Below are 135818 nucleotides of genomic sequence, written 5' to 3'. Positions count from 1 at the left end.
CAGAAGTGGAGCCATGGCTCCAAGTGGTAGAGCACTAGCCTTGAGCTGAAGAGTTCAGGGACAGCGCCCAGGCCCGGAGTTCAAGCCCCATGACCAAAAAAGAAAATCCCAACAGTGCAGTTCCAGCTACCTTCCGTGGTCGTCAGTCCCTTTCTGGGCACCGTGCTTAGTATTTTGTGGACACCCTGTCTTTTGAGCCCCCACCCGTAGTCCTGTGAGATAAATCTGCTTCCATTGTAAGATGGAGAGAGCTCAAGTGACCTGGTGGAGATCACAGAATCCCAGACTCCCCGCCAGGCTCGAGGTCAAATACAGATGTGCAGAAAGGGACAGAAACCCCAAGGGCAGACCCTGGCTCACCTGCTTCTAGCCGTCCCTCTCCAGGCCTCAGTTTCCTTCCTTGTAGAATGGGGGGAACTGTGAAATATCTTCTTCCTGGTGCCCTGCTCTGCCCGCCCCCCCCCACGTCAGTTTCCCCTGGGTACCTACCCACAGTAACCTCCCCTCCCCTCCCTGCCCCCACAGTGGGACTTGATGCAGAATATTATGAACGACGTGCCCATCTACATGTACTCGGTGTGCAACGTGGTGGCTGGCGACCAGGACAACTGGCTGCGCACCAACTGGGTGTACCGCGAGGAGGCCGAGCGCATCTTCATCGAGCTCAAGTTCACCGTGCGCGACTGCAACAGCTTCCCGGGCGGTGCCAGCTCCTGCAAGGAGACCTTCAACCTCTACTACGCCGAGTCAGACTTGGACTACGGCACCAACTTCCAGAAGCGCCAGTTCACCAAGATCGACACCATCGCGCCCGACGAGATCACGGTCAGCAGCGACTTCGAGGCGCGCCACGTGAAGCTGAACGTGGAGGAGCGCTCCGTGGGGCCCCTCAGCCGCAAGGGCTTCTACCTGGCCTTCCAGGACCTGGGCGCCTGCGTGGCGCTGCTCTCCGTCCGCGTCTACTACAAGAAATGCCCCGAGCTGCTGAAGAGCCTGGCCCGCTTCCCCGAGACCATCGCGGGCTCCGACGCCCCCTCGCTGGCCACCGTGGCTGGCACCTGCGTGGACCACGCCGTGGTGCCCCCTGGGGGCGAGGAGCCCCGCATGCACTGTGCGGCGGATGGCGAATGGCTGGTACCCATCGGGCAGTGCCTGTGCGAGGCAGGCTACGAGAAGGTGGAGGACGCCTGCCAGGGTGAGCCAGGGGTGGTTTTGGGGGTGGCAGGGAAGCGGTGCTCAGGTGGGGGGGGAGACTGTGAATCGGGTTTAGCTTAAGTTTCCCCCCTCAGCCCTGATGGGCGGCCGGCCGTGGTGTTGTTGGTGAAGGCTGCCGGGACTTTGTGGACCCGAGTCTCCTTAGTTAAGACCAATCCTTCACTGAGAATGAATGAATGAGTGGATGGGTGGTGGATGGATGGATGAATGGAGAAATGATACAGTGGGAGATGACGAAGCCAGAACTCTAGAAGACTCCCTGGGTTCAGTTCCGGCCCTAGCTACGTAACTGTTAACTTAGGGCCATCTCTTTTAACCGTACCCAGGTTTCACCCACTGTAAAATGGAGCCATGCATAGTATCTGTCTGTAGGGTGGTTATGATATAATCAAATGACTTCACACTCGTAAAGTGTTTAGGTCAGTGCCTGACACATAAATACTTTTAAGTGGGAGCTGTTATTTTTAATTCATCCCACAAACAGTTTCTCCGTATCTGCTCTGTGCCAACAGCTGTGATCTGGTCCTGGGAACCAACTCAGTTCCCCTTGTTCACCCGCCTGGGTGACCCCAGGCAAGCCACCTAACCTCTCTGGGCCTCAGTCTCCTCTGGGCTCATAGGGGGTTAATTGAATCAGACCCAGGGTTTGAGGTTAGAATCACCCCCACCGAATCCAGGGGCCCCCACAGACCCATACTCTCGCTATTCAGGGTTTGACTGGCGACGGATTGAAGCCCAGAAAGGGAGAGGGAGCGGCCTGGGCATTTATTTGGAGCTCTTGGAGCCTGTGGGGGCCCGTAGCGCTGAGGAATGCAGCCCTGTCCCCGCTGGGCTGGGAGATAAAGGTGGGCGGGCCCCGCAGGTACATACCTTCCCAGTGACATGGGGAAGTCCTTCTCATCTTTGGCCTCCGTTTTTTTTTATGAGTAAAATGAAAAAACAAAACTCCACCTTTACCTACAGATTCCATGGAGATTTGCAGCAGTGACAAACCCGGTGTGCTGGGCTTGAGCTCAGAGCCTCGTGCTCCCTGGTTTGACTTGCTCGGCTGGCACTCCACCACCTAAACAACATCTCCAGGCTGGCTTTTTTTTTTTTTTGGGCCTGGGCTGGCTTTGAGCTATGATCCTCTAGATCTTTGCTTCCTGAGTAGCTGAGATTACAGGTGTGAGTCACCGGAGTGTGGTTACCAAAGTCCTTTCTGATGGTTCCACTTCCTTTCTTCCCAAGCAGATCCTCAGAACCTTGGTTTACACAGCCTGTACCGCCCTCCTTCCTCCCCCCCCCCCCCCAAAGCCCTCTAGACCTTTCTGGTCATGAGATGGACCTCCGCTCTGGTCTGCTCATCCTCACCCATGCCCCCCTGTTCCCCTCGGCCAAGTGAGCCCCCTCCCAGGCAACCCAAGTTTAGGTGACCTCAGACAATGGCTTCAGGGTGGGGGCGGGGGGGGGCAGTCTGTCCAGCCTCTCCATGACATCCTCCCACAAGAATGCGAGGCGGGAGGGCCTCTGGAAGCCTTCCACTTATGATCCGGACCCTGAAGAGATAAGGGGGGGGGGGGGGGGGCTCTGGCAGGCCTGGTTTGGCGGGGGTTGGGGGGGGACTCAGCCCGGTAGGAGGACGGAGCCCCAAGCTGGCAGGGCCCTCTCAGCGGCCAGCCGCCTTTTGCTCTGGATTTTCTTCTTGGGGGCTCCCCTGTTGTCTGAGAACTGCAGGCTTGCTCCATGTTGCTCTGGAGGTGTTGACCATGACAGAGGGGAACAGTGGCCGTGACTTGCTTTCTCTCCCAGGGCTGGATGCTCTGGCTGGGGCCGCAGGTTCCTCCTGCGGGCAGGGACTGTGGTTAGCCGCAGTGAAGAGATGAGGAAACCGCGGCTCAGGAAGGTTGCACAGCTAGGAGGTGGCTGCATCGAGGTTTGTACCTCGGCTGCACCAGCCGGTGGCAGGCAGGTCAGGAAACGGGGCGGGAAGTGACCAGTTCCTTTGGAATCCCTGACTCAGCTCCTGGCCCCAAGACTAGGGCAGCCCGGGGAGGGTGGGTCCTAGCGGAGGGGCAGGGGCAGCCGTCAGAGGCAAGGCCGGTGGGAGGGCCATTGTTGGGCATGGCTCCTCCCTGCTCGACCTTCTCCAGGGTGTGTAGCTCCAGATTCTCCCCTGTCAAGGCTAAGCAGCACAGAGAGCAGGCATGGCATCCCGACCCCCCCACCCCGCCCCCCCACACCTGGTGGAGATCTTCCCCAGGAGCCATGGTCAGGAAGCCTCGGGGAGCAAAGCTCAGTCAAGAGTTAACTGGGCTGCGGAAGGGAGGCGCCTCCCAGGTGCCGCCAGGTGGGCACCGGGCCCAGCCGCACTCCCGGAGCTATGTCAGGAATGAACCAACTTCCAGCCCTGCCGGCCCGGCCCAGTGGACAGCGGAGTCCCCCAGGCTGACCGCCGTCCCTCCCCTGGGGCTGCTTTGTCTCTGCTTCCTGTGGCTGGCAGCTGAGCCAGCAGGGCCCCGGCTGGCGCCCCAGCCCGGGCAGAGCCCCGGGAGAGCGCTGGCCAGGTGAGCAGGTGGCCGGCGCCGGTGGCTGGACAGCCCTCCCTCTGGGGGAATGCCCCCTCTGGATTCCAGTTTCACCTCCCTTCAGCTTGGTCCGGGTACCCCATTCCAGGTACCCGGCTCAACATTTCACATGCAAGATTCCTTCTTCAGAACCACCCAGAGAAGAAGGGGGTGGGGGGGCGGTGCTATCTCATTTTACAGACAAGGAAACTGAGACGTAGAGGAAAACGGGCTGAAAGAATGGGGCCATACACCGGCCCTAGTGTGTGTGCCCGTCCTGGGGCTTGAATTTGAACCACAGCTCCCCTCCCACCTTGTTACTGGTTAATTGGAGGTTTGTCTGTCCAGGGCGGCTTTGAACAGCTGTCTTTAGATCTCCGCTTCTTGGGTAGCTAGGATTACAGGCGGGAGCCTCCAGCACCTAGCCTAGTGACTCCTGGTTTGTGTCCTTTCTCCTGTGTGACCTTGGAAAGCCCCCTCTGAGCCCCATTCTTCCCCTCTGGAAAGTGACAGAGACCAGCTCCCGTCCCTCCTTACTGTGGCTCAGAGTGGCCTAGGCCTGGCCCTGGGTCTGTGGCAGGGCTCTGCCACCATCCCTCCCTGGGTGGCGGGGAATAATATTGCAATGTTGTGCATAGTTGGCTATGACTCTCAGGCTGGCCCCCTCCCTTGGGAGGTCTTTCTGTGGCCCTCGGGGGCAGGGGCAAGGTGACTTCTCACCCTGACCCCACCACCCCAGCTCACCCCCCCTCCCCTGTCCTGGCTCACCCCAGGACCCATTTAGTCTAGGCCCTGTGAGTCTGTGAGTTCCCTCAATCTGAGTCACCACCCCCCACCCCAAGTTCTGAGTCGTCCCCCCCTGGGCAGGCTCAGCTCCTCCCTCTGCTGCCATCACAAGCTAAATGGGTCCCCAGAAAGGAAGGAAGGAGGCAGAGGGAGCAAACAGGAGATGAAAGCTGGTGGTGGGAGGGGGAAGGGAAGTGCTCCCTGACTTGGTAGAGGAATGTGTGAGTGAAAGAGTGTGTGTGTGTGTGTGTGTGTGTGTGAAGTCCCTCTTTCTGCAGGACCCCCAAGCCTGCTGGGCAGCAAGTAATCACTGGGCCTAAAGCTATCAGCGGCCCTCATTTGCTTCCTTGATAACTTGCCCGTGTTTGCTGCCTGTCAGGGCTTGGAGACAAAGTCCAGGCATCCATCCTCGGGCCAAGGTGGGGCCCGTGGCCACCCGCTGGGCCTGGCTTGCAGAATTGCCACCATGACCTCTTGACCCCACAGCCCAGGAGGTGACTGGGACTTCAGGGAGGGGGCCCCCGTGGGTGCCGGACTTGCGTCAAGCACAGGGCGTCTGTCCCTGAGTCACCCCACGCTGCCACCTGAGGGGCGGGCATCGGGAACTGGAAAAACCGGGGTACAGCCCTAGGTGCAGCCACTGTGCCCCAGTTCTGCTGAGTCCAGACACCTGGGGCTACAGGTGTGCCACAGGTGTGCCAAAGCCGGGCTCGTGCCACCCGGGTGGGTGTGCAAGTGGATGGTCTCCAGGGTCTCCCGCTCCCTCCCTCCCCCGTTCCTTCATCTCTTCACGCACATTGACTGAGCGACCCACCCATTCCTGCTCCCCAGGGATGGTCAGGCTCATGAGGCTCCTCAGAGGATGGAAATAGTTTCAAACGAAGCGTGATCATGCCAGGCTGTGCGCCCTCCTGGAGCTGGAAAGGTGTTTACCTCTGTTTATCTGCCTCTCCATGAGTCCCAGCTCCCAACATGGTGCCAGACACGTAGGATGCATGCGCTCGTGTCTGTTTGGTAAACAGGAGCTTGAGTAATTGGTGCCTCGGAGGGCACAAGGGGGAAAGGAATTGGGAAGCCTGGAAGGAGTGCATAGAGGAACTTGAAGCTGGGTGTGGAAGGATGCATAGGAGTTTGCCGGTTCGTGAAGGGACAGTGGGTGTTCCGCGTACATGGATGCGTTTGTATGTTTAACTCCTGTCTTCACTTGCTTGCCCAGAATGCCAGGAAATCTGACCAGATTGGAGGGTTTCTGGAGTTCCCCCCCCTCAGGGATTTTAGGACCCCCTTGAGCTCTTTATACTCTGGCAGCACCCTGGGGAGCCCCCCCCCCCCCGCAGCCTCCCTGGAGTTGGAGGAGGGGTGGCACATTCTCGGCAGGCTGGCGCATGCCTGGTGGATGCTGACTCTCAGTACATTATCTGGTGCATCCGCTGCGGAAATCTCCCAAATTCCCTCTTTCCTGCCAGCAGCGGGCGGGCGGGGGGCAGCGGGCGGGCAGGCCACCCCCAGGCGCTGAGGCCCAAGAATGGAACCTGTCTCTTCCCCCACTTCCTCCTGGCATGGGGCTGAGGGGTGCGGGAGCTATCCCACCTGGGGAGAGGTGGTTCATGGGAGTTGGCAGGTGTCTATCTAGGCCTGGCCTGGAAATGAGCCTGGCTGGGCTGTGGTTCTAGGGCTCAAACCTGCTACCCTTAAACTCCCTCAGCCAGCATTCAGCCAGGGTACAGGCATCTCAGCTGACAAGCCGCGAGGGGAGGGGGGGACCCCAGGATAAACATGGCCCAGCTTCCTGGAATGTCATTTTCACTTGAAAATCGCGAGGAGGAAAGAGCTATTTTTGTATTCTAGCAGATAGGCAAACACACAGGCAGATTTCTTAAATCCGCCAGGAGACTTGAAAGACGTTTGAGGCTTTGGGAGACCACTTTAGCTAATCCCACGCCCCCCCTTCCCCGGGGGGAGGGGGGCTGGAGTCTATCTACACTGCTCCCAGTCTGATGCACACAGGCCTGGTTGGAGGAGATGGAGGGTGGGGCATCTTCCCCCTCCCGCAGCTCTGACATGGGTCTTAAGAGTGTTCTGGTTGTTAAGGCAGGTCAGGACTCCTTGCTCTGCCGTCTTGTCTCAGAACCTCCACGTCTCTGCTCCAGACTGATGTGGGAAGGGAGACCCAGTATCGAGCATCTTGGCGTGGAGCAGTTGTTTGGCCCCTCTGGGCCTCCATCTCCGCACTGGCAATGCAGGGCAAAGGCTAGCAATTCCTAGGGGTCCCTGGTGCGCGATGGGAAATAGATGGATGCAAAGTGCTCCGTTGGCCTACCTTGCACACAGTAGGTGCTCATAGTCCTTGGGGCCCCAGGCTTCCCCCATTCCCTCCCACCCTGCAGATCATGGGCTCACCCTGGGCTTCTGCTGTCCTGCTCAGTGGTCCTTCTGTCGGCCTATGCCTGAGCTCTCAGGGCCTGTGCTGAGGCAGGATGAGCGTGTGTGTGTGTGTGTGTGTGTGTGTGTCCACCATCTCGAGAGGCCACAAAGTGAAGGGAGGCTGCCTGACTCATTGCCTAACGCCTCGCAGAGTGGCTGTCTTTGAAGCGAGTTCCCCTCACGGCCATCCTCTCCTACCTCTGTTCACGTACAGGCACTCCCTGCCCCGCACTCCAGCCTCGGGGTGAGCGGGCCCGGCTCCGTCTGGGTCCTGGGTCAAGGTGCTTGGGCTCACTCCCCTGGAGGGCAGTCAGGAGACCCACTGCCTCACAGCTCCGCACCCTTTGTCCAAGAAATTTTCCTGACAGGGAGATCTAGCTGTGTCATTGTCCCTAATATCAGACCTTCCGCGCCTCCCCTGGCCCGCAGGATGGAATCCGGAACCCACACTTCCGGGCGCGGCCTGCAGGGCCCTTTCCACAGCTGCACCCTGCTGCCCTGTGCGCAGATGGCTGACACTGACCATCGGCCATGGATTCCCTTACCCCTCTCTCCTTCAGTATCTGGGGCGCTGGCTTCGTCTCAGGGTCTGTGCTGACATGGGTCCAGGCAGAGTAGAGGCTCTGAGAGCACACACTGGTAAACGTGGCTCTGAGGTTGGAGGTGGCCCCGGACTCTCTTCAGAGTGAGCTGATAAAAGCTGGACATGGGTGGTTCGCACCTGCAATCCTTGCTATAGGACGCCGAGATCTGGAGGATGATAGTTCAAAGGCAGCCCAGGCAGAAAAATCTGCAAGGCTCCATCTCCAAAATAACGAGCAAAAAGCAGAGCTGGAGGCATGGCTCAAGTGGTAGAACATCATCCAAACAAGCAAGGCAAGCAAGAGCTCTCAGCCCTGAGTTGAAAGCCTGGGAACAGCAAATAAACTAGAGGGAGTAGTTATAGACTTTGGAAGGGGGGACCCTAGGGTGTCCCTACTCTGGACATTGCCACAGCAACCAAACTCTGTATAGTCCTGCACAGGGGAGGGGGCCTGTGTCTGAGCAGTTTCCTGTCTGTGGAGCCAGGAAAGGGCTGGGGGCAGGGGCAGGATAGGACGGTAGGCGGAAAAAGTCCTCAGAGTCAGGTGCCTGCGCTCCTGGCCAACTGCACCAAGCTGGACCTGGGGGAGGAGAGCCACTTCCTGCTGTCCTGGGTGGTGGAAGTGGATCCAGAGGAAATGCTGGGGGATTGGCTCTTCCCGCTTCCTGGTGGACCAGGCCCGGAACAGGAAGCCAGTCAGGCCGGGGCTGAAGGGACTCTCGTGTATGTGTGTGTGTGTGTGTGTGTGTGTGTGTGTGTGTGTGTGTGTGTGTGTCCATCCGTGTGTGTGTGTGTGTGTCCTGAACTGGGAAAGCTGGCTGACCGATTACTTGATGGTCAATCAACAAACAGCAGTAGCCCAGCAGATTCAGCTGATACCCTGATGCGCACAGATCAGAGGTGATAAGCCAGGCAAACAGGCTGCTCAGTCACTCAGGCGCTGAGCTGGCGGGCTGGGCGATAAGATTCCCGGGAAGCTGAAAGGAGAGGCGTGGATCTCCAGTGGCAACCTCGGGGGCGCGGCCCAGGTTTGGGGTGGACGTGGGAGAGGCTCTCCGTGCCCAGTGTGTGTGCTCTCCTTGGCTAGGTGAGAAACCAGGTCCCGAGAGGTGGAATCGGTCCCCTGGGGCTCCCACAGCCAGGAGGGGAGGCCGCCCCCGGGGAGGGGACAGACCTTGTTGATGCTTCCATGCCAGCTCTGGGGCTTGAGCTCTGGACATGGTGCTCTTGCTTAGCTTTTTCCCTTGGAGCTGGTGCTCTACCACTTGAGCTTCCACCTGCCCTGCCCTTCCGGCCTTTTGGTGGTTGTTTGGAGATGAGAGTCTCACAGACCTTTCTGCCTGCCCTGGCTGACCTCAAAGTGTGATCCTCAAGAGCTCGGCCTCCCGGGCAGGGAGGAGCGAGCCACCGACACCCGGCTGGGAGGGGACGGGTCGGACTGACCTCGTGCCACATTTCCTTGCGTCTGGCAGCCTGTTCTCCGGGATTCTTCAAGTCGGAGGCCTCCGAAAGCTCCTGCCTGGAGTGCCCGGCGCACACGCTGCCGTCCCCAGAGGGTGCCACCTCCTGCGACTGCGAAGAGGGCTACTTCCGGGCACCGGAGGACCCGCTGTCCATGCCCTGCACCCGTGAGTCTCGCCGAGGGCCGGGCCGGGGGGGGGGCGGTGGCCATCGAGGCGGCGACCGGGCCGTTGACGCCCCGTCCTCCGTCCTCTCCAGGCCCGCCCTCGGCGCCGCATTACCTCACAGCCGTGGGCATGGGCGCCAAGGTGGAGCTGCGCTGGACACCCCCCCAGGACAGCGGCGGCCGCGAGGACATCGTGTACCGGGTCACCTGCGAGCAGTGCTGGCCGGAGTCTGGGGACTGTGGGCCCTGCGAGGCCAGCGTGCGCTACTCGGAGCCCCCGCACGCCCTGACCCGCACCAGCGTGACGGTCAGCGACCTGGAGCCTCACATGAACTACACCTTCGCCGTCGAGGCCCGCAATGGCGTCTCGGGCCTGGTGACGAGCCGCAGCTTCCGCACGGCCAGCGTGAGCATCAACCAGACAGGTGAGGCGCGGATGAGTGAGGGGAGGCCGTCGGGCGGGACTCGGGGAAGAACAGGCACTCGGGGCACGGCTGGGCCTAGACACGGGCAGCCAAGCTACTCGGGAGGCGGAGAGCAGAAGGATTGTGGTCTGAGGCCGGGCAGCCCAGCCCACAAGGAAACCAGGTGTGGTGGGTGGTACCGGGGAGATGTTGTTAGATAAGATCCAGGTCCCAGAACGTGAGGCGCCCTACCCAAAAACATGAAAGCAAAAAGGGCTGTGGGGCATTGGGGGGGGGCCATGTAAACGCTACGAGTGTGGGCAAGTTCCAGGCTCCTCTCTGGGTGTCCACGGATCGCACCAGGGCTGCTGAGGGCTGGGTAAGAGCCTCACCGTGGAGGCTTCTAGAGCAGGGCCTGTCACGGAAGGGCGCAGCGGGCGTCGGCTGCTACTTCAGTCTTACTATCCGTGCTTGTGAATGTTTAGGGCCAGTCCCTGTGCTGGGGCCTTGGATTCAGGGGTTCTGGAGCCAGAAGTTCAGAACCAGGGCATGATCTGAAAAGCCTTCTCCTACCCCACCCCTGCGTCCCCTGCCCGGCTCCTTACGCTCCTCCCCTTCCCCTTTGTCTTACCCAGAGCCCCCCAAAGTAAGGCTGGAGGGCCGCAGTACCACCTCGCTGAGTGTCACCTGGACAATCCCTGCACCCCAGCAGAGCCGGGTGTGGAAGTACGAGGTGACCTACCGCAAGAAGGTAACTCACAGGGGCAGTGTGGGTCACGGAGGCGTTTGCCACACCGCAGGGCCACCTGGGGAAATGGGTCTGGGGTCTGCCAGGGCAGGGCCGCAGGGCTCTGTGGAAGAAGAGTCTGGCATCCCCAGATGCAGGGGAAGGGCCGGGTCTTTGGGATCAGAAGCCCTGGGGCTGAGTCTTGAGTTGGGCATTTGCTGGTATCTGATCTCCAGTGAGTCATCTGACCTCTCAGGGCCTCAGTTTCTTCTTTTGTAAGAAGAGCATCAAGTTAGCTAATGCTAGGGAGCCACTTGCTGGCTGGACTTTTTTTTCTTGGGGGGGGCGGGGAGGCCTAGCTGAGGCCTTTGCCTTCACCGCTCCCCTGTCTGCACCACCCCCAGGGAGACGCCAACAGCTACAACGTGCGGCGCACCGAGGGCTTCTCCGTGACCCTGGAGGACCTGGCTCCCGACACCGTCTACCTGGTGCAGGTGCAGGCGCTGACGCAGGAGGGCCAGGGGGCCGGCAGCAAGGTGCACGAGTTCCAGACGCTGTGTGAGTTGGGGGACTGGAACCTGGGCCAAGCCCTGACCCTGAAACAGAGCAGTGGTGCACCCGGGGAAGTTCACACATTTATCAGACGCCTCCCTGTCCTTGGCCAGCCAGGGAGCAAGGGTCAGTACCAAGGCCTGAGGATGGAGACCCGGGGGATGTCTGCCGTGGGGGACAAGGTTGTGACAGGGAGAGAGGCTGTGGGCTCTGGTGGCCCTGGCTGGTCTGAGTTCCAGTCATATATCACAGAGCCAGAGCCCCCCCCCGCCCCCCCCTCCCCCAGGATACCCGGGTGAGACCTTTAGGAATATGGGAATGCATATCCTCAGACTCACTGAAAGCACACCAGCATCCTGTAGATGCTCAGGTGGCTTAAGGAGACCGGAGCAGGGCTCAGCAGGGGGTGTTGCTATGATTTGGGGGTGGGGTAGGGCTCCCTGTCATCAGCTGCTCTTTTCCAACAGCCATGGAAGGATCTGCCAACATGGCGCTGATCGGTGGTTTGGCTGTTGGCATCGTCTTGCTTCTGGTGCTGGCAGGAGTCGGCTTTTTCATCCACCGCAGGTTGGTCAGCGCCACACCTGGACACCCCAAGGGCTTACGTAGGGCCGTGAGGGGCCAGGGCCGTTTCCTGATCTGAAAAATAGACCCTATCGGTCCAGTTGGGTCCAATCAGGTCTGTGCCTTCGGGGTGATGTGTGGATGTACTGATTGCGTGATTAGGCGGAGCTGGGCATGCCACGGGGGTGGGCGTAGGGGGCTCAGGGTGTGTTTGTTACTCTCTGTGTCTCCACATGGGAAGCTCTAATGAAAAAAAAAAACCCTCATTATGGCTATTTAAGGGGCTATTATGAGGCATAGATCCCCAAGCGTGAGTCCTGGCTTGCTCACTTCCGCTGCCTTCCCCACGACCTCCGCTGATTGACCCAGGCTGAACAGAGTTCTGGGTTCAGAGTCCTTTCAGGGCCAGGCCCGGTCACCTCCCCTGGCCAGGGAGTACAGAGTGGGAAATGGGAGTGGGGCATGCGTGTGCATGCGTGCTGACCTCCTTGTGTTTGATCCCACGTAGGAGGAGGAAGCTGCGAGCTCGTCAGTCCTCAGAGGATGTCTACTTCTCCAAGTCAGGTGAGAGACAGCCCCCTCCGCTGTTCCCAGGGACTCCCCCCCAGCTCGGCAGTGTGGGGGCCCGGGGCCCTGGGTGGGGCATCATGGGCCTGGCAGCCCCGAGGACCTAAGCCAGAAGAAGATCCTTGTTCTATAACCTGGCCCGTGGCTCCGGGGGTCCCTTTCCCAAGCTGTCCCTCCTTCCTCCCAGAGCAACTGAAGCCCCTGAAGACCTATGTGGACCCCCACACCTATGAAGACCCCAACCAGGCTGTGCTCAAGTTCACCACCGAGATCCACCCGTCCTGTGTCACCCGGCAGAAGGTGATCGGAGCAGGTGAGGCTGGCCTACTTGTGGCACAGCAGAAGGCTGATGGGCGGTCCAGGCTTGGCCCACCCGAAGCCTGGGCTCACTAGGGCAATCCCTTCCCTTTGCCGGTCTGCAGGAGAGTTTGGGGAGGTGTACAAGGGGACACTGAAGTCGTCCTCGGGGAAGAAGGAGGTGCCCGTGGCCATCAAGACACTGAAAGCGGGCTACACAGAGAAACAACGGATAGACTTCCTGAGCGAAGCCAGCATCATGGGCCAGTTTAGCCACCACAACATCATCCGCCTGGAGGGCGTGATCTCTAAATGTGAGACCTGAAAGACCCTCGGGTGCTTTTACGATTGATAGAGGGAGAAGGGAAGGGCGAACCGCCCATCGCTGCGCCCACCTCTCACCTGTGCCCCTGCCCTACAGACAAACCCATGATGATCATCACGGAATACATGGAGAACGGGGCTCTGGACAAGTTCCTCCGGGTAAGGATGCAGGCAGTGGTGGAGAGGCAGGCGGCCAGGGTCCTGGCTGCCGGGGACCGGCTGGAGCTGAGGGTCTGTGCTCTACAGGAGAAGGATGGCGACTTCAGCGTGCTGCAGCTGGTGGGCATGCTGCGGGGTATCGCGGCGGGCATGAAGTACCTGGCCAACATGAACTACGTGCACCGCGACCTGGCCGCACGCAACATCCTGGTCAACAGCAACCTGGTGTGCAAGGTGTCCGACTTCGGGCTGTCTCGAGTGCTGGAGGACGACCCCGAGGCCACCTACACCACCAGTGTGAGTCAGGGGCTGAGGGAGGCGGGGAAGGACCTCGGAGGGGCGGAGGCTGGCCCAAGGGAACAGTGGTAACGGGACCTGGGTCCCCCCTGCAGGGTGGCAAGATCCCCATCCGCTGGACGGCCCCGGAGGCCATTTCCTACCGCAAGTTCACGTCGGCCAGTGACGTGTGGAGTTTCGGCATCGTCATGTGGGAGGTGATGACGTATGGTGAGCGGCCCTACTGGGAGCTGTCGAACCATGAGGTAGGCTCCCCTCGAACAGAGGGACCTGCACTTAAACCCCCACCCTCGTGACCACCCCCGAGGTCCCAGCAGAAGCTCTCCTTCACCAGGCAGAGATTGTTCTTAGATCCCTTTAGTGGGGCACGTGCGTGCCTGGGTGCGCGTATGTGCTCCAGCGTGCGTGCGTGCACGTGTATAGGAGTGCACGTGTGTGCAGTGTTTGCGCACACGCGTGTGTGCCTCGTGCCTCACCCAGTCTGGGAGCCCCAGGAGGCTGCCCAGAGGGTGTCTGCAGAGTCCCTGCTACAACCCACAATATGGTAGAGCAGCGGGGTGAAGAGAAGGCAGGGGAGAGAACCCCGGTCAAGGAGTGTGGGAGGATTTCCCGGGGAACTGGGGAGCAGAGGAGCCAGGGAGACAGCCCCTCAGTGCAGCTCTGAAGTCCTGTGTCACACCTTTTGATTTTTTTCTTTTCTGTACCCATTTGGGGCCTGAGTGCTGTCCCTGAGCTCTTTTGCTCAAGCCTAGTACTAGTGTGCTCTACCACTTGGAGCCACCATTCTGCTTCCAGCTTCTCTGGTGCCTAATTGGAGATAAAGAGTGTCATGAACTTTTCTGCCCAGGCTGGCTTCAAACCACCACCCTCACATTTCAGCCTCTCGAGTAGCTAGGATTATAGGCGTGAACCACTAGTGCCCATCCTGTCTGTCTCTGGGGCTCCCCACCCCTTCCCGTCTCCTTGCACTGAGCCTCCTCTGGCGTCTGCAAACCAGTTCTCCATGGCTTCTGCCCTCCCTCCAGGTGATGAAGGCCATCAACGATGGCTTCCGGCTCCCCACACCCATGGACTGTCCCTCGGCCATCTACCAGCTCATGATGCAGTGCTGGCAGCAGGAACGTGCCCGACGCCCCAAATTTGCCGACATCGTCAGCATCCTTGACAAGCTTATCCGAGCCCCCTGACTCCCTCAAGACTCTGGCTGACTTTGACCCCCGGTGAGGCCCATGCCCTGTGCCCGTATTGACACCCCCCCCCCACTTCCTGCTGTGGATTCCCAAGCCACCTGAGCGGGGTGGACAGCTGGTGGGTGGCCAGAGCCTTGAAGCATGGGCTTTGCTTAGACAGGGAGGGACGCTGTGTAGACTCAGCACCGAAGGCAGCACTTCTGGTCCTCCTGTGCGTACTGCGATCAGCACTTTGCATCTCCTGGCTCATTTGCATATCCACCAGGACAGGCTCCTTTCTCTTTATTTATTTGTTATGGTGCCAGGATTGAAACAGGGGCCTCACTCTTGCTAGCTAGGAAGACATTCGTTCTGCCACTTGAGCCACCTAGCCAGGCCCTTTTTGGTTTAGTGTGGTTCCCTCCCCCACCCCACCCCCATTCCCCGCAGTGTCTGGTGGTTTTGTTTTGCCCGGGGCTGGCCTAAGACCTCAATTCTTTGGTCTTCAGAGTACCTGGAATTATAGGCATGAACTATCATGCCTTGCTTATTTGTTGAGATAGGGGTCTTGCTGGCTTTTGTTACCCAGGCTATCCTTAGCTGAAATTCTTCTGATCTTGGCCTCCTGAGCAGCTAGGATTATAGGCATGAGCCACCACGCCCAGCTTAATTACTCCCTTTCTGTAGATAAAGAAACCAAGTCACTGGGCGATTAAACGGCTGGCGAATAGCGGGCTGGGTCTTGATTAGCGTCTAGAATCTGTGCTTGTAACGGGGTTTTATGATTTGGGGTTCCTGGAGGTGGTGGCCTTGATAGAATGGAGAATGGCAGGAGTAAACTGGGGGTGCTCTGACAAGCCAGGCTGGGCTTCCTCGCTGCGCCCACATTATTAGGGAGCAGCAGGATGGGGGCCCAGGTGGGCTGAGGGCTGGCTGTCTCTGTTCCAGGGTGTCCATCCGGCTGCCCAGTACCAGCGGCTCCGAGGGGGTGCCCTTCCGTACTGTGTCCGAGTGGCTGGAATCCATTAAGATGCAGCAGTACACAGAGCATTTCATGAGCGCCGGCTACACAGCCATCGAGAAGGTGGTGCAGATGACCAACGAGTGAGTAGCTGGGCTCTGGGGCGACCCCTGTGTCCTCCATCATCCACCCCCAGTTCTCCATCCCTCCCCCACCCCGCAGGGTCTCCATCTTTCCCTAGAGCTCTACAGGCAGGGCAGATACAGGCCGGCCGGGCGCCCGCACTTCTAGACTCCTTCCCCTTTCTGCGCAGTCTCTCTCCATGACGCCTGGCCCGTTCTCACTTGCCCTCACTGGGTTGACCCAGCCCTGCAGTGTGGGCCCCTGGCAGCCCTGGACGACCCCTCCTCGGCGCTGTCCCCCCTTCCCAGCACCCGCACGGTGACCCTTTCCCAGTACAGCCTTGGCAAGGACACCCCTCGAGTCCCCTGGGGGGAGAAGACCTCATCCTCTTAGCCTTTTGTATCTCTAAAAATAGCCATGTGTCCCCACAGCGCGGCGTGGGCGGGGTCTCGGGTCACGGCTGGAATGGGCCCCCCACCCCGGGCGGGGAGTTTTTGGGAACCGTGTGGAGGGCTGATCTGGACCTCCCAAAGTTCTGGGTCACAGAGGTTCTGGGATTTGGGTCGGCGCCCCAGTCTGTTCCAGCGCCTCTCAGCAAACCACTCGGGGTGGGGAGGGGCCGGTGGGGGCTTTCGATCTGCTGGCGGGAGCCACGGGCTGCCCCAGGGGGAATGGCCAGTGGTGGGGATCACACAGGGACAGCTAGCCAGGGGAGACAGGGAGCGGAGAGATGGGGCCCAGGGCATCTTAGGGCACAGGCCTGGGCCCAAGGGTTACAGGTGCCACTTCCTAGCAGGTGCTTGCTCCTGTGGTGGGGGTTGGATGAGCGCAGGGCAGATGACCTGTCCAGCACACAGCAGGGCCTTAGTTTGAGTCTCTAGTCTTTTCCATGGTCCCTTAGACCATGGTCAGCCTCCCCCCTTCCCTTCTTTCCTTAGGAGCCTAGGCCAGCCTCCTTCCCCCCCCCCCCCAGGCCTGTCCTCCCTCCCCATCATGACAGCGCAGTTTCTCTTCTGATGGCCAGAGCTGAGGGCAAGGAATAGCACTTACAGGAAGCACATGTTCTTAGAACCATCCCAAAATAGCCCGAGGATCTCCTTGCCAATTCCTTTCCCACGAGTGGGGACCAGGGACCCAGAGCCCGGCTGTTGGACAGACGGACGGAGGCTGGCCGTGCATGCCGGGTTTGTTTTGAATGTGGCTGGATAAAGCCAGGAAGTCATTCATCGCTCCCTCCTCCTCCCCCTTCCTCTCACGCGTTCCCCCAAAAATGGGATCTCAAAGCAGTTTGGGGTGGGGGGGGTGCAGTGCAGGGAGCTGATACTAGGGCTTGAATTCAGGGTCTGGGAACTGTCTCTTAGCTTTTTCACTCGGCTGGCACTTTACTACTCGAGCCATAGCCCCTCTTCTGGCTTTTTATTCGGCGGTGAATTGGAGATAAGCATCTCAGTGACTTTTCTCGCTGAGCTGTCTTGGAACTGCGATCCTCAGATCTCAGGCTCCCGAGGGGCTAGGATTACAGGTGTGAGCTCAGAGCCTCTTTAAACCTGAAATCTGTGTTGTCTGCACACGCTGTGGGCCCTAATTCTTTGGCCTCTTCCCACGGGCTCGGGTGCTGGCTTCTCTGTGATTGCGAGGACGGCATCTCTCCCCAGCTTGAGCGTTGCCATGCTTTTCTGGGCTTGGATGGGGTTCTAGCTAGACTAGTGGTTGTCAACGTTTGGCAAGGAGCTGATGGAATGGGGAGGAACGTTGCACCCAGACAGACAGCCAGCCCCATAGCACAGACTGTCCCGTATCAGGGCTCTCCAGCATGCAGCCTCCTGTGGGCTGAGGCAGGGGCACACACGGGCTGGTGGACCTTCCAGTCCTGAGCACCATCCCAGAAGGAATGCTTGCTGACTAAATGAAGGGTCTGAGGCCCGCTCTCCCCACCCTCTCTTGTGCCCAGAGCCAGTGCACAGCACCTGCTCATTGGGTGTGCGGCCTCGGTCCCAGGTCTCTCTGCTCCTGTACAAGGGTTAATGGGGCTGCTGCCTGAATCCCTGAGGGGGAAACTGAGGCAGGAGTAGGTTCAGGCACAACTATGGGCCACTCTGTGACTCTCCTCCTAGTGTGCTGCTTGTTCGTGGTCAGCAAAGAAGGGGAGGTTGGATTGCTTTTGCATGAAAAGAGACAGGGCGGGAGCAGGCTGCTCAGGAGAATCCCACCAAAGCCTCTCCATCCCCATCTTCTTTATCTTTTTTTTGCATGCTGGTCCTAGTACTTGAACTCAGGGCCTGGGCCCTGTCTGTAGTTAACTGGAGCTAAGAGTCCCATGGACTTTCCTGCTTGAGCTGGCTTTGAACTGCAGCCTCCCGATCTCAGTCTCCTGAGTAGCTTAGGATTACAGGTGTAAACTACCAACACTGCACCTTCAGCTCTTTTACTCAAGGTGGATCACTTGCACCACACCCCCACTTCTGGCTTTTTTTTTTGTCCCTAGTTGCGAGTGTCACAGACTCTTCTGCCCAGGCTAAATTCGAACCTCAATCTTCAAATTTCATATTCTCTCTCTCTCTCTCTGCCAGTCCTGAGCCTTGATCTCCTCAAGTAATAGAATAGGTAGTTTGACTTTTTTTTGTGGGGGGGGGAGGCAGTTGTCAGTTGTAGGGCTTCAACTCAGTGCCTGGGCACTGTCCCTGAGCCTCTTTGTGCTCAAAACTAGCACTCTACCACGTGAGCCACAGTGCCTCTGCTGGCTTTTTCTGAGTGGTTTACTGAAGATAAGAGTCTCAGCCTTTTTTTTCTGCCTGGGCTGGCTTTGAATCCTTAAATCTCAGCCTCCCGAGTAGCTGGGAATATAGGTGCGAGCCACTAGTGGCTGGCCAACCCAGGGGGTTCTTACACAGTGAGCGCCCCTGGCCCTCTCCTTGCCCACTGTAGCCTTTTCTGCACGGGATTCACCAAATTCCTCCCCATCTCCGGGCCCCCAAGTGCTTATCCAGGCTCCACATTCTGGCCCACATTCTGCAAATATCCTGTGGTGACTGGATAGGAAGTTTTTTCCAAAGCTAACTTCTGGCTTTCCTGTTGCCAGGAGAGCAAGACAAGGCCCTCACCTGGACCTGCCCTTCCCTGTCTGGCACTGAGCACTTCCCCCAGGGTTCCCGCAGCCTGTGGGAAAGTCATGTCTCGGGAATTGCAAATAGGAGCTCGTACCATATAATTAATGTCATTTACAGCCGGGAGACGGCCCATAAAAACCTGGGTGTTTTCATGGGTTGGGGCTGGTGGGTCAGGACAGTGGAGGAGAAAACTCCCAAAGTTAGCAGTAAACATTGTCCTGGTTGCTGGTGAGCTTCTGGGAGGTCTGAAGGGGCTGAGCCGGAGAAGTGGCATCTCGAGGGATGGGAGGGGAGGCCCTGTCTGTCTGACACAGAAGCCTTCCTTGTCGAACGCTAGTTTCTGAGGTCTTTCCATCTGTTGCTCCATCTTATAGATGAGAAAATGGAGGTTTCCTTGTGAGAAGCCTCCATGGCGGCTGGATGGAGTGACCCACAGCCCCTCTCCCTAGAGACCTTAAACTCTGTGGGCAAGCCAGGTGCTGCTGGCTCACGCCTGTCATCCTAGCTACTCAGGAGCCTGAGATCTGAGCATCGGTTCAAAGGCAGCCTGGGCAGGAAAGCCCATCAGACTTTCCTTATCTCCAGTGAATCACAGAAAAAGCTAGAAGTGGCATTGTGGCTCAGGTGGTAGAGTTCTAGCCTTGAGCAAAAGGAGCTCAGGGACAGTTCCTAGACCTACCCAGAATTCAAGCCCCAGGATCAGGGGAAAAAAAGAAAAGTTTGTGGGCCCTTAAGCAAGTGTCCCATGAATCCTAGTGGCTAGCAGGGGTGAGATGGAGAAGAGAGAGGAGGAGGAATAGGGCGATGGGTGGGAAGGGACCTTGGGCAGAGAGGTTTTTCTAGCAGACTCCTGGCTGTCTCTGGACATCAGACACCTTGTACTGGCCTTGTGCTACCTAGAAAGAGAGCCTTCACTCCCCAGCAAGGAGAGGGGGGTCCATTCATTCACAGATCTTGTCATCCTATCATTCCCAGCTCTTCCATCTCCTCGCTATGTGACCTGGGACATGTTGATTCACTTCTCTGAGCTCCCATTCACTAATCTGCCACGTAGGATAAAAAGAGCACCCTCCCGAGAGACAATTGTGAAGATTGGGAAATATCTTTCTTTGATTAGAAAGAAAAGCTTAAGCTGAGCACCGATGGCTCCACCGGTAATCTTAGCTCCTCAGAAGGCTGAGATCTGAGCCAGGATGGGCAGGCAGAGCTGAGAAACGCCTACCTCTAATTATTCATTAGCAAAAACCCAGGCATGGAGTTGTGGCTCCAGTGGTAGAGTTCCAGCCTCGAGCAAAAAAAACGCCAAGTGAGAGTATGAGACATTGGATTCAAGCCCCAGTACCAGTAAGAGAGGGGGAGAGAGCAAGCTCAGAAGGGGTGTTTTTATTATTTTCCTGACCTGATCAGTGGCGGGCCATCTTGGCACGTCTAGGGAATGAAATCTTGTCTAGGATGTGAAATCTCACTGGCCTCCCTAACTAGAGCTCTCTTAGCCCACAGGTCCCCAAGGCTCCCTGCTGATCCCCCGTTTTTTGCCCTCCTCCCTCCCATAGCTCCCCGCCCCCATCCAGCCCAGTCCCTAACCCCGCTCTGCCCTAACGCTCTCTCTCTTCCTCTCTACCCTCAGCGACATCAAGAGAATTGGGGTCCGGCTGCCTGGCCATCAGAAGCGCATCGCCTACAGCCTGCTGGGACTTAAGGACCAAGTGAACACCGTGGGGATCCCCATCTGAACCCCGACAGGGCCTCATGCCCCCGCCCCACCCGCTCTGGGCCAAGAATACTTGAAGAAACAAGAGGCCTCCTTACCAGCTCTGAGTCGGGCTGTGGAGACCTTATTTATTCCCCCAACCATTCCTTCCTGACGCCATCCGCAGGCCCGTGCTGGGGGGCCTTGGACGACGCCCTGAAATGAACTGAGGAGATGCTTTGGGGACGCTAGGCCAGAGACCCAGCTAAGCACTTAGCAGACGCGCAGGTCGCCTTCCCAGCGTGCCTTGCTGCACGGACCTCTCCCAAATGGCCTCCCCTCTGCCTCCGGCCGCAGGAAGCCACTTAGGAGCTGGGGGTCAGCCCAAGGTCCTGTGAATAGGGTACCTCGAACCCCCACGTCTTGCTCTCAGAGGGCAGATCATGAAACTTGGTTGGGTGAGACTCGCAGTGGTGCTGTGCCTCCAACCCCCCCCCCGCCCCCCCACGAGTGCCTTCTTCAGACGCCCCCCCCCGCCCCGCCCCAGTCCTCGGCTCTAACGGGCTGATGTCTTGCTCTCCTGGGCCCTCTTAGGACGCTTGGTTGTGTTGAGGTTTTTTTTAAAAATATCTATTTTGTACTTTGTGGAGAGAATGAGTGAATGACAGGGCCCCACCAGAGCTGGGGGAGCGGAGCCGGCCCGGTGTCAGACATTCCTGGGCTGGGTGGGGGCCGGGCCCGCAGGAAGCGCCACCCACCCGGATGACTGTTCACTACTTTGTCAGTGTTAATGACTGGTTTTGTTGGGCTTCTTTTTTTTTTTTTTTTTTTGGAACCTTAATTTATTATTATTTTTTTATATTTATTGTTAGAAAATGACTTATTTCTGCTCTGGAATAAAATTGCAGATGGTTCGAACGGATTGTGGCTTTCGGTCCTGAACACGCGCGGCGGGGATCTGAGCGGATCCCCTCGTGGGGTGCTGGGGAGGAGGGCTTCCTGGAGTGTTCATTTAAACAGAGCTGCTGCTTTCAGGAGACATGTCCTGTCACCTGGGAGCAGGGTGGGGGACGGGGGCCTGGAAGTGAGCAGCCCACCCTTCCAGGTAGGCTCTGCCGTGTACAGAAGCTTCTCGCAGGTTCTATATAGTCCGTTGGCACCTCAGCACTGCTCAGCGTGTTGTGGGCAGGCCCATTTTACGGAAGTGAAAACCCGAGGCTGAGTCCAGCGACCGGGCTTGCCCCGGGCCACACAGCAAGTTAAGAATAGAGAAGCCAGGAGGGAAAAGCAAGCCAGGAATCTTAGGAAGATGCTTCTCTCGTAGATGAAAGAGACAAGCTCAGAGATGTGCGGCGACTTGCCCAGAGTCACAACGCAAAGGCCTCAAGGGAAGCCAGAACCGCAATGTCAGGCATCGAATGCTTTACCAGGCTACTGCCTTGCATGTCAGAGACTTAAGAAAGGTGAAGGACACAAGCAACCAGAGAGTGACCCCCGTACAGGGCATGGGGCCCAGATGGAAGGCTTCCTGGAGGAGGAGACACAAGGCCCAGGCCTCAAGAGGAAGTAATTTGTAAGACTGTGGAGGGGGTGAGCAGGATTATGCAAAGGCCCCACAAGCAACTGTTTTGTTGGTGTCAGTCCTGGGGCTTGAACTCAGAACCTGAGTGCTGTCCTTGAAGGTTTTTTGGTGTGTTTTGTTTTTTTTTTTTAACTCTAGGCTAGCGCTCTATCACTTGAGCCACAGCTCCCCTTCTGGCTAATTTGGAGATAAGGGTCTCAAGGATTTTCCTGCCTGGGCTAGCCTTTGAACCACGATCCTCAGATCTCAGCCTCCTCAGTAGCGAGGACTACAGATGTGAGCCACCAGTGCTGGCTCTGCTGAAGGTTTTAAGCAGGGGGCGGCGTGGTCACTGTCGCTGGCGGGGGCAGGCGTGGCGCGTGGGCCTCCTGAGACTGCCTAGACTTGTGCGGAGGCGCTGGCAAAGCCAGGAAAGGGCCTGGCCTGCCCTGAGATGCCAAGGCTGGCCTGTGGTGCCCAGACCCCCTGCCAGGACAGCGGGTGCCCCTCTGGGTCCCAGCCAGTGAACGCCGGTCTCCAGTTCCGGAAGCATCCTGCAACGGACAGAGGGAAACTTCACGTTTGTTGTTTATTTTGAGATAACGTCGCTGTGTGGTCCAGGTTGGCCTCAAATTTTTAATCCTGCCTCAACTTGCCAAGGACTAGGATTACCTTTGAGCATCATCAAGTCTGCCTAGAAACTTATTTATTTATTTATTCCAGTCCTGGGGCTTGAACTCAAGGCCTGAGCTTCTTTGGCTCAAGGTTTAGCACTCGACCACTTGAGACACCACGCCACTTCTGGCTTTCTTTTTTCTGTGTATGTGGTGCTACTGAGGAATCGAACCCAGGGCTTCGTGCGTGCTAGGCAAGCACTCTACCACTAAGCCACATTTTTCATCCCTTTTTTATTTTTGTGCACATACTAGAGCTTGAACTCAGGGCCTTGCTTTCTCATTCAGCTTTTTCACCTAAGACTGATGCTCCATCACTTGAACTACACCTAGTTCCAGCTTTTTGCTGGTATATTGGAGATAAGAATCGTACAGATTTGTTTGTCCAGGCTGGTTTTGAACTGGAATCCTCCAATCTCAGCCTCTTGAGTAGCTAGGATTACAGGGGTGAGCCACCAGTGTCTGTATGAAGTTTTTAAATGGATGAAAACCCAGATTTGTCTCCTGAAAGGGCCTGGATAGTAGGGGTACCTTTGTAGCTATAAACACACCCAGCCCCAGATCTTGGGGTACCCTTGTAGCTATGAACACACCCAGCCCCAGATCTTGGTCCCTAAACACCAACTTCTAGAACAAACCACATGATGTCCATTATAATACAAAGTATTATTAAACAAATCCACACAAGTCTATGCTGAAAAGAAAGAAGGGAAGAGTAACTTAGCAATGGGAAGTTAACATCAGGCGTGCAAAGCAAATACACCTGCTTATGAGCAGGGCAGGTGTCAGCCAAGAACTCAGGGTTGCTGGGCTCCCTGAGTGCCTTACCTGTGTTACTGAATCCTTCCCGCAGCCATTCCTGGTCAGTCCTGTTGCCAGCCCATTTTGACAGATTTGAACACTGAGGCCAGGAACCTTAAAGAACTTACCACCACCACTAGCCCAAGAGGGGCTGGGCGGAAAACTCTTTTCTCTGAGGCTCCCAGTACATAGGAAGTTAGAACCATTTCACCAAACACCTTGCCCTGGGCAAATTCTAGCCTGGGCTAGATCTGAGATGCAGTAGGTACTGCAGGAGAGGAGCTCAACCAATGAATGCATGAAACACTTACAAGGGATCACCTCCCTCCAGAATGCTGCCCAGCCCCTAGTTGGTCCAACAAACAGATAAAAGAAGTTGGTTGCTGGTGGCTCAGACCTGTAATCTTAGCTACTCAGGAGGCTGAGGGCTAAAGATAGGACAGGAAAGTCAGAGACTCTTATTTTCGCTTCTCCAAAAAGCCAGGAGTGGCGCTGTGGCTAAAGTGGTAGAGAGCCAGCCTTGAGGGAAAAAAAAGCTAAGAGACAGGACCTGGGCCCTGAGTACAAAACAGGCCTGGACAGTCCCATGGGGGCAGATGACCCAATATCTTTTTATTTTTTCTTGCTAGTCCTGGGACTCAGAGGCTGAATGCTGTCCCTGGCTTCTTTTAGCTCAAGGCTAGCACTCTGCCACTTGAGCCACAGCGCCACTTCTGGCCTTTACTGTTTAAGCGGTGCTGAGGAATCGAACCCAATGCCATGAGGCCATATTCCCAGCCCCTGTCCAGCTAGTTTTGAACCACAATTCTCAGATCCAATATCTTAACACATGGATTTGGGGTACGGGAGTGACTAGCAAGGGGTCCCACTAGGTGACTGGAATCTGACGCTGGAAGAATGATGGAGTATTGCTGAGCTCCTACTACATGTGGGTTACTGAGCCAAACTGGAGCCCCATGTTCTGTATGTGAGGGCAGGATCTCAGCCCCGCGGGGCATGGCTTTATCAGATTTTACACACAGGTGACCTGAAGTTCTCTGCCAGGTGCCAGTGACCAGAGGAAGGAGATGCCACAGGCAGGAGGTGACAGAGAGGGTGTAAGGCCAGGGCCAGCTCATGCCACGGCACTCACAGCTGAGGGGCACTTGGCAACCTTGGCTGTTGGAATGACCCGTCTCTGAGTGTCTGCCTGTAGCCCCGGGGCTCTAGCTAGGACCAGCCACCCAGACTTGTCCTCTCCCCGCTTGGCCCAGGCAAGCAGGCCCCACTCCAAGTCCCGTGTCCCTGGCTTTCCAACACAAGCCCCGATGGATGGCCAGGCTCGGCCGGAACCGGGCCCTGTTTCTGGGAAGCTGCAGCCACATCCCACCCCACCGGGACTGGGGCCCCCCCTCCCCCCCGCTGGGCACAGCCAGGTTCAGCAACTTCATCACATTCCGCGGCGGCGTCAGCAGCCCTGGGCCGGCCGGTGCCCTTTCCACACTGGTCTGGCAGAAGCAGGCAGCAGTGGGGACCCGGCCCTGCCGGGCTGGCGGAGAGAGGGGACCTTCCCCCCTGGCCAATCCCAACCGTGTCCTGGGCACCATTCCCCGCTTCCTCCGTGGTACTGACTCATCCAGATGTCTCCCCTCCTCATCCCCTCCTTTCCCCCGGCCCCTCCCTCCAGGGCCCTGGTCCTCTGCTGACCCTCCCGCTGGATGGTGGGGACGGACGTGTCAGCCACCTCTCTCCCACTGTCCCCCCCCCCCCCGCCCCAGTTCCCATCACAGCAGCTCGCGGGGAAGTGGGGGGCTGGGATGACACACAGGTGACCTCTGACCCTCTCCTCTAAGAAAGAGGGGCTTATTTGTGGCTCAGTGTGGGCCAGCCCCTCGCCACCTCTCCCGGGCCTGACCCAGGTGTCCCGCACCGCCCCGCCGCCCGGTCCCCAGCCTCCCGCCCCGCCCCCAGGCTCCGCGTCTGGGAAGGCCTATTGTGGCAGCCCCTGACATCACAGCGGGGAGCGGCGTGATGTCACAGGGCCCCATTGTGTCGGTGCAGAGGAGTGCCCCCCACCAGAGGCCCGCTCCCTACCCCGCCCCCAATCCTATTAAGCCAAGCTCCTACAAAGGCCGGCGCTTTGTGTGTAACAGTGACTGTGGGAGGGAGGGAGGGAGGGGGGCCGGAGGGGGTGCATTCCAGAGCCCGCCGCCCCGGCCTGGGCCTCCAGGTCTGCAGGGGGCCCTGACACAACTCCCAGGGGCCCTTCACGTGTCACCAGCAGGGGGCCAGGAAGACAGAGGTGAAGACGCTTCACACCCCACCCACATCTGAGGAGAGGGCTGTGGGCCCGTTCCGCCCGTGGGATCAGGAGAGGAAGCCCTGGGGATTAAAGGACCCAGAACCCTGCCCCCACCCCCAGCAGGAGACAGTGTCAGCGGGAGCCAGACAAACGTCCCGGGAGTAACATCAGTGACACCTGCTGAGCGCAAGGGCCTCAGCCTGCACCAAGCCCAGACCTGAGCCTGAGCAGGGCCTCGGAAGGAGGCTTCGCGGGGGGGGGGGGGGGGGGGAGAGTTCAGGAACACCCCCTTTTCTTCCCTCTGCTAGGAAGGGGGACCCCCCCGAAGCTCGAGTTTTGGGGTCTAAGGCTTGACTTATAATTTCTCCTCTGCTACTGAGTCCTCACAGGGCCTCTCCTGAAGCAGTGGGGAGACTGACAAGATGCGTGAACCCCCAAATGCAGTTCCCAGCCTCTCACGCGTCCCCCACCCCCTCCCCGGTTCATGGTGAGGTGCCTCCGGGAGCCCCAGCATCCTCCCAACCACCGTCCCCTCCTCCGGCTCCCATCTGGGTCCCCGGCTGAGAGGAGGACATAGCTGCCCAGAGACCCCCATGTTCTCGTCGGGGCACACGGAGGTTCAGCCCCCTCCCCCCGCTGCGTGGGCTTCCCTGTCCTTGGCACATGGCCTGGGCATGCGGAGAGTCCGGGGGTAGCTCAGTTTCATACAACAAAGCCACCATTCTCCCTCCTGCCCTGCCTTGATCCCTATCTGCCACCCCGGGGTGGGGGTGGGGGGGCGGCCGCACTGGGTGAGGGTCGCCCTGGGCCCACGGTGAGGCAAGGTGGCTTCCCACAGCGTCAACCCCGATATGCACAAGGTGACCCCCTCCCCCCACCAGCCCAGCCCCTCAGGGCAGAGCACCCCCAACCCCATGACTGCCCCAGCCATGTGGGAGCTGGCTCCCCGCCTCACCCAGCTGTTCCCGAGTCTCCGTGCTTGACGATGCTTTTAAAATGTCCCCAACTGGCAAAGGAAAACAGCTCGGTCCCCCCACCTGCCCTGTGCTTTGGAATTTGGTTTTGGCAGTGAGGAGACGCTGGTGGGGGACCCCGACTCCAACTCCCTGTTCTCACCACACAGGGAGGGGGTAGCCTAAGGACCAGGGGCAGGACCAACCTCCCCGGGGTGACAGCCAGACTTAGGGTACAAGATCTTCCGCTGGGCAGCCCGTGGGGAGGTCGAATCTAAACTCCAGCGCTGTGATCTGATCCCATGGGGGGGCGGGGGGGACAATAGAGCTATTGCGTCCTAAGTTCTCCTCCTGCCCACCACAGACCCCCGGCACCCACCGTCCCAGACATCAGCTAGGCCTCTGCTGGACGCTCAGGCCCAGGCTGATGCCCTGGTTTTGACCCTGGGGTGAGATCTGCCCCTTCTGACAGCGCCCTGGCCAGCCTCTGCCCAGATCCCTGTGACTAGGGCTAGAAAGTCACATGTCCAGCTGGGCACTAGTGGATCACGCCTGTAACCCTAGCGACGCAGGAGGCTGGCATCTGTGGGTCCCAGTTCAAAGCCAGCGCAGACGGGAAAGTCCTTGACTCTTTATTCCAAGTAGCCAGCAAAACAAGCCAGAAGTAGAATTGAATGTGAAGGCTAATTTGAAGGGAAAAAATAAAAATCTAAGGATGGCACCTAGGCCCCGAGTTCAAGCCCTAGTACTGTCACAGAGAGACAGAGACAGACAGAGAGACAAAGACTCTCCCTGTACCCCCTCCCCTCCATCTAGCAGACGGGGGCCCCCAGGACGGCTCAGGGGTGGGCCCCTGTGTGCTGTGTGACCTTTTGCATACAGCTGACCTCCTCTGGTTTCTGAGGAGGCAAAATGGAGTTCCAGCGTTGGGAACTAGGGCTGTTGAAGCTCCAGGCCGAGCCCTGTGGCAGAGGTGGAAGGGGGGGTGGGGGGGACAGCCACTTAGCGGGCTCTTCTCCCTGCCTCCTCCCTGCAGCCTCAGGAATCGCCTTAATTACAGCATTAGCCTCGCTGCTTCCTGCCATAAACCCAAGAATCTAAATTAGAAGGCAGAGGGCCTGCTCCCCCTTCTCTCCGACCCCCCAAGTCTGGTGGGGGAGCTCTCCTGGAGACAGGCCGGGTGGGGGCTAACTATAGAGGTGCCCGGGGCTGGCTCTGGTGGGGGGTGGGGGGCAGCTGAGAGGCCGGAGGAGGGGAGGAGGCTGTCCACAGAACCCCGCGCTGCCGCCGCCGCTGCCCAGTGCCCGCTGTGGTCCAGCAGCACTGCCAGAATGACGTCAGGGCTGGTTCACAGAGGAGGAAACTGAGGCACGTGCCAAGCTCTCCCAGGGCGAAGCTGCCCGAGTTGGCTGGATCCAGGCTCCCAGGTCCCAGTCGGTCCTGGCTGTCTTTCAAGAACACAGAGGGGAGAAGGAGAGGAAGGAGACAGCCAGTCCCCTTTGGGGAGAGAAAGAGAGCGGGGTCCTGACCCTGTGCCTCAGCCCCTTGACCCCAGAGGGAGATGGGGAGCAGTCTCCCCATGAGGAGAATTTGGGGGGGGTTCTCTGCAGAGCTGGCTTTTTGCAAGGACACCCCCCCCCAGGCCACTCCCATGGAGCTTTGCTTACTGCTCCCTTGGGACCTGGTGCTGGAGCCGATGGGGGCGGGGGTGAGGGTGGGGGTGGGGGGTGGGTGCGTGTCTGTGCGTGGCAGTGGCAGGCATGGTCTCATGCGTCTGGTGCAGGCGTGTGTGTGTGTGTGTGTGTGTGAGTGGGTGTGTGCGTGGGCCTGTGGCAGGGAAGGGAGGTCATGTGGCAGTTACAGCTGAGCCTGTCCAAACCACTGGAGCCACTGGGGAAGAAGAGACAGCCTCAGGAGGGGGGCTGGGGGGGACGGAGGAGGGGCTGAGGTGGGGGAGGAGGCCGGGGCAGAGGGACCAGGCAGACAGACAGGCTGACTAGATGGAGCAGGTTGGGGTGGTGCTGGGGGGTGCGGGGGGGGGTGGGGGGAAGAAGCGGAAGCCCAGGAGACTCCCCAGGAGGGGCGAGGAGGGACAGCATGGCTGCTTTGGATTCTGGGCAGTGGCTCTGAGATTGATCCTGGAGGACCATTCTGCGTGCCAGGATGAGTCTCTCTGGGAGAGCTCTTTCTGGATGGAGTCCAAAGGTGGTTCCTGGGGTGGCCCAGGCCGTGGGGAAGAGGGGGGACCCTGGGGAGCACAGGAGGGACTTCAGACGTGTCTGTGGGGGAGGGGGGCACAGAGTCAGGTCAGATCCACACCCGTGCCCGCCTGGGCCTGCCCGGGCCTGAGGCCAGGGGTCCACTTCCCACTCGCCCTGCCCCTGACGGAGCCCTGTGATCCTCTGACTCCCGGAAGCGGCCCACAGAGGCCCTGCTGTCCACCTCCTCATCTCCCACCATCTCCTTGACCTAGTGGTTTTCAACAGCTTGCAAGTTGCTCCCTCTTCCACCAGGAGACACCGACTCTATCGGGAGATGCTGTGTGCGGAGCATGTGTCAGAACTGGACCTTGAACTCTAGAGCCTTGCACTCTGGCTTCGCTTTTTCACTCAAGGCTGGCTCTTTACCGTTGGAACTACACACCCGCTTCCCGCTTTTTGCTGGTTAAGTGGAGCTGAGAGACTCACAGATTTGTCTGCCTGGGCTGGCTTTGAACCACAGTCCCTCAGCCTCCTAAGTAGCTGGGTGGGGGTGGGGCAGGCCACGACTACTGCCTGAGTCTCTGCTGACTGTTCCAGGCATGGGCAGCTCGTAGCCGCCTCCTTCTTCTGCACACCTAGAGCCAAGCGGGAGGGCTCATGGGGTCCCAGCAGGGAGGACCACCAGGCCAGGCCGGATGGGGGGTGAGGGGCCTCTCTGCCTCCCCCGACCCCCTCCCCTCACAGGGCAGCTCCCAATGATGAGGGAGCCCCCTGGGGGTCACTGCAGGGACAGCAGGAAGCCCTCATGGGCCTGGCCTGGAGGGGTGGGGTGGGGGGGCTAATTTTGGAGGGTGGAAGGAACCCGGAAGTCAGCACAATGTTCTCAGCAGTCTAGATCCCACTGCCTGCCCTCTTCCCACAGCCCGGTGCCCCTCTGCCAGACAGCACGCCTCCTCAGCCATTCCCCATCACTGCCCCGTCCCGTCCTGTCCTGTCTGAGGCTTGGGTCTGCCCGGGAGGCCCCGGTGAACAGCAGGGAGGAGGCAGGATTAGCACTGAGATCCACCATTTTAGCTTCCTCCCAGCGATGTGACCCTGGGCAAAGCCCAGCGCCCCTCCGGACCGTCATTTTGTAACTGTAAAAAGATGCCGAGTGTCCGTGATGGCTCGTGCCTGACCTAATTCTACCTGCTCAGGAAGCTGAGACGTAGAGGCTCACGATTCGAGGCTGCCGAAAGGTTTGTGAGAGTCCGTCTTCAATTAACCAGCAAAAAGCCTGGGCTGGGCTGGTTCAATTGGTAGCCAGCCAAGTTACCATGAAGTCTATAGAGTTCAAACCCCAGTCTCCCCCCACCCCCCACCCCCCACAAAAAAAAAAGGCCAAGAAAAAGAAGGGCTTTGGAGACTTCCCCACAGTGTCTAGCCTGGAGTTCAACTGTGGCAGCCTTTTTTTTTTTTGGTCCTGGGGCTTGAACTTGGGGCTGAGCGCTGTCCTTGAGCTCTTTTGCTCAAGGCTCGTGCTCTACCACTTTGAGCCATGACTCCACTTCCCGATTTCTGGTGGTTGATTGGAGATAAGAGTCTCATGGACTATCCCTGCCCGAGCTGGCTTTGAACTACCATCCCCAGATCCAGCCTCCTGAGTAGCTAGCATGACAGGCGTGAGCCACCATTGCCTGGCTATGTGGCAGCCGTTTTTACATTACTCCCTGAAAAAAAAAAAATGTCTTGAGCCTCCCTGGGGCACTGGAGGACTAAGCTGTCAGCTGTAGAAAATTAGGCTCTAAGGAAGTAGAGGTGCGGCTCAAATGGCAAAGGGCGTGGCTCAAGTGGTAGTGGTAGAGCTTGAACTGTAGGGGGCGTGGCCCAAGGGTAGAGCCACCTGCCCTGGCAAGACCCTAAACTCAAGTACCGCCCCCCCAAAGTGAAAACTGAGATATAATTCTCATACCATATTTACCACATAGAGCAATTGCCTAGCATGTGTGAGGCCTTGAGCTCAATCCCCACCATGACAGAAGGAGAAAAAAATCCCACAAATGATATAACATGCCTTAGTTATCATGGTCAAAAATTGTACAACCACCACCGTGGTCTAATTCCAAAACAATGTCGTCACCCCAAAGTGAAACTGCCTGCTAGTCATTCCTCAGCTTCCTCCCCTCCCCTGGCAACCATTAATCTACTTTCTGTCTCTAAGATTTATCTATTCTGGACATTTCCAATAAGGGGGAAATTATACAATGCGTGGCTTCTTTTACTTACCCTAAAGTTTTCAAGTTTATTCACAGTGTAGCTTGTAATTCATTTTTCTTTTTGTTTTTAGTTCTTTGTTTCTGAGAACAGAGTCTTGCTAGGCTGGCCTGGAACTCATGGCCTCCCTGCCGCAGCCTCCTGAATGCTGGTGTTACAGCTATAAGGCACTTTAAATCCCCGCTACTCAGGAGGCTGAGATTCGGATCAAGGTTCAAAGCCAGCCTGGAGGTGTGGCTCAAGTACCAGCCATGAGCAAGCCAAGCAAGTGAGTTCAAGGTCCAACGTGAGCATGCACACACAAAGTAGCTTTAAAAAATTTAGTCAAATTAGCTGGGCACTGGTGACTTACACCTGGAATCGTAGCTGCTCCGGAGGCTGAGAGCTGCGGACTGTGGTTCAAAGCCAGCCCTGGCAGGAAAGTCTGTGAGACTCTTATCTCCAACTAAGAACAAAAAGAAAAAGAAAAGAAAAGAAGAAACTGGAGCTGTGGCTCAACTGGCAGAGCATGAGCCTTGAGCAAAAAAAGCTCAGAGACAGCATCCAATCCATGAGTTTAAGCCCTAGGACCAACACACACACACACACACACACACACACACACACACACACACAGTCAAATTGCAGGTGCCTACAATCCTAGCTATTTAGGAGACTGAGATCTGAAGATCCACAATGCAAAGCCAGCCTGGAGAGGAAAGTCTGTGAGACTTATCTCCAATTAACCAGCAAAAAGCTAGAAGTAGAACCGTGGCTCAAGTGGTAGAGTGTGTCTTGAGCAAAAAAGCTCAGGGACAGTGCCCAGGCCCTAAGTTCAAGCACCAAGACTAGTGCGCGTGTGCATGCGTGCACACACACACACACAATTAGTTGCCAGGCACCAGTGGCTCACACTTGTAATACTAGCTCCTCAGGAGGCTGACCTCTGAGGATGGAGGTTTGAAGCCAGCCCAGGCAGAAAAGATCATTATCTCCAATTAACCACTCGAAAATCAGAAAATCAGAAGTGGCACTGTGGCTGAAGTGGTAGAGTGCTAGCTTTGACCACAAAGAGGCTGAGGGACAGTGCCCAGGCACTGAGTTGAAGCCCTACAACTGACAAAAAAAAAATCAACTACCTATTCTATTACTCGAGAAGGCCCTCAGATTGGCATCTGTGTGTGTGTGTGTGTGTGTGTGTGTGTGTGCGTGCGCATGCGCGCACCTGCACGCATATACACACATGTCACATGTTCTAGTATTGGGGCTTGAACTCAGGACTTGTGCTCTTGCTTGGCTTTTTCTCTCAAGGCAAATGGCTCTGCCACTTGAGCCACACCACTATTCCCAGCTTTCTGCTGGTTATTGGAAATTAGAGTCTCACAAACTGTCCTTCTCCGGGCTGGCTTTGAACCTTGATCCTCAGCTCTCAGGCTCCTGGGTAGCTAGGATCACAGGTGTGAGCTGCTGACACCCGGTGGCATCTTCTCTCCTGTACCCCTCAGGCCCCGTGCACATAAGCCCTTCCAATCCGCAGTCCCTTGCCCCCCTTGTTGGGGTCCCTCGTGATCAGCTGTTCACAGGTCATCTGTCAGACAAGGATTTAGCTGTGAGGAGACAGAGGCTAGTCCTTGGCCCTCACAGGGTTGTCAGTACCAGGAGGCGGACGCAGAGGGAGCCATTGCTACCTAGCAACCACTGGAGGCTTCCTGGAGGAGGTGAACTTCAAGGGGAGGCTCTAAGGATACGTTGCAACCACCAGCCGTGGGTGACGGCGCAGTGGGGGGATAGCGAGTGGACACCGAAGGAAGCAGGAGGAAGTGGAGTCGGCCTCCCCTGAAGACAGGCTGGAAGGAGCCCAGGCCCCTATGCTCCTTGATCTCCACAGTAAGCGCTTTCTTTCTGGAAAGGTCTATTCTGGGCTTGGACCTCAGTGCCTAGGCTTTGCTCTTCCCTGCTCTCCTGCCTGGGGTGGAGCGGGGGTGCCACCGCCCCTGGTCCCGGAGCATGGGATTAGAGCTGAATGAAGCCTCAGAGACACTTCCTCAACTTCCCGCCACGCATCCTCCTGAGGTGGCCCCAGGCTCTGCCGGCCTTCCTGCGCCACCTCCGGCTCCCGGCCTGACCATCCTGTTTGGCTTGGATGGGGTCCTGATCCGGAGAGCCGGGGGGGACGAGGCGAAGGAGTCCCAAACGCCAAGCGCTGGGCGATGGTCCGAAGCAAGGCTTCCCGAAACGGTTGTATTGTTAAGGTTCGTAGAGTTCATAAGCTCTGTCGATTAGAACGATGATTTTCATCATTGTGAAGGTTAAAATGTGTACTGTGAAATACAGGTAGTTACTTAATCTCAAAAAAAAAATTTTTAAATACATAAGAAAAGAAATCAGGGTTTCAAAACTTGACAAGACAGCAGACTTTCCATTGATGACAACATAATAAACTCGAACTTAAAATTAATAACAACAAAAGAAAACACACACACACACACACACACACACACACACACACCAATGCTTCCAGGAGCTGGGTGCTGGTGGCTCACATCTACAATCCTAGCTACTCAGGAGGCTGAGATCTGAGGATTGTGGTTCAAAGCCAGCCAGGGCAGGAAAGTCTGTGAGACTTTTTTTTTTTTTGCCAGTCCTGGGGCTTGAACTCAGGGCCTGAGCACTGTCCCTGGCTTCTTTTTGCTCAAGGCTAGCACTCTGCCACTTGAGCCACAGCGCCACCTCTGGCTTTTTCTGTATATGTGGTGCTCAGGAATCAAACCCAGGGCTTCATGTATACAAGGCGAGCACTTTACCAGCCCTCCTGTGAGACTTTTTATCTCCAATTAACCACTGGAAATGGTGCTATGGCTCAAAGTGGTAGAGCACTAGCCTTGAGCTGAAGAGCTCAGGAACAGCACCTAGGCCCAGAGTTCAAACCCCACAACTGACCAAAAACAAAAACCAAAAAAAAAAAACAACAACAATGCTTCCTCCTGCCCAGCCAGGGGTCTGGAGGCTGGGGACACATGGGCTCCTCCTGGCCCTCACCTGCTCCCCCAGGCCTGCCAATGTCCATTGGAGAGGAGAAGGATTAAGAAGGGAGAAGAGAAACTTACTCTGTCTACTGAAGGGCTTATAGCAAAATTTTGGCGATCGTCCCAGATGGAAACAGGTCCCTTCGATGATTTATTTATGTATTTATTTTTGTGTGCGGAGGAGTGAGTGCAGGTACTGGAGCTTGAACTCAAGGGGCTTGAACTCAGGGCCTGAGCACTGTCCCTGAGCTCTTTTGCTCAAGGCTAGCACTTTTCTACTTTGAGCCTCAGCTTTACCACTTTGAGCCACTTCCAGCTTTCTGGCGGTTAATCGGAAATAAGCGTCTCAAAGCCTTTCCTGTCCAGGCTGGCTTTGAACTGTGATCCTCAGATCTCAGCCTCCTGAGTATCAGCTAGGATGACAGTCCTGAGCCACCTGTGCCCAGCTCTGGCTTTGTTCCTTGTTACTGCCCTGCAGCCTCTCCACACAAACGCCTGGCGTCCTTGCTGGCACAGGGCAAGGTGTCAGGCGTACACGTGAGCCGTGGTGGCAGGTGCTACAGGACCAGCAACGAGTTAACTTTCTCCAGCCCCCGGCCAGGAGGCTGGAGGCAGGCTCCTGGGAGCAGAAGGGGATTAAGGCTCCTCTCTGCCCTGCCCAGTATCATGGGAGGCTGACACTTTCCTGGCTCGTGTTTCTACAGGCATCCACAAAACAGGGCTTGTTCAGCTGTAGACTTGTGTCCTGTCCTTCAGCCCTCGACCACCGGAAGCACACCTGGCTGCGGGGCTGGACTTCTGGTTGGAACAAAGGAGGACGCCCCCTTGCAGAAACTGGGGCTCTTGGGTATGTGGGTCTTTGGAAGACCTTATACAATTAGAGGTTACGGTGGGTGCTTTTGGGGTGCAAGGAAGTGGTGCTTTGTTATGCTGTCACAGGGTGGGGGTGATGAGTTTTGGGGAGGGGGGTTGTCTATTGTAGGGCTTGAACTTAGGGCCTGGGCCCCGTCCCTGAGCTTTTCCATTCCACGCTAACTCTCTATACCACTTGAGCCACAGCTCCACTTCCAGCTTTTCTGGTGATTCACTGGAGGTAAGAGTCTCCCAAACTTTCCTGTCCAGGATGGCTTGAAACAGATCCTCAGATCTCAGCCTCCTGAATAGCTAGGATTACAGGTGTGAGCCACCAGCACCCGGAAAACGGGGGTGGGGGGCGATGTTTTGACTGTTGATCTTAGCAATTTTTATCTGGAAGGGAAGAGAAACTCACGGAAGCTGGAGCTCTGTCACTCATCTCGCCGAATAAAGGACGTCTGGTCATTTCTGTGACTTGAACTACGTGTAGTGTTTTTGGTCGGCATTCAGACATGATTGCAGTGTGGTCTCTCCCAGTCCCCCGGCTGCTTTGTGTAATGTTGGTGATCTGTGACACTGCTTCTGCGTGGTGGGTTTGTACCCAGCAGGCTGCCAAGGGCTGCTTCTCCCTTTGAGAGGAAGTTGCGTGGAGACTTGGGGAGACTGGCCACACGTGGGGAGCCACGAGAAAGCCTTGAGGGACAGAGGCTGTCCTCTCTGAGAGCGCCCAGCCCGGGTGAGGATCAGAAGTTTCTGACATAATACCTGGCTCCCAGTTCTGGGTCAGCCGGGCTCCGGTGGCTCAAGCCTAAACTACTCAGGAGGCTGAGATCTGGGAATTGAGGTTCAAAGCCAACCTGAGCTGGAAAGTCTATGTGACTCTTACTTTTAATCAGCACCAAGAAGTAGGAAGTAGGGCTGGGGATATGGCCTAGTGGCAAGAGTGCCTGCCTCGTATACATGAGGCCCTGGGTTCAATTCCCCAGCACCACATCTACAGAAAATGGCCAGAAGTGGCACTGTGGCTCAAGTGGCAGAGTGCTAGCCTTGAGCAAAAATGAAGCCAGGGACAGTGCTCAGGCCCTGAGTCCTGCCAGGCCCCAGGACTGGCCAAAAAAAAAAAAAAAGAAGAAGAAGTAGGAAGTGAAGGTGTGGCTCAAGTGGTAGAGTGGTTGGCTTTGAGCAAAAAAATAAACCTCTGGAACAGCCCCTGAGTGCAAGCCCCCAGGACCAGCCCTAAACCAAAACCCAAAAAAAATCACCATATACCCAAGATCAGAGACTTTGGGCCACAGTTTTAGCTCTCTGGGACTCAGTTTATCCTTCAAGAAAAAGGGAATCATATCAAAGATACGCACGTTCCTTTCTTTACGGGTTCTCATGAGGTCAGATGAAAAGCTGCGCGTCAAGTCTTGAGTGCTGTCCGTATTCCCAGGGTTCCCAGCGCCCCCTGACCTCTGCCTCCCAGGCTTCCTCCCTTCCTATTGGTAGAGAAGCCGGGCACAGCTGGCCTCCAGCACTGCTGAGGCCCAAGCCTTGCCCCGGCCCCCAGCCGTTCCCGGGCCTGTCCCATCTTTGGGCCCCTGGGGCTCCCTGGGTGCTGGTGACCTGTGGTTTCCCCAGCCTCCGCCGCCGGCCGCAGCCCAGCATAGCTGTTGGGCCTGGGGAGGCCGAGAGAGCCCAGGGCCGCGGGGGTGGGGGCGGACGTGTACCATCCTGCCTTCTGCAGCCGTGGGGGAGGGGTGGTGACAGAGGTGGGTGTGGGACTCGCACAGGAGGTGTCTGCCAGGGGTGGTGGGGGCACCTGGGCGGCGTGGACGGGCAGGCGGCCGGGCCGTGGCGTGCATCACGTTCCGCGTGGGTGTAAATGGGCTCTTGGGGGCCAGAGCCCTGACACCACGCATAGGCACAGGCACGTGTGGAGCGGGGTCAGCTTCCGGCTGATCTGTTTCCTGACTGTGGGGCCTTGGCCAGGTCATTGCCCTCTCTGGGCCTTATGCCGTCCATCCCACCCTTCTACCCCGAGATCGCATTGTTGTGCCAGCTGCACACAAGGCAGGGGGCGTCCGGGGCCTCCTGCCACGGGCGCTCTGGCCTTGGCATCCCCGTCTTTCAAGTGCCAGGGCCTGGCGGAGGCCTGCTTTCTATGCCCTTCAGGAAACCTTCCGGCTCTCCTTTTCTTCCAAGGCTCAGCTCCCTCTGAGGCTGGAAACAGAGGCCCCCAGGGCCTGCTCTGGCTCCCACAATGCCCTGTTCTGTCTGCTGGTGGGGCCTGGAACAAGGGGCTAAGGCGTTGGAGCGGCTTGGGGAGAGGAGGGCCTTCCCAGAAGCCAAGGGGCGAAGGGAGGAGGCTGGTGTGAAGGACAGAGATCCTCGGTGGCTGCCATCCATCCCCCCCCCCCACGCCCAGTGTGGGCACAGGTGTGGGATGCAAACTCCTCCAACAAGTTGGGACACCCTCTGTCCTCGGGGTGGGGCTCTGGGGCGGGGGCCGAGGAAAGGGCCAGGGAGGCAGCTGCCAGCTTCCCACTGGGCTGCTGTTTACACCCAAGTGGTGAGCTGGCTCTCGGCTTCATCTCACCTGGCCCAGGTGCGCCAGGATAGGCTGGCTGGCTGCAGCTGGCATTCCAAACTCCGGGCAGAAGGGATGGCTGGAGGAGAGTGATCTTGTGCCTTGTTGGGCCCAGCAGCCCCGCTAAGGGTGTGTTGGGCGGGGGGGGGGGGGGGAGGGGGGCAAAGAGAGGAGGCTGTCATAGTTAGGGCACCCGGGTTGGCGAGCTCTCTTTTCTCACCAGTGGGGTACCCCTGAGGATGACCGCACTTGCCAGCTCAGAAGGCAGATGGAGCAGAAGATGCTGTGGTTAAGACAGGAAGGACTCAAGTTCAACTTCCTCCAGAGGCTCAGCCCTAGAATGAGGAAGGAGTTCTTTGGAGTCGGGCCTGGTCCCCCCCTGGGCCTGACTCTGTCAGAAGAGAAGGCGGGAGAGATGAACCTGTACCCCTCTCTCTCAAGCCTCGGGAAGAGAGGTGGGTCCTGCACCCCTGCCTTCCACAATATGGAGAACCCAGGCTTAGAATTCCAAGGTGAGGGCTGGGAATATGGCCTAGTGGCAAGAGTGCTTGCCTCCTACACATGAAGCTCTCGGTTCGATTCCCCAGCACCACATATATGGAAAACGGCCAGAAGTGGTGCTGTGGCTCAAGTGGTAGAGTGCTAGCCTTGAGCGGGAAGAAGCCAGGGACAGGCCCCCCCCCCAAAAAAAGAATTCCAAGGTGATTGTGACAAGTGCCTTTAACCTCTCTGAGCCTCAGTTTCCCCGCTCTGCATAATAGATACTGCACCTGCCTCTCAGGGATTGGGTGAGACCAAGAGTCCACTGGCCGCCAAGGCACCAGGCACTGCATTTGTTTTGTTGTTGTTGTTGTTTTTGGGCCTTGGACTCAGGGCCTGAGCACTGTCCCTGGCTTCTTTTTGCTCAAGGCTAGCACTCTGCCACTTGAGCCACAGCGCCACTTCTGGCCGTTTTCTGTATATGTGGTGCTGGGGAATCGAACCCAGGGCCTCATGTATACGAGGCAAGCTCTCTTGCCACTAGGCCATATCCCCAGCCCCAGGCACTGCATTTGTGATGTGGCCCTGCACGGGTTCTTTCCTATTCCTGCCGGCCATCCTCGGGGACAGGCACCCCTGAAACTCTGTTTCATGGACAAGGTGGTTGGGAGTCAAGGGAGACCCGGGTAAGCCAGGAGATGCACTGCTGTGGCCCCTGCCCTCTCCTCCTCGGCCCAGGCAAGTGAGGTCCAGTCACCAATTGTGGCTGTAGGGGGCATGGTCACCCCGTCTTGGGTAGTTGTTGTAACCCAGCAAGGCCTTTTCTTCTGGTCATTACCGAGTTCCATTTCCCTAAGCTGTGGGTCAGAGTCCCAGTGACACCCCCCCCCGACTGATAATGATGTGGGAACACTGGATTTCCGGTCCCCAGCAGAGGCTCTGCCCATCACCCACGATGCCCAGCTTCCAGGGACGCCCTGGGGGCCCCAGGCCTGCCAGGGGACACCTGCGTCCTCGCTGCCCTCTGCTGTCCAGGCCGCGGCGCCAGCCCCCGTTCCGCAGGGCGTCCACGTCCAGGAGCCAGGCACCCTGGGCTCAGGGACCCCAGCAGAGGAGTCCTCCCCCACTGCGCTTTGTTTTCGGCTCAGGGAGCAGGTGAATGGGGTTTCCCACACCCACTGGTGGGGAGCTGTGCCCCCGAATGGGAAGAGAGGCCAGGCCTGGAGCCAGGCAGCCGGGCCTCCCTTTCCTGTCTTTCCCACCCTCCGCTTGCCCTCTCCTTCCTATCTGAAGCCCAGGGGTGGCCTCCTCTCTCATCTGGGCCTTCCCCACCCCTCTCTGGTCTCCAGCCTCCAATCTGGCTTCATCTGATCACACTCCTCCCCCCTTCCCCTCCCACCCCCCCCCGCCCACCCAGTGGCTCCATCCACGACGCCACTTTGCCTGATGGGCCTGGCACTCAGGGTCCCCCTGTGGTCACTGGCCAACCTGTGGCCCTCGAAGACTGTGGGGAGAAGTAATGGCTTCATGAGCCCCCCCTCCCCCTCTCGGGGCTCTGCCTTGCTTCAGGGAGCCCCCCCCACCCCGGGAAGCTCAGCCCCTCGGCTTAGACCTTGTGCCCCTAGCAGCCCATTGGCAGGGCCCAGCTCGCCTCCACATCTGGTTGCCTGCCCCGATCCCCATAAATCAGAGCTGATGAGTGGGCAGAATCCTCTACGGATCACCTCGGGGCCACGTGTGCCCGTGGGCCTCAGCGCCCACCCAGGAGCCCGAGGCCCACGCCCAGCCAGCCACCCACCCACCCACCCCCTCCAAGGCAGGCTCCTGGCCCCGCCTCCTCCGGGCCACTCTGCTCTAAGGAAGTCCACCCCTCGTGCTGCTTCCTTCTCCGGCAGGGAGGCCTCCACCCCGTGCCCACCCCAGCCGGTTGTTTTCTGGGCACAGGGCCTGGCTCAGCCTCCGGGGCCTGCCAGTCACGTAGCCAAACAAGTTCCTGCCCAGGCTGCTGAGCAAAGCGGTTTCCTTCGGGAGACAGCACAGTGGAGCCGGCCCACAGAGGGACGCGCCCCGGGGCGGGGCCAACACAAACATCTCAGACAGGAGCGCTGTGTGACCGGGCTAGGCCCACACCCTCTCTGGGCCTGGTTTTCCCTCCTGAGAAGTGAGGGGGCGAGACGGGGTCATGGAAGGCCACTGTCCAAGAACAGAAGCAGCAAACTTTCCCTGAGCCAGGTATGCAGGCCCAGCAAAGCCCACTGCCTCGCCAAAGGCTACAACAGCCCAACGGGAGTTCACTTCCCGGGGCCCACGCATCTCAGAGCCTCTGGGCCCCTCCCTGCTCAGCAAGCTGCTCCCGGGCTGGGGAAACGGTCCCAGCATGGGTGCTGGTCCCCAGCGGGTGGGGAGGAGAGTCGGGGGGCAGGTGGAAGGGGAGAGGAGCTGAGAGCGAGGGGAGGTAGGGAGAGATGGAGCGGACTTCACAGGCCCCTTCGGGAGATGGCCAATCCACCCAAAGCCCCAGACACACCGGCCCCAGCCAGGGAGTTTCCGGCTCCCTGCTGGCCCGCCTCCTTTTCCCAGACTCCCCCCCCCCCTGCACCCCATTCAAGGTCTACACAGGTGTGACCCCCACGGAGGGCCTTCCGCTTCCCCAGTGCACAGGGCAGTGTGGCAAGAGGTCCGAGTGATCCATTCTCTCCTCCTCTTTTCCATTCAGGTCCTGCAGGGTGAAAGCTCTGTTCTGAACACTCTCAGGAGTCCAAGCCCCAGCATAGGCCCCCGGGGGAGACTCAGTTTCCCCATCAGCCTCCTGCTCCTCAAAAGGACTGTCCATACACACACCATTCCTTGGCACTTAGGAGGTTTAAAAGGTAAGAGACACGAGGAACCTTGGCCAGCGAGGTACAGAACTCTCTCTCTTCCTCTGTGCCAGTCTTGGGGCTTGAACTCAGGCCTGCTCAAGGCTAGTCTTCCACCACCTGAGCCACAGCTCTACTTCCAGTTTTTGGGGTAGCTGAATTGGAGATAGTATCTCACGGACTTTCGTTCTCTCAGCTGGCTTCGAACCACAATCCTCAGATCTCAGCCTCTTGAGTCGCTAGGGTGACAGGTTTGAGTCACCAGCACCCGGCTCCCAGGGTGGAAGTCCCCCATCCTCAGTCCTGGAACCCCACATGGCTTCCCCCCCCCCCAGGCCCCTGTCCTTCCTTGAAGGTCTCAAAGTCCAGTCCAGGGACCCCTAGGTCACCTCCCCACAGGAAGGCCTCAGGCTCCTCTGCAGGAGAGGGAAGGGGTGCTTTGGCACCTGCTGTGTAGCCCACTTCAGAGGGGTTTCTCGGGATCCTGACACCCACCCTCAGACCCCAGGCAGCTCCTGCCCACCCCACCCCCCAGGTTGGGAAGGAAGGAACCAGCAGGATGGGGCTGGGCAGGGCGAGCTCTGTTTGTTCTGGGGGGTTTTACCGAGGCAGCTGCAGCTGCTCGTGGGGTGGGGTGGGGCAAGGGGACCCTCATGGTGGGGGGATATTTGTTCTCTTCCACACAGGAACTGTTTACGCATTTGTCAGGGGAGCAGAATGGTGCTGAGAGAGAGGCAGAAGAGCCGAGGCGGGGGCTGGAGGGTGACTCTGACTCCTTCCGCCCCCTCCCCTCGCCCAGCCGTGCCTCACAGCGCCACTGAGGGCCCCCAGTCACATGACATGAAGGGGGTGGGACAGCAGGCCCTGTTCTAGAACTCTCTCTGAGTGCTCTTCCAGATCACGTAGGCCTCACAGCAATGCAGGAGAAAAAGGCCCGTACTCTGCGTTACGGCTACTTTGCTTCGTGTCCCCCTCTCTACCCACCCCCATCCCCCGAATGGAACCTTTCTTGAGGCCCCTGAATTGGTGACTGACTCTGTACCTACCTACAACAGAGGGAAGTGGGTTCCAGTCTCAGGCTCCTCCCTCCCCCCCGCCCGGTTTCCCACACTGCCCCCTGCTGGTCAGACCACACTTGGTGCCAGCCTGCGTGCACCTGATCCCAGCCCGGATCAGCAAGCCGCAGCGTAATAACCCCCTAGGTTTATAGAGCTCCTTTCTTCCACCCGGCTCAAAGCTTTCCCACCTGTGATCTCCTGGGCCTGGGAGCAGCTGCAGGGGGTGGGAGGGCCCGGCATTCATCTCCCCATTTCACAGAGACAAACCGAGGCCCGGAGAGGGATGGGCGAGCCCCAGCGTGCAGCTGGCAGTGCTCACAGGTGTTTTATCCAACCTTTTCGGCTACAGATGAACACACTGAGGCCCAGAGGGGACAGACATGCCCGAATGAGTCCCGGCCGAGAAGCTGGTGTCCTAAATACCATCCAGGGCTTTCCCACGACAGCCAGGTCTCTGCCTGCAGAGGCATGGGACCAGGCTGCGGCCAATTCATCAAACATGATGGGCCTCTGTTGTCCTCTTTTTAAAAGGAATGTAACTCCTGCCTCTACCTATCCCCCAGGAAATGCCCAGGATTGACTGAGAAGCTAGGTGAGGAGCCGAGGGAGGACTCGGGCAGGAGCTCCAGGGTCGAATGCAGGAGGACCCTCAGCCTGGAAGAGGGTTTAGGCTTAGGCTGGACCTTTAGGGAGCCCGTTCCTGTGCTGCCCACTTCCTGCTCTGACTGGCATGCGTGGGTCATCCAAGTTGGAGGTGAGAAGAAAGGGCCAACAGAGCCATCTCACCCTTCCTCTGGCTCAGTTCCTACCCCCTGTTGTGCCCCTCCAGACACATCTCACAATTTGTCAGCTTATTTATTTAACTTAACATCTGTCCTTTCTGCCAGACTCTAAACCAAGCATCGGCAAATGTTTTCTGTAAAGGGCCAGACAGTAAATACTTTTCGCTTTGGTGGTCATACCATTTCCACTTTGCAGAGCAGAGTAGCCACAGACATCAGGTAAATGAATAAACATGGATGCGTTTGAATAAAACCTATTTACAAAAGCAAGCTGTGAGCTAGGTGCCAGTGGTTCACGCCTGTCCTCCTAGCTACTCAGAAAGCTGAGATCTGAGGATCGCAGTTCAAAGCCAGTTTGGGCAGGACAGTGTGTAAGACTCTTATCTCCAATTAATCACCAGAAAACCAGAAGTGGCGCTGTGACTCAAAGTGGTACAGCAAAAGAGCTCAGGGATACCACCCAGGCCCCGAGTTGAAGCCCTATCACACACACACACACACACACACACACACACACACACACACACACACAGAGCAAGCTGTGGGCCATAGTGTGATCTCCAAGACAGCTGGGTTGAGCCTGTTTGCACCCAGTACCTGGCATGATTTAGGCAGCGAGCACCTTCCAGGTGCTGATTAGGAAGAGAGAGGGGCCTGTCCTCAGCCCCCAGGAGTTCCCAGGTTTGGAGCCACCCCAAAGGTGAAGATTGAAGGCACCATTAGCTGTGCCACCATGGGGGTACAGTGTGATGTGCCTCGGGATTTCTGAATTACCCCCCACCAGCAAGACTCCCCTGCTGGGAGTGTGTGCTTGTGAGGTTTGTTGTCCGCGTGCAGGGGACACCTCAGCACTGATTTACTTTGGACTGGAGGGCCAGTCCCATCCTGTCCCAGTGTCCACGACAGTGGCCTGGAAGAATGGCTGCCTCTCTTCCGTCTGACTTAGAGCTCCCTGCAGCCTCTGTTCCTCCATCAGACTGGGAACTTGCCCTGCCATCCCTTCCCGTCCCAGCTGGGCTGGCCATTTGTCTAGGCAGGACACTAACCTGACATCCCATTCTACCTGGAAGCCCCCAGCCCAAGTCCACAACTGAGAGTGCCCGTCAGGGTCCCCTGGGACTTTCTGAGGATCCCACAAAGGCCCCAAATCCACCTGTTGGGACCCCAGATGTCCCGCAGTAGCGCTTAGCATGAGAAATGAGAGCCAGGCGTCTGGCTGGCTGTGGATTCTAGTCCCAGCTCTGCTCCTGAGGCCCTTGTTCCTCTCCCAGGCCTCAGTCTCCCTATCTGGACCAGGTATATCTAGGTTCAGGGTTGCTGCTGCTAGCCTAGTATGGAGATTTTGTGCTGCTAGAAGCCCTTCACCTCTGGGGACAGATGCAACCTCACAGGGGAAAGGACCCCTCGGTGCTAAGAAAATGGTGTTTTGTTCCCAGTCCTAGGGTAGAACTCAGAACGTAGTGACAAGAGCACTGGCAGAGTTTCGGTCCCCTCCTTCTTGGCTGGGCACTTTGTGCCGGGCACAATGTTCACAACCTTGAACCCTGGGCTGGGTTGGAGTTGCCAACGTGGTACTTTCTGGGTCATTTGGCCAAGGGAGGAAGAAAATGGTTTAGAATGATACTGTCTCCTGCTGCCCCCTAATGGCCACTATCTGCATGACAGGCCACAGCTCTGGTGGAGCATTCTGGGACAACTCCAGCCTAAAGAAATCCTGAGACCTGCCCAGAGCTGGTGGCTCCCACCTGTAATCCTAGCTACTCAGAAGGCTGAGATCTGAGGGTCACGGTTCAAAGCCAGCCTGGACAGGAAAGTGTGTGAGACTCTTCTCTCCAATTACCCACCAGAAAACTAGAAGTGGCACTGTGCCTCGAAGTGGTAGAGAGCTAGCTATGAGCTGAAGAGCTCAGGGACAGTGTTCAAGCCCTGAGTTCAAGCCCCATGACCAAAAAAAAAAAAGAAAGAGAGAGAGAGAGAGAGAGAGGAAAGAAGGGAGGAAGGAGTCCTAAGACCTGGAGGAGTAGGGAGATTGGCCCTGAACCCTAAGGAAGGGATCCGGGCAGGAAGCAGCTGCCACAGGCCGGGCCAGCCTGTTCAGAGATGAATTCAGTGCACCCTTTATTCCCGAGGCTGGGGACTTCCTTCTAAGGTGGAGCTGATCTCTCTCCAGCATCCCAGATGTGTCTCCATCAGATTGCAAGCTCCCTAAGTGTGTTCCCCCTCTCTCCCTCCGCCTCCCTCTCCCTGCCTGCTTCACCTCCCCTTCCCTCAGCAGTCTAGCTTTTGTTGCCTGAGGTTAAGAGAAGAACCCCCCCCCACCCAGTTTCGAGCTCAGTGCTAAGATCAAGTATAGTCCAAAGTTAACCTGTGGCTTAAGAAAAACAACAACACACAAAACGTGGGGCTTGAACTCAAAGCCTGGGTGGTCTCTGAGCTGTTTTGCTCAAGGCTGGTGCTCTACCACTTGATCCACAGCTCAATTTCCAGCTCATTTGGTGGCTAGTTGGAGATAGGAGTCTCTCAGATCTGACTGCCCAGGCTGGATTTGAACTGCGATCCTCACATCTCAGCCTCTTGAGGAGCTGGGATTACAGATGTGAGCCATGGGTACCGAGCACTGCTAGGCATTCTGGTAGCCTGGGAGAGGGCAGCCCCTGCGCACAGCCTCACTGTCTCCCAGGGTATCCTGGGCTCCAGACGTTTGGCAAGAGAGCGCTCTGCCAGCTCTGCCCACCGACAGCCCACCCGCCTTCCACATCCAGCTTCAAGCTCACGGGAGGAGCCTGGAAGCAGCCCCGGCTCACACCTGCAGGTGGCAGGGGACACCTCGCTCATGCTCACCCTGACCCCCTGCCGCTTGTGGCTCCCGCTTTGCGCTGCCCACCGGGACTCCCCAGGACTGCTGGGGCAAGCGCCGCTCTGCTGCATGCCCTTCGTGCTTCTCATCCTTCCTCCTCCTCCTCCCATCAGGCCCTGCAGCGTCCCCACACGCTCCAGTGCCCACAGCACCCGGGGCAGCCAATGTCTGTGGATGAATTGGGACACATGTGGAGGCTGCAGGAGGGGGGGCTCTGCCCGGAACCCTAAGATCACGGGAGAATGGGGTGTGAGGCGTGAAGGGCGCAGTCTGGCTCTCTCCCTTGCCACTCTGCCATGCGCGGGCATGGCAGAAGGGCACCAGGGGCAGACAGCAGAAGATCACAGGGCAGATGGCTAGGAGGGGAGCTGGGAGAGTTCAGCCAGCCCCTGGGAGGACAGCCACGCATCCCGGAGCTGTCTGGACATCCTCGGCTTCAGCAGAATTCCAAGGTCTGGGAAGGGGACTGTGGATGCGTGAGGAAGCGCGGCCTGCCCCTGCAGGGCCCAGGGTCAGATCCGAGTTCTAGTCTCTGTCCTGTCATCAACTTGCTGGGTGACCTTGGGTAAACCTCTACTTCTCTCTGCCATCAGTGGATACAAGGATGGGGTTGAGTCAGCATGAACTCCAGAGGCTGGGTCAGCCGGGTTGCCAAAAGCACCCGACCCCACTCCATCCCAGCAAAGTGTGGGAGCTGGTCCTCCTGCCCACGCCTCAGGCTGAAGAGGGCAAAGTGGGGACCCAGGCCTCCTCTGCCCTCTGCCTGCCCTCTCTTCAGGGGCCCCCCTCCCCTCTGTCCTAGAGCAGGCAGGCTGCCAGCGAGGAGAATCAGCAGCTATGACAGAGCTCCCGAGTCAGGATGACTCAGATTCAGTCACTCTCGACAGGAATAAGAAAAAGGAGCCGCTCTTTCTCCGTAGCCCCAGGCCACCCAGGACAGAACCAGAGCCTGGTCACAGGCAAGGACAGAGTGCAGCAGGCTGGCATCCGTGGAATAACAGGACGGTCCTTCAGAGCTACCTCAGCAAGGCCAGACTGGAGGGCAGAGCGTGGGGGGCGGGGGGGTGCTCGGAGTAGCTGTCGGGGAACCCAGTCCTCATTCGTCACACCATAGGGGCTTTAGACATGTCCATCATTCCAAAGTCTTCAGGCTGGGTGCGGGGCAGGTGGGGTGACAGGGCGCCCAGTTCGTGTTGTCTCCACTCCCGCTGTCATTCCTCAGGATCCAGGGGGCGAAACAACGCCAAGACCCCCGCCATCGGAGGGTACACTGCATCCCCTTGGGTAAAACGGCATCCGATTTGACCCCACATCCTCCTCCCAGGTGACTTTCAATCAAATCATCTCTAGATGATTTCTAATCCAACGCAGATGCTGTGTAAAGAGTTGTTCTGAATTATGTCGGAAATGATGACAAGTACAAAGCCTGTTTATGATCAGTACAGACAAAGTATGATTTTTTGGGGGGGGTTTGGATATTTTCAATGTACAATTGGCTGAATCCACAGAGATGCAAAAATCCATGATCCATGGTATAGAAGGCCAACTGTATCTATTTCTAGCCTTAAGTACTTTTTTTGGGGAGGTGACAGTACTGGGGCTTGAACTCAGGGCCTGGACACCACCCCTGAGCCTCTTTGCTCAAGGCTAGTGCTCTAGCACTTTAGCCACAGCTCCAGTTCTGGATTTTGGGTGGTTAACTGGAGATAAGAATCTCACAGAAAAGCTGGGCACCAATGGCTCATGTCATGCTACTCAGGAGGCTGAGATCTGAAGGCTGAGGTTTGCAGCCAGCTGGAGCAGGAAAATTCATGAGACTCTTATCTCTAATTAATCACAGAAAAAGCTGGAAGTGGCGCTGTAGCTCAGGTGGTAGAGTGCCAGCCTTGAGCAAAAGGAGCTCAGAGGCAACACCCAGGCCCAGAGTTCAAGCCCTAGGACCGGCAAAAAAAAAAAAAAAAAAAAGCACCTCAGTTTCCTGTCAGGGCTGGCTTGGAGCTGTGAGCCTCCTGAGTAGCTGGTATTACAGCTGTGAGCCACCGGTGCTTCACGCAGCCAAGCTGACTTCTTGTCACCAGACATCTCTGCCTCTCAGAGCCTCCCGTCTACCTCAGCAATGGACGGGGTCCTGTGCACAGCTCTCCCACCGGGCCACTAAAATGAATTAGTTTGCTTTAAGCCCCAAATGCCAAAGTCGCCCCACCCTCCCTTCCCCTAACCTTCAGGTGCTGGAGGCCTGAGGTCAGAGGTCCATCCTCTCCCCCAGACCCTTGCCCAGGGCAGAGGCCACAGGTGAGCCGGATGGGGATCATGGAGGCGGGGCCTCCTTGCAGGTAATAGTCCCCGCCCCAAGCTCAAGGCCACGCCCCCAGGCCCAGGGCCACGCCCCCAAGTCCTAGCCCTCATCTCTGCAGTCCCTGGCCCCGCCCCCAGGTCATGGGACTGGTTCCCCCCCCTCCCCGCAGTTCAGAGCCCCGTCCCGCGATCCAGGCCCCACCCCACGGTTTTGGGCTCCTCCCCTAGGCTCAGGGCTGTCCCCGAGGTCCAGAGCCCCGCCCCGCAAAGCCCCGCCCCCAGGCCCAGGGCCCCGCCCCCACATCCAGACCCCACCCCCGCGGCACAGAGCTCCTCCTCCAGGCTTAGAGCTCCACCCCTACGGCCCAGAGCCCCGCCCCCAGCGTCCAGACCCCGCCCCCGCGGCACAGAGCTCCTCCCCCAGGCTCAGGGCTCCGCCCCCACCGTTCAGACTCCCGCCCCCGCGGCACAGAGCTCCTCCCCCGGGCTCAGGGCTCCGCCCCCGCAGTGTTACCGCCCCTTGGCGGCCTGGAGCTCGGCGACCGGGACGCGGCTGAGGTAGCGGCGGAAACGAGGACGACCCGGGGAGGAGCCGAGGCCGAGCTGCGCGGACCCCAGGCGCCCCCGGCTCCCGCCCCGCGCCCCCCGGCCCGCGTAGACATGAGCGCCCAGCGGCCCGACGCACCCGAGGCGCAGCGGCCCGGCCCCGCGGCCCCGTGATGGGCTCCTGCGTGTCGCGAGGTGAGGGGCGGCGGCGGGCGCGGTGGGGGTCGGGGGCCAGCCCGCCGCCCCGGCCGCCGGAAGGGAGCCGGGGGTGGCGCCCGCCCTTCGCGGCCGGCTGCACCCGGGGGAAGGCGGGGGGGGGGGTTGGACGCGGGGCGGGCCGGTGGGGGCGGCGCGGGAGCGCGCGGCGTCCCCGCACCGGCCTCGCCTCGACGCCCCCGGCAGGTGGCATGAAGCCGGCCGGGTGCCAGGCCTCCCTCCTTCCCGGCGCCACACACCCCCTGCGGTGGCGGGACGCGGCCGCGCTTCCCGCTTCCCCGCAGGCCCGGGGCCGGGAGGACGAGCAGACCCTCCTCTCCGCCCCGCCCCCTTCCTTCCCCTCCCCACGCCCCAGTGGCGAGGAGGGGTTAGGGTGGGGAAGAGGTCACGGAGAAGGTGCTCCTCTGCCCACCCTCACCCGACTCCTCATCCCGACCCCTGTCCTTAGAGGACAGGGAGGGGCCTTTCTCTTTGTCTCTGACCCGATACCCTTGGCAATCACCAAGGTAGTACCAAAGAGCCGCAGTGACTGGGAGGGGGGGTGGGGGTCAGGGGTCAGGCTTCCAGGGGGCGGGACCTGGCATGGTGGACCTAGATTCCCCTCCTGAGCAACGTTTTGGTAAAGAGATCTGGTGGAAGTCCTTCCAACTCACTCCTCACCCACTGGGTGTGTGTGGGAGGGGCGTGGGCTTTGGCTCAAGCTCTGAAGGCCTAGGTCAAATCCATTGGCACCAACCACAAGGTCTTGTGTGTGGGGGGGATACCACCCCACCTATCACTCTCAGTAGCTTAACTCAGGTGCAGACCAAGGAGCCCACCTGGACAGGGGTGCTGACCAGATTCTAAAGGGGACCTCAGTGGTGTAAGGGTGCTGAGGAAGGAGCACCCTTTCCCTGTCCTCTAGAGACTCTGGGGCTCTGCTCACTAAGGGAGGGCATTTGGGGAAGTGGCTTTCTGGGAGGTGTCAGAAGTGGGGTCCTGGGTGGAAGGCAAGGGGCAGGGGCAGGCTGTGTGATGTTGGATGTCTCGTGCACTGAGGGGATCTTGTGAGGCCTTGTCCAGTAGGAGCAGTCCAGCACAGCCCCCTGTCTGGGAGGACTGCGGCTGCACAGGAGGGCAGGGCAGCGTCCAGAGTGGAAAGTGCTGAGGGTCTGTGTCAGGCCCCAGGTGCTCGGAAACACTTGAAGGCTTTGGGCAACCTCTGGTGGGGTCAGCTCAGGTCACGGGGTCTTGATGCTTCCTTAGGGACCATGCCCCCTTCCCTCTCACCTGGCCACCCCATGCCAGGTGCCATGGGGACCCACTCCCAGCTAGGCTGACCTGTACTCCACCAAGCACAAGACAAGCCAGAAAGGAAGGGATGACTGCCAGGTCCCACTGCAAGGCCGAGGAGGCCCGGCTCCTCTGCCCCCTGCTCAGTGCTCCCTGTATGCCTGATTCCCTACCACTTGAGACACTTCTGGCCTTTGAACCGCGATCCTCACATCTCAGCCTCCTGAGTAGCTAGGATTATAGGCGTGAGCCGCCAGTGTCCAGCCTGCCAGGGCTGTTTGTGGTCACACTGCCTCTCCACCTTTCCTTCTGCACCTTGGGCTTTGTAGTGTCACCCCAGATCTAGCTGTGTATTCTGGTCTGCTTCTCTCCTAAGAGGATGGGGCCCCTGAAGTCCCAACATGAACCAGGCAAGCTGGATGGAGGGAAAAGTTAATGTGGACAAACCTGGAAGAGTGTTCCAGAATTGGGTGTGTGCCTGACTGGCCCACCAGAGGCCACCCACTCCTGTAATTATCCCTAATGCTGCCTGAGTGCTTACAGCTTACCAGGTATTAGTCTGAGAAATTTAGATGCGGAAAGCTAGCTGATTATATAGTATCATAGTCTTCATTTAAAAAAATGGGGAAACAGAGGCAGAAAGGCAGGTCAGCGACTTTTCCCGGGCCTCATAGGTAGGAAACAGCAAAGCCATGACTTCAACCCTGGCATGCTGGCTCCATATTTAGGTCCCCGGGCCTCAGCACCACAAAGTCAGTCCTCAGCCCTGCTGCCTGAATCCCACTTGCTCTCTACATCAGGTATTAATAACATCCCCCATGCAGCAACGACTTACATAGTCAGAGTCTAAAGGGAAGGCCGGGGACTGTGGGCCTTGTTCTTGGAGCCTGTGGCCACCCAGGCCTGCCCAGCTCAACTGCCCCATCCCGCAACTCCAGGCCACACCAGGGACAGAAAGAGACAGAGACCCCATCCAGCAGTTACCTTCTGCATAGTGTGCTGAGAGATCACAAGGGCTGGGCCTGCCCAGAGCTGACCAGCAGGGGTTCAAATCCCTACTCTACCATTCCCCAGCTGTATGACCTCTACCAACTCCTTAACCTTGTATGTGAGTCTCAGTTCTCACCTCTAAGATGCCAATAGGATTGCAGGCAGGCGTCAGTGTCTCCTGCCTGTAATCCCAGCTTCTCAGGAGGCTGAGATCTGATGAGTGGGGCTTGAAGCGAGCTCTGACAGGAAGGTCCATGAGATGCTTACCTCCAATCTACTGCCAAAAAGTGGGCAGTAGAGCTGTGGATCAAAGGGTAGAGTGCCAGCCTTGAGCAAAACAGCCAAGTGAGAGGACAAGGCCCTGAGTTCAAGCCCCATAGCAGCGTGCACGCACGTGCACGCACACACACACACACACCCTTATGACATCGTGTGTGTGTCACGATGTCACAGGGTGGTGTGTGTGGAGGGGGAGCAGGTAGGGAATTCAGTGGCTTGATTCATGCAAAGCATCCAGACCAGTATCTGCCACACTACTTGCCTTCCTTAGCTAGTCTCCTTTGTAGTTCGTGTTATTAGCTTGGGTGCAGATGCTGATGGTGCAGACACTCAGGCGGATCCAGACCTTGGCTGGAAAGGGAGCTTGGAGCCCCTCCTGTCTCCCTGGGGAAGGGGTGGGTAGCAGGCGCTCATACCAAGGCCATCAGAAATGTGATTGGGACCAGATGATGGCACCAAACGCTGTCATAGCCAGGAGCTATTTTGCGCTCATTATCTATTTTTAAGCTGTCATTTGTTGGGAGCTTACCCCGAGCCAGGCTGGGCTGAGCCTTTGCTCTCCTGACCTAGTTAGTTCTGCTTCAACTCTAGGAGGGAAGTGGGCTCAGAGAGGGAAAAAGCCCCGCCTCAGGTCACCAGCCAGGGCATGCAGAGGCAGACTGGAATCCAGGTCTTTGGGACTTAGGGCTAAGTGGGAAACCTCTGCCTTTGCTTTCCTGGGTCCCCCCTCCCCCCCCACAGAGGTACTCTTGGTCTCCATGCATGGCTGGACCTTCAAGACAACTTTCTGGAATAATTCGAGGGGCTTTTTTTTTCACCCCCCTTTTCTGGTCCTGGGGCTTGAACTCAGGGCCTGGGTGCTGTCCCTGAGCTTTGGTGCTCAAAGGATAGCACTCTGCCAATTGAACTACAGCTCCACTTCTGGCTTCTTGGTGGTTAATTGGAGAGCAGAGTGTCAGACTGTTTTGCTGAGGCTGGCTTCTAACTGCGATCCTCAGACCTCAGCCTCCTGAGCAGCGAGGATAATAGTTGTGAGCCGCCAGTGTGGCTTTCAAGGGGATTTTGTTAGGCCTGGGGCCCCCTGACCACAGCTAGTGGCAACAGATACAGAAGAAAGAGGAACTGAATGTCCGCCCCTTCTCTCCAGCCCCTGCCCTTGGCACTGTGGCCTCTGCCTGCCCCCTCCTGCCCCAGTTTTATCCTCCGGACTAGGCCCGCCCTGGGGATCTCTAGTGCTCTGGGTACTGGAGCAGAAACCAGAGTCTGAGATTTTTCTTCTGGAAGCTCAGATACTTTCCAGGCATTGGTTTCCCCATCTGCAAAGTAGGCATCATAATACTCTGCAGGGTAAGAGCCAAGAGAGGACGAGCAGTCCTGGGACAGACAGCAAACCTCTGTAGGCCAGCTTTGGTCCATGAGGGCTGCTACCGTCGGGGGGCAACCCTGGAAGGCTGCCTGGAGGCAGTGAGGTTAGAGAAGTGTATTCAAGGAGCGGCCCTGCCTGCTCAGTGGGGACGGACCAAGCCCCACGCAGGCCTGGCACCCAGCAGCTCAAGGACCTGGGCGGCGGTGGCAGTGACCCCATCCTGCCTCAGCCACAGGTGCTGGGGGAGAGTGGAGGGGGCCGGGCTGCCGGTGAGGACGCACACACAGCCCGGCTCCCGGCATGCTGTGTGGTCACGGTGTGGTTCCAAGACCTTGGCCGTCTCTGGGCTACTGGGGAGGAGTGTGGAGGCCCGGCCCTCTCTGCCCTCCTGCGCCTGGAACTCTCTGCTCCCAAATGGCCGCCGGCACGCTCCCTGGCTCCTGGGAGACCCTCCCGGGATCGAGGGTCACTATGGTGACTCATGGGCCGGGACCCAGAGCCCCAGGGACCAGCTCTGGATGGGCCCGCAGTGGGGGAGAGCAGCCGGCTGCAGGCTCACCTGGAGGACAAGCCAAGAAGATCAGGCTGGAAACTTTTTGCAGTAAGACAGGGTTTAGGTTAGACATCAGAAGGGACTGACAGGGAGATTAGGCTATAAATCTGATCAAGAGGCTTGCACAGGAAGGCCAAAGGCCTCCTTCATACACAAAGGGGATGCTCTGGTGGCAGAGCGATGGAGGGGACCTCTAATCGGTACCCGTCTCCTTGAAGGGTCAAGATGCCCTCTTCTCGTTGTCATGACAACCAGAGGCCCATCCCTGCTGTGGGCAGGGGAGGAGGGGGTGGGACCAGACCCAGAAAGGGGCCTCAGCCCTTGAGGCCAAGGGAAAGGGTGTCCCCACGGCTCTCTCGGGAGAGGGCTCTGCCACCAAGGCAGGTGCTTGCGCTCCCCCCAGCCTCCACCCAACAGGAAACTGTGTTTTTCCAGTTGCCAGCGGTGGTGACGCGGCTGGGTCCCAGCTGGGCTGAACGCAGCCTGTGATTTCACCCTGGCTGGTTCATTGCCTGACGTCTCCATGGCAACCTGTCTGTGACATCAAGGGGCTGAAGTCCTCTAGGGCACCCAGTAGCCCCAGGCTGGGCCAGGGAGCCAGGGGATTGGGGCCCACCCCGCCTCAGGGGACGGCCCCGCCCCCACGGGGTCCCTGGGGAGCCTTGGTATCCCCGGTCACCCCCCTCCTGCCGCCTCAGTGCTGGCTCCCCTCCCCTCCCCGCTGGCCTCCTCCGTGCTCCGCAGCTTGCTGGACTGCCAGGAGCACTGGCCAGCTCTTCTCAGAGGTCCCAGGCCCAGCCTGAAGCCAGCCCTGGCTTTGCACAACATACAGAATTTCTGGAAGCTTTGAAAGTGAAGAAGTGTGTGGGGCGCCGGTGGCTCACACCCGTCATCCTAGCTACTCAGGAGGCTGAGGTCTGAGGATGATGGTTCAAAGCCAGCCTGGGCATTGAAAAGTCTGTGACACTCTTATCTCCAATGAACCACCAAAAAAGCTAGACGTGGAGCTGTGGCTCAAGAGGTCGAGCACTAGCCTTGAGCAAGAAAAAGCTCAGGGATAGTGTCCAGGCCCAGAGTTCAAGTCCTAGGACTGGCATGCGCACATGTATGCACACACACACATACACACACACGTACACACACATGTACACACACACGTACACACACATCTTTTAGAAGTTTTTCTTTGAGATAGGGTCTTACCATGTAGCCCAGACTAGCCTGAAACCCTCACTCCTCCTGCCTCAGCCTCCACAAGGCTGGGATTATAGACATGCACTACTGTACTCAAACACACCTTTCAAACTCTTTTGTCTGGACCTCTAGGAGTAAATACATTGTACCTTCTAAGGCCTAGAAGTGTACTTCAAATGGCAGAGCATCTACCTAGGTAGATGCTGTGTTCAAATCCAAGTACTGCCAAAAAGAAGAGAAAACACTATACATCATGATCCAGAAAAATCTGATTTGGGGGGTGGGGGTAGCCAGTACCAGGGCTTGAACTCAGCTTCAGGATGTTCTTCCTTAGCTATTTGCTCAAGGTTGGCATACTACCACTTGAGCCACAGCTCCACTTCTTTTTTTTTTATTAATTGAACATAAATTTTTTTACAAGGTGTTGTGCAAAGAGGGTGCAGTTACATAGTAGGGCAGTGTGTACATTTCTTGTGATATCTTACAACCTGTTTTTCCATCCCTTGTCTAGGTCAGGTAGACACATATGCAATATACAATGTATCAAGCACATATACAGTGTTCACAGACTTGGTCTCTCCGTCTCCCTTTGTTAACAGTCATATATCAGGGAGATCATGCCCCTTTGTTTTCTGTGTTCTAGGCTTGTCTCACTCAACATTATTTGTTCGAGTTCTGACCATTTCCCTGCGAATAACAATATTTCACCATTCCTAATCGCTATGTAGTATTCCATTGTGTATAAGTACCATATTTTTTGGATTCATTCGTCTATGGAGGGGCATCTGGGTTGTTTCCATATTTTGGCTATTGTGAATTGTGCCGTGATAAACATGGAAGTACAAATGTCTTTTTGATATCTTGGGTTTTGCACAGCTCCACTTCTGCCTTTTTGGTTAACTGGAGATAAAAAGGCTCACACTTTTTCCCTCCAGGCTGGCTTCAAACCATGATCCTCAGGTCTCAGCCTCCTGATTACAGATGTGTCACTGGCATCTAGTGTAGAAAAATCTTACGGCACATGTGTGCACACTCTTGTGCATGTAGCTTAACAGAAACCCTGCATGTCACTAGAAACCCCACCTGCTGTGCAATCCCCCTGGGCTCCAGTTCTTCCTCAAACCCCTTTGGGGTGCTGGGGTTTCAGCGTGGGGCTTTGCACAAAGCAGGTGCTCTATCCCATGGGCCATACTTCCATCTATTTTTTTTTCTGGTAGTTAATTGGAGATATGAGTCTCACCAACTTTCCTGCCTGGGCTGGCTTTGAACCATGATCCTTAGATCTCAGCCTCTTGAGTAGCTAGGGTGATAGGTGTGAGCCACGGTGCCTGGCTGAGAACCTTCTTTAAAAACAAATTTAGAAAATTGTTTTGATGTTTCTGGGGTTTGAACTCAGGGCCTCGGGGCTGGGAATATGGCCTAGTAGCAAGAGTGCTTGCCTCCCATACATGAAGCCCTGGGTTCGATTCCCCAGCACCACATATACAGAAAATGACCAGAAGTGGCGCTGTGGCTCAAGTGGCAGAGTGCTAGCCTTGAGCAAAAAGAAACCAGGGACAGTGTTCAGGCCCTGAGTCCAAGGCCCAGGACTGGCCAAATAAATAAATAAATAAAAATAAAAATGTAGTGAACTCGGGGCCTCACACTTGCTAAGCTGGTGCTCTATGGCTTGAGTCATGCTTCCAATCCTTTTGCTCTGGTTGAGATAAGGTCTTGCTTTTTGCCCAGATCTTAATTCTACTGTGGCAGGGATTCTGGACATTTTCTATGGTGCCCCAGCATTTTCTGTTGAGATTGGGGTCCTGAGAACTTTATTCCCTCAAACCACAATCCTCCCGATCTCAGCCTCCCAAGTCACTGAGGTTACAGGCGTGAGCTAGCACATCTAGCTCCTTCCGATCTCTTCTGTGTACTAAATCCAGTGCAGCTTGGCCGAAACGTTTACCTTGTACCTCGCATCCAGGTCAATGCTTGCCTTCTCCCTGCCCCCCCACCCCCGCCCCCGCCCCAGGCAGGAGTGGCTGCGATGAGGGCCACACGGACCCACTGCCCCTCTTAGACACCCCCTCTCCTCCGGAATGTGGGGTCCGGCGTGAGGGGCAGAGAAGAAAGGGCCAAGATAGTTGTATTTCTCTGGAGCTCTCTAACTAACCTTGGCTGGCAGTGGGGTTCTCTATGTGGCAGATGCCCAGATATTCTTGCCTTCCTCCTTAAAGAGCACCTAGGACCTGCCGGGGCTCTGACCGGTAAGAGGCAGACACGCCTTGTGCCACCGTGCTCTGGGCGCTGTGTAGTGACGCAGGCCGGGTGTTGGGGAAGGGTCAGCCGCCATGTTAAGTAGGGTGGTTGAGGTGGAGATCACAGAGATGACAGCGCTTGAGCAGACTGAATGGAGCAAGAGGGGGTTGAGGTGGAGATCACAGAGATGACAGCGCTTGAGCAGACTGAATGAAGCAAGAGGGGAACCTGCAGCCATCTGGGAGGAGAGAGTCCCAGATGATGGGAGAAAACAGCAAGGACAAAGGCCCTGAGACTGCGGGGGGGGGGGGGGGGCCGCTGGGCGTGTCTCCTGGAAGACTGGAGAAGTGGAGATGGGAGCTTGCTGAGAAAGCCCATCCTCTGGGTAGCAGGGGTGGGTTCGGCCCATCCACGACCACCGGATGTCTTTGTACTTTTCTGTGACCTCTCTAGCTTCTTTCTTTGGCATTTTGTATTTTTTACTGTGGCAATTAATAACTTTCTTGGTTACTACTAGATACAATGTTTATGAGGTGAGCACTTTTACCACTAGGCCATATTCCCAGCCCCATAGATACAATGTTTATTATTTTGTAGCTGTTGTGAATAGGTTTGCATTCTTGGATTCTTAGCAGGAGTTTTTTTTCTTTTCTTCTTTTGTTTTGTTTTTGTTGCCAGTCCTGGGCCTTGGACTCAGGGCCTGAGCACTGTCCCTGGCTTCTTTTTGCTCAAGGCTAGCACTCTACCACTTGAGCCACAGCTCCACTTCTGGCTTTTTTCTATATATGTGGTGCTGAGGAATCGAACCCAGGGCTTCATGTATACAAGGCGAGCACTTTACCACTAGGCCATATTCCCAGCCCGAGTTTTTTCTTTTCCTCTACTTATTCCTCCCTCCCTCCCTCCCTTCCTTAGGGTCTGGGCACTGCCCCTGAGCCTCTTTGTGCTCAAGGCTAGTGCTCTACTGCTTGAGCCATGGCACCACTTCTGGCTTTTTTTTTTTTAGTTTATTGAAGATAAAAGTTTGACAGACTTTCCTGCCTAGCCTGGCTTTGAACTGTGATCCTTAGATCTCAGCCTCCTGAGTAGCTAGGATGACAGTTGTGAGCTACCAGCACCAGGCTCTTTCCTTCTTTTTTTCCTAGTCCTGCTGGGAACTGAACCCGAGACTTCCTCCTTAACTAGACATACACCAGATCACTGAGCTAGGGTTCGCCAGTTCCCAAGCCCTCTTCTTCCTCTTACTTAGATCTCTCTCTCTCTCTCTCTCTCTCTCTCTCTCTCTCTCTCTCTCTCTCTCTCTCTCTCTCTCTCTCTCTTCCTTTATTGCCTAGGCTGGTGATCTTCAACTCCTAGGCTCCAGTGATCTTCCTGCTTCACCTTCCTGAGTACCTGGGATTATAGGCATGAACTACTTGGCTTATTAAGCAATTAATTTTTGTATGTTGATCTTTAAATTTTTATTGTTGCCAGTCCTGGGGCTTGGACTCAGGGCCTGAGCACTGTCCCTGGTTTCTTTTTGCTCAAGGCTAGCACTCTACCACTTGAGCCACAGCGCCACTTCTGGCTTTTTCTATATATGTGATGCTGAGGAATCGAACCCAGGGCCTCATGTATGCAAGGCAGGCATTCCACCACTAGGCCATATTCCCAGCCCTAAAATTTTTTTATTGTTATTATAAGGATGATGTACAGAAAGGTTACAGTTACATAGTCAGGTAATGAGTACATTTCATTCTGGACAGTGTCGCCCCTTTCCTGTATGTTGATCTTATATCCTGCAATCTTACTGGCTTTATCAGTTCAACAGATTTTCTGGTTTATATATAGTTTATTTATGTATGCATATATAATCGACTATATCTACAAATAAGGACGGGTGGATTTCTGCCTTTGGGTATGGGACACTCTTTACTTTTTTCTCCTCTCTGATTGCTCTCATTGGGTCTGAGCTTTCCTAACCGTCTCCCATCATTCTGATTTCCAGATCTGTTCACAAGTGCCCACAAGGATTGCCCTATGCCCCAGGGCTCGGAGCTCCTGAACGCCCCTCTGCCCTCCAGCTGCCCAACGTTCCCTCCAGACCATGTCGCTGGCAAGGTGACTGCTCGCTTACCACTCCTCCTCCTGCCCATCCCCTGGGGCCTGGCTTGTCCCCAGCCAGTCCCCTCTGGGAACGGTAGCCATTCCAAGCTCTTCTCTTTCCTGCTACACTCAGGGTAGAGCAGGGGGAGGGGGAGAGGCAGGGGAGGCCTGGGGTGGGTGTTCAGCAGATGAGGATCTGAATTAGACTGGGCATCCAGGAGCAGCTCAGGCTTGTTTAAAAAAAAAAAAACAATCTCCCCAAAAGGCTTCACAGACACTAACTGGGCTCCTGGAGCGGCCGGCCCTCAGCGGCAGGCCCCTCCCTGCCCGTGGAGAACGGAAGGACTGGGTGTGCAGCTGGGGAGAGGCAGAAGGAAGGCTTTGCTAGGGTCCAACCCCTGATGGGCAACCCTGGCCAGGGACACCGGTCCCAACCTGCCAGTTGATACTTTGCTTTTTAAATTTTTTTTTTTGTGTATGTGTGTGTGCCGGTCCTAGAGTTTGAACTCTGGGCCTGGGCATTGTCCCTAGGCTTCTTTCTGTTCAAAGCTAGTGCTCTACCACATGAGCCATAGCTCTACTTCTGGCTTTTTCTTGTTGATTAGCTGGAGATAAGAGTCTCACAGCCTTTCCTGCTTCAGCTGGCTTTGAACCACAATCCTTAGGGCTCAGCTTCCTGAGTAGCTAGGATGACAGGTGTGAGCCACCAGCTCCCAGCTTGATAGAGTACCTTGTAAAGCATTATACCCCGTGATCGCTGTGCTGGGCACTCTGCCTGCCTGCACCCGTAGTTTATAGTTTACAGATTACGTGTTAGCCCTCCTGTGAGGATAATGTCACTGTCACCTCCTCAGAGGGCGAAGCTAACATCCTGAGAGGTTAACTCGCTCATCTCCAGACGCCCGGCTAGGAAATAAATTCAGCACTCCATCAGTGGGGTCTGATCTGGCCCTGTGCCCAGTGCCCCTGTAGCCCTCCTGGTTTCCCCACATGCCAGGGGTGGCAGGACATGACCCATGGGTGGCCAGACCCTGCTCTCTGACCCCCAGCACCCCCAGGGCCTCCTGGACTCGGCCATCGCTGGCACAGTGAGCCGGCCCTGCCTGACCCCCTTTCTCCTCTTGCTTTAGGACAAACAGATGGAATTCTGTTGGGACCCTTGGCAGGTCAGTGCACTTACTGTCCCTGTTCTGGCCAGTCCAGATGGCACCCCTGCTCCTCCCTCCACTGGGCCTAGGCCCACAGTCTTGCCAGCCCTGGGGGAGGGGGCCGGGGGGAGAGGGCAGGATCTCTTGGCTTTCCCGGTGCTGCTGCTCCTGCCCACCACCCAAGGGCTCCACGTGCTGGCAATGGCCATGCGTTGGGGTGTCCTCTGGCCGTCTGGGCCTCCTGCTTACACTGTCCCTCCTTTCCTACAGAGGTGCTTCCAGACCACCAATGGCTACCTGTCCAGCTCTAGAGCCTGCTCCAGCAACTACAGCGTGGCAGCCCTGGCCACCTCGTCCCTTGTGGGTAGGTGCCAGCTGTCCCTCTCTCGCTCTGGGACTTTCCTCCTTCCATCCCTGACTCTACGACTTTGAGCCACAGCACCACTTCTGTTTTTCTGGTGGTTAAATGGAGATAAGAGCCTCTCAGACTTTCCGCTGGCTGTAAGCCTTGATCCTCAGATCTCAGCCTCCTGAGTAGCTAGGATTATAGGCGCCCAGCTCAGCTTTTTGGTGGTTAATCGGAGACTAGAGTCTCGACTTCCCTGTCCCAGCTGGCTTCCAACTACGATTCCCAGATCTCAGCCTCTGGAGTGGCTAGGATTACAGGCGTGAGTCACCCGTACCTGGCAGATTCAACCTTTTCTAAATGCCTGACTCCAGACTGGGTTCCTGCTCCTAGGGATTGATTACATTTCTGGGTTCTCTGAGGGTTTGGGGTGTTCAGATGGTCCGGGGTGTCTGTCTGTCTGTCTGTTTGTCTGTGTGGTCTCCCAGCCTCTCTGTCCCTCCCTCCCCCCGCCCCCGGGCTGTGTTCCCTGGAGGCTGAGGAGGGAGTTGTGTGTTGAGGGACTGCTCTGAGGGGCCCCATAGGAACTGTGGGGCAGGGGTGGAGGCAAGGCGCAGCCAAGATGAGGGGCCCCTCCCTGCCCCACTCCCCGCCATTGCCACAGGACCCACTCACAGAACCCATGGTCCTGGGAGCACAGGTAGCTGGACTTGATATCACCCTGTTGTCCACCAGTCCTTGGCTGCCCCTGAGGAGACCCTGCCACCTCGAGGGCATTTCTTTTTTGTTTTGTTTTTGCCAGTCGTGGGCCTTGGACTCAGGGCCTGAGCACTGTCCCTGGCTTCTTCCCGCTCAAGGCTAGCACTCTGCCACTTGAGCCACAGCGCCGCTTCTGGCCGTTTTCTGTATATGTGGTGCTGGGGAATCGAACCTAGGGCCTCGTGTATCCGAGGCAGGCACTCTTGCCACTAGGCTATATCCCCAGCCCCCCGAGGGCATTTCTGATGCAGCAGAGCCCAAAGCTGGGGTGCTTCTCCACCAAAGGGTGCAGGCGGGGAGCTGTGGGGTGGGGTTGGGCCTCTGCCCCATTGCCCCACGGCACTTTCCAAGCCGCCCAGCCCACCAGCCATGAACCAGAGCTTTGCCCAGCCCACCTCAGCCGTCCCCGTCCCCAGAGGCCTCCCTACGCACCGCCACCGAGACACACAGCTGCCTGCCACCTTCCCTTCCCCACCGCAAAGCCGGAGGCCAGCGTCCCAGCTTGGAGATGAAGCTTCCGCTCTGCCGTCCCTGCCCCGCCCATGTTCCCGGCCCCCTCCCCGCCTCTGACACCTGCTGTCTTCCATGGTGCCTTGTTGTCACGGCATGGCTGGGCCTCCAGGCCTCCTGCCCCCACGCTAGCCTCCCCCTGGGACCCTATCCGTCGGCTTGCACATCCAGAGGCCCCGCCCCCTCCCCGCCCTCTGTCCCGCCCTTCCCTGTCTCTTGCTGGGGGCGTCCCTGAAATGCTCCCTCTTTGCCTCTCTCTTGACCCCTTATCCTCCAGTTGGGTCACTCTTCCTAAGTGGCAGGTTTCCCCCGCCGCCCCCACAGCTTGTCCTGCTGTGGCTCTTGATGGCTACCAGGGCATCTGACAGGAAGAGGGGGTGCGGCTGGTCTGAGGAAGAGGCCCCCGTGGGCAGGAATGTCCCTGGCAGGAGGACACGGGCAGGGAGTGGGGTGTGCGTGGCTGGGGCCTCCGAGGGGGGACGGGCACAGGGGTCGGCTGGGCGTGGGGATGGACAGCCGCAGGCCGCCGGGCCATGTGTGGCTCAGCGGTACGGGGCCTTCGCTGGGGTTCACCGTGAAGGTGGGCGCAGTGCATGGGGTGGGCTGAGCGCCCGGAGTGAGAGGGTGGTGGGGCCCTGCACTGGGCTTTCTGCTGGGACCACCACCCCGAGCCCTCCCTGTCCCCCAGGGGTGGTGCAGAGCATCAAGGACCACATCACGAAGCCCACGGCCATGGCCCGGGGCCGCGTGGCCCACCTCATCGAGTGGAAGGGCTGGAGCGCCCAGCGCGCAGACTGGGCGCTGTCCCCCACCGAGGACGAGCGCTACTGCTGCCTCCCGGACGCGCTGCGCGAGGCCCGCTTTGCCGCAGGTCGGTGGGGGCGGGGGCCGGGCTGGGCTCTGCAGGGCGGAGCCGGGGTCTCCCGGCACCCAGCTCGTGCTGTCTAAAGGCACGGGATGGACGGAGCGCCTGGTCGGCTCTTAGATGGCCTCTCCCCCTCTGTCCCCGCTGAGCCAAGCGTCCGTGTCCCCCAGGGGTCGCCGAGCAGTTTGCCATCACGGAGGCCACTCTGAGCGCCTGGTCCTCGCTGGACGACGAGGAACTGAACCCTGAAAACAGCCCCCCGGACGCCCTCCAGCTCCAGGGTATAGCCCGGGACACCACTGTGGGGTGGGCGAAGCAAAGGGGCTGAGCATCTGCCCCAGCACTAGATGCAAGCCTCTCTTCCCCCTCAGTTTCCTCCTCTGTGAAGTGGTCTTGCTGGTCCTTGCCCTGTCCTGTGGCCCAGCAGTGGCCCCGGAAGATTTGTCCAGGGGTCCTGAAGATGCCAGAGCAGCCCTTTGCCTCCTTCGGTCTCCAAAGACTCCATCCTTCACCCTCTAGCCCACTACCCCTGCCCCCCACTGCGGGGCCCGCCCCCTCCCCCCCCTCCCCTCCTTGCTCTTGAGGCAAATCTTCATGACACCCCCTAAGAAGCAGTCTCTACTAGGGACACAGTGATATTGTGAGGTTCAGGAACTCACCCCAGCCAGAGCCTGGGGCTCACCACCAGGCACAGCAGCCACCCTTTCTAGAACCCTGGGGTTCTGGGGTCCTGGGTGCAGCCTGAAGTACTTTATCTCACTTGGTTGTGCCTCTGACCAGCACCCCTTGTCTCAATTCTGAGAATCCAGCCTGCTCTCCACCGCCCTACCCCTCTGCTATGGGGGGAATGGCTCAGAGGGGTTGGGGTGACTTGCAGGGGTGGCGGTGGGGTCTCCGCTCAGCAGTGGCACAGCAGGACTTGGACCCCAGGCTTCTTCTCTCCTCCCCCCGACCCCCTCAATTGCTTTTCCAGACCTGGAGAGCATCTACCTTCAGGACAGCCTTCTGAGCGGCCCCTCGCAGGATGACAGCCTCCTGGCCTTCTCCCCTGGCCTGTCCCCCGACGGCTGGCCCTCCCCGGAGGAGCCTCCCATGGCAGCTGCCAGTGCCCAGCCCCCCAGCCCCGTGCCACATCGACGGCGGCTGCCGGGGGGCCCAGGGCCCGAAAGTGGGGCCCACCTGCAGGGCTCGCTGCCCTCGGTGGACAGCGGCTCCCTCTCAGAGGAGGAGGACGACGTGTTTTACAACTGAAGCCGGGCCCAGCCGGTCTCCCTGCTCCTGGCGGGGGCCCGGGTGGACGGGGGCCACCTTGGCTCTAGCAACCAGCATCCCTCGACCCCTCGGAGACGGCACGGACTGGGTCGCTGCGGGGCTGAGGCTGGCAGCGCTTGTGGGGCTCGCTCAGCCTCTGTGGAGCCTCCCCCTGTGCGGTTGGGGGGGGGGGAGCCATAATTGCCCTTCTCCCTTCCAGGGATTCTGCCCTCAGCCAGCTCAAGGACTCTCAGCAGACACCACAGCTGCCCCCCTCCCACGGGGGGAGGGGGGGACTGACAACCAGGCCCCCAAGCAGACAACCAGGGAAGATGGGGAGATCTATTTGGAGTGGAGCCGGGGACCTGACCTTGAACCTGGGCTCAGCCCTTCCCGTCCTTGCCCTGCTGGTGGCAGGGCTGCCTCTTTGGGTAACTGAGCGCAGTTCCCTGTCCCTTTTCAGTCTCTGGAGGGACCCTCTGTCCCCCACTTCCTTTGTGACCCCCTTCTCACACCTGGGAGGCAGCCCCGGACACCCTCACATTCCCCTAATCCGCCCCCCAATCCCCTGCAGGTTCTCTGGTGACATTAAAGTGGAGGATTTGCCCTGAGTGAACGTGGCCTGGTCTCTGGGGAGGTTGTGTACTGGGCCAATCATCTTGAGGGGAGAGGGGGGCCTTTCCCCTAACCAACATAGCCGAGAGAGATCCCATGAAGGATACCCAGGGCCTGTGGAACCCCAAAGCAGCCAGCCATGGAACCCCACTCTGTCAACCTTGTCACAGCCAAGGAGACTGGTGCCGGGGGCAGGAACTGTGCCACAGTCATGTGACACATGAGGACAGACAGCAGAAGGTCCGCCTGTAGACCCCTTTCTCGCACCATCTCCCTGCCAGGGAGTGGGGGGCTGGGCCGGCCCCGCCTTTGTGGGCACAGGGCGGAGCCTGCAGGGAGGCCGGGGGGGGGGGGGGAACGGCAGCTCTGGGCATCGGCTTTATTTCCTCAGGGCATCTGGCTGGGGACATGGGTGCCCACTCTTGGTGCTGGCACGAACCAATCTCTTCATTCACAAACGGGACGGCAGACGCTGGGCGGCGTCAACCCGCCTCCATTTCCTCTCCATCTCCCACTCTGCACCGCGGTGGGGACAGAGGGCTGTGGGCCCCTCCTTGGGGCGAGAGAAGAGCTGCCAGCGCCCCAGTGCGGTGGCTGGGGGGCAGGGGAGGGTGGGCGGTGGCATCGGGGGCAGAGGCAGTTCTCCATCCCGCCCCAGCAGCTGGGCGCTGCCCTCCCTGGCCAGGCTGGCTCACTTCGGGGCTGGTGGGTTGGTCACGGTGGAAATCGCTTTCTTTAACTACAACAGAGGAAAGGGGGTTGGGAGGAAGGATGCTGGCGCTGATGCCCGGCCCCCAAGGGTGGATGTTGGGGTGAATGTTAGAGCCAGTGCCTCCCCATTGTGTCTTGGGGGTCACTGAGCTCCAGGGAGTCTTCAGACCCCTCAGAAGTGGGGTTCATCAGAGTCTTAGGGCCCCAAGCTTAGGCTGGGAGGAAGTACCCCCATCCCCGCTGCTTCACCCCCCCCCCAAGAGACCCTGGTACCTCCACCCAGGTTACTGCACCCACAGCTCTGCCCCCTGACGTCACGTAGAGCAACTGCAGGTTCAACAAGTCAAACAGGTGGTGCGTCTGGAAGGTTCATAGAACATTCTGGCTCAGGTTTCCTCCTGAGGCCCACCAACCCCCCACCTGTCAGCCTGGAGTCCTCCCCTAATTGCAAGGGACTGGCCTGCAATGTCCAGAGCGACCACTAGGGGTGGCCAGAGTCCATGGGACAGCTGGGTGAGGCCCAGGTGGAGAAGACCCCATTATCCACCACTACCCAGCATCCGGGTGCCACCCCTGACAGGAGCCCAGGCGCCCAGGCTGCTGGTGCCCCGCCCACCTCGAGTGCCAGCTCTGCCCTGCGTGGCTAAGTCCTTTGTTCAAGATCACACAGGGAGGCTGGGAATATGGCCTAGTGGTAGAGCGCTTGCCTCCTGTACATGAAGCCCTGGGTTCGATTCCCCAGCACCACATACATAGAAAAGGCCAGAAGTGGCGCTGTGGCTCAAGTGGTAGAGTGCTAGCCTTGAGAAAAAAAAGAAGCCAGGGACAGTGCTCAGGCCCTGAGTTCAAGCCCCAGGACTGGCAAAAAAAAAAAAAAAAGTGCCAAAAAACCAAAAGATGACAGAGGGAGAATGCGGCAAACTGAAACTCAACCTTTGCCGAGGCCTTCATGTGATGCTTGATTTTTGTTTGTTTTTATGTTTTTCCCAGTTGTAGGACCTAAACACAGGGCCTGAGCACTGTCCTTGAGCTATTTTGCTCAAGGCTAGCGCTCTACCCTGTGAGCCACAGCTCTGCTTTCAGTTTATAGGTGGTAAATTGGAGATCAGACTCTCAAGGACTTTCCTGCCCAAGCTGGCTTCAAACCTCCTTCCTCAGATCTCACTCTCCTGAGTAGCTAGGATTACAAGCGTGAGTCACCAGCTTTTAATCAGTGGCTCTGCACCTGAGTGCTGTTCCCCACTTTCCCCCACTTCCCTGGTCTCTGTACCATCCTAGTGGGTGAGGGCTGCCCCGGAAGGAACTGCCTGCCCACATGCAGACGAGGACACCCTAGTTGGGAGCAGGCATCATTCAGCACAGGGGAGAAGCTGGAGGCTGACCCACCTATTGGCTTCCTCCTGCCCCCCAGGGCCCCTGCCTGCCTGCCTTCTCCAATGCTCCCCTCACCTGGTGCAGTGTGGTCTCTGTGGACAGCTGCAGGGTCACTGGCTCCATGGGGCAGCCCCCAGCCAAGAGGTCCTGGAGACAGCGCTGGGGGTGGGGGAGGGACAGTGGGAAACTGGACCAGCCTCCCTGTCCCTGAGGATGTCACCTCATCTTCCTCTTCCAGGCCTGCCCACCATGGCCTCCTAGGCCCAGCTCCACCCAGGCCCCACCCTCCCTGGCCCCGCCCCACCAAGGCTCCACCCCTCCCAGGTCCTGCCCCGCCCAGGCCCCGCCCATCCCAGGCCCCGCCCCACCCAGGTACTCACTCACCTGCTGGCCTGCATCCGGGCAAGCTGGCTCAGCATGGAGGGCCTTCACCAGCTGGGCCCTTCTCACGGTGCCCACCAGGATCTGGGACTCTAGCAGTGCAAGGGAGCGCTCCCATTAATTAACTGGGCACCTACTGTGTGCCAGGCATGGTGCTGGGTGTTCTCGTGCCTCAGAGGAAACTTTCGCAGCCAGTGGGGTAACTGAGGCTCAGTGGCACTGGGCGGGGCTAATCGCCAATCTCTGATGTGGAGATTTGACAGCTAATCAAGGTTTGGTTCTTAGAATTTAGAACCAAGTGCCATTCATCAGGGAGTCTTAGGCACAACGCTCTGCCCTGACACTCAGGTTCAGAGCAAGGCCAAGGGTACCCCACCCCTCCCAGGCACCGCCCCCCTTTCCTGCCAGGCACCTGTGCTCTCCACCAAGGGGTACTGGGCCTCATCTGTGGAGGTCACCACCTTGACCACCTGCTCCAGCGGGGCGTCCTTGGCCAGGGTGGTGATGGCGCAGTTCATGAAGTGTCCCACCGTCACGGGGTACGAGCTGGGGCAGAAGGAGGCCCCATCAGGTCCTGGCTAGGGGTGTCGGCCCTCAGGTGAGGCGGGGGCACAGGGGAGTCTCGCTGGCCCGAGACCTGAGGATCTCTCATGCCAGGGTGGGGGCTGGGAGGTTCCTGGGCTGAGTGCCCAACCCCCCCAGTGGGGAGGAAACTGGACACCAGGTCACCAGCAGCCCCGTTCTGAATCCCCAGGCCCCAGCCTCCATGCCCAGACCAGCTCCACTTTGTAAGGATGGCAGAGCAGGAGCAGAGGGGGAGGGGAGTCCCTGGCCCTGGTGTTCCATGTGACCTTGATCTTGACCTCTGGGACCTTGAGCAAGACCTGGGCCTGCCTGAGCCCCAGCGACCTCACAGAGGCCAGAGGGCAGCCATGGCCCCTTCCTCCCACACCCAGGTTCAAGGTCAGCCTCGCTGGTGAGTCTAGAGGCCCCATCCGGAAACGGCCTTCAAGGCAGCGGCTCACCCAATCTTGCGTCCCCGAATCCGTGGCAGGTAAGGCAGTTTCTTCATCATGATGGTGCCATTGTAGAAGGAGGGCTGGCAGTTCTGGGAGACGGCATTCGCCATGAGCACCGCCATGAGCACCGGCAGGGCATGCAAGATCTGGCCGGTCAGCTCGAAGGCCAGCAGCGCCGTGGAGATGGTGTGGGTCACCGCTCCCGAGAAGGCCGCGGCCCCTGGGGGCGGAGCCAGGGCAAGGCCGCTTAGCCCAGGGGTCAGACTCGCCCAGGGGCAAGGCGGGCACGGCTCTTCCCCAGGCCAGGCTTGGAAATGTCCAGCAGCGCCATGTGGGCCACTGCTGGAAGTGCCCAGGACTTGGGCTTGGGGGAGGGGAGGGGAAAGGAGGGCAGGCCGCGAGGCTGGGGGAGGGCCGGGCCCCACCAAGTGACCTCCCCTGTCCTACACTGCTTCCCTCCCTCCACTACAGCCCACCCCCAGGAGGTCTGCCCATCCCACCTGCCCAGGACCACTTACCTGCCAGAGCGTAGCCCCCGGGCATGATGGGGTTGATGACCCCTCCAGCCACGATGCCCTCAGGGAAGGCGAGAGACAGAGCCTCCCCCAAGAGGCGCCCGATAGCAGCTCCTGCCACACAGGCATGACTGCCGTCAGGGCAGCCCTGGTGACCGACCTGGCCCTCTGCCCTCTGTGCCTGGGGCCACGCTCAGAACCACACTGGAGGGCAGAGAAGGCCCGGTGCCACCGTTCTACCCCGATGCCCCAGACCCTCAGGTGCCCCCAACCTCAGCTCACCCATGATGAACACAGGCATGAAGAGTCCGGCGGGCATGGGGATCGTGCTGGCCAGAATGAGCATCCAGAACTGTGGAGGGGGCGGCGGGACAAGAGGGGGAAATGAGAGGCAAGGAGACAAAACCCAAGCAAGGGAGGGACAGGACAGAAGTCCCAGAGGGAGGAGCCAAGCCTGTTCCCCAGGCAATATCTGGCCTTAAGGGCATCACTCTCCCAAAGTGCCCAATGCCCGCAGGCACCCTGCCAGGTTTGCCCCCCGTCTTCCTTCTTAACCTGCTCTTCAGGTAGAAAGACTACTCCATCTTAAAGAAGCAAGCAAGGCTGAGAGGATGAACAGCTCTGCGCTGAGACCACAGCAGCAGCCGGTGGGAGGAGGGGCACTGGAGGTGTGACCCAGGGGTAGAGGGCCAGCCGTGGAGTTCCAACCCCACTGCTGAGCTCTCGTCCTGGTGGTGGGGGAGGCTGCGGGCTCCAGCTGGGAAGGCCGCCCCTCGCCCCCCCCCAGAGCTGGCCTCGGCTCTGCCCGCACCCGGGCATTCACCTTCATAATCAGGAAGAAAGCCAGCGTCCCGAAGATGGTGAACCGAGGGTGGTACCACTCGAACCACAGGTTCTGGGGGTCGGGCTCAGCAGGCCAGGGTGGAGACGAGTTCCGGGTCATCAGTGCCCACGAGTTGTTGTCAAATAGGGTGACCAAGTGCTGCCCCATGGAGAGCTGGGCAGGGAGAGCTGCCCTTTAGCCCGGCAGGAGCGTGATGGCCATGCCCGTGAAGTCACCCAACTGAGACAGTGCCACAAAGGGGGAGCCCGGGGGCCGCCCACTCCCTAGCGCTTACCCGGGAGGCCATGAAGCGGCCCACGCCAGGTGGGTAGGTGATGGAGGCCAGGATCAGGGCGGCCAGGGCCGCGTACAGAGGCTTGCTGCGGACAAAGGGGGTCCAGTGCCAGCTCCTCCCCTTCCCCCCACAACGTGGGGAGAAACGGGCTACCCAGGAAGGGCCAGGCCGCCCTGCAGAGGAGGGGGAAGGAGGAACCAGGGCAGACCCCCCACACACCCCCCCGCCATAAGACAGGTGAGGCTGGCCCAGGAGATGGAGGCAATCCGGGGCTCGCTGAGATTGGGACAGGGGAGGGACTACCTGGGAACTTGTGGGGGGAGGGGCTGGCGCTCGTGGGCAGAGCATGCTGGGAAGTTAGGGATGGGGCTCTGTAAGGTGGGGAGTCAGGGGCTTCCTGAGGGGCCACCCTGGCCCACCTGGTGGCCAGCAGCTTGGAGGTGAATCGGTTGGTCTTGATGAAGCCCACAAAATTCCGCTGGCAGACGAGGTAAACACAGCTCAGGACACCGCAGATGGCCCTGGGGACAGGGACAGCTGAGTCCACAGGCCCTCCACCCCGAGCCAGGCTGCGCAAAGACCCCAGCCAGGCTCTCGGGGCCTGAGACCCTGCTCACCCCAGCGCCACAAAGAAGAAAATCTCCGGCAGGTCAAAGGGCACGTCCACAGGGAAGCTGGTCTTGTAGATGGAGGTGATGGTCTCTGGGGGAGGAGGGCAGTGGGGTCAGAGGTCAAGCCCTTCCCAACCACACTGGGTCCTAGAAGAGCAACCCAGCCTGCCTGAGAGAGAGAGGAGACATAACCAAGACTGGAGCAGGGGAGGAGCAGGGGGAGGAGGAGGAGGAGGAGGAGGAGGGAAAGGAGGAGGGAGGAAGGAGAAAGAGGAGGAGGAGGAGACAGGGAGAGGGAGGGGTGGGAGGCCCAGGCTCTCACCCTGCTCGCTGTTGAAGACCGCCAGGAGGCGGAAGGTGAAGGCCCCGCAGGTGGCGGCAAAGAAGCCCCTCCAGTAATCCCAGACAGTGAAGTGGGAGGACATGACCTCGATGCTGAACAGGACACCTGCGGGGGGGGGGGGGGGGGGAGGAGGGAGGGGGGAGGGGGAGACGCCAATGAGGAGGACTCTGACCCCTGGGAGCCAGAGTAGAACCTGGTGCCACGCTCTCCCTGACTGTTTGGGACTGGTGGCCTGGATAGCCAGGGCCCTCTGCCCCTTTTCCTGAGCTACAGTGGAAGTGGGCAGGGCCTGATCCCTGGGTGGGAAAGACCCCACTGGCCCCAGAGCCAGACCACCGGCCAGCCCGGGCATTGGCTAGGGACGATGATCCCATTTCACAGCTAAGGGCAGAGCGGGCCTCCACACCTATGCCCGTCCACGAGGGACTTCAAGCAACTGGACACCCCACCCCACCTGGGGCAGCAGTGTCCACGCAGGACGGCAGCGAGGACTGCGAGGCCACCCCCTTTTGACAAGCATCTCAGCTAGGCTCAGGAGTCACCCCATCCGTCTGGCCAGCACTGCGGGAAGGGGGAGGGACCCAGGAAGGAGTACCAAGCACAGGGCCTTGAGGGAGGGTCTCACCGCTGAAGGGGGCTGCGAAGACAGTGGCCACGCCCACGGCTGCTGCTGCCACCAGCATTTCGTTTTGCTTGCTTTTGTTCTGGGGAGTCAGGGCCTGGGTTCAGAGCCACTCCCCCCCCCCACCGCTTCCTCCCTCCACGGAGAACCTCCCTGAGCCCCTCACCTCAGGCTCCCCAAGGGTCCTGGTGCGCACCCGGCCCAGGTAGGCTGCGATCATCACGCTCAGGTGCACGAAGGGTCCCTGCAGGGGTGAAGGGGGAGAGGGAAGGTGGCCTGTGGCCTGGAGAGGCCGGACTCTCGCTCTTCCTCCTCCTTTCTCTTCTCCTCTCCCTCCCAGTCATCTTCCTTTTCTATACTTCCTCCCCCTCAGCCCCCTCCCTGTTTCCTCCTAATATTTCCCTCCTTCTCATCCTTAGGACTCAGGATAGAGAAGCCAAAGCCTGACCCAGGAACAGCATGGCTTCTCCCTTCATACCCGCCATGCACCCACCCCTAGGCCATCTTGAAGTGGCTTTGTTCACGCCTGGGGACTCGGCTGGCTATAAGACTCAGCTTCCCAGACAGCACTGGCTGCACTGGGGACAGGGAAGGCTGAGGAGGAGGAGGAGGAGGATGGGGTGGGATGGGGGGGGGGCTTCTCCTGCCCTCACCACTTTGCCTAGGAAGATGGTGCTGCCGGTGGCCAGTGTGCAGGAGAGGCCCGCCACCTTGGCCCCAAAGTTCTTGATATCCAGGTAGTTCTCCAAGATCACCCCTGACAGCATGGTCTTCAGCTCCGGGAGTCCAGATCCTTGGTGGTGTGGGCCGGGCAAGAGGGAAAAGGCCTAGGTTAGATCTCCTCAATACCAGACCAGTCAGTGCGTGCGTGCGTGCCTGTGTGTGTGTCTGTGTGTGTGTGTGTGTGTCCACACTGCCCTTCTCCCCGTGTGACCTGGAGGACAGGCACCGCTCTCAGAGCAGGCGTCTCTGGCTGGGAACTGGGGCTGGCGATTCCCTGTCCCCTCGGAAGCCCCACGGGACCACAGACTCGGCACAGTGGACGCCGCAGAGAAGACATGCCGGCCCTGCGGCAAGATGGCGGACTCACCTGCAGAGAAGGGCGTGATGCTTTGGGAGAAGCCCGAGGAGAAGGACAGGAGGGCCACCGGGTACACCGTCCAGGAGAGATAGCGCAGCAGGTGGCTGTCCCCGATCTCTCCATACAGCCACTGGTGAGCTGGGGAAGGCGGGCATCAGGGAGCCACCCACAGCCTCCGTGGCCCCCTGTGTGGACCAGGACAGGGGGGCCCCACGCCGCCCACGGTGTGGCAGGCCCTCAAAATGGGGTGAGGGTCCTGGGCCATGTCCCAACTTGACTGCTTCTGGCCTGAGTGACTATGGGCAAGTGACTCAACCTCTCTGAGCCTCAGTTTCCCTACCTGCCCAGTGGGCCATGATGGGGCCTCCTCACAGGTCCTAAAATCTAAGGGAGCTTCTGGTCTCGCCCCTCAACGTGCAGATGTGGGGCTGCGTCCCGGAGAGGGGCAGGATCCTGGGGTGAAGCCAGCCCCAGCCCCAGGAGCGGCCCAGCAGTCCCCTCCCTCCTGTCCTGGTGACCACCAGCGGCCTGATGGCCACCCCGTCATCTCCGGACCCGGACCAGGCGGGCCTCACCTCGCACCACGCGGCCGATGGCGAAGTTCATGGCGTAGCTGATGAGGGCCATGAGCACCCCGAGGATGGCCAGGAAGTACCAGTCCTCGTCCACCCGGAAGAGCTTCTCCTTCAGCCACTGCAGGCCGCCTGCCGGGGCATGGGGGGGGCCACGGCCCAGGTGGAGGGGTGCAGGGACAGCCCCTTCCCTGGAGGCCTGCTGGGGCTCTGGGGTGGGCGAGGTGGGCAGAGGGAAGAGGCTGAAGTTCAATGGCACAAGGGGCCCTCCCTCCCTTGTGGGACGCAGAAGGGTTTGCTGGGGTCAGTTTGGTGGCTGAGGGAGACCCAGGTCTGTGACCTCTATTAGATGACCTTTGACCTGTCGTTCCTCCCACCTTTGCTCATATCAGAAATTTGTGGAAGAATGGCCCATGGGGGGCACAAGGTTTGGGGGCGGGGCAGAAGTCATACCCCTTCTCAGCATCTCTACAGAATCTATGGCTTCTTCTTTTTTTGGGGGGGGGGTACGGGCAGAGGGAGGTACTGGCCTTTGAACTCAAGGCCTGGGTGCTGCCCCTTCAATTTTGTGCTCAAGGTTGGCACTCTGCGACTTGAGTCACACCTACACTTGCAGCGTTGGGCTAGTTAATTGGAAATAAGAATCGCACAGACTTTCCTGCCTGGATGGGCTTGAACCTGTGATCCTCAGCCCTCTGCCTTCTGAGTAGCTGGGATGTCAGGCGTAAGCCGCCAGTGCCCAGCTCTGTGGCTTCTCCCCCGCGAGTGGCAGCAGGACCTGCACCCCCCCTCCAGCGCCATCTGTCCTCTGGGCCCCCCCGAAACCCTAACCACTGGCTGTCAGCCCAGCCTGGAAGTTGGGACACTGGAAGCTTCAGTATCTGGGGGGCTATGCTTTGCCTTTTTCTGGGGCCCCTGCCTTCCTTGCCCCCAGGGTAGAGGGACAGTCAGGTCTCAAGGTGAACAAGGAGCTTAAGGTTTCAAAGAAGCTGCCAGGTGCGCGGCTCCCAGCCACCTGCGGTGACACCTGTGGCCACAGCCCCTCGCGGGAGCGGGTGGGAGCCAGCGGACTCGGGGAGCAGGCCCTGGGCTGCGTCTTCTAAAAGGGGAGCCCAACCGCCCCCCCCAAGGCAGAGGGGAGGCAGAGGCCCCTTCCCTGCTGCACCCGGGAGTCTGGGGCGAGTTTTCTTGGGGCAGAGGAAGGGGACAGGGGGGTGGGTGGGGGTGGGGCTGCCAGGCGTGATGTCCCCGGGGTCTCCCGTGGGGAAAGGGGGCCCAGCGCTCACATCGGATGCGTCCCCGGACGCGGGGACACGGGCCCCACAGCTCCTGCAGAGTCACGGGCTTCCCTGAGGAGCCCTCCCGCAGCCCCACCAGCTCCTCCATGGGCTCCGTGAGGATGGGCGGCCGCGCGGGGGGTACGGGGGCAGCCGCTCCGGCGAGCTACCTGGGGAAGAAAAGGAATGGCCATGTGTGCCTGCGTGTGTGTGCGTGTGTGTGCGTGCGTGTGTGCGTGTGCATAGCTGTATATGAGCGCATATATGCATGCATGTGTGGGAAATTAAAGGAGGCGACAGAGCCTTGGTCACTGGGGGTGGGGGTGACTGTGTCCTCTGTGTGGGCTAGAAGCTTCTAGGTGTCCCCCAGGGACCGCAGCAGAGACCCCGAGCCTCCCCGAGGCCCGCCCTCGCCGGGGCCCCTGCCGCACCCTCTGGGAGGCCGAGCTGCTTCTCCTCCTCAGCGCCTTCACGGGGCCCCGTGGCCCCCCATCCGTGGCTCTGGTGCCCCACGCCCATCCCGCGGCTCTCCGTGGCCCTCCGCTCAGGTAGAGGAGGAGGAACCTGAGGGTGGAAGTGGGGTGCGGGCTCCAGCCCTCCCCCCTGCCCCGGCGTCCTTACCTGTCAGCGCGTCCTGCCGAGGCGGCGGCGGGCCCTGCTTCCACACAGCCTCTTTGTTCGCGGCTCCTGAGCACCTGGACAGCTGCACGCTGCACCCGGCCAGCACCTCGCCCTCCGCAGGGTGACCGTGACCAGGAGGAATGTCCATGACAAACCAACCAGAACTCCCTGCGCCCTGAGCCCACAGGGCACCGCTGCTAAGGGGTACAGAGACAGGCCCCCCTAAGAGCCTGATAAAGCATGACATCCTGGCATCTGTCAGCTCCTGGGTGCTCTGGGACCAGGCCTGGAGGGTTGGGGGGGCAGGCAGGTCCCCACACCCCGAGGCTGAGCCCGGGCTGGGGCGGAGGCTCAGGGCTCTGGGTTCTCAGCCGGCTGCAGAAGGGGTTGAGAAACCACAAGAGTGGGGGTGGGGGGCGGTAGACAGAGGGGAGAAAGCACAGGGGTACAGGGAGTGAAGACAGCTGGGAGTCGGGAATTCTGCTCGGCCCTTCCCGGAGTTCCTCGGAGTGTCCTGGAGACCCATGGAGGTGCCACTTTGTTTGAAAGACGTTGCATCATGGCGTGGTGAGGGTGAGGTTGTTTTTTTAAGTTCTTTTTGTTTTTTTGCTCAGGATCCGTGGGTCTGACAGGCAATGGTGACCCACACCTGCAGTCCCAGCGAGACTGCAAAGCACGTAACACAGAGGGATTGCCAGAGCCCAGGAGCTTCCCACCTGCCTGTGCCACCTAACCAGACTCTCCCAAAGGGCTGGGAATGTGGCCTAGGGGTAGAGCGCTCGCCTCGTATACATGAAGCCCTGGGTTCGATTCCTCAGCACCACATAGATAGAAAAAGCCAGAAGTGGCGCTGTGGCTTAAGAGCTAGAGTGTTATCCTTAAGCAAAAAGAAGCCAGGGACAGTGCTCAGGCCCTGAGTTCAAGACCCAGGACTGGCAAAAAAAAAAAAAACGTTATGAGAAGCTAAATTTTAATTCATTCCCATAGGAATAGGTGTTCCTATGTTTGCAGTGCTGGGAATCCAAACACAGCGCTCCCTACCTGCAAGCAAGAGCTTCACCACCGAGGTCCGCACAAGCCTTGGTTTCTGAAACGAGACCCAGCCTGGATTTGACATCCTCCCGCCTCCGGCTTGAGTCTACGTGCGGGTACTGCGGGTGTGCGCCTCTTCGCCTGGCTGAAGCAAGAAACTGAAAATAAATCCAGCCGTGCTACTAAATCTCCAGCACTATATCATAACGCCCCAGGTTCTCCCATCCACGCGGGACTGGTGGGGGTCAGGGCGTCCACCCGGGAGAACCCCGAGGGCAGGCCCGGTGGCCTGGCTGGGTGGGAGGAAGCGAGGCTGTGGGGAGCTGCTGGGAAGCAGTTGTGCCAGCCGATGTGCTAGGACCCAGTCCTGGTGGTCGTTTCCACCCTTGTGCAGGGACCCTGGCTTCAATCTACCAGTTGATATCTCCACCCACCCCCTCCTTTTTTTATTTCTTTTAAAGTATTTCAAGCACTGGACACTGGGCTCGGGTCATCTGGGGGGGTGTATCACCCCCTCCTGTAAGGTGAATGGCAGGGCCACCTCCTTCAGAGGCAGAAGCTGAGGCTCTGAGCGGTTAACCCGCTCGCCTCCAGACAGCCAGCTAGCCAACCAAGTCACCACTGCCTCCGTGGGGGCTGGTCTAGAACCCATGTCCAGCCCCCAGGTCTCTGCATGCCAGGGACAGCAGGGCACGACCCACGCGTGGACAGACCCTGGCCTCACATGGGACCAAGGTGCTCCCTCGTCTCTTGTGTGACCTCCACTCGCCCAATCCAACCCACCTCCTCCAAGAAGCCCACATGGCTAGAAAACAAAAGGTCCTCCCCACGCCCGCCCATGTGTTTGGCCATAGCTCTGGCCCTCTGGGGTTGGTTCTGTTTTTTGTTTTTTATTTTTAAATTTTTTTGTATTGTTTATTGTCCAAGTGATGTACAGAGAGGTTACAGTTTCATATGTTAGGCATTGGATACATTTCTTGTACTGTTTGTTACCTCCTCCCTCATTCTCCCCTGGTTCTGGTTTTGAAGGTTCTAGAAACTTCAGGAGGTGGAGCCTAGGTAGAGGCAATAAATCACTGGGGATGGGACTGTGAAAGTTATCTCTAAACTGGGTGCTGGTGGCTCACGCCTGTCATCCTAGCTACTCAGGAGGCTGAGAACTGAGGATCTCCATTTGAAGCCAGCCAGGAAAGTCCGTGAGACTCTTATCTCCAATAAGCGACTCAGTAAAAGCCAGGAAGTGGCGCTGTGGCTCAAGTGGTAGAGCGCTAGCCTTGAGCACCAAGAGGCTCAGGGATGGTGGTCAGGCTCTAAGTTCAGGCCCCAGGACTGGCAAAAGGGGATAAAAATAAAAGGACGTTTTTTCCTAGACCAGGCCCCCTCCTCACCCTCTGCTTCCTGCCTTCCTCTGGCACACGTTCTTGTGTCTAGAATGTTCTACCTCACCATGGCCATGGAGACACAGGGCCAAGCCACTGTGGACAGAAGCCATGAATCTGGGGGCTGGGAAGGTGGCTTAGTGGTAGAGTGCTCGCCTTGCATGCACGAAGAAGCCCTGGGTTCGATTCCTCAGCACCACATAAACAGAAAAAGCCGGAAGTGGCGCTGTGGCTCAAGTGGCAGAGTGCTAGCCTTGAGCAAAAAGAAGCCAGGGACAGTGCTCAGGCCCTGAGTCCAAGGCCCAGGACTGGCAAAAAAAAAAAAAAAATCTGTGAACAAGAACAAATACTTTTTCTCCACCATTGTTTTCCTCGGGTATTGATGACCTGGTACCAGGAGTGGGGTCATTACCACCATTAAGCTTAACTCCCTGGTTCTTAAGCCTTTGGAATTGGTTTGTGGGAGGACTGTGGAAAAGTTTGGAGACGCGGGCTTGAGGAAGCCCAGAGCACTGTAGGCAGAGCTGCCACAGAATCCTGGTAGGAGCAGAAGCAATGAAGGCTCTAAGATTTCAGGCAGGAGCTGGGGCTCTCCTGGGCATTTGCTTAGAGACTATTTATACTATGCTGTGACAAAGAACTTGACACCGAACATTGTGCCCAAGCCCTGAGGCTTTGAAGGCGGGAAACTGATTAATCTGGAGGAGAAGTTTCATGGCAGCCCACCATCAGGCTGGGGTATATTGATTGCTGCTTTTAGCTTGGTTTAAAGGGAGGACTGGGAACATAAAGCCAGAATAGAAGGACTGGAAAAACCGTGTGGGTTTGTCAGAATAGACAGGGTAAAGTTGAGGGCTACAGAAGTCTGCAAGAAGTTTGCACCATTAGGAGGAAGACAAGGCCAAGTGTTAGTGCCTTGCACCTGTAGACTCAGGAGGCTGAGATCTGAGGATTGCAGTTCAAAGCCAGCTGGGGTAGCTGTTAGATCCTTGTCTCCAATCATCCGGCAGGAAGCTGAAAGTAGAGCCGTGTCTTAAATGAAAAAAAAAAAAACTAAGGCCCTGAGTTCAAGCCTCCGTACTAGTGGGCACATGCACACACACACACACACACACACACACACACACACACACACACACGGTAAGTTTCTGATCAGCCCGAACATATAAGGAGGCTCCATTTCAATGAACAGCAACAAAAAACCAAGCACTTGGCTTCAAGATACTAGGAAATCGTATATTGAAATCCAAAGAATTGGCCAGTCCTTTCCTATCCATCACAGGTTCAAAGGTGTGAAGGAGGCAACTCATTTGAAAGGCTTCCTCAGGAGAGGAGAGTTAATCTACGGTCCTCGGGTCACACAAGGCCACCCCCCCGGATTCTTCCAGCAAATCACTCAGAGGCCACCGTCGCCATAGCGCCGGAGCCCCCGCAGCTGCTGGAGCCGGCGCAGGTTGCTTGCATCCCCGTGATGCTGGGTTCGCGAGCTTGTAGAATGGGACCTGTGAGACTTCAGGCTTCCACCCAGATCTCCAAGGGACACGGAGGAGGGCTGACCTGGCTTCCTTTTGATCACGGCTGGCACTCTACCTCTTGAGCCGCAGTGCCACTTCTGGCTTTTTCTGTGTATGTGGTGCTGAGGAATCGAACCCAGGGCTTCCTGCATGCTAGGCAAGCACTCCACTGCTAGGCCACACTCCCAGCCCCCCACCCCCCCACTGTTTTAAGCTGTGAGATGGCCAGGGGCCTGTGCAGACGAGGGCATGTCGAGGTGTGAGTAGCCAACGTGTCTTCCCCAGGTTCGTGTGTTGAGTGCTTGGTCCCAGCTGGTGGTGGGAAGTTCTTGAAACTGGGGGAGTGGGGCCCAGGTGGAGGTGTGAAGGTTAACGGGGCACCCCGCCTGCTCAGCGTCCTGGGTCCCCCTGTCTACCACCTTCTCTCTGCCACGGTGTTCTGCCTCACCACAGCCCTGAAATGCCGGGCATCGTGACCATGAACGGAGCCTTCCCAACCAGGAGCACAACAAAGAATTCCTCCCGGAAGTGGCTCGGTCACGTATTTTGCTCCCGGCGATGCAAAACAAACACAACCTCACGGACACAACTTGGCGGCCTGCTCCCTCTACCAAGCCCTCACCCCGGCCGAGCAGAGAGCGCACAGCTCTTAATTCATGGGTGGCTGTGGGGTGAGGAAGGAAGGGAGGGGTGCGGCTGGTCTGAGGAAGAGGCCCCCGTGGGCAGGAATGTCCCTGGCAGGAGGACGCGGGCAGGGAGTGGGGTGTGCGTGGCTGGGGCCTCCGAGGGGGGACGGGCACAGGGGTGGGCTGGGCGTGGGGATGGACAGCCGCAGGCCGCCGGGCTCAGCGGTACGGGGCCTGCGCTGGGGTTCACCGTGAAGGTGGGCGCAGTGCATGGGGCGGGCTGAGCGCCGGGAGTGAGAGGGTGGTGGGGCCCCGCACTGGGCTTTCCGCTGGGACCCCCACCCCGAGCCCTCCCTGTCCCCCAGGGGTGGTGCAGAGCATCAAGGACCACATCACGAAGCCCACGGCCATGGCCCGGGGCCGCGTGGCCCACCTCATCGAGTGGAAGGGCTGGAGCGCCCAGCGCGCAGACTGGGCGCTGTCCCCCACCGAGGACGAGCGCTACTGCTGCCTCCCGGACGCACTGCGCGAGGCCCGCTTTGCCGCAGGTCGGTGGGGGCGGGGGCCGGGCTGGGCTCTGCAGGGCGGAGCTCGGCGCCCTGCGGAGCCTACAGGGAGGCCGGAGGGGGAGGGGGAACGGCAGCTCTGGGCATCGGCTTTATTTCCTCAGGGCATCTGGCTGGGGACATGGGTGCCCACTCTTGGTGCTGGCACGAACCAATCTCTTCATTCACAAACGGGACGGCAGATGCTGGGCGGCGTCAACCCGCCTCCATTTCCTCTCCATCTCCCACTCTGCACCGCGGTGGGGACAGAGGGCTGTGGGCCCCTCCTTGGGGCGAGAGAAGAGCTGCCAGCGCCCCAGTGCGGTGGCTGGGGGGCAGGGGAGGGTGGGTGGTGGCATCGGGGGCAGAGGCAGTTCTCCATCCCGCCCCAGCAGCTGGGCGCTGCCCTCCCTGGCCAGGCTGGCTCACTTCGGGGCTGGTGGGTTGGTCACGGTGGAAATCGCTTTCTTTAACTACAACAGAGGAAAGGGGGTTGGGAGGAAGGATGCTGGCGCTGATGCCCGGCCCCCAAGGGTGGATGTTGGGGTGAATGTTAGAGCCAGTGCCTCCCCATTGTGTCTTGGGGGTCACTGAGCTCCAGGGAGTCTTCAGACCCCTCAGAAGTGGGGTTCATCAGAGTCTTAGGGCCCCAAGCTAAGACTGGGAGGAAGTACCCCCATCCCTGCTGCTTCACACCCACCCCCCAGAGACCCTGGTACCTCCACCCAGGTTACTGCACCCACAGCTCTGCCCCCCGACGTCACGTAGAGCAACTGCAGGTTCAACAGCTCAAACAGGTGGTGCGTCTGGAAGGTTCATAGAACATTCTGGCTCAGGTTTCTTCCTGAGGCCCACCAACCCCCCACCTGTCAGCCTGGAGTCCTCCCCTAATTGCAAGGGACTGGCCTGCAATGTCCAGAGCGACCACTAGGGGTGGCCAGAGTCCATGGGACAGCTGGGTGGAGAAGACCCCATTATCCACCACTACCCAGCATCCAGGTGCCACCCCTGACAGTGAGGAGCCCAGGCGCCCAGGCTGCTGGTGCCCCGCCCACCTCGAGTGCCAGCTCTGCCCTGGGTGGCTAAGTCCTTTGTTCAAGATCACACAGGGAGGGCTGGGAATATGGCCTAGTGGTAGAGTGCCTGCCTCCTGTACATGAAGCCCTGGGTTCGATTCCCCAACACCACATATACAGAAAATGGTCAGAAGTGGCGCTGTGGCTCAAGTGGCAGAGTGCTAGCCTTGGGCAAAAAGAAGCCAGGGACAGTGCTCAGGCCCTGAGTCCAAGGCCCAGGACTGGCAAAAAAATAAATAAATAAATTTAAAAAAAAAAAGATCACACAGGGAGAACGCGGCAAACTTAAGCTCAACCTCTGCCTAGGCCTTCATGTGATGCTTGAGTGTGTGTGTGTGTGTGTGTGTGTGTGTGTGTGTGTGTGTGATGGATCTTGAACTCAACCTCTGCCTAGGCCTTCATGTGATGCTTGAGTGTGTGTGTGTGTGTGTGTGTGTGTGTGGGTGGGTGTGTGTGATGGATCTTGAACTCAGGACTTGGGCACTACCCCTGAACTCACTCAAGACTAGTGCTCTTCCACTTTGAACCACACTTTTATCTCTTTTAGGTGATTAATTGGAAATGAGAAGTCTTACAAACGTTCCTACCTGGGCTGGCTTTAAACCGTGATCCTCAGATCTCAGCCTCCCAAGTAGCTAGGATGACAGGTGAGAGTCACCAGCACCCAGCTTCATGTGATGCTTTTTATAATCAGTGGCTCTGCACCTGAGTGCTGTTTCCCACACAGGGAAGGTCTGCCCAGGTAGGAACTGCTATGCCCAGGTGCAGATGAAAAACCCAGGTAGGCAGGGAGCAGATGTCACTCAGCTGGAGCCTGACCCACCTATTGGCTTCCTCCTGCCCCCCAGGGCCCCTGCCTGCCTGCCTTCTCCAATGCTCCCCTCACCTGGTACAGCGTGGTCTCTGGGGACAGCTGCAGGGTCACTGGCTCCATGGGGCAGCCCCCCGCCAAGAGGTCCTGGAGACAGCGCTGGGGGTGGGGGAGGGACCGTGGGAAACTGGACCAGCCTCCCTGTCCCTGAGGATGTCACCTCATCTTCCTCTTCCAGGCCTGCCCACCACCCCCTGCCCCTCCCTGGCCCAGCCCCACCCAGGTCCAGCCCCTCCTAGGCCCAGTCCCTCCCAGGCCCAGCCCCTCCCTGGCCCCACCCCTCCCTGGCCCCACCCCTCCCTGGCCCCACCCCCAGGTCCAGCCCCTCCCAGGCCCCGCCCCGCCCAGGGACTCACTCACCTGCTGGCCTGCATCCGGGCAAGCTGGCTCAGCATGGAGGGCCTGCACCAGCTGGGCCCTTCTCACGGTGCCCACCAGGATCTGGGACTCTAGCAGTGCAGAGGGAGAGCTCCCATTAATTAACTGGGCACCTACTGTGTGCCAGGCATGGTGCTGGGTGTTCTCGTGCCTCAGAGGAAACTTACGCAGCCAGGGGTGTGGGGAGCATCCAGCTTACAGACCAGGTATCTGAGGCTCAGTGGCCCTGGGCGGGGCTAATTGTCCTGCCCAAGTCCACTAAGCTACCCAAGTGGATGTGGAGCCATTGGGAATGGCTGGTTATGGCTGGCAGCAGGACATGAGAGAACGCCATGTCCCAGGTCCACAGCAGGGAGAAGCTGGGACATTTGCGTGATGAGGGCTGGCTGTCAGGACCTGCCTCTACTTTCCCCCAGAACATTAAACATTCAGTTTGGCCCAGTGAAGAAGTGAAAGAAGGGAAGGGGGGAGGGCGTCCACTCCACCATATTCTGAGGTCCTACTGTGTGCCAGAGACTCAATAACCCTCTCTAATGATGGCGGAGCACGGGAGTTTGAGGGTACGCCATTTTGAGAAGCCAGTTTGGTACGGATCCTTATGTGTGGTAACAAGGAAAGGCTTGGGTGCTGGGCTGGAGCGTGGCTCGAGGCAGAGTGCTTGCCTAGCAGGCCCCTTGCTTGGGTTCCATCCCCAGCACCACAAAGAAACCAACCAACTTAACAACCGGGCATCCACCCTTTCTGATAAACGAGGCTACTGCTGGGGTGGACAGTGAGAGCCGTCCCTGGCCTGTCTGGCTCTTTGCGGGTGAAGCCAGTTCTCTGTTCTAGGATGAAGACTTTGGGCAGGACTGGACACGTGTAAAATCTGTAGACGGAAACCTGGGGCTCATGGGGCCTGTGTGGAGATTCCACCGCTTTTCAGCTCTTCAGTGCTGGTAAACTGTGGAACAGGTGTATATAAGGTCCCTGAGTGACATGTGGGTGGGTGGCCATGGAGAGTGGCCTCATATTGTCATGTAAGCAGCTCACTGCCAAAGGTGCCTGCACCAGGGCTGGGGACTCCGATCCAGTCAAGCCGTGTCTTCCCCGAGCTCCCCTTGTCTCCGGTGCCCGGAGAGTACCTGTGGGCTGACAGCAGCCAGGTCTCCCTGACTTATCTCCTCTACGCTGACACTGTGTTTGCAAAGCAGGACAGGATGCCTGGTTAGACCTTTCCCTAAGATGTAACCAATGTGACATGTGTGTGTGTGTGTGTGTGTGTGTGTGTGCACTTGCACCATGTGAGCCACAGCTTCACTTGGGCTTTTCGGGTGGTTAATAAGAGAAAAGAGTATCAAGGATTTTCTTGCCTGAGCTGGCATCAAACCATACTCCTCAGATCTCAGCCTCCTGAGTAGCTAGGCTGGCAGGTGTGAGCCACTGGAACCTGGCTTGACATGACTATTAACAAGAGCGACAACCCACGGGTGGGGAGAACACTCAGCCAGGGAATGCTCCAGGGACACCGAGGGAGGCGGCCACTGGAAGCCCCTAAGGAGGCTGACCACCCTTCCCTTACTCGCAGGAACTCCAGGTTCCTTTCCTAGAATTTCAAGCGCCATTCACAGGGGTCTTACAAGCACCCTCTCCTCTCATTTGCACTCATCGGCCAAGCTCCAGGGCATGGGGAACATGTCTTTTCACACATGAAGAAAACAAAGCTCAGAGAGGAGAGGGGTCTAGCCCAAGGTCACACAGCAGCTAAGCTGTGCATCCCAGATCCAGACGTAGAAGCAACGCTCTGCCCTGACACAGGCTCAGAGCAAGGTCAAGGGTACCCCGACCCTACCCAGGCCCCCCCCTTTCCTGCCAGGCACCTGTGCTCTCCACCAAGGGGTACTGGGCCTCATCTGTGGAGGTCACCACCTTGACCACCTGCTCCAGCGGGGCGTCCTTGGCCAGGGTGGTGATGGCGCAGTTCATGAAGTGTCCCACCGTCACGGGGTAGGAGCTGGGGCAGAAGGAGGCCCCATCAGGTCCTGGCTAGGGGTGTCGGCCCCCAGGTGAGGCGGGGGCACAGGGGAGTCTCACTGGCCTGAGACCTGAGGATCTCTCATGCGGGGGGGGGGGGCTGGGAGGTTCCTGGGCTGAGTGCCCAACCCCCCCAGTGGGGAGGAAACTGGACACCAGGTCACCAGCAGCCCCGTTCTGAATCCCCAGGCCCCAGCCTCCATGCCCAGACCAGCTCCACTTTGTAAGGATGGCAAAGCAGGAGCAGAGGGGGAGGGGAGTCCCTGGCCCTGGTGTTCCATGTGACCTTGATCTTGACCTCTGGGACCTTGAGCAAGACCTGGGCCTGCCTGAACCCCAGAAACCAGAGGGCAGCCATGGCCCCTTCCTCCCACACCCAGGTTCAAGGTCAGCCTCGCTGGTGAGTCTAGAGGCCCCACCCGGAAACGGCCTTCAAGGCAGCGGCTCACCCAATCTTGCGTCCCCGAATCCGTGGCAGGTAAGGCAGTTTCTTGACAATGATGGTGCCATCGTAAAAGGAGGGCTGGTAGCTCTGAGCAATGGCATTGGCCACCAGCACCGCCATGAGCACCGGCAGGGCATGCAAGATCTGGCCGGTCAGCTCAAAGGCCAGCAGCGCCGTGGAGATGGTGTGGGTCACCGCTCCCGAGAAGGCCGCGGCCCCTGGGGGCGGAGCCAGGGCAAGGCCGCTCAGCCCAGGGGTCAGACTCGCCCAGGGGCAAGGCGGGCACGGCTCTTCCCCAGGCCGGGCTTGGAAATGTCCAGCAGCGCCATGTGGGCCACTGCTGGAAGTGCCCAGGACCTGGGCTTGGGGGAGGGGAGGGGAAAGGAGGGCAGGCAGGGGGAGGGCCAGGCCCCACCAAGTGACCTCCCCTGTCCTACACTGCCTCCCTCCCTCCACTACAGCCCACCCCCAGGAGGTCTGCCCATCCCACCTGCCCAGGACCACTTACCTGCCAGAGCGTAGCCCCCGGGCATGATGGGGTTGATGACCCCTCCAGCCACGATGCCCTCAGGGAAGGCGAGAGACAGAGCCTCCCCCAAGAGGCGCCCGATAGCAGCTCCTGCCACAGAGGCATGACTGCCGTCAGGGCAGCCCTGGTGACCGACCTGGCCCTCTGCCCTCTGTGCCTGGGGCCACGCTCAGAACCACACTGGAGGGCAGAGAAGGCCCGGTGCCACCGTTCTACCCCGATGCCCCTGACCCTCAGACCATCCAGACTCAGACTCACCATAAACAAACACGGGCAGAAAATACCCAGCAGGCACAGGGATGGTGGTGGCCAGAATGAGCATCCAGAACTGTGGGGAGACGGGGCTCACTGGAAGAAGTCAGAGGCCACGAGGGCAGGTGTGGGGAGGGAGGCTGGGGAGAGAGCTGGGAGGGGCTAGAGGATAAGGGTGTCCTGGACATGTCTGCCCATGGCCATCTCTTGCATGGTGACAAGTAACCCTGATAAAGAGCTGGCCTCGGCTCTGCCCGCACCCCGGCACTCACCTTCATAACCAGGAAGAAAGTGAGCGTCCCGAAGATGGTGAGCTGTGGGTGGTACCACTCGAACCACAGGTTCTGGGGGTCGGGCTCTGCCGTCCAGGGTAGGGATGAGTTCCGGGTCATCCATGCCCACGAGTTGTTGTCAAATAGTGAGTCCAAGAGCTGTCCCATCGACAGCTGGGCAAGGACGGTGGCCTTTCAGCATGCCCCCTTAGGGCCTACTCCTGCCTCCTCCTCCCCCTCCTCCTCCCCCAGGGAGCCCGGAAGGCTCTGCCCCCCCTCCCCCAGCTTCATGTTTCCCTCTGGAAAATGATGCATGAGTGTTGTCTCCTTTGCACAGTATGGGGGACCGAGTGAGACAAGGCCACAAGGGGGCAACACCGGGCCCGCCCACTCCCCAGTGCTTACCCGGGAGGCCATGAAGCGGCCCACGCCAGGTGGGTAGGTGATGGAGGCCAGGATCAGGGCAGCCAGGGCAGCGTACAGAGGCTTGCTGCGGACAAAGGGGGTCCAGTGCCAGCTCCTCCCCTTCCCCCACAACGTGGGGAGAAACAGGGGCTACCCAGGAAGGGCCAGGTCGCCCTGCAGGGGCTGACCCTGGTAGAAAAGGATGCAGAAAAAGGGCCTAGCCAGGCGCTGGTGGTGTAATCCTAGCTTCTCAGGAGGCTGAGATCTGAGGATTGTGGTTCAAAACCAGCGGAGGCAGGAACGTCTGTGAGACTCCTATCTCCAATTAATCACCAGAAAATGGGAAGTGGTGCTGTGGCTCAAAGCACTGGAGTATAGGCTAGCCTTGAGCAAAACAACTCAGGGACAAGGACCAGGCCCTGAGGTCAATCCCCATGACTGACAAGGAAAAGAGAGAAAGAGAGAGAGAGAAACAAGGGCCCGTGGCAGAGTCTGGAGAGGAGAGGAAGTAGGGTTCAGGGAGGAGTGTGAACCCCAAGAAGAGAGAGGTTACTAAGTTGCAGTCACAGTTGAAAGGCAGGGGTCTCGGAGAGGGAACGGGGTCTCTCTAAGTGGGGAGGGGTTGGGAGCCGTGCGAGGACAGGAGTTCAGTTCAGGACGAGGGGTAACAGGCTTCCTGAGGGGCCACCCTGGCCCACCTGGTGGCCAGCAGCTTGGAGGTGAACCGGTTGGTCTTGATGAAGCCCATGAATGTCCGCTGGCAGACGAGGTAAACGCAGCTCAGGACACCGCAGATGGCCCTGGGGACAGGGACAGCTGAGTCCACAGGCCCTCCACCCCGAGCCAGGCTGCGCAAAGACCCCAGCCAGGCTCTCGGGGCCTGAGACCCTGCTCACCCCAGCGCCACAAAGAAGAAAATCTCCGGCAGGTCAAAGGGCACGTCCACAGGGAAGCTGGTCTTGTAGATGGAGGTGATGGTCTCTGGGGGAGGAGGGCAGTGGGGTCAGAGGTCAAGCCCTTCCCAACCACACTGGGTCCTAGAAGAGCAACCCAGCCTGCCTGAGAGAGAGAGGAGACATAACCAAGACTGGAGCAGGGGAGGAGCAGGGGGAGGAGGAGGAGGAGGAGGAGGAGGAGGAGGAGGAGGAGGAGGAGGAGGAGGAGGAGGAGGAGGAGGAGGAGGAGGAGGAGGAGGAGGAGGAGACAGGGAGAGGGAGGGGTGGGAGGCCCCAGGCTCTCACCCTGCTCGCTGTTGAGGACCGCCAGGAGGCGGAAGGTGAAGGCCCCGCAGGTGGCGGCGAAGAAGCCCCTCCAGTAATCCCAGACAGTGAAGTGGGAGGACATGACCTCGATGCTGAACAGGATGCCTGAGGGGGGGGCGGGGGGGGCGCCGCTCAGGATGTGAACTGGCTGGCCCAGGCCACACAAATAGCTGGTTTCCAAGCCCAGGTAGAGGAGGGGTAGGGTAAGCAACTGGCTGGACATCCCACCCCGCTTAGCTTCACGCTGGCTGTGCTTGCCTAGGCCTGCAGAGCCCCCCCTCCCTCTCCAGGCCTCTCATGGGGGCTGGGGAGCCACCTGCTCAGCCGGGCTTAGCCACGGAGGGAAGGGGGAGGGAGGAAGCCCAGGGCTCGGGGTGAGGGAGGGTCTCACCGCTGAAGGGGGCTGCAAAGACGGTGGCCACGCCCACGGCCGCTCCCACCACCAGCATTTCGTTTTGCTTGCTCTCGTTCTGGGGGCTCAGGGTCAGGGTTCAGAGTTGTCCTCTCCCTCCCCCCCCCGCACCCCCCCCCCCTTTTCTCCGGGGAGGGCCTCCCTGAGCCTCTCACCTCGGGCTCCCCAGTCGTCCTGGTGCGCACCTGGCCCAGGTAGGCCGCGATCATCACGCTCATGTGCACGAAGGAGCCCTGGAGGGGTGCGGTGGGTGTGGGGCAGCTGGCCCGCGGCCTGGGGAGGCCGGGCTCTTGTTCCTTTTCCTCCTCTTCCTCATCCCTCCCCGATCGCTCTACCCCCATCACCCTCCCGTTCCTCTCCTCTTTGGGCTTCCATGAAGGAAGCCCAGGGCCTAACCAGAGAAAGCATGGCGTCCACGCCATGTGCCCTTCCTCGCCATCCCAGAGCCGTGTGGCTCTGCTCACACTGGGGACCCAGCAGCACCCTAAGATTCAGCTCCCCGGGCGACACTGGCTGAGGTGGGACCGGAAGGCTAAGGAGGATGGGGGCGGGAGGTGGCCCCTCTCCTTCCCTCACCACTTTGCCTAGGAAGACGGTGCTGCCCGTGGCCAGCATGCAGGAGAGGCCCGCCGCTTTGGCCCCGAAGTTCTTGATATCCAGGTAGTCCTCCAAGATCACCCCTGACAAGATGACCTTCAGCTCCGGGATTCCAGACCCTTGGTGGTGTGGGCAGGGCAAGAGGGTCAGGGCCTAGAACAGGTCTCCTCACCCTCCCGCCCCACACACCCACGCTCTCTCAATTTCTTGTGTGTGTGTGTGTGTGTGTGTGTGTGTGTGTGTGTGTGTGATCGTACTAAGGTTTAAACTTTAGCTTTTAACTTTAGCACGGATCTCTAGCTGGTGATTCTACCACTTGAGCCACACCTTCACTTCCAGCTTTTCTCTTCTTTTTTTTTTTTTTCCTTCCCGAGCTGAGGATGGAACTCAGGGTCTTGTGCTTGCTAGGCAGGTGCTCTTCCACTGAGCTAAATCTCCAGGAAGGTGAGAACACAGACCATCCACATGCCCAATCAGAGCCTCAGCTTCCTCTTCTGGTCCATAATCCTCCCTTATGTCAGGTGACTCACCCCTGTCATCCTCGCTACCCTGTGATCTGAGCATCACAGCCAGTTCAAAACCAGCTTGGGCAGGAAAAAGAGAGAGACTCGTATCTCCGATTAACCAGCGGAAACCTGAAGAACTGGGATTGGGGAGCCTGCTCAGTGGAACGGCACTTGCCTAGCAAGTACAAAACCCTGAGCTCTCGGAGCAGGCGTCCCTGGCTGGGGACTGGGGCTGGCGATTCCCTGTCCCCTCGGGAGCCCCACGGGACCACAGACTCGGCACAGTGGACGCCGCAGAGAAGACATGCCGGCCCTGCGGCAAGATGGCGGACTCACCTGCAGAGAAGGGCGTGATGCTTTGGGAGAAGCCCGAGGAGAAGGACAGGAGGGCCACCGGGTACACCGTCCAGGAGAGATAGCGCAGCAGGTGGCTGTCCCCGATCTCTCCATACAGCCACTGGTGAGCTGGGGAAGGCAGGCATCAGGGAGCCACCCACAGCCTTCGTGGCCCCCTGTGTGGACCAGGACAGGGGGGCCCCACGCCGCCCACGGTGTGGCAGGCCCTCAAAATGGGGTGAGGGTCCTGGGCCATGTCCCAACTTGACTGCTTCTGGCCTGAGTGACTATGGGCAAGTGACTCAACCTCTCTGAGCCTCAGTTTCCCTACCTGCCCAATGGGCCATGATGGGGCCTCCTCACAGGTCCTAAAATCTACAGGAAATTCTGTCCCCCCAATAGAGAACTGAATTTGCCTGGGGGAGGAAAACCCCGTAGCATAGGAAGTCCTCATGATGGCAGCTGAGTGCACAGAGAAAGGGTCTCCAAGCCCTGTTACCCAGGCCCACTCTTCCAGGAAGGCCGCAGGGTAGAGCCCACTGGATGACGGGGGAGAAAGCTCTGTGCCTGGGTGGAGGGTCATGGAGCTTGGCACCAGGAGAGAGGGTGGGGTGAAGAGAGACACAGTGCTCACATAAGGAAGGACTGCGGGGACACCAGGCCTCACCCCTCAACGTGCAGAAGTGGGGCTGCGTCCCGGAGAGGGGCAGGATCCTGGGGTGAAGCCAGCCCCAGCCCCAGGAGTGGCCAAGCAGTCCCCTCCCTCCTGTCCTGGTGACCACCAGCGGCCTGATGGCCACCACCCTGTCATCTCCGGACCCGGACCAGGCGGGCTCACCTCGCACCACGCGGCCGATGGCAAAGTTCATGGCGTAGCTGATGAGGGCCATGAGCACCCCGAGGATGGCCAGGAAGTACCAGTCCTCGTCCACCCGGAAGAGCTTCTCCTTCAGCCACTGCAGGCCGCCTGCCGGGGCATGGTGGGGGGGCACGGCCCAGGTGGAGGGGTGCAGGGACAGCCCCTTCCCTGGAGGCCTGCTGGGGCTCTGTCAATGGAGCTCGCTTTCCATCCCCACGCCCTCTCTTGGCACCGATGATGGACGGTCGGTGGGGCGCAGGGACTGGGGTGGGGTCAGCCGTCCTCGCCCTCCTCAGCATCTCTGTTGGATCCATGGCTTCTCCCCCGCGAGTGGCAGCAGGACCTGCACCCCCCCCCCCCAGCGCCATCTGTCCTCTGGGCCCCCGCAACCCTGACCACTGGCTGTCAGCCCAGCCCGGAAGCTGGGGCACTGGGAGCTTCAGTATCTGGGGGGCTATGCTTTGGCTTTTTCTGGGGCCCCTGCCTTCCTTGCCCCCAGGGTAGAGGGACAGTCAGGTCTCAAGGTGAACAAGGAGCTTAAGGTTTCAAAGAAGCTGCCAGGTGCGCGGCTCCCAGCCACCTGCGGTGACACCTGTGGCCACAGCCCCTCGCGGGAGCGGGTGGGAGCCAGCGGACTCGGGGAGCAGGCCCTGGGCTGCGTCTTCTAAAAGGGGAGCCCAACCGCCCCCCCCCAAGGCAGAGGGGAGGCAGAGGCCCCTTCCCTGCTGCACCCGGGAGTCTGGGGCGAGTTTTCTTGGGGCAGAGGAAGGGGACAGGGGGGTGGGTGGGGGTGGGGCTGCCAGGCGTGATGTCCCCGGGGTCTCCCGTGGGGAAGGGGGGCCCAGCGCTCACATCGGATGCGTCCCCGGACGCGGGGACACGGGCCCCACAGCTCCTGCAGAGTCACGGGCTTCCCTGAGGAGCCCTCCCGCAGCCCCACCAGCTCCTCCATGGGCTCCGTGAGGATGGGCGGCCGCGCGGGGGGTACGGGGGCAGCCGCTCCGGCGAGCTACCTGGGGAAGAAAAGGAATGGCCATGTGTGCCTGCGTGTGTGTGCGTGTGTGCGTGTGTGTGTGTGTGTGTGTGTGTGAAGTTAAAGGAGGGGATGGAGGTCCCTCTTCTCTGAGCCTCTGTCACTAGGAGCCTGGCTGTGTCCTCTGAGTGGGCTGGAAGCTCCCGGGTGTCCCCTCTGTGTCCAGCAGCAGGTGGCCCACCGCGGAGACCCCGAGCCTCCCCGAGGCCCGCCCTCGCCGGGGCCCCTGCGGCACCGTCTGGGAAGCCGAGCTGCTTCTCCTCCTCAGCGCCTTCACGGGGCCCCGTGGCCCCCCATCCGTGGCTCTGGTGCCCCACGCCCACCCCACAGGTCCTGAGGAGAGGAAATCCCCAGCCTCAGAAGGAGCCGCCCAAAGGGAACACGGGGAGCCATCTCCTGCCCCCCGCCACCCTCCCCGTGCCCCGTCTGCCTAGGCCCTGGCTCCTCCCGTCCGAGTCCCTGCTCCTCGGCAGGACCAGCAGCGCCTCACCTGTCGCTCCGTCCCGCTGCAACCCCAACAGAACCCGTGTTTGCAGTTCCCGAGCACCTGGACAGGTGTGCACTCCACCCTCCAGCGCCTCCCCCTCCTCCCCGGGGTTAAGGAAACCATTAAGAATGTCCTTGACAAACCAGCCAGAACTCCCCAGTACCGCTAGCATGCAGGCTGCCCCCCCCCCCCGCCACATACACCCCAGAAGGCGGCAGCACCAACCACACTGCAGGCTCCTGGGAAGCAGGCCTGGGAGGGGGAGGCGGGCACCCACAGCCGGAGGCTGAGCCCAGGCCGAGGCTCAGGGCTCTGTGTTCTCGGCTGGCTACGAAGGGGTTGAGAATCCATGAGCGTGGGGAGCAGGTGGGCAGAGGGGAGAATGCGCAGGGAGGGGTAGAAGGGAGTGAAAGGAGGGGTGGCTGGATCCTGCCGGTCAGGTCCTCTGCCTTTCCCAGAATGGCCCCGGCTGCTCCTGGAGACCCAGGGAGATGCCACTGAGTCCTGTTCCAAGGAAATTGCATCACGTGGTGGTGGCGAGAGTTTTGGGAGGGTTTTTGTTTCGCTTTGGTCCAAGATCCATTCGGCTGGCTGCATGGCGTCACACGCCCGAGGTCCCGGCCACTCTGCAGGTTGGGGCAGAAGGATCCCTTGAGCCTAGGAGTTCCAGGTCAGCCTTAGAAATGTATCAAGGCTCCGGGCGCTGGTGGCTCCCGCCTGTCATCCTAGCTACTCCAGAGGCTGAGATCTGAGGATCACAGTTCAAAGCCAGCCCGGGCAGGAAAGTCCATGAGACTCTTATCTCCGACGAACCACCAGAAAACCGGAAGTGGCGCTGTCGCTCAAGGGGTAGAGCGCTAGTCTTGAGCTGAAGAGCTCAGGGATAAAACACCCAGAGTTCAAGCCCCATGACCAACAAAAAAGAAAAAAGAAAGAAAGAAAGAAAACAAAGAAAAAGAAATGCATCAAGGCTTGGTCTCAAACAACAAAAGCAAACCAAGTCTGAGAGGCTCAGGGATTGAGGCAGGACTCCACTCCTGGTTTCCTTGACTCAAAGAGTCACGGTTTTGCTTTGAGAGTTCCATCCTGTTCGGGGCTGGGGAGGGAGAAAGGGCCTGCTGGGGAACTTGGATAAACTTTGTGTCTGTCCCCCTTCCACCCCCAGCAAACTGTCTCTCAAAGCCCAGCATCCCAGCCGCTGCTGCTTGGACGGGGGCTTCTGGGTAAATGTCACAGATCTCCTGTCACCCCCATCAGAGGATAGAGACCCAGACCTCCTGAAGTTGGTGGTGTGTGTGTGTGTGTGTGCGTGTGCATGTGTGTGCACGCACGCACGTGCACGTGCGCTAGCCAAGTGCCCAGATCCACAGACCCGTCACTCAGTTGAGTCTGGGTAGTGTCATCGTTTTGCAGATGATGAACGGAAAGTCAGAGAGACGCAGTCTCTCACCCAAGGTTGCACAGCAAAAGCTGACCTCTGCCCCACACAATGCAATTTCCCTTCATGGAAACTCCTCTGGCTCCTGTGGCTTTATTTATTTTTATTTATTTATTTATTTATTTAGCCATTTCTGGGCCTTGGACTCAGGGCCTGAGCACTGTCCCTGGCTTCTTTTTGCTCAAGGCTAGCACTCTACCACTTGAGCCACAGCGCCATTTTCTGTGTATGTGGTGCTGGGGAATTGAACCCAGGGCTTCATGTATAAGAGGAAAGCACTTTTGCCACCAGGCCATATCCCCAGCCCCTCCTGCGGCTTTAGCAACGGGGATAGCTTAGGTAGGAAATTGAGGGTGTTTCCCTGATTCAACTTTCAGAAGACTTGGGCATGAGATTTGGGACAGATCTATTTCCTCTTCCTGAAAGCCACTTGGGTTCAAACCTGGGGCCCTGTGCTGTCTCTGTTCAGCACAGAATTGAGTGTATAGTTCCTGATGGACAGGGCTGAGGCTTGCTTCTCTGCTCTTGGGCCCCGAGACCCAAATGTACTCTCGCTTTGACCGCAGGGATCTGTTGGGTGTACACACAGGTAATGGCTGCTTTGTTGACATCCCAAACTTGTCTCAGGTTTGGGCAGCTGCCACCCAGCGCCACAGCTGGCCCTGCACGTCTGCGAGACTCCCCGGGCCCATGGCCACCAGGAAGCTTGAGGAGAGGACAGACAGCCAAGGAGCCAGCCAGTGCCCAGGGCGAATTCCTCCACGAGCCACAGCGCACCGCCCTAGCTGAGTTTCCCCTCTTCTGCATCAGGCACCTGGCAGCGGAGGAGGGCTGGGGAGGGCCGGGAGGGTGGGGACAGCTCTGAAAGCAGAGCAGCTCTGCCCACTCCTTCCCCACTCTGGATTTCAGTTTCCTCCTCGTGAGGAGAGCCTGAGGACAGGCTCCTGCCTCTGCCTTATTCATCCAAGTCCCCAAGAGCAGTGCCTGCCTCCAGCAAAAGCTCGGGACCGGCTTCTGGGATGGCCAGGGGCTGGTGGAGAAGAGTCCTGACCGCATGCTCGATAGGATGCCAGGCTCCCCAGGGCTGACACCTGCAACCCTAGCTGTTTGGGAGTCTGAAATCTAAAGGATGGAGGTTCAAAGCCAGCCCGGGCAGGGAAAGTCCAGGAGGCACTTATTTCCAATTAACCACCAAACAAAACAAAACAAAACACCCAGAAGTAGAGCTGTGGGTCAAGTGATAAGAGTACCAGGCCACCGTAATAGAAAAAGCTACGGGAGGGTGCCCAAGCCCAGGACTGACACACACACACACACACACTAATAATAAATACTTGAAATCGTTACTAATTCTCCGTTAGGATCTTGGGGAGCTGTGTTGCGTCTGTGGAAAGCCTGCTGATGTCCCATGCCCCCTGCGTGGAAATCCGTGTAATTGCTCTTCTGGTACGCTGGACTCAGGGGAATGACCTCAATGACCTTTCGGGTTCTGCTGGCCTGCAAGCCAGAGGATTCAGTATTTGTGTGGATGACTCCTTGGGGAGGGAGAGGGGGGAGAGGGGGGAGAGGGAGGGACAGCGGGGGTGGGTAAGGGATCCCACATCCAGGAGCAGTGACTCAGGTCCTCAGCACCATGACAGCGTGTCTGCATTTAGCCACTGGCTCCCGGTTCCCTCTGGTGGACAGGCAGCTCCAGAACCCCCACGCCTGGCCCCACCACTTTCCATCACATCTCTGGGCTGGTGACTTCCCCCAGCCCTGCCCGCACTCCCCTGGGGCAGGGTAAATGACACAGGCCCACCCTTGTGAACTCTACCCTTCCTGCCACCACCCCAGCCCTCAGCCACCCAGTGCCTTGTCCGGTCCCCCACCACACCATATGGGGAGCCCTCCCCCCAGAGATGCAGCTCCAGGCTGGCCTCTGCATGAGCAAGAAGGAAGACACAGGCCCCTTCTGTCGGAGCCCCCAGTCTAATGGAAAGAAACATGACCCCTTGCTCAAGGGAAAGGAGACACCACAGAGAAACCTCAGAACACAGGAAGCACTGTCAGCCAGTACTTCCGGTTCTCCACAGGTCTTGGGAGCCTCTGTGTGAAAAGGGAGTTTGTTGTTCTGAGGGCAGGAAGGGAGAGCACTGTGCCCCACACTGACACCAGGATAGACCAACAGCCAGCCTATTTCCCCAAAGGGCCTTGCCCGGTCTCCTGACCCTCCCTGATGAAGTGTGACATCTATCGTGGCTCTGATGAGCAATGTGGTAGGTAGAGAGGGGCTTCTTAATGTCACCTAGGCCGAGCTGTCTCTATATATGTACGGTAAAAATAAAAGTAAAAGAGGACATTGGGAACAGTGGCTCACACCTGTCATCCTAGCTACTCAGGAGGCTGAGATCTGAGGATCGTGGTTTGAAGCCAGCTTGGGCAGGAAAGTCAGTGAGACTCTTATATCCAATTAGCCAGCGAAAAGCTGGAAGTGAAAGTGTGACACAAGGGGTAGCGTGCTAGCCCTGAGCAAAACAAGCTCACGGACCATGCTCAGGCCCTGAGTGCAAGCCCAGAACCAGCACATGCAGACAAAACAAGTCAAGAAAAAGGCGTATTGGACTGTGGCAGTACCTGCCTGTGACCCCAGCTGCATGGGAGACAGAGGCGGGCGGGTTGTGAGTTCCAGGCCAGCCTGGGGAAAATGAGCTAGTGAGACTATCTCAATTAAAAAAAAAAACACAAAAAAAAAAACCCACCATCTTTCCCATCCCATCCCTACCCACAAGTTTTGTAGTTGATTTTTTACATAATGTAAAAATATAGTGACTGTATTTGCTCCCCCTTCCAACCTCCGTTTCAGGTGTGTCCCCCCCCCCTTTATCCTATCCCCCCCCCCCGGGTACATCTTGTTAAAATGAAAATATTAAATATGCTCAGGCAAAAGAAAATACAGACGAAAACGCTGAGGGCGTGGTTCATGCAGTAAAGTGCTTGTTTAGCATGAGCAAGGTCCTGAGTTCAATCTCCAGTACTGTTAAAAAAAAATAATAAATAAATGAAAGGCTTGGGGTTGGACACATCTGGATTCGATCTCCAGCTCTGCCTCTTACACCGGTCCAGCCCCTCCCTTCCTGGGAGGCTAGATAGCTCCCAGTCCATAAGGTGGGGCTTATACTTCCTTCCTATTGGGGATCAGAGGATGGGGTGCTGGAAAGCTTGAACTAGGGAGCTGGTGCCCCGAGGTACCCCAGAAATCCAGAGTTACCTTTACAATCCCCCAACCACAGTCCAGGCCTGGCATCTCCCGGGCATTTAAAGTCAAGCCGACTGTGGCTGGGAACAAAACCCTCCTAGACCTGTAAGGACAATCTCCAAATTATCTATCCCCTGTGTCTGGGCCTAAGCCCCCACCCCCACCCCCGCCCGCCCCAACACCTGCCAGAGGTGGGAGGGGGGGCGGCTCACATCCTGGAGAACCAGGATCCCTGGAGAGCCCCCAGGCTGATGAGTGAAACATGGAGACGTCCAAGTCCTCGCACAGGCGTGGGACCCCGAGTGGCAGGACAGCAGACCCACCCCCTATCCGGCAGGGTTTGAAGGCCCTTGGGGCCGGAATGCCAGGGGTGAGCTCAGCCCTCCAGCTCGGCCTGCGTGAGTCTGACTATCAGCGAGGCCACTTCTCCGGAGAAGATTTCCAGCCCCCTCTGGGCCATGAAGAGGCCTAAATTTAGCTAGGAGACAAGAGGCTGGCCCCGAGCCCAGCGCCGGCGGGCCTTATAAAGCGCGGGCAGCCGGGGCCCAGCACGCTACCCCGCGGGCTGTACCCACACATTTCTTCTCTCCTGCCCCTGCCCGCCTGCCCCGGGCCCTGCACTGCCCGTGAATGAGCCACCGGACCTCCTCCTCCTTCCGAGCGGAGCGAAGCTTCCACTCCTCGTCCTCCTCTTCCTCCTCCTCTTCGGCCTCCCGAGCCCTCCCCGCCCAGGACCCCCCCATGGAGAAGGCTTTAAGCTTGTTCTCGGAGGACTTCGGCAGCTTCATCCGGCCCCACTCGGAGCCCCTGGCCTTCCCAGGCAAGTGCTGGGGCTCTGGGGGGGAGGGGAGAGGCACAGGTGGGGATCTCTATTCCGCCCCCCCCCCCAAAAAAAAACAACCCATGCTGTAACTGTCCAACTGCCAGCAAGAGGTGCTGCATCGCCCAGTGCCCGGAGAGCTGGCTGGAACGGAGGGGTGGCGGCGCCCCTGGGCCTGCAGGTGGGGGTGATGCAGAATGAGCACTGCCCTAGCAGACACAAGGTGGGTGCCGCCTGAGGCCCCCCGCTGTCGGGGCGCGGGCAGGCTGCACACCTCGGGAGGGGCTGTGGAGGGCAGCTGAGGGCAGGTGACCTGGGGGCCAGACCCTGTTCCCAGAGAGGGACGGAGAGCTGGGTTCTAGCGGTGGGGTGCCTGGCTCATGGGGGTCCTCTCCGCAGCCCGCACCGGGGGGCCAGGCAACATCAAGACCCTGGGGGACGCCTATGAGTTTGCAGTGGATGTAAGAGACTTCTCTCCCGAGGACATCATCGTCACCACCTCCAACAACCACATTGAGGTGCGGGCTGAGAAGGTGAGCGTACCCCCCTTCCCCCCCCCCGCCCCCTCCCCCTGCCTCCGGACATCTGCCTAGTCTAGCCCCTTGGCCTGGACCTCCTGCGGTCCCAGTGTCCCTTCTCCATCCAAAGTCCCCCAGGGCACACGGAAGGAGTGGTCCCCAAGGAGTCAGGGGCTCCCCTATAGGCCGCTCTCTACCCTAAAGCTTCCATTTACAGGGAGGGGCCCTAAGAAGCTGAGGGGGTAAGGGGGAGGTGCATGGGCAGAGGGGACCGAGACACAAGAGGAGCCATGTGGCCGTGTTAGGCTGAGGGGTAGGGAGGGAGGAAAGGAGGTGCTCACCTCGGGGAGGGCCATCCATCATGCCACACCTCCGGTCCTCTCCATCCCAGAGCCAGAGGCCCAGACCCCATTGCCCCTCTGACCTGGGCTGAGGCTCTAAGTCTAAGCCCCACCCCCCCAGGGCAAGGAGGCCTGGGTCCCAGGGGAAGGCGTGGCCCACAGGACAGAGAAGCCACTCAGGCCGCAGGGCCACCTGTGTCTCCCAGGAGGTCTGCCAAAGCCTCCGGGCTCCCCAGGGCCCGGCTTCCCGCCCTGCACTCCGCAGAAGCCCTGCCCGGGGCCTGGGGACTGTGGTGGCACGTGCCAGCCTCGCCACCCTCGAGTGACGCAGCCAGCCAGACGCGGGGGACGGACGCTATGTGCTGGCTGAGCGGCGGGGAGGGCGGAGGCCTGGCCTCAGACACCCAGCGAGTCTGGGAATCCAGCCAGGCAGGCAGGCCTCCCCCCCCCACATTGCTCAAGGAACCCCAGCTTCCTGGCCTCTGCCTGACAGCACAGACCACCCCCCCACCAGGACCCCGGGACCCCAGGAGGTCCTGCTAGCTCCTCTGAAGTTCCCACATTGGCCTCACCCCTGGCTCCCCCTCCTCTCCATGACCCCTCTGCACCCGACGGAGGACCCCTCTGTGGAGCCAGGATGGGGAGGCCGCGGCTTTCCTGGGCAGCCTGCCCTGACCTGCCCCCCCCCCCCTCACCCAGCTGGCTGCCGACGGCACGGTCATGAACACCTTCGCCCACAAGTGCCAGCTGCCGGAGGACGTGGACCCCACCTCGGTGACCTCAGCCCTGGGGGAGGACGGGAGCCTCACCATCCGGGCCCGGCGGCACCCGCACACAGAGCACGTCCAGCAGGTCTTCCGGACAGAGATAAAAATCTGAGGGCCTCCCCCCCCGCCCCGCCCCCAACCCCACCTCCTCCACGAATGAGCTGCCAGCCGCAGCTCCAGCCCCCAGGACATCTCAGCTCAGGCTCCAGCCCCTTACACCCCCAGGTCCCAGGTGGGCTGGCCCCCCACAAACGAGTGCAGCCCATGGACCCTCTTGTGTCCCTCACGACCCTCCAGATTCCAGATGTGGTCTCCGACAATTCAGATCAGAGTGGCTGAGGTGGGGACAGAGAGGTTCCCAGAGAAGGGGGGCAAGGAGGAGAATGGGGAGGGGTGGGGCTGGGCAAACGATCTGCAGGACAGACAGACAAATCCTCCTATCTGTGGTGTCTCTGCAGGCCAGGGGCAGGGGCACTGGGGACGGGGGGGGGGTCCCCGGGCTCAGTGGACAGTGAGGAAGGGGCCTCCCCAGGGGGCCCAGTGAGGCAGGGCTCCTCTGCCACTCTCCAAGCCCCACACCAGCTGGCAGGCTGCCCACCACCCCCCGCCCCCGCCGGCCAGCTGTGCCAGGGCAGGCTCAAGGCACCTGTACCACCGATGGGGTTTGATGCATAGAGCCTCATGATAAACGGTGTGGACTGCGGCCTTCCTCCTCCTCCTCCACCTGCCAGTGCCTCCCCGTGAGGCCAGGGCGAGGGGGCTGCCCCTCCTCCCCCCAGCAGAGCCTGGACCCCTGGGGCTGCTCCTTCTGCAGACAGGACGCCCCCCACCCCAAAGTGGGACAAAGACATGCGCAATGCTTGGGGGACCTCCAGGTTGGAGCCCAGCTTCTTGCAACTTTCTCTGGGCAGTTTCTGTCTATCCTCACTTCTTCATTTATGAATCTACGGGGGGTGTGAGCTTACACACACACACACACACACACACACACACACACACACACACCTCCAAATACTTGGCATTACCATTAGTTGAAACCAAGTTCAGAATATTCTAGAGTCAGGATTAATGTCTGCCTTCTCCTCGGTAGGACACTGAGTCTCTGAGCTGTCCCCTGTCCCATGCCCAGCTTCTCCCCGAGGGTCAGCTCTGAACCCCACATGTCTCAGCTGTTCTCAGTGCTCCCCTCCGCACTGAGTGCTCCCTCCTCCCACCCTGCTGGGGCCATGTGCCTGCCCACGTCCCCCCTGCTGGGGAGGAGAGCTCACCCCCAGCGCCCTCTGGCCCCCAATCCAGGGTGGGACCCCATCAGCCTGAACCCTGGAGCCTGGAGCGTGACTCTCCATGGGGAGACAGCCGGCGGGGAGGGGTGGCTCACAGCTGGGGGCCCCCAGGACAAGTGGCTGAGCCAGCATCGGAGTCCCGGGAGCCAATGTGCTATAGGGTGGCCTGACTCCTGACCTTGGGGGCCGTGGGGGACAGGTGGGCGCCATGGGAGGTCAGGGCACGGTAACTGTACCCCTTATTCAATAAAGGACTGTATCACAGACTTGCGGGGCGCTCAGCCTGCCATTGTCATGCCTGGGGTAGAGCTGGGAACAGAGTAGACTTGCGTGACTTGAGGTCTAGTAAAATGTGTGGTCTCCTCTGGCTCTGGAAACCCACCTGCTACCTGCAGTGGTTCCAGAACCTTCCAGCGAACCCTGACCCTCTTTGGGCCTTTCCTCCTCTGTGTGTGTGTGTGAGAGAGAGAGAGAGAGAGAGAGCACTGGGGCTTGAACTCAGGTTGGGCGCTGTCCCTGGCTTGTTTTTGCTCAAGGCTAGCCCTCTGCCACTGGAGCCACAGCATCACTTCTGGCCTTTCCTGTCTATGTGGTGCTGAGGATGAGGAGTGGAACCCAGGGCTTCATGCACGCTAGGCAAGCGTGCTACCACCAGGCCACATTCCCAGCCAAGCCCCTGCTTACTCAATCGGAGCTGTGTCTCAGGACTTTCTGCCCGGGCCGGCTTCCAACTGTGATCCTCAGGTCTCAGCCTCCTGAGCAGCCAGGACCACAGGCGCGGTGTCTGCTGTGCGGGGTGCCGCCCCCCAACCCTGTGTCAGGGGAGGGGGTACATGGGTCCTGTCTTTTCGTTTTCCAGTACTGGGTATGGGATGTGTGGCCTGGCTGGTCAAGTGCTCCACTGCTGAGCTCCAGCCCAGCCCTTCACATCCTTTCCTGAAGCCTGGTGCCAGCGTGGGGGGCTCTAAGACCCAGAGAGGCTGAGTAACTGAGTCAAAGTCACACAGCCTCAGGCTCAGCCAGCTGGACCCAGGGTGTAGAACCAGGGGCATGGTGGGGTGCTGGCTGACTCAGAAAAGTTGGGGGAACTCTCTGAGTGACCCCCGCACCCTCCAGGCACTCGACATCAGAGTGCCAGGCATTCCCCAGTGAAGCACAGGGCAGGGGCTGAGGTCAGAGAAGCAGAGGGGAGGGTGCAGTATTTCCAGCCTGGGTGACTCACTCATTCCACTGGGCTATTTGCAGCCCCAACACTCATTCTCCTTGCTGGGCTTGGGGGGAGGAGCCAGAGCAGCCCCTCCCCCTCCTTACCCCTCATTCAAGGTCAGGTTCACCTTGGTGGCCAGACCCCAGCAAAGCCAGTCCCAGGATGGGGGGAGGGGATGGAGCCCCTCCCACCCCGGGGCCCAGCCACCTGGCCCGTGGGACAAGCTAGCAGGTGCCAGGGACTGGGGTCCATCCAGTCTAATGGAGTCTCTAGCTGCCTCTCCAACCAAGGTGACCCCGTGCCCCCCGGGGGCAGGGGGGAGCGAGGAGGGGGGAGGGGAGCCACTGGTCTTTTGTGGGCTCCACCCTCCCCACCCTGCTTTGTCTCAGGGTGCCCCGCCCCTTTCCAGGCTAAATATAAGCCTGACCCACCCCCACCCGTGAGAAGTAATTATAGCAACCCCATTCATTGAGCTTTTAGTAGGAGTCAGGCACACTGCTTTCTCCCACCAACCTGCCAGGCAGGCGGGGTACTCACTGTGGTCGTACAGAGGTGATAAGGGGGTTCAGAGAGGTCACGCACCTGGCCCAAGGTCACCCAGCTTGGCATCAGAGTCCTGGTCTCCTCCGCCCCTGCCCCAGCTCCTTCAAAGTCACACCTGGGTGGGGGTGGGGGCTGGATTCTAGGCCAGGGAGCTTGAAAAGATTCAGCCCTCTGAGAAGACAGACAGACAGACAGACAGACAGACACACACACACACACACACACACACACACACACACACACACACACGGAAAAGGTCAGGGAGCATGGTGTCGGAGGCCCAGAAGGGAAGAGACACCCCTGGAGGTTTCTGCACCAGCAGCCCAGTCCAGTGGAGTGTGGTGGTGCACACCTGTAATCCCAGCACTGGGGAGGCCGGAGCAAGAGAATGGATGAAGTCAGGTCCCCCCTCCGCCCTGTCTCCTAAAACACAACAAAAAAGGCACCAAGTCTCCTCCAGCACAGAACCCCCAGCCTGAGGCTTGCGGCCTCCCTTCCCACCCACACCTTGCTCATCCCCAGGCTTCAGAAGGACGTGGGGGGGGGGTGGGAATCAGCCCCTGAGGCCTGTCCACTTCTTCAGCGAGCCCCCCCCCCCCCCCACTGCGGGAAGGAATCCACACTGCTGCTGACAGGATACGAAGCCTCAGCCCCAGACAGTGGCAGGACCTTGCTCAGGGTCACACAGCAAATGAGTGGTGGGGTGAGATGAAGATATGATCTTCCATGCGTGGATCAACCCCCCCCCCCCGCCCATCCACCCTGGTCCCCTCACCCCTCATCTGTTCCCTAGTCTGACAGAAACATCAGCTCTGAGACCTGCCCTGTGTCTTTCTTATCCCAGGTCCTGGGCCCTGTCCCTGAGCTCTTCTGCTCCAGGGTAGCACTGGACCACTTGGGGCACACCTCCGCTTCTGGCTTTTCTGTGGTTTATTGGAGATACGAGAGTCTCGCAGACCTTCCTGCTTAGGCTGGCTTCCAACTGTGATCCTCAGATCTCAGCCTCCTGAGTAGCTGGGATTACAGGCAGGAGCCACTGGTGTCCAGCTGGAATGTCCATTTGAGTGACACCCAGGAAGCTGGGAAGGAGAGGGTAGCTCTGTAAGGTGGTGTGTACCATCCTACCATCCTTCCTCCATCCTGCTTTTTGTTGTTGGTGTTGGTGGTGGTCATGGGCTTGACCTTCTGGGCTTGGGTGCTGTCCCTGAGCTCTTTTCCCTCAAGGCTGGCGCTCTACTACTCTGAGCCGTGACATCACTTCCGGCTTTCTGGTGGCTCATTGGAGATAAGCGTTTCACGGACTTTTCCTGCCTAGCCTGGGTTTGAACTGCGATCCTCAGATGTCAGCCTCCTGAGTTGCTAGGATTACGGGTATGAGCCACTGGTGCCTGGCTCCATCTTACTTTTCCTTCCTGCACAATTCCTTTCTTTCTCCCTCTCTCTTTCTTTTCCCCCTCTTTATCTTGCTGTGTGGGACCTCGAACCCGGGGCCTCGTGCCTGCTGAGCATGTGTTGTCCCTCCCACACAGCACCTCGCCACACTGGGTTTGCCAGGAGGCAAGGCCCAGGCACCGTTCTGGGCGAAGCCTGGCGGGGCCGGGCCTTCCCCTCGCCGGTTCAATCCAGTCTTTATTGGTGGAGTCACTCCCTCAGTGTGATTGCTTGTGAACATGAAGTACCCTAAGGTCAGAATGCTAGCAGATTCTAGTCCCTGGGTGCAGAGAGCCAGAAAATACAGGTCTGTCCGAGAAGGAAGACATACCGGTGGCGTGAGCAGGAGCAGACGTCTATGCAAAGCAGAGGCAAAGCAGACAAGCAGACGGCCCCCTCCGGAGGGAGGGGTGGGCAGACCTCAGAGGGCACGGAGCTGGGAGTCCAGGACCTCACGCCTCCAGGAGGGTCTGCAAAGATCGGGGAACCGCTGTGCCCTGACTCCTGGAGACGGAGCTGTGCCGGTCAAACCCTTCCATGGATGGAGAGAATGCTTGACTTTAGGGGGGTCATTCCTCCAGGCTGGCCAGCTCAGCAAGACCCTGCCCTGAGTCACACACCACAAGCCGTCTTCTCATCAGCAGCCCAGGACAAGATTCTGAACCAACATTGACGTGGACACGATGCCGTCATCCTCCGGTGTCAGGTTGCCTGACTCCTGGCCTGACTCTGATACCCAAACTGCCTGCTTCTAACCAGCACCTGCAGCTCACGCCTGTAATCCTAGCTGCTCTGGAGACTGAGGTCTGAGGACTGCGGTTTGAAGCCAGCCCAGGCAGGAAAGCCCATGAGACTCTTATCTCCAACTAACCACCAGCCAGGAGCGGAACTTTGGCTCGAATGGGAGAGTGCTAGCCTTGAGTAAAAGAGCTCAGAGATGGTGTCCAGGCCTTAAGTTCAAGCCCCACAAAAAAAAAAAAATAATAATCTCATGGGGCTGGGAATATGGCCTATGGTAGAGTGCTTGCCTCATATACATGAAGCCGTGGGTTCGATTCCTCAGCACCACATATGTAGAAAACAGCCAGAAGTGGCACTGTGGCTCAAGTGGTAGAGTGCTAGCCTTGAGCAAAAAGAGGCCAGGGACAGAGCTCAGGCCCTGAGTTCAAGGCCCAGGACTGGCAAAAAAAAAAAAAAAGAATCTCACAGACTTCTGCCCAGGCTGGTTTCAAAACTCAATCATCAGATCTCAGCCTCCTGAGGAGGTAGAATTACACAGTGATGTAAGCCACCAGCACCTGGGCCTTCCTTTGGTTTTTTAAAAATTTATTTTTAATTGTGGTATTGGGGAATCAGACCTAGGACCTAGCATGTTCTAGTCAGGTGCTCCACCACTTGAGCTTTGCCTCTGCTCTTCCTTCCCTCACCTTTTCTTTCTTTTTTTTTTGGCCAGTCCTGGGGCTTGGACTCAGGGCCTGAGCACTGTCCCTGGCTTCTTTTTACTCCAGGCTCGTGCTCTGCCACTTGAGCCACAGAGCCACTTCCGGTTTTTTTCTATATGTGATGCTGGGGAATCAAACCCAGGGCTTCATGTAAACGAGGCAAGCATTCTACCACTAGGCCATATTCCCAGCCCCTTCCCTCACCTTTTTGAGACAGAATGGTGCCTTTGCTAGCTGGCCTCGAATTCAGGATCCTCCTGAGCAGCTGAGATTACAGGCATGTACCACCATGCTTGGCTTGGCATTTCACTAGGTTTTTCTGGGAAGGAGGGAGGGAGGGAGCAGTACTGGAATTTGAACTTGGACTCTCACATTTGCTAGGGGGGCACTCTATCACCAGTCACACCTCCAGTCCTCTGTGCTTTAGTTGTTTGCCCACTCAGGTTTTGCTGTTTTTCCCTGGGCCATCCTAGCTCACCACCCTAGATAAATGACTTACAGAATTGGCACCACAGGCTTGTCACTTTGTTTTTATTGGTTTAGATGGGATCTTGGAAACTATTTCCTAAGCTGGTCTTGAACCTTGAATTCTCTATATCTCAGTTGTCCAAGTAGCTAGGATTACAGGTGTGAGCCACAGGGACACAGCTTGTTCATTCCTTTTGGTTTTTTTTTTTTTTTTTTTTGCCAGTTCTGGGGCTCGAACTCAGGGCCTGAGCACTGTCCCTGGCCTCTTTTTGCTCAAGGCTAGCACTCTACCACTTGAGCCACAGCGCCACTTCTGGCTTTTTCTATATATGTGGTGCTGAGGAATCGAACCCACGGCTTCATGTATATGAGGCAAGCACTCTACCATAGGCCATATTACCAGCCCCTTGTTCATTCCTTTTTAAAGCAGGGTAATCTCCCACTGTGTGCACAAACCACATGGCATGAATGGTTGATTTATTCACCAGCTGATGGTGTCTGGGCTGCTTCTCCCTTTTGGTTAGAGGTTTTGGTGTGAGCGTGGTTTTTCTGCTCTTGGTAATATGCTGTAGATTGCTGGATTATACAATAATGCTATTTTGTTGCATTGTTCTGTCTTTTTCCCTTTGGTGGCACTGGGTTTGAACTCAGAGCCTCACGTTTACTAGACTGGTGCTCTACTACCTGAGCCAAGCCTCCCATCTGTTTTTTTCCCCGGTTATTTTTTAAACAGAGTATTGTAAAAACTCTTCTGCTTTGGGCTAGCTTCAAACCATGATCCTCCAGATCTCAGCCTCTTTCGCAGCTAGCATTACAGGTGTGAGGCACCAGCTCCAGTCTGGGAATGCCGAGCAAATGTCAGGCTGTTTTACAGAGAGGCTTTACTATTTCACGTTCCTACTAAAGCTTTCACTTCTCTTAGGCTGGAGGTACAGTAGGGTAGCAGAGTGCTTTCCCGGCTCGCCTGGGGCCCTGGGCCCACTACCACCCCCAAGAAACAGGCAAGGCGCAGACTTCGCGGGAGACAACCTGGGTAAGTTTGGCTCCTCCAGTTCCTCGGTGTTGAGCCTGGCAGCCCAGCCTCAGCTGCTGACCGTAATCCTCCTGCCTCAGTCTCCCCAGCACCGGGATCACGGTGTCGCCACCACGTCTGGCTTGGGCTCTGCCTCTTTCTAGGTAGTGCGTCCATGGGCACCGTGTTGAGCCTCTCGGTGCCTCAGTTTCTAACCTTTAGAATGGTAAATAAAATCACGTGCACTCCCAAGGCTGGAGTGAAGCAGTAGGTGGTCCCTATAGAAGGCGTCTGGGTAAATCTGGGCGCCCGTGACTCACGCCTGTAATCCCAGCTACTTACTTGGAGGGATGAGATGGGAGGGTCCTCAGATCTGCTGTTTTCTTTTCTTTTCTTTGGCCATTCCTAGGCTGTGAACTCAGAGCCTGAGCACTGTCCCTGGCTTCTTTTTTGCTCAAGGCTAGCACTCTGCCACTTGAGCCACAGCGCCGCTTCTGGCCGTTTTCTGTATATTTGGTGCTGGGGAATCGAACCGAGAGCTTCATGTGTAGGAGGCAAGCACTCTTGCCACTAGGCCGTATTCCCAGCCCCAACTTCTTTTATTTTTTTTTTAACTAAATTTTGTTGACAAGGTGATGTACAGAGGGGGTACAATTATATAATAAGGTAGTGAGTACATTTCTTATCATATTTGTTATACCCTCCCTCCATTTTCTTTCCCTTCCCTAGTTCAGATAAACATATATACATTATCCAGTGTACCAAAATCATATACAGTGACCACAGGGGGTACACCAAAGGAAATTCACCTAGTACGTAAAACCTAACAACAACAATAAAATCCTCCTGTTTCCATCTCTTGGAGTTCATTTTGCTTAGCCTCGTCTTATACAATCATATATACATAACTGTTAAGCTCTTGTGAACCTCAGGACTATCCTAGATCTTTGTATGCTTATTCAGTTAATTGTTTGGTTTTAGAGAGGTAATGTAAAGTCGCTGACCAAAACATGTGGAAATACAATTTGAAAAGAAGTTTGGGGGCTGGGAATATGGCCTAGTGGCAAGAGTGCTTGCTTTGTATACATGAAGCCCTGGGTTCGATTTCCCAGCACCACATATATAGAAAATGGCCAGAAGTGGCGCTGTGACTCAAGTGGCAGAGTGCTAGCCTTGAGCAAAAAGAAGCCAGGGGCAGTGCTCAGGCCCTGAGTTCATGGCCCAGGACTGGCCAAAAAAAGAAAAGAAGTTTGTTGTTTTACAGACATGATCTCTACTGTTCTCCCCGGACCCCCAACAACCACATATCAGGGAGACCATACGCCTTTGTTCTCTGTGCTCTAGGCTTGTCTCGCTCAACATCATTTGTTCAAGATCTGACCATTTCCCTGCGAATGCGATTATTTAATCATTTCTAATTGCTATGTAGTATTCTATTGTGGGGCATCTGGGTTGTTTCCATATTTTGGCTATTGTGAATTGCGCAGTGACAACATGGATGTGCAGGTGTCTTTATGGTATCCTGGATCCTGTTGTTCAGGGTAGATGCCTAGGAGTGGAATGGCTGGGTCATAGGTTATATCTATGCGGACCACTCACTTCTGAAGTGTTGCTACGCCTGGCACGAATATCCACCATTCCATAGGAAAGGGGTGTTGGTTAGAAGGAAGCATGGCGTCTGAAAACAGCGACCCCCTGGGGCGGGCCCCACAGCACTGGCCCCAGTCCAGCACCTCTTCCCTTTGGCTAGCCTTGGCCCTAGTGCCCTTCCAGCTGGCGATATGGTGCCACCTGCTGGTAGGAAGGGGCTGTGCAGCCATAGCCCCGCCCCTTGAAGTCCCGGTGATTCCAGTCCTGGGCTCTCAGCCGTGGGGAAGAGGGCAGGGAGCTCTGTCAGCTCTCCTGACGGGCACGGGCCATTACCCTGTCACCTCTGCCAAGTCCACACCATTTCTCCTTTTTGCCTGGGCAGAGGCTCACCCTCCCAGTCTTCCTTCCCTGCCTCCTATTCTGTAGGCAGAGGATCTTGCTACACTAGCCCACGCTGGCCTTGAACACTCCATCTTTTTGCCTCCGTTTTCTGAGTGATGGGGATGACAGGTATGCAGCGCCATGCTCGGCTCAGACAGACTCTTTCAAAGATGCTTCTGGCCATGGGGCTTTCTGCTTACTTCTATTGGTCTCATGTCAACAATCTGGAGGGGCTGTGTCGTGACCTGCCAGGCCTCTCTCCCTACGCTGTTCTGTGCACATGCATTCTCTCCCGCTATTGAAAGTGTAAGCACCCTCCTGGTGACAGGGCCTGTATCTCCTAGCCATGGTTACATGCCTAGGTCTGGTGCAGATCCTGACATACAGTGGATGCCCAATACATTCATGGCGAATGAATGGATGAATGAATGCCCCAGGCCAGACTGAATGAACTCAGGATTTTTGCCTGACACATTCCTCTCCACCCCTCTCCTTTGGCATAGCTCAGTCTCACTGGGTGATCTTACTGTTGGGGTACTTCCTGTAAGAAGCCTGCCCTGAGCTCTTCTTTATGAGGTCCTGTCAGTTGGAGATGCTGTGTACTCCACTGTGGAACAAGAGGCAGGCTTGACTGGGTTCTAATCTCAACTGTGCCACATCGTAGAAGCTTGAGTGCGTTCCTTAACCTCTCCGGGCCTCAGTTCCCTAACCTGTGAAATGGGTACAAAAAGTGTGTCCTGGGGTGGTGGGGGAGGGGGAGTTATTTGCCTAGCATATAAACAGATCTGAATTTGATCCTCAGCACCTTGAGGCTGTAGTTTCCTGGTACAAACAATGTGACAGTTTTACTAGTGTCTGCAGAAATGAGTAACACTAGTCATTGAAGAAATAAATGAACAGTTGATAAAGACTGCTCAGAGAACTCTACCTGAAGCTTCAGCAATTTTCCCCAGGCAGTCAGGGACAAGATTACTGTTTGGTCTAGAGAAACCACATCCTACTAAAAGACACCATCTCCTCCGGCAGCTCCAACCAGGCCTCGGTTTCCCAAACCTCAGGCAACATCTGGTTGTTTCCCTAGCTCATGTTATCGGTCTGTTTCCTAGGAACTGTGCACAATACTCTTTTTCTTTCTTGAGGTACTGAGGATTAAACAAACCCACAGACCCTCCTCATCACAAAAACCTAGTCATATTTGCAAAATCTCTGTAGGGGGGCTGGGGATGTAGCTTAGTGGTAGAGTGCTTATCTAGTAGACATAAAGGCCTGGGTTCGATTTCTCAAGCAGCACATAAAAAGAAAAAGCCAGAAGTGGCGCTGTGGTTCAAGAGGTGGAGTGCTAGCCTCGAGGAAAAAGAGGCCAGGGACAGTGCTCAGGCCCTGAGTTCCAAGCCTCATGAATGGCAAACAAAACAAAACAAAAACCTCTATAGGGAAGCCTGGGCATAGGTTCTAGAGAGCAGCATGTTTCGGTGTGACTATTATGTTTAGCTTGCATGATTACTTATCAATGGAAGTGACACTGCTTACATTTAATACAGTGATGCTGGGCTGGGGATATGGCCTAGTGGCAAAAGTGCTTGCCTCATATACATGAAGCCCTAGGTTCAATTCCCCAGCACCACATATATAGAAAATAGCCAGAAGTGGCACCGTGGCTCAAGTGGCAGAGTGCTAGCCTTGAGCAAAAAGAAGCCAGGGACAGTGTTCAGGCCCTGAGTCAAAGGCCCAGGACTGGCAAAAAAACAAAACAACAACAATACAGTGATGCTATCTTTGCTTTGAAAGTGTATGTCTTTTTTCAGTAAAATCGCTTGGTCACATTAGAGCTGGGTCTGGTGGCAGATGCCTGCAATCCTAGCTATCTGGAGGAATGAGGATGGGGGAGTTTGAGGCCATTCTAGGCAAATGTGGATGCTGTCTCAAAAGGAAGACAAGCCAGGTGCCAATGCCTTTAGCTACTCAGGAGGCTGCGATATGGAGGATCTTGGTTTGAGGCTAGCCCAGGCAGGGGAGTCCAAAGACTCTATTTCCAATTAGCCAGCAAGAAGCTGGGTTGGAGGTATGGTTCAAGTGGTAGAGCGTCTGTAGTGAGCAAGAAAGACAAGGGTATGAGTTCAAGACCAAGTATGAAAGAGAGGGCGGGAGGAGAGAGAGAGGCTGAAAAGGCCAGAAAGACCCAGTAGTGAGAATTCAGCCTGCCATTGTTAGTTAGCTTTGGAGATTTTCTGTCACAGAAACAAAAACCAAACTCAAACTCCCCATCTCTGTTGTCACCATGAGGTAGACAGCGACCCCTCCTGGCGAAGGCACGTTACAGCATCCAGCTGCCAGAAGGTGGCCAGGTGGGGCCGTTGCTGGAATGTGGATTGGGGGGACAAGGTGGGGCCATCTGAATGATAGCGGAAGCCCGCAGGCATTATTGGATAACTACAGAAGGGGTAAGGAATTGCCCAGCGGCTCAGACGTCGATGTCAGCCTGCCTGACCTTTTTGTACATCCATTAATGACTATTTTGTGTATAACCAGCTTGCATAACACCCAGGGTTTTTCCTCCCTAGGGATCCAAACTTCTTTCCCTCACTATCCCAGTTTGGGTCAATGGCAATTAACTCCTTTTCTTTTTCTTTTTTTGTTTTTTGCCCGTCCTGGGGCTTAACTCAGGGCCTGGGCTCTGTCCCTGAAACTCTCTGTGCTCAAGGCTAGTGCTCTAGCACTTGAGCCACAGCACAACTCCCAGCTTTTTCTGTTTATGGGATATTGAGGAATCGAACCCAGGGCTTCATGCATGCTAGGCAAGCACTCTACCACTAAGCCACATTCCCAGCCCAATAAACTCCCTTATCTTCTCTAGCAAGTGGTCTTGGTCTTTGCTGGTCTGCATTGCTGTGACAATGAAACAGATCACTGTGCCACTTCTGACAAACCCCACACACCGAGAAGCAATAGAAATCCAGCCAGGTGCACGTCCCTGCATTCAGTTCATTTCCGACTCTCACCTGCAGGTTGCTGTTGACCCTTGGGTGGAAGGCTCCGTCCCCAACACTGCCCTTCCCACCCCCCACACTAGTGGAAAGCACTCAATGGTTTTATCTGTGGTTCTGACTAACCAGCATAAATTGGGGCTCCCATACCTCTCATTGGGTTTAACTGATGTACTCAGGGAAAGACAAGTTTGCTGGTTTCGTATAAAGGAGGGGACATGGATACAGGTAGAGAGACGACCAGGGAGGCCCCTGAGGAGTGGAGCAGCTCTGGTGCCCTGCACTCAGCTTCCCACCACGTGCTTTCCGCAGCTCTCTGAGCCATCCTTTTGGGGTTCTATGGAGACTCCACACCCAGCACCGGTGGCCAGGGAGAAACGTGACGGTACAATTTGAGTGTGATCTGACTGAGCAGAACAATCCAGCAAGGCTTGTCTAGACAGCATTCCTTCCTCCTGGGTACCAGTGACAAGTTCAGGGAGGGCCCCAGGGGGCAATCTTCTATTTTCTGTCAGGAGTGGAGTGTAGCTCCACGGTGAAGTGCTGGCCTAACTCGTGCGGGGCCCTGGCATCCATCTCCGGCACACAAAAGAAAAAGAAGAAAATGATGACCATGTCTAAGGCAGAAAGATGGGGGGGGGGGAGGCTGGGGTATGCTTTTAATTTGTAGGGCTCACTTTAGGGGAGAGAAAAAGGAGTAGGAAAAAGGAAGCTCAGAGACAGGTGGACTGACTAGTTATTATTGTAATTACAAAAGACTGCTCTGAAGTGGTTCCCAATTATCTTTCAAAACCAAAGCCAAAAGGTCAAGAGCTTTAACCTTAGGGTACCAAGACCAAAAACCAAACATCCAACTATCACCAAAGGCAATGCAAATGCCTCTAGCAGCGGGAAAAGGGAGGCAATGGATTCTTCTCTTAAAAGGGATAGAAAGGATTCTGAGACCCCAGTGATTCATAACTGTAATCCTAGGTACTCAGGAAACTGAGATCTGAGGATAGAGGATTAAAGTTCCAAGCTGGCCAGGTTTGGAAGTCTGTGAGATTCTTATCTCCAACTAAGGACCAAAAACTGGAAGTGAGCCCAAGCTCCAATGGCAGAACACCAGCCTTGAGCAAAAAAGCTAAGTGTGTCCATTGTCTGCATTCTCCCCACCTAGGTCCTCAGCCCCTCCCACTGCCTTTCCTCCTGGCAGCTGGTAGGCCCCAGCTCCGCCCAAACCTGAGCTCCCTGCCCTGGAGCACCCACCAGGACAGGGGGGCATTCCCGCTCTCTACCCAGACCTTCCCACGCAAGCAGAGAGCCTCCTCTCCAGCACCAATTACTAGCTTCCACCAAGACAGGGGCAGGCACCCTCTCCTTGGGAAGGATGGCCCCCATAAACCGTCTTATAAACCTTCCCCTGTAGGGATGGCATCACAGAAATAGAAAAGGCCGGGGCTGGGAACATAGCCTAGTGGCAAGAGTGCTTGACTCGTATACAATGAAGCCCTGGGTTCAATTCCCCAGCACCACATATACAGAAAACAGCCAGAAGTGGCGCTGTGGCTCAAGTGGCAGAGTGCTAGCCTTGAGCAAAGAGAAGCCAGGGACGGTGCTCAGGCCCTGAGTCCAAGGCCCAGGACTGGCAAAAAAGAAAAGAAATAGAAAAGGCCGAGTGTCACTGTGGCTCAAGCGGTAGAGTGCTAGCCTTGAGCAAAAAGAAGCTCAAGGACAGTGCTCAGGCCCTAAGTTCAAGCCCCAGGAGCTGCCAAAAAAAAAAAAAAAAAGAGTGATTTGACATGTGAACTTTATCCCAACAAACTCATTTTTTCATGATGAAGACTGAGAAAGTTATTTTAAAAAAGTAAAAAGCTCTGCCTTGCTTCTTCAGTGTACTGCATTTCTAGATTTCTAGATTTCTGATGAGGCAAATTCTTGTTTCCAGAAGAATTGCTGGAATAAAATAGGGAAGGAATGATAGCATCAGAAATGCTTAACTTTACAACCTGGGGCTCAGTATCTTCAAAGCCAGGTGCGGAGCTCCGCCTGTAATCTCAGCACCTGAGGGCCGGTTCAAAGCGAGCTCAGGTGGACGGGATCCATGATCTCCACCAAAAACCACCAAAAACCATGAACCACCAAAAACCTAGTCGTGGAGCTGTGGCTCAGGGGGGTCAGGCCCTGAGTTAAGCCCCAGGATGACAGGGTTACACACAACCACACACACACCACACACACACCACACACACCACACACACTATACACATACACCACACACACCACACACACTATACACATACATCACACACACACCACACACACACCACACATACACCACATACACCACACACACACCACACACACCACACACATACACCACACACACCACACACACCACACACATACACCACACACACCACACACATACACCACACACACCACACACACACCACACACACCACACACACACCACACATACACCACATACACCACACACACCACACACACACCACACACCACACACATACACCACACACACCACACACACCACACACACACCACACATACACCACATACACCACACACACCACACACACACCACACACCACACACATACACCACACACACCACACACACACCACACACACCACACACATACACCACACACACCACACACATACACCACACACACCACACACATACACCACACACACCACACACACCACACACACCACACCACACCCCACACACCCCACACACACACCACACACACCACACACACACCACACACACCAGACACACACCACACACATGCACCACACACACCACACACATACACCACACACACCACACACACACCACACACACCACACACACCAGACACCACACACACCAGACACACCAGACACACCACACACACCAGACACACACCACACACACCACACACATGCACCACACACACCACACACATGCACCACACACACCACACACACACCACACACACCACACACACACCACACACACCACACACACCACACACACACCACACACACCACACACACCAGACACCACACACACCACACACACCACACACACACCACACACACCAGACACACACCACACACATGCACCACACACACCACACACACCACACACACCACACACATACACCACACACACCACACACACCAGACACACACCACACACACACCACACACACCACACACACACCATACACACCACACATACACCACACACACCACACACACCACACACACACCACACACACACCACACACACCACACACACACACCACACACACACACCACACACACACACCACACACACCCTTTGGGGTAAAGATTATTTAACGGCCGGTGGACGGACTTACTGAGGCCACGCACGCCATGAACTTCACGCTGGGCCACGTGGAAGCTGTTACTGCTGACTTTGGAACAGGAGACCAAGGCTGGAGGACCACGGGGACCATCCTAGGAGTAGAAGTACTGCAATGTGGAACTCCTGCTCCCTCCCCGCGCCCCCTCCCCCATAGCCCCCTCCCCCCTAGCCCCCTTAGGCGGTTCTGGGGTTTGAACTCAGGACCACACTCCGGCCGGGCAGGCGCGCTCTACCACTTGAGCCACGCCCCCAGTCGGAAAGGTTGACCCTTTTGGAGAGCCGAGCGCATGCGCCAGTCTGGCCGTCGCACGTCGGGGTGCGAGCTCCGCGCATGCGCCGGAAGTGGCAGCCGGGAAGCCGGCGAGGTCGGTTCCGCCCGGCTCTAACATGGCGGCGCCCTTTGTCTGCTCTGAAGTGCCGTCGCCGGCCCTCTCGCGGCCGTGATGCACCTCGCTCCGCGGTGGGGTTCGGGACATGGCAGGTGAGGGCCGGCCAGCTCCGCGGTCCGGCGGGGTCCCGGGAGCCGGGGCCGAGGCGCCGGAGGAGGGGGGCGCGGCGGGACGCCGTGGACGGTTGCGTGGGGGGAGGGGAGGGAGGTGGAACGGGACCGGAACCGGGGCCCGGGGGCACCGCGGGCCTGGCGGGGGGGGGCGGCGGGGCCGGGAGCGGGCGGCCGGGCGGGCCCCTCGGCGCGGCGCGGGGGGCTCGCGTCGCCCGCCGGGCCGCGGACGCCTCAGCTGGCCGCCCCTCCGCCCCCGCCGCGGGCTGTCACCGCCCCCTGACCCCGCGCGCCGCGGCGGGTGGGCGCTCGGCCGCCGCGAGGGGGCGCCGGGCCGGGCCGGGCCGGGCTCCGAGGCGGCCGCCCCGCGCGGGGGGTGCGGGAGCTCCATTCATTCCCTCGCTCGGGCCGCCGCCGCCGGCCCCGCACCTGCTCCGGGCCGCCGCGGGTCGAGGAAGGGCGGCCGGCGCGGTCCGGGGGGAGCGCACGGGTCCCGCCTCCACGCTCTCGCGCGCGCGCCTCCGCTTCCACGTCCCTAGGACCGGGGGCGGGACTCGCGCGGTAGAGCACCTGCCAAGCAAGTGCGAAACCCCGAGTTCCAACTCCAGGACTGTCCCCCCCTCCCCCCCAAAAAAACACAAAACAACACAGGTGATAATAAACCTGCTTGGTGAGAGGTCACCATAGGTGGGAAAAGCCCACAGCCCTCACGGCTGCCTGCCGAGTGAAGGCTGTCACTAACAAATGATCATTGCCACCACCACCACCCAGGGCTCCAGGCTCACGTAGGCGACATAAAGGTAAGCAGGCACTTAGGTCCCCACTGGGCTGAAAACTATCCCGGCTCTGGAAGCACAGACCAGACGGCTCTCGCCGAACCTAGGAGAATGTAGAAACTTCGGTTCCCTAGAAGGCTGATACCTAAAGAACGCCTAGCTGGGTGCAGGCGGCTCATGTCTGTAATCCTGCTTACTCAGGAAGCTGAAATCTGAGGATTGAGGGCTCCAAGCCAGCAGGAAAGTGACAGACTTGGTTTTGTGTTTTGTTTTTGTCGGTTGTGGGTGTTAGCATTTTCCCCCCCTCTCCCCCCACCTCAGGTCCTCAGCCCCTCCCATTAGCCCCCAGATCCATCCAGACCTAAATTCCCTGCCCTAGAACTGTAATGGGCTACTCCCACTCACCATTAAGACTTACCTACTTCCCCTTTAGCCCCAGAGAACCTGCCACTTGGATAAGGTTGAAGCTGCCATGTTGCTCCCTCTCCCGTGGGAGATATGGCCCCACTAATAAACCCCTTATAAACCTTCTTCTCCCATCTGTGACTGTCTCCTCATGGTCCCCTGGGATGGCTGGGACCTATCCTTTCAGTGGGGGCTTGAACTCAGGGCTTGTCTCTGAACTCTTGCTCGAGGCTAGCACTCTACCACTTTGAGCCACAGCTCCACTTCCGGTTTTCTGGTGGGTGTTAATAGGAAATAAGCTCACAGACTTTCCTGCCCTGGTTGGCTTGGAACTTCAGTCCTCAGTCCTCAGATCTCAGCCTCCTGAGTAGCTAGGATTATGGGCAGGAGCCCCCCAGCACTAGGCTTGCTCAGCTTTGTGAATTTTGCTGATCCACATTGTACTTTGTCTTTCATCAGGCTTGATTGTCAGTGTTGGGACAGGGACTGAGTTTTTCTCAGTGTGTCCCCCGTCATGCAGCAGGCCAATGATAATCCAGTCTAGCATTTATTGAGCACTTAACTTTGTGCCGGCTCTATATACAAGGCGCACAAGGCACTCTGCATTTGCCTGTGAATGAAAAAGCACTTAGGAAGCCAAGCAGGAACCATTGAAGTTCTCACCAGAGTTTTTACTTTGCTGTCTTTGATTCAGGTAATGAGCTGGAGGAAGGGAGCCAAGCTGGAGTTTATGCAGACAAACTGCCAGAAAAGAGTAGCCCGGACGATCTGGAAGTCTGAGGTATGTCTGTAATACTTAAGAGCGGAACCTTGAAATGAGTTTTGTCACCCTCTAGACTCAGTGTCATGCCTGTAGCCTTTTCTTCTCCACTTCCTCCCCTTCTTGTCTCCCCTTATTCTCTTTTTTCAGTATTGAGTGTTAGACACTGAGCAACACTAGCTGAAAAGCACTGACATTTGAGCCCTAGCCCTTTGGCATTTTAGTTTGTTTTTCAGGTAGATTCTCACTCTAGCTTTGCCCAGGCTGGCCTTCAGCCACGGTCCTTCTACCTCTACCTCCCGAGTAGCTGGAACTACAGGCATACATACACCACCATGCCTGGCTTTTTTTTTTTTTTGGCCAGTCTTGGAGCTTGGACTCGGGGCCTGAGCACTGTCCCTGGCTTCTTTTTGCTCAAGGCGAGCACTCTACCTTTGAGCCACAGCGCCATTTCTGGCTTTTTCTGTTTATGTGGTGCTGAGGAATCAGACCCAGGGCTTCACGCATACTAGGCAAAGCACTCTACCACTAGGCCACATTCCCAGCCCCATGCCTGGCTTCTTTTTGAGATAGGTGTCACTGAATTTTGCCTGGGCTGACCTCTAGCCTATGCCTCTGGAGTAGATAGGATTACAGGCTTACGATGCCACACACAGCCTCAAATAATTCTCTCAAGATAGCTTTTTTTTTAAATCACTAATGACAAAGTCCTCATTACAATTTGACTGGGAACTTGTTGATACTACTTGCTAATACTTTCTCCCCCACCCCCAAAAGTAGATTTACTGTGTCTGCTTACCTCTCTTTCTTAACTTAGGTGCAATCTAAAATGCTCTAATCACCTGGAGGGCTGGTGGCTCACACCTATAGTCTACTATAGCTGCTCTGGAGGCTGACATATTAGGATCACAGTTCAAAGCCAGCCCAGACAGAAAAGTCTGTCAGATTCTTAGTGAGACTGTTATATCCAATTAGCCACCAGAAAACCAGAAGTGGAAAAAGTGGTAGAATACTAGCCTTGAACACTTAACAGCTCAGGGACGGTACCCAAGCCCCTGAGTTCAAGTTCCATAACTGACAGAAATAAAATAAAATTCTCTAACCAGGATGAGGTGTAGCTCAGTGGTAGAGTTGTATGTGTGTGTGTACACGTGTGTGTACATGTGTACATATGTACCTGTACTTGGGCTTGAACTAAGGGCCTGGCACTCCTCTTAGCTTTTTGCTCCAGTCTGGTACTCTACTACTTGAGCCACAGTTCCCCTTCCAGCTCTTTGCTGGTTAATTGGAGAGAAGAACTAGCCAGGTCTGGCTTTGAACCTCAATTCTCAGATCTTGGTCTCCTTGGTAGCCAAGATTACAGGCACAAGCCATGGTTCAGTGGTAGAGCTCTTGTTTAGGATATGCAAGGCCCTTAGTTACATCCCCAGAACTGCAAATAAATTAATTAAATAAAATGCTCCAGTAAGCAATCACAACTGTTGTAACTGAAATAAAATAGAAGTTTTATTCCCCATCCCCTAACTGTGTAGAAATATACAGTCCAGAACTGATGAGGCCTAGATGGAAACAGTATTTCTTTGATCACGTGGCTCTTGTTCAAACCCAGGCGTCCATCCCATGGCCCAAGCTGGCTGCTCCAGCTCCTACCATCATGTATGAATTCCATGTGGCAAAAAAGGAAAAGATAATAGGGAGTGAATACTCATTCCTTTTAAGGTTTGAAAGTTTAAAGTGACATATTTTTGTATTGAGTGGTCACCAAACACAAGCTAGTTATTGCCTCTGGTATGTACCCAGAGAATGAGTCATGCCTTTTCAGTGCTGGAAGAAAAACCAGCTGAGAGATGGGGCTGGGGGGCGTGCCTGGCTTGAACTAGGGAGGAAAGGTGGGTGGATGGATGGAGGGATGGATAGGTAGATGGACGGACAGACAGACTCTCTTGCTCACTCATCACTCGCTTGTGACCAGGCCTCTGCCTCTGGTTGTCAGACTGCTGTGGCTTTTAGCAGGTTTACCATGCTTGGGTCAGAGAGTTCAGGCTTGTTCACACATGCAGTGTGGACTGTGTCTACTGTGTGTCACACGTGGCTTTGTCAGGATCACGGTTGTGCATAAGTTTGGGTCCCAGAAGCAAGTACTCTTAGCCACATGGATAACCATGTGCCACGCAAAATAGGCCATCAAGGCCTGTCCCAAGATGCGAGGGCGCACGGGAGGCCTGACCCACCTGAACGCCTGGAAAAGACCAGGTGATCTGTCCTGGACAGTTGGGGAATCCCAAGGAATGGGGTGTGTGTCAGGGTGACTTGGTGTTGGGTGTTGTTCATCAATACAAGGGACTCCAACCTTAAAACCTAAAGGTCCAGGTATGCCAGACCCTTAGTTCAAACCCAAGTACAGATACACATGTATATATGTACACACGTGTGTGTATATGTACACACATACTCATGAGCTCTATCACTGAGCTATACCCCATCCTGGTTAGAGCATTATTTTATTTTATTTTTGTCAGTTATGGGGCTTGAGCTCAGTGGCCTGGGTACCTGTCCCTGAGCTTTTAAGTGCTCAAAGCTAGTACTCTACCACTTTTTCCACTTCAGGTTTTCTGGTGGCTAACTGGAAATCTTCAGTGATCAGCCCAGGAGTAAGGCCATTGGCATGCAGTGATTTCAGCATGTGGGCCAGGTGTGTGTGTGGCCTGACAGTGTGTGCTGGACACTCTCACAGATCCTGGTGGGTGTCCACAGCTTAACCATCCCAGGGCCATTAAGGCTGGCCTCATTCGTGCTACTGGCCCATTACATGGAAAACCAGGGCTTGGGCTTGTGCTGCATGGGAGACATGTGGTTCTCAAGCTTAGGAAGCAAGCAAAGGGGCAAGGTGAGAGTCGGGAATCTCTCTTTCTGTCCAGACCACAACAGAGACAGAGGCCCAGCCATGAGAACCCAGCAGAGGGGGAAATAGGCCAGAAAGCTGTCCTGGGCGGGTTCATGATCACATGAGCTATGCCACCTTCCGGTCCTGAAAGGTCTGGGGGTAGAGTCCACTTCCTGTGCTGGAACTGTCACTCTGATGGGTCACAGCACAGCCTGGGGGAAGCGGGGTCTCCCTAGCTCAGAAGGCAGAGCACAGAGAGGACACTGCATTGGGGCTTTCTGGTCCCCTGTTGCCCATAAGCTGCCCTTGCTCTAACAGTTTCCACGCAGAATAATCTGAAGGAAAAACAAGCAGACACGCACCCCATCCTCATCACCCAGCTCACAAGAATGCTGCCCAACCCCGCAGGCCACCCATCACCCTGCCACCATGAGCTCTCCTTCACTCGTCCTTCTTTTGCTTTCCTTACAGTAGTTTTACCACAAGCTGTGTTGCTAAACAATGTGTCTTTAACTTTGTACACTTTGTGTGTGTGTGTGTGTGTGTGTGTGTGTGTGTGTGTGTGTGTGTTTGAACTGGAGGCCTACATGTTGTTTCTTTTTGGATCAAGGCTGATGCTTCACCACTTGAGCCATACCTCTACTTTCAGCTTTGTGCTGGTTAATTGGAGATAAGAGTCTCATGGATTTTCCAATCTAAGTTGGCTTCGAACTGTGACCTTCAGATCTCAGCTTCCTGAGTAGCTAGGATTATAGGCCTACATGACCAGTGCCCAGCTCTGGCTGTACATTTTTTTTTTTTTTTTTTTTTTGCCAGTTCTGGGCCTTGGACTCAGGGCCTGAGCACTGTCCCTGGCTTCTTTTTGCTCAAGGCTAGCACTCTGCCACTTGAGCCGCAGCGCCACTTCTGGCCATTTTCTGTATATGTGGTGCTGGGGAATCGAACCCAGGGCTTCATGTATACGAGGCAAGCGCTCTTGCCACTAGGCCATATCCCCAGCCCCTGGCTGTACATTTTTTAAACTTAATATAAATGTAATATTGTGCAGTGACTCAGAATTTTTGCTTAATGTATATTCTTGGGGCTAGTCCATGTCTGCTTCATTTTCTCTGATGAAAATGGCCCTGCCATCTTGGTGAACACTTGGTTTGTTTGCATTATTTTACTCAGACTGTGCTGCCATACTGGAGTGCTTTGGTGGTCTCAGGGGACACACCTAGGGTGAACTGAATCACAGGTGTCCAAGCAAATAATACATGTTTCTCAAGTTGTTTCTTTCAGTTATACTTCAGCTGACAATTCTGTGTCACATACTTAAAACAGCTGTTAAAATTTTCACTGCACTGATGAGAGTAGCTCAGATTATTTTTGTTTGTTTTTTTTTGTGCCAGTCCTGGGGCTTGACCTCAGAGCCTGGGTACTGTCCCTGAGCTTTGTGTGTGTGTGTGTATTTCCTCTTTTTTTTCCCTCAAGGCTAGCACTCTACCCCTTGATCCACAGCGCCACTTCTGGCATCTGGGTGATTGATTAGGGATAAGAGTTTCATGGACTTTCCTGCCCAGGCTGGCTTTAAACTACAATGCTCAGATCTTAGCCATCTGAGTAGCTAGGATGACAGGTGTGAGCCACTGACACCCACCTTCTGTTGGCTTTTTATTTTAGAGGTTGACTTTTGTCATTTGTGCATGACATGTGGCAACTATTTACTTCCAGCTTTTGGTCTATTTTCCTTTAGGGTTTGTTTTGGACTTTTAAAAGAAATTCTAAGTTTTTTACAGTTTTTAAAAAATTATTATTTAAAGGTGATGTACAGTGGGATTACAGTTACATGAGTAGGGTAATGAATATATTTCCTTTTTTTTTTTTTGCCAGTCCTGGGCCTTGGACTCAGGGCCTGAGCACTGTCCCTGGCTTCTTCCCGCTCAAGGCTAGCACTCTGCCACCTGAGCCACAGCGCCACTTCTGGCCTTTTCTATATATGTGGTGCTGAGGAATCGAACACAGGGCTTCATGTATATGAGGTGAGCACTCTACCACTAGGCCATATTTCCAGCCCCTACATTTCCTTTTGTACAGTGTCTTCTCTTCCTTCCCTCTCTCTTAGTTCACCCGCCCCTCCCTTCCTCCCTTCCTCCCTTCCTCCCTTCCTTCCTTCCTTCCTTCCTTCCTTCCTTTCTTCCTTCCTTCCTTCCTTCCTTCCTCCCATGAGTTGCACAGTTCACTTTCATCAGTGTCCATTGAGCTCCTCTGCTACACTTTTTCACCCTTTTTCTGCCAGTTTCTGTACCCTTCTCCCTACCCTCCAGAAATTCTACATTTTAATATAATTTTTCAGTTATTTTAATTTTACTATTTTTTTTGCCAGTCCTGGGGCTTGAACTCAGGGCCTGAGCACTGTCCCTAAGCTTCTTTTTGTGCAAGGCTAGCATTCTACCTCTTGAGCCACAGTGCCACTTCCAGCCTTTTCTGTTTATGTGGTGCTGAGGAATCGAACCCAAGGCTTCATGTGTATGAGGTGAGCACTTTATCGCTAGGCCATATTCCCTCTAGGAGAAGGAAGGACTCCAGCATTTCCATGCCCACAGGAGGGTGCCCCCTGTTGCTCTGGTGACGCCCCTGTAAAGGATGTCTGCCCAGACTTTCCTTGAGTGACACATGCTCTGTGCAAATCACCATTCTTTTCCATTCCTCTCAGGAAAAAGTTTTTCCTGTTGAGAAGTTTTTACTCACCAGGACTTTTGAAAATGTCTTAAAAGTTTTATGGCAGATATGAATGAAGGACTTGGGCTCTGTTGGTTCTCTTTCCCTCCCTACCTCTCTCACCTTCCCATTCTCCCCTCTCTCCCTCTTTCCATTTCCTTCCTCTGTTTTAATTATTTTTTCCTTCCAGTCCTGGAGATTGAACTCTGGGCCTGGGCACTGTCCCTGGCTTCTTTTTGCTCAAGGCTAGCACTCTGCCACTTGAGCCACAGCGCCACTTCTGGCCTTTTTTTCTATATGTGGTGCTGAGGAATCGAACCCAGGACTTCATGTATGCGAGGCAAGCACTCTACCACTAGGCCATATTCCCAGCCCTTGTTTTAATTTTTTAATAAACAATAAATATTGTTTACACTTAATGAATAGGAAATCATTGAGAATTGGTGCCCATCTCCCCTGCCCTCATGCTCTGGGGAGCCCCATTATTACTTTCTTGTGTACCTAGGATGTGAGTGCTCCCAAGAGTGAGTGGCTCTGTGCTTCCCCTGGGCTGTGACCCTGCACTGCTACGTGGTGCTGACCACCCTGGAGGAAGCACTGCAAACCTTCAAGAGTAACATGGTATTTCTTTTTTTTTTTTTTTGGCCAGTCCTGGGCCTTGGACTCAGGGCCTGAGCACTGTCCCTGGCTTCTTCCCGCTCAAGGCTAGCCCTCTGCCACTTGAGCCACAGCGCCACCTCTGGCCTTTTCTATATATGTGGTGCTGGGGAATCAAACCCAGGGCTTCATGTATACGAGGCAAGCACTCTACCACTAGGCCATATTCCCAGCCCTGTAACATGGTATTTCATGACAGCACCCTTGGCCAATTTGCTCAGAGACCCAAGAAGAGTGGTGGGATCTGGGTGTGGTAGCACACACCAATAATCCCAGTACTCTTGCAGCCAAGGCAAAAGGAGTCCAGATCTGACTCCGGCAGACATTGTGAAACCTTGTCTTTAAATTAAAACAGGGCTGGGGAAATGGCCTAGTGGCAAGAGTGCTCGCCTCGTATACATGAAGCACTGGGTTCGATTCCCCAGCACCACGTATACAGAAAATGGCCAGAAGGGGCGCTGTGGCTCAAGTGGTAGAGTGCTAGCCTTGAGCAAAAGGAAGCCAGGGACAGTGTTCAGGCCCTGAGTCCAAGGCCCAAGACTGGCAAAAAAAAATTTTTTTTTTAAATTAAACAAAAAAACAAGGTGTGTTGTATTGTGAACACCAACTAAACCCTCCCAGTGCCCGCATGGGTGCCTTTGTTCCACTTTTCATGTTCAGGGGTCTGTTGTTGTGGAAATTCCTAGCGTGCTTGTTAGCTTGGTCTCTGCCTTTGACCCCTAGCTGCCTGCCCTCAGTCTTCCTCTGCTCTGTGGCTGTTCCCACCTGGTTTTGCCTGTCCCCAGCCTACACCAGGCGCTTGCTCCATGGCCCATGCTTTCCTGTCTCAGTGTCCTTCCTGCCTGGGTATCATTTCCTTTTTCTTCCTAACAAGCTGGGCAGCACCCCCCCCCCCCCCAGAGCTCACGTGTGTTAGACATGTCAGGTGCCTGTCCTCCTGGGTGGCAGTGGCCCAGGGGTTGTTTCTCTCCCCTGGCAAGAGGTCCTTCTCTCACTGCTGTGCAGCCTCAGGACCTCACTCCAGAGCCTCTGGCTCTGATATGATCCCAGACTTGTGGTAGACTTTGCCAGTGACAGAGTAGCACCTCCTGTCCACTCCAGGACCTGCTGAGTGTTCAAGGCTCTCTGATCATCATAGCCCCGCTTTCCTACTTGTCTGAAATCAGACATCTTCTTGAGGTCAGGGGTTAGGTATTATTGCTGACATTTAAACACATGTCCTTTGATCCAGGTCGGTTGGTCTCTTTTCTCTATCCAGCATCCATCCCTTGATCGCCATCTCCTCTAAGTGAATATCTCAGCCTTAGCTGACCTGCACAGAGCTCCCCTGAGGACCTCCTCTCCCCCATTACTCCTCCCCTGGGGCCAGGCGCCACCCCAGGCCAGCTTCTCAGGACAGAACTTTGAACAGGGTCTTTGGCTTTTTCTTTTTTTTTTTTTATGGCCAGTCCTGGAGCTTGAACTCAGGGCCTGAGCCCTGTCCCTGGCTTCTTTTTGCTCAAGGCTAGCACTGTACCACTTGAGCCACAGCGCCACTTCTGGCCTTTTCTATATATGTGGTGCTGAGGAATTGAACCCAGGGCTTCACGTATGTGCGGCTTTGGCTTCTTGACCAGCCAAACCATCTCCCTAATCTGAGCACTGCATCTGCCACCAATCTGAGGCCACTGCACCCCTTACTGCCCACTGCAATGGCCTGCTTGCTGTCAGCTCTTGCCCCCTGCAAGGGCCCCTCAAAGTACCTTGCTCTGCCCTCAACTCTTAGAGCCAAGGCATTCAGAGGAAACTCCAAAGCAATGTTCCTCAGGCCCTGAGAGAGCGCAGCCTCTGCTGTCGCCATCTGCAGCTCCTCTCCCTGCCCTCCTGCCTACCCCTCTCCCAACACACCTGCCACTCAGCCAAGGCTAACCTGATAAGGGCCTTGGCACCTGCTCTTTTTGTGTCTGCAATGGTCCCTGGGCTTATAGTGGCATGGCTCCCTCTGGCACTTCATTCAGGTCTTGCCTAAAGCAACATCCTCAGAGAAGTTCTCCTTGTTCTCTTCCTTGAGTATTAGCCTCGCCACAGCACTTTATTATATTGATTTAGGACCTCTTTCCCCAGCTCCCAACTCCAGTGCAGTACTGCAGACGCACACAAGGAGGCGCTCGTTAACTGCTTATGAAACCACTGGTCTTTGCAAATTTATGGGCTGTGGAGCTGCAGAGGGCAATACAGTAATTCACGTATCACTCTGCTGTTCTCTATACCTGGGAAATTTCCCACATATGTGCATGGAATTGTTTCTCAAATGCATATTGATTTGTTTTTGCCTGTTTTGTGTTGCTGTAACAGAATACCATAAAGTGAGTAATTCATAAAGAAAAATAATTTCTCAGAGTTCTGGAGGTTAGTGACTTCAACATCAACGTGCTGGCAGTGAGTGAGGGGCTTTATGCCATGTTCTTCCTTGAAAGAAATCATAAGAGCGGGCATGGGGCACCAAATTCCATCTTTTTATCAGGAGCCTTCTCCTATCCTGCCAGTATGAATCTGTGTGCAAGAGCAGAGCCTCATAGCGAATCCTCTTCAGGTTCCCACATTTTTTTCTTCTCCCCCTTTTTGAGACAAGATCTTCCTATGTAGCCTAGCTAGCCTTGGACTTGTGATCCTGTCTCAGGTTTCTGAGTGCCGGGATAACAGGAGTCTACCTTCATACCCAGCAAGGTCCCATCTCTTCATATTGTTACATTGGCAATTAAATTTCCACATGAGTTTTGGAATGGACACGCATTCAAATACAGCACATAGATGGTGTGATTAATAGAACAGAAATTCATTTCTCACAGTGGCTTTGTCCATTATTTGCTCACTTAACAGTATCAAAAGTAAAGCTATCATTTTGTAAGGATCAGAGGAATATTTTGACATAAAATTAGTCACACTCAAAAATACCAAGCTCTCTACCTCTTGTTCTGTAACTGCTCAAGAGTAGAGTCCTGCTGGGCACTGGTGGCTCATGCCTGCAGTCCTCACTACTCAGGAGGCTGAGATCTAAGGGCTGTGGTTTAAAGCCATCCTGAGCAGATAAACCCAAGAGTCTCTATCTCTAATCAGCCACTAAAAAGTCAGAAGTGGCAGTGTGGCTCAAGGTGCCGGCAGAGTGCCAGCCTTGAATGGAAAAGAAAAGATAAGCAAGAGCACAAGCCCCAGTACCAATATCCCCCCCCCCCCCACACACACACATAGTCGGGTCCTGTTGCAAATACCTGCAAGGCTAAGAAGTACACTCTCCTGATGGCGCGCTTGCTACACTGGCAGGAAGGTAAGGTGACACACTAGCGTCAGCCTGGGGACGTGCAAAATGCTCAGCTGTGCCCGTGTTCCTCATCTTCCAGTTTCGCCTTTTGGAAGGGAGACCCTTATTTTATCCTGGGTTGTTCTTCATGAGCCCCTGGAGCCAGGTGTGGCTGCACACACTTCTAATTCCGGCCCTGAGGAGATGAAGGCAGAATCATCTGGAGCTTTAAGCCAGCTTGAGCTAAATAGCAAGACCTGTCTCAAAAATACCAAACAAGAAAGAAGGAAGGGAGGGATGGAACCGTTTTATAATAGCTGAAGACAACTGAAAAAACATTCCTAGCAGCTCTGAGCTGGCAGGACCGTGTAGGAGGCACAGAAATTCCCAAGGCGGGGGGGCACTGTCCACTAGAAGATAATAATCTGAATCTAGAGTTATCAGGAGGGGCTAAGTTTGTGTGTTTAACAGAATTTGTAGTAGAGCTGAGGGTGTAGCTCAGTGATAGAATGCCTAGCTAACTTCCATGAGGCCCTGGATTTGATCCGCAGCACTGCGATAGCTAAATAAGAGGGAGCCTCTACTGGGTACAGAGGGCCGTGCCAGCAGGGCTGGGTGTCTCGGTGGTTGCCACCTAGAGTAGGGGGGGAGGAGTAGACAGTTTTCAAGCTCTCCTGCTTCTGCTTTCCAAGTGCTGAAATTCCTGGTACTGACCTCTACTTTTTTTTTTTTTATATTTTGCCTAAAGATTGTTTCATTGACCTCAGTATTGTAGAACTCTATAATGATACTTGCAATAAGGAGGAAATTTTTTCACTTTTTAAAAAAATTTATTAATTAAATTTTGTTGACAAGGTGTTGTGCAAAAGGGGTACAGTTACATAATAAGGCAGTGTGTACATTTCTTGTGATATCTTACACCCTCGTTTTTCTTTCCCTTCCCTAGATCAGGTAGGCATATATACAATACACAGTGTACCAAAAACATATACAGTAGCCACGTGGCATACGCCAAAGGAAATTCACCTAGAACTTTAAATATAACGTCAACAATAGAGTTTGCTTATCCTTGTCTTATATGATCATACCTACATAGTTTTTGAGCTATTGTGATCCACGGAGAGGTCTATTTTAGACCTTTTTATGTTTAGTAGTTGTTTGGTTTTAGTTACATAATGTAAGGTCGCTGACCCAAACCTGTGGAAATACCATTTGACAGGAAGTTTTTTGTTTCGAAGACCTGGTCTCTACTGTCCCCCCTCCCCCCACCTTAACAGTCATATATCAAGGAGATCATGCCCCTTTGTTTTCTGTGTTCTAGGCTTGTCTCGCTCAACATTATTTGTTCAAGTTCTGACCGTTTTCCTGTGAATACCAATATTTCATCATTTCTAATCGTTATGTAGTATTCCATTGTGTATAGGTACCACATTTTTTTGGATCCATTCATCTGTAGAGGGGTATCTGGGTTGTGTCCATATTTAGGCTATTGTGAATTGTGCAGCGATAAACATGGATGTGTAGATGTCTTTTTGATATCCTGAGACCTGTTGTTCAGGATAGATGCCTAGGAATGGTATGGCTGGGTCATAGGGTAGATCTATGTTGAGCTTTTTGAGGAACCTCCATACTGTTCTCCAAAGTGGTTGTACTAATTTGCACTCCCACCAACAGTGCAGAAGGGTTCCTCTTTCCCCGCACCCCCTCCAGCATTTGTTGTTACCTGAGTTCAGAGTCTAGGCCATTCTAACTGGAGGGAGGTGGTATCTCAGGGTTGTTTTTATGTGCATTTCCTTTACTGCCAGGGATGTTGAACATTTCCTCATATGTTTCTTTGCCATTTTTATCTCTTCTCTTGTGTCTCGGTGGTTGCCACCTAGAGTAGGGAGGGAAGGGTAGACAGTAGTTTTCAAGCTCTCCTGCTTCTGCTTTTCAAGTGCTGAAATTCCTGGTGCTAACCTCTACTTTTGAAAAGCCCACCATAAGGCAGAGGCCTGGGCGTCCTGCAGAGCTGATCTGTGCTGACATGAGTGGGCGTGACTCCCATCCACTCACCCTAGCCAGCCACACCTGGTCACTGTGTTCCAGGCACAAGCCAGTGACTCGTCCTGGCCAGATGATGTGGCAGGAGGAGCCTGGGCTGCTGCCACCCATGGCAGAGCACCCTAAAGTGTCCCTCTCCCCTGTCACTCAGCAGCCCAGGGCAGCTGTGGCCGACCTGGCCTCCGAAGAGAGGCTCACACCTGGGCAGGAGCGGCCGGCACAGAAGCCCCACACCACACAGACTCCGGGCCAGGTGCCACAGCTGCCCCTCTGATCCATAGTGCATTCTCAGGCAGCGGGTACTGGCTTTTATTTTGATATACTCTCGAGTTGGTTCTTTGTAGAAGGATAAGAACTTGTTTTCCTGGAAAACTGCCCATCTTGAGACAGACTGCAGAGGTGTTGGATGGGCAGGACTGCTGCTCTAGATAGTTATGTCCAGGGTCTCTGAACATGCTCAATGGTTTGGGATGTCTGGGCCTTAGGTGAGGGGCTTGGCAGAGAAAAGGTGCCAGGCCAGCAGCTCATGGATTAGGATTGGAGTTGCTGTGCCTCCTGGCAGATTCATCACCAGATAGAGGTTTCTGGAGGCGGGGGACTCTCCAGCTTTATACCGTTCCCCGAGCCCATGCATCAGAGAGAGGGAGAGATCCTTACCTCATAGTCTGGCTTCGCTGGGCAAAGGAAACTGCACAGGGCCTTGGGGGCCCTGGCTCAGGGACTGAGATCAAAATGATCTGGTGATCAATGAGCTACCTTGTCATCTTCCTGAACAGATCTGTCACCTGGCCATGACAGAATGAGAAAAACATGAGTGAAATAGGGCTGAAAGCTAGGTGTATCCAGCTGTGGCACATTTGCCCTTTATTCCTAAGATTATATGGTAGGTTCTTTTTGAAAACTGTGTTAAACTGAAGCTGTGTTTTCTTTGTTGAAATGATGACAGCATTGTTTTGTTGTTTCTTTGCTCTTTTGACTCTTTAACATCATTACCTGGCAAGATACAAGAGTGACTGTTTTTGTATTGATCCCTCAGTGCGTGTGTGTGCACCCATCCTGAGGCTTAAGCTTGCTGTCCCTAAGTATTTTTGCTCACGGCTAGTGTTCTACCACTTGAGTCACAGTTCTCCTTCCAGCGTTTTGGTAATTAGCCAGAGATGAGTCTCACAGACTTTCCTGCCCAGACTGTCTTTGAACTGTGATCCTCAGATCTCAGCCTCCTGAGTGACTGGGATTGCAGGCGTGAGACACCAGTGCCCAGGTCCCTCAGTACTTTTTGACTTAGGGGACCTGCTCTTTTCAGTCACCCAAGGATTTTGGGAGCCACTGGTCCACATTGGCAGGCTGCAGCAATTCACAGTTCTCCCTTGGTGGAAATGCCCCTCCTTTGTTCTCCCCGCCTCCCCTGTGTGTCTCCCCTGGGGACTGGGGTCTGCAGACGGGTCAGTCGGTGCCTGTCCCATGCTCACAGAGCTGCTGTGGCTCTTACAGCCATGGACTTCCCCCAGCACAGCCAGCACGTCCTGGAGCAGCTGAACCAGCAGCGGCAGCTGGGGCTTCTGTGTGACTGCACCTTTGTGGTGGATGGTGTTGACTTTAAGGCCCACAAGGCGGTGCTGGCAGCCTGCAGCGAGTACTTCAAGATGCTCTTCGTGGACCAGAAGGACGTGGTACACCTAGACATCAGTAACGCGGCAGGTACCCCGTCGGGGCCAGGGAAAACTTGTGGAGGACAGAAGCTGTGGCCGGCCTGGACCAGGCAAGGCCCTCCTGGGGCAGCACTTACAGGCCTTCAGGTGCCCCAGACCTCGCACACAAGCCTCAGGCTCTGAGCCTGTGGGTACCAAGTTCCTGCCATCTTTGGGTTTAACTAGGAATGGAGGGGTAAGAGGAGAACTGGCAGCAGGGCTATGGTAAGCTCTAGGCCACAGCTAGCAGGGCACCGGTCTCATCAGGAAGGCAGAATGGGCTGGCCTAGTCGTACCGCCTGGGCTGGGGAAGCACTGGCAGACACGAATGACGGGAGGCAGGGTGAGGAGGTCAGACTGCCGGAGGTCAGCTAGAGTTGGTGGCAGAGCTGGAGGAAGCCAATGTGGGTTGGGAGCATTGTCTAGTGAAGTGCAGTGCTGGGTTACTGGGGTGAGGGATGGGGGCCAACACGGGTGCAGGCTTTCTAGAGCCCTTTGATCCTGCCGTTGAGTGGAGGGCCCTGGGGAGGGTCTGTGACGGCCATGCTGTCCTCTGCAGGCCTGGGACAGGTACTGGAGTTCATGTACACAGCCAAGCTGAGCCTGAGCCCCGAGAATGTGGATGACGTGCTGGCCGTGGCCAGCTTCCTCCAGATGCAGGACATCGTCACAGCCTGCCACGCCCTCAAGTCACTCACGGAGCCAGCCGGCAGCCCTGGGCACAACGCAGAGCCCTCGGCCATGGGAGGTAAAATTACTGGCAGGCTGTGCCTGAGAGGTGGCCCAAGAACCTAGCTTCTTTTTTATTTGTTTGTTCTTACAGTGCTGGAATTTGAACTCAGGGCCTTGTAGGCAGGCCTGCATGAGCTGAGCTCAGGCCACCTCCCCGAGTCATTGCCTTTGGTGATGGGAAGGATGCCACCTTCACACTTGGAAGGGTCCTTGGCCCTGCCCCTTCCCCTGCCCCCCCCTTCCTGGTAGCCATGCCTGAGTCACTGGCAGAGCACGTGGGCAGGACTGACTTCCTCTCCTTGACACCTGGAGAACACCCTCAAAGGCCCGCGTGGGCCGGGCCAGCGCCCCTCAGAGGACCCTCCGCCTCGCTTCCGAGCAGGGACCTCTGCCAGTCTCTCTGGCCCACGTGAGGTCTGTCGAGCCGCCATGGCTGAATTCCAGGGCCAGCTGCAGTGGACAGGGAAACGGAAACCACCTATTAGAGGGAGGCCCCGGGCGGACCCAGAAGAGCGAGTGGGTCCTGGGCCACCCCTTCCCCCACGTACCCCATCACCCCCGGGAAGTGGCGCTGGATGGGAAATGGCAGGTGTGCCCTGTTGCGTCTCCAGGAGCAGATAAGAGAGCCAAAGAGGAGAAGGCCGCAGCCGCCGCGCTGAGCAGGCCGGAGCCGGCGCGGAGCAGCGCGCCCTCGGGTCCCGGCCGGGAGCCCAAGGAGGAGCGGGGCGGCCAGGCCAAGAGCGCAGCCAGCGGTGGGTGGCAGCCCGCCCGGCGGGGGAGGCCCGCGGGGACGCCCCTCCCCACGGCCTTCGCTGTGCAGTCTGTGCCGGCTGGGACGTGGGGTCCCAACCCAGCCTCTGGTGTCCCCCCAGGTGCCGAGCAGACCGAGAAGGCCGATGTGCCCCGGGGGCCCCCTCCTGTGGAGCTCAAGCCCGGCCCCACGAGCAGCATGGCTGCTGCCGAAGCGGAGGCCGCCTTGTCCGAGAGCTCCGAGCAAGGTGCCCCTTCCCGGCCAGCTCCCCGCCTCCCCCCCCCAGCCAGGCCTCCGCCGCAGGCCGCCCAGGCCTGGACCGCGTCCGGGTTAAGCGTAGGCCGCGGTCCTTGGCACAGCCCAGGGCTGGGCGCCCACGGGGCAGCCGCGCGCTCGTCCCTAGCCTCCTCCCTCAGTCCCCAAGTAGTGACCCCGCTGGTCCTGGGGGCCCCTCGCAGCCGGCCCGGCAGGAAGGGACCCCGCGGTGGAGCAGGGCCGGGCTCGGCGCCAGGGGTGCTGTGCCCTTGTCCTGCAGACATGGAGGTGGAGCCGGCCAGCAAGGGGGACGAGGACGAGGACGAGGGGCCGGCACCGGGCGCGGCGAAGGAAGAGCGGCCGCCGCTGGAGAACGGAGAGGGCGAGGGCCCCGAGGACACGGAGGGCTCGGCGGGCACCGACTCGGGGCAGGAGCTGGGCGCGGAGCCCCGGAGCCTGCGCTCGGGCACCTACGGGGACCGCACGGAGTCCAAGGCCTACGGCTCCGTCATCCACAAGTGCGAGGTGCGGGCCGCGGGCGGGCGGGCGGCGCCCCCGCACCCCGGCCCCGCCGCCCCTCACGCGCCCCTCGCCCTGCCTGCCCCGCAGGACTGCGGGAAGGAGTTCACGCACACGGGCAACTTCAAGCGGCACATCCGCATCCACACCGGCGAGAAGCCCTTCTCCTGCCGCGAGTGCAGCAAGGCCTTCTCGGACCCGGCCGCCTGCAAGGCCCACGAGAAGACGCACAGGTGGGGCCGGGCGCCGCCCCACACCGCCCCTCCCCCGGCACCGCCCCCACACGGCCCCTCCCCCGGCACCGCCCCCACACGGCCCCTCCCCCGGCACCGCCCCTACGCGGCCCCTCCCCCGGCACCGCCCCCACACGGCCCCTCCCCCGGCACCGCCCCCACACGGCCCCTCCCCCGGCACCGCCCCCACACGGCCCCTCCCCCCGGCACCGCCCCCACACGGCCCCTCCCCCGGCACCGCCCCCACACGGCCCCTCCCCCGGCACCGCCCCTACGCGGCCCCTCCCCCGGCACCGCCCCCACACGGCCCCTCCCCCGGCACCGCCCCCACACGGCCCCTCCCCCGGCACCGCCCCCACACGGCCCCTCCCCCGGCACCGCCCCCACACGGCCCCTCCCCCCGGCACCGCCCCCACACGGCCCCTCCCCCCGGCACCGCCCCCACACGGCCCCTCCCCCGGCACCGCCCCTACACGGCCCCTCCCCCCGGGCGCCACCCCTACACCCCTCCCCGGACCACCGTCCCCATCCCCTCCCTCTCCCCCCACCCCCGCGCTGCCCCGAACCCCCACCGTCCCTGCCGCCCGGTCCCCGCAGCCCCCTGAAGCCGTACGGCTGCGAGGAGTGCGGCAAGAGCTACCGGCTCATCAGCCTGCTGAACCTGCACAAGAAGCGGCACTCGGGCGAGGCGCGCTACCGCTGCGGCGACTGCGGCAAGCTCTTCACCACCTCCGGCAACCTCAAGCGGCACCAGCTGGTGCACAGCGGGGAGAAGCCGTACCAGTGCGACTACTGCGGCCGCTCCTTCTCGGACCCCACGTCCAAGATGCGCCACCTGGAGACGCACGACACGGACAAGGAGCACAAGTGCCCGCACTGCGACAAGAAGTTCAACCAGGTGCGGGGCCGGGCCGCTGGGTGGGCGGGGCAGAGGTCGCGCCCCGCCCCGCTCCTGGTGGGCGGCGGCTGGTGGGCGGGGCCGGGAGGCCGAGGCCTCACCCCCCGGGCCTTCTGAGCCCCTGCCTGGCGCAGGTGGGGAACCTGAAGGCCCACCTGAAGATCCACATCGCCGACGGGCCCCTCAAGTGCCGGGAGTGCGGGAAGCAGTTCACCACCTCAGGTAGGCCCGCGCGCCCCGCCCTCCGCCGGCCACGCCCGTGCCCCCCCCCGCGGCACGCCCACACGGCCCTGCTCTCGCCACACTCCCACGAGAGACATGCCCACGCCCCCCCACATGCCCTGCTTCCACCACACTCCCACGAGATATGTCCATGCCCCGCCCCCGCGCCACGCCCCCACGCCCTGCTCCCGCCACACGCCCCTGCGCTGCCCCCGCGACACGACTCGCCCACACGCCAGTGTCCCGCTCCCGTGACACGCCCACGTAATGCTCCCGCGGCTTGCCCGAAGCCACGGCCCCACCCCACAAGCCCCGCTCCCACGGCCCGCTCCGCGCCACGCCCCCCCTACATCCCCCCCCACATGGCCCCCCTCCCCCTGCCCCCTCTCGCCTGGCCACAGGGAACCTCAAGCGGCACCTGCGGATCCACAGCGGGGAGAAGCCGTACGTGTGCATCCACTGCCAGCGGCAGTTCGCGGACCCCGGCGCGCTGCAGCGGCATGTCCGGATCCACACGGGTGGGTGGCCAGGGCCGAGCCGGGGGGAGCGAGAGGGCCCGAGGCGGGCGCCAACGCACTCCCCCGACTCCGTCCCCAGGAGAGAAGCCGTGCCAGTGCGTCATCTGCGGCAAGGCCTTCACCCAGGCCAGCTCGCTCATCGCCCACGTGCGCCAGCACACGGGGGAGAAGCCCTACGTCTGCGAGCGCTGCGGCAAGAGGTGCTGCCCCCCCTCCTGCCCCCCCCCCCCGCCGGGGCCCAGGTTCTGTACCCCCGCCAGGCCGGCCAGTGCGAACCCTTGCCTTGCAGATTTGTCCAGTCCAGCCAGTTGGCCAATCACATCCGGCACCATGACAACATCCGCCCGCACAAGTGCAGCGTGTGCAGCAAGGCCTTCGTGAACGTGGGGGACCTGTCCAAGCACATCATCATCCACACTGGTGAGCAGCCCCCTGCCCAGCCGCAGCTGCCGCCCTGCCACGGGGCCCTTGGAGCAGTTGGGTTCGCGCAGGACCGGCTCCTCAGCTTCCGGAACACCTGGCCGCCCTGGCGGCTGGCTGGAAAGCTGGGGCTCGGGGGCTGTGCAGGCTAGAGGCCTCCCACAGCCCCCCCACTGCCCCTCCCCGAGGCAGGAGAGAAGCCTTACCTCTGTGACAAGTGCGGCCGAGGGTTCAACCGCGTGGACAACCTGCGTTCCCACGTGAAGACGGTGCACCAGGGCAAGGCGGGCATCAAGATCCTGGAGCCAGAGGAGGGCGGCGAGGTCAGCGTGGTCACCGTGGATGACATGGTCACGCTGGCCACAGAGGCACTGGCGGCCACCGCCGTCACCCAGCTCACAGGTGTGGGCCGTGGGCGGGCGGGCGGGGGTGGGGGCCTTGGGCAGCCTCGGCGGGGGAGGGGGCCGTGGCTCCGCCTGCCTCAGGCGCTGCTGACTCTGCCCTCAGTGGTGCCCGTGGGGGCCGCAGTGGCCGCGGATGAAACCGAAGTTCTTAAGGCGGAGATCAGCAAGGCAGTGAAGCAAGTGCAGGAGGAAGGTGAGGGGCCCCGGGGGCGGACGCTGGGGGACCCCGAGCCTTTCCCACACTTACTGCAGCCTCGCCTCCGCAGACCCCAACACCCACATCCTCTATGCCTGCGACTCCTGTGGGGACAAATTCCTGGATGCCAACAGCCTGGCCCAGCACGTGCGGATCCACACGGCCCAGGCCCTGGTCATGTTCCAGACCGACGCGGACTTCTACCAGCAGTACGGGCCGGGCAGCGCGTGGCCTGCCGGGCAGGTGCTGCAGGCCGGGGACCTGGTCTTCCGCCCTCGGGATGGGGCCGAGGGGCCCCCTGCGCTGGCCGAGACCCCATCGGCAGCCTCTGAATGCCCCCCACCCGCCGAGTGAGCGGGGAGCCCTTCTGACAGTTTATTTAAGGATGGATGGCACCCACCCTGGAGCTGAGATGGGCGGCCCTCGCCCCCCCTTCCCTAGAGAGAATAAATTTGATTATTTTCTAATGCTGCCTTTAGGTCCCTGTGGGCGGAGGGGTGCCAGCAGCTGTGGCTGGTGTTCCCGAAGGGCCGCACCACCCAGGAGCAACTGGGCAAGTCCTGCTGTCCGCTCCTCCTGCACTGAGTGGAGCCCAGGGTCTCCGTGCCGCAGGCCGGGGTGTGGGGAGGATCTAGGCCCAGTACCCCGGATTACACTCCGCTCGGAGCAGTGTTGTAACCCTGCACCCCTTCCCTCCGCCTGCCGGCTTCGGCGGGAGGACAGAAGCTGCCCTGAGAACCCAGCCTCAAGGCGCCAGTGGCTTCACCCAGGCCGCTTGCCCAGGTCGAGTTTTATGCCAGGCCCAGCTGGCCCCCTGGGGCCGCACTGCTGCGTTGTGCTTGGTTCACCAACCAAGCAGCGTCCCGTGCCGCTTTTGTGCACACACAGGTATGCTGGTAATGGGGCTTGAACTCAGGGCCTTGTGAGCTCCGCTAGCTTTTTCACACAAGAGCTGTGGGTGAATTGGACATGACTCTCAGGCCTTTTCTGCCCAGGCTGGCCTAGAACCACTATCTTCAGCTGTTAGCCTGCTGTCAGTGGGATTACAGCTAGGAATCGCCTGTCCAGGTGCTGCCGCCGCACTCTTCCATCAGCAGGCTGGAGCTTTTGATGGGTTCACAGTAAGCGAGGCTGTCCGTTTCCCCCCTTCCCCACAGCTTGTACCAGCAGCTGGGACCCTCCCTGCACAGGTAGGAAGTGTGCAGGCCTGCAGGTGCCCCGC

The 135818-nt window shown here is 57.6% G+C and overlaps 6 protein-coding genes and 2 long non-coding RNA genes across 18 annotated transcripts in view; 4 read left to right on the top strand and 4 right to left on the bottom strand.

The window, feature by feature from the left end:
- Epha2 (EPH receptor A2) overlaps nucleotides 1-20742 on the top strand; it is a 26619-nt gene extending 5877 nt beyond the window's left edge. The window contains 16 exon segments of the mRNA XM_048350317.1: nucleotides 526-1195; nucleotides 9027-9182; nucleotides 9274-9606; nucleotides 10221-10336; nucleotides 10717-10870; nucleotides 11332-11431; nucleotides 11937-11992; nucleotides 12183-12308; nucleotides 12418-12606; nucleotides 12714-12775; nucleotides 12863-13072; nucleotides 13168-13317; nucleotides 14098-14253; nucleotides 14255-14292; nucleotides 15190-15345; nucleotides 20060-20742. Coding sequence (XP_048206274.1) covers nucleotides 526-1195; nucleotides 9027-9182; nucleotides 9274-9606; nucleotides 10221-10336; nucleotides 10717-10870; nucleotides 11332-11431; nucleotides 11937-11992; nucleotides 12183-12308; nucleotides 12418-12606; nucleotides 12714-12775; nucleotides 12863-13072; nucleotides 13168-13317; nucleotides 14098-14253; nucleotides 14255-14292; nucleotides 15190-15345; nucleotides 20060-20165 — 2778 coding nt within the window. The 3' untranslated portion in view covers nucleotides 20166-20742.
- Nucleotides 2319-2773, bottom strand: LOC125354624. The gene is made up of 2 exons (XR_007211518.1): nucleotides 2632-2773; nucleotides 2319-2586 (listed from the first exon to the last, which is right to left on the bottom strand). It is a non-coding gene; the product is annotated as an uncharacterized LOC125354624 (long non-coding RNA).
- Nucleotides 20743-44582: 23840 nt separating the features above from the next.
- On the bottom strand, nucleotides 44583-64409 carry LOC125354621. Its single transcript, XR_007211517.1, has 3 exons — nucleotides 64201-64409; nucleotides 59576-59580; nucleotides 44583-44593 (listed from the first exon to the last, which is right to left on the bottom strand). It is a non-coding gene; the product is annotated as an uncharacterized LOC125354621 (long non-coding RNA).
- On the top strand, nucleotides 48153-63404 carry Fam131c (family with sequence similarity 131 member C). Of its 2 annotated transcripts, XM_048350313.1 has the most exons (7): nucleotides 48153-48349; nucleotides 58250-58362; nucleotides 59478-59513; nucleotides 59766-59859; nucleotides 61799-61981; nucleotides 62146-62256; nucleotides 62949-63404. In XM_048350313.1, exons 1-7 carry the CDS (start codon nucleotides 48328-48330, stop codon nucleotides 63224-63226), a joined length of 837 nt encoding a protein of 278 aa, XP_048206270.1. In that variant the 5' UTR covers nucleotides 48153-48327; the 3' UTR covers nucleotides 63227-63404. The 2 variants fall into 2 exon arrangements, with proteins under 2 accessions (XP_048206270.1, XP_048206271.1); XM_048350314.1 differs by lacking the exon at nucleotides 59478-59513.
- Nucleotides 64410-64426: 17 nt separating the features above from the next.
- On the bottom strand, nucleotides 64427-73623 carry LOC125354618 (chloride channel protein ClC-Ka-like). Of its 2 annotated transcripts, XM_048350311.1 has the most exons (19): nucleotides 73475-73623; nucleotides 72192-72320; nucleotides 71626-71754; nucleotides 71189-71328; nucleotides 70702-70779; nucleotides 70539-70617; nucleotides 69893-70018; nucleotides 69577-69661; nucleotides 69379-69480; nucleotides 68960-69044; nucleotides 68665-68838; nucleotides 68124-68193; nucleotides 67845-67955; nucleotides 67333-67546; nucleotides 66720-66853; nucleotides 66311-66399; nucleotides 66002-66085; nucleotides 64826-64912; nucleotides 64427-64580 (listed from the first exon to the last, which is right to left on the bottom strand). In XM_048350311.1, the coding sequence occupies exons 1-19, from the start codon at nucleotides 73572-73574 to the stop codon at nucleotides 64533-64535; spliced, it is 2064 nt and encodes a 687-aa protein (XP_048206268.1). In that variant the 5' UTR covers nucleotides 73575-73623; the 3' UTR covers nucleotides 64427-64532. The 2 variants fall into 2 exon arrangements, with proteins under 2 accessions (XP_048206268.1, XP_048206269.1); XM_048350312.1 differs by lacking the exons at nucleotides 64427-64580; nucleotides 64826-64912; nucleotides 66002-66085 and having other exon boundaries at nucleotides 66380-66489.
- A 5824-nt stretch (nucleotides 73624-79447) lies between these two features.
- On the bottom strand, nucleotides 79448-90396 carry LOC125354617 (chloride channel protein ClC-Ka-like). 4 transcript variants are annotated; one of them, XM_048350307.1, is made up of 19 exons: nucleotides 90248-90396; nucleotides 89375-89503; nucleotides 88537-88665; nucleotides 87674-87813; nucleotides 87253-87330; nucleotides 87077-87155; nucleotides 86665-86790; nucleotides 86320-86404; nucleotides 86122-86223; nucleotides 85424-85508; nucleotides 85019-85210; nucleotides 84753-84822; nucleotides 84474-84584; nucleotides 83970-84183; nucleotides 83367-83500; nucleotides 81490-81578; nucleotides 81145-81228; nucleotides 79902-79988; nucleotides 79448-79655 (listed from the first exon to the last, which is right to left on the bottom strand). In XM_048350307.1, the coding sequence occupies exons 1-19, from the start codon at nucleotides 90345-90347 to the stop codon at nucleotides 79608-79610; spliced, it is 2082 nt and encodes a 693-aa protein (XP_048206264.1). In that variant the 5' UTR covers nucleotides 90348-90396; the 3' UTR covers nucleotides 79448-79607. The 4 variants fall into 4 exon arrangements, with proteins under 4 accessions (XP_048206264.1, XP_048206266.1, XP_048206265.1 ...); XM_048350309.1 differs by having other exon boundaries at nucleotides 79926-79988; XM_048350308.1 differs by having other exon boundaries at nucleotides 85019-85192.
- A 5304-nt stretch (nucleotides 90397-95700) lies between these two features.
- Hspb7 (heat shock protein family B (small) member 7) lies at nucleotides 95701-105489 on the top strand. Of its 3 annotated transcripts, XR_007211516.1 has the most exons (4): nucleotides 95701-96411; nucleotides 96811-96944; nucleotides 97970-99371; nucleotides 105479-105489. XR_007211516.1 is itself a non-coding variant. In XM_048350316.1 (3 exons), exons 1-3 carry the CDS (start codon nucleotides 96222-96224, stop codon nucleotides 98147-98149), a joined length of 489 nt encoding a protein of 162 aa, XP_048206273.1. In that variant the 5' UTR covers nucleotides 95701-96221; the 3' UTR covers nucleotides 98150-99586. The 3 variants fall into 3 exon arrangements, 2 of the variants coding, with proteins under 2 accessions (XP_048206273.1, XP_048206272.1); XM_048350316.1 differs by lacking the exon at nucleotides 105479-105489 and having other exon boundaries at nucleotides 96811-96929; nucleotides 97970-99586; XM_048350315.1 differs by lacking the exon at nucleotides 105479-105489 and having other exon boundaries at nucleotides 97970-99586.
- Nucleotides 105490-114108: 8619 nt separating this feature from the next.
- On the top strand, nucleotides 114109-135165 carry Zbtb17 (zinc finger and BTB domain containing 17). 4 transcript variants are annotated; one of them, XM_048350304.1, is made up of 16 exons: nucleotides 114109-114240; nucleotides 116134-116220; nucleotides 129252-129458; nucleotides 130008-130196; nucleotides 130792-130932; nucleotides 131053-131178; nucleotides 131467-131711; nucleotides 131796-131938; nucleotides 132536-132836; nucleotides 132971-133058; nucleotides 133460-133576; nucleotides 133656-133776; nucleotides 133866-133996; nucleotides 134189-134398; nucleotides 134504-134593; nucleotides 134667-135165. In XM_048350304.1, exons 3-16 carry the CDS (start codon nucleotides 129254-129256, stop codon nucleotides 134948-134950), a joined length of 2391 nt encoding a protein of 796 aa, XP_048206261.1. In that variant the 5' UTR covers nucleotides 114109-114240; nucleotides 116134-116220; nucleotides 129252-129253; the 3' UTR covers nucleotides 134951-135165. The 4 variants fall into 4 exon arrangements, with proteins under 4 accessions (XP_048206261.1, XP_048206262.1, XP_048206260.1 ...); XM_048350305.1 differs by lacking the exon at nucleotides 114109-114240 and adding an exon at nucleotides 114996-115058; XM_048350303.1 differs by lacking the exon at nucleotides 114109-114240 and having other exon boundaries at nucleotides 115734-116220.
- Nucleotides 135166-135818: the final 653 nt, after the last annotated feature.

Source organism: Perognathus longimembris, chromosome 7 (genome assembly GCF_023159225.1).
Source record: "Perognathus longimembris pacificus isolate PPM17 chromosome 7, ASM2315922v1, whole genome shotgun sequence".
Classification (NCBI taxonomy): domain Eukaryota; kingdom Metazoa; phylum Chordata; class Mammalia; order Rodentia; family Heteromyidae; genus Perognathus; species Perognathus longimembris.
Note: the sequence above shows the minus strand (reverse complement) of the source record. Positions and strands in the feature narration are given on the sequence as shown.

Coding starts and splice junctions, on each gene's coding strand:
- Fam131c (XM_048350313.1), top strand. CDS start 48,328: ATGGGCTCCTGCGTGTCGCGAG. Junction 58,363..59,477: donor CAGACCATGTCGCTGGCAAG/GTGACTGCTCGC, acceptor CTCTTGCTTTAG/GACAAACAGATGGAATTCTG. Junction 59,860..61,798: donor GGCCACCTCGTCCCTTGTGG/GTAGGTGCCAGC, acceptor CCTGTCCCCCAG/GGGTGGTGCAGAGCATCAAG.
- LOC125354618 (XM_048350311.1), bottom strand. CDS start 73,574: ATGGAGGAGCTGGTGGGGCTGCGGGAGGGCTCCTCAGGGAAGCCCGTG. Junction 69,662..69,892: donor GGTCTTCAACAGCGAGCAGG/GTGAGAGCCTGG, acceptor CTCCTCCCCCAG/AGACCATCACCTCCATCTAC. Junction 66,086..66,310: donor GCCCGGATGCAGGCCAGCAG/GTGAGTGAGTAC, acceptor CCCCACCCCCAG/CGCTGTCTCCAGGACCTCTT.
- LOC125354617 (XM_048350307.1), bottom strand. CDS start 90,347: ATGGAGGAGCTGGTGGGGCTGCGGGAGGGCTCCTCAGGGAAGCCCGTG. Junction 86,405..86,664: donor GGTCCTCAACAGCGAGCAGG/GTGAGAGCCTGG, acceptor CTCCTCCCCCAG/AGACCATCACCTCCATCTAC. Junction 84,823..85,018: donor CTTTCTTCCTGGTTATGAAG/GTGAGTGCCGGG, acceptor GTCTCCCCACAG/TTCTGGATGCTCATTCTGGC.
- Hspb7 (XM_048350315.1), top strand. CDS start 96,222: ATGAGCCACCGGACCTCCTCCTCCTTCCGAGCGGAGCGAAGCTTCCAC. Junction 96,412..96,810: donor GGAGCCCCTGGCCTTCCCAG/GCAAGTGCTGGG, acceptor TCCTCTCCGCAG/CCCGCACCGGGGGGCCAGGC. Junction 96,945..97,969: donor TTGAGGTGCGGGCTGAGAAG/GTGAGCGTACCC, acceptor CCCCTCACCCAG/CTGGCTGCCGACGGCACGGT.
- Zbtb17 (XM_048350304.1), top strand. CDS start 129,254: ATGGACTTCCCCCAGCACAGCCAGCACGTCCTGGAGCAGCTGAACCAG. Junction 131,939..132,535: donor GCCCACGAGAAGACGCACAG/GTGGGGCCGGGC, acceptor CGGTCCCCGCAG/CCCCCTGAAGCCGTACGGCT. Junction 133,777..133,865: donor TGCGAGCGCTGCGGCAAGAG/GTGCTGCCCCCC, acceptor CTTGCCTTGCAG/ATTTGTCCAGTCCAGCCAGT.